At 45.9% G+C, this 129248-nt stretch overlaps 5 protein-coding genes across 16 annotated transcripts; 2 read left to right on the top strand and 3 right to left on the bottom strand.

Moving 5' to 3' along the window:
• Positions 1 to 10618: 10618 nt before the first annotated feature.
• LOC144608166 (claudin-19-like) lies at positions 10619 to 22367 on the bottom strand. 3 transcript variants are annotated; one of them, XM_078425630.1, is made up of 5 exons: positions 21562 to 22367; positions 20019 to 20183; positions 18511 to 18595; positions 13570 to 13716; positions 10619 to 10952 (listed from the first exon to the last, which is right to left on the bottom strand). In XM_078425630.1, exons 1-5 carry the CDS (start codon positions 21782 to 21784, stop codon positions 10904 to 10906), a joined length of 669 nt encoding a protein of 222 aa, XP_078281756.1. In that variant the 5' UTR covers positions 21785 to 22367; the 3' UTR covers positions 10619 to 10903. The 3 variants fall into 3 exon arrangements, with proteins under 3 accessions (XP_078281756.1, XP_078281757.1, XP_078281758.1); XM_078425631.1 differs by lacking the exon at positions 13570 to 13716; XM_078425632.1 differs by lacking the exons at positions 13570 to 13716; positions 18511 to 18595 and having other exon boundaries at positions 21562 to 22366.
• Positions 22368 to 28088: 5721 nt separating this feature from the next.
• Positions 28089 to 61415, bottom strand: p3h1 (prolyl 3-hydroxylase 1). Of its 2 annotated transcripts, none has more exons than XM_078425227.1 (15): positions 60585 to 61415; positions 56202 to 56354; positions 54976 to 55165; positions 52935 to 53066; positions 51799 to 51938; positions 50207 to 50296; positions 48602 to 48654; positions 46029 to 46150; positions 45212 to 45339; positions 43403 to 43498; positions 41105 to 41255; positions 39868 to 39985; positions 37464 to 37539; positions 36764 to 36904; positions 28089 to 28410 (listed from the first exon to the last, which is right to left on the bottom strand). In XM_078425227.1, exons 1-15 carry the CDS (start codon positions 61020 to 61022, stop codon positions 28381 to 28383), a joined length of 2058 nt encoding a protein of 685 aa, XP_078281353.1. In that variant the 5' UTR covers positions 61023 to 61415; the 3' UTR covers positions 28089 to 28380. The 2 variants fall into 2 exon arrangements, with proteins under 2 accessions (XP_078281353.1, XP_078281352.1); XM_078425226.1 differs by lacking the exon at positions 28089 to 28410 and adding an exon at positions 32717 to 34811.
• A 4774-nt stretch (positions 61416 to 66189) lies between these two features.
• c30h1orf50 (chromosome 30 C1orf50 homolog) lies at positions 66190 to 76011 on the top strand. The gene is made up of 5 exons (XM_078425260.1): positions 66190 to 66327; positions 68743 to 68858; positions 70311 to 70397; positions 74422 to 74553; positions 75660 to 76011. Exons 1-5 carry the CDS (start codon positions 66285 to 66287, stop codon positions 75876 to 75878), a joined length of 597 nt encoding a protein of 198 aa, XP_078281386.1. The 5' UTR covers positions 66190 to 66284; the 3' UTR covers positions 75879 to 76011.
• Positions 76012 to 83947: 7936 nt separating this feature from the next.
• On the bottom strand, positions 83948 to 95013 carry ap5b1 (adaptor related protein complex 5 subunit beta 1). 8 transcript variants are annotated; one of them, XM_078425281.1, is made up of 5 exons: positions 94779 to 94893; positions 93629 to 93827; positions 91777 to 91897; positions 89427 to 89588; positions 83948 to 87174 (listed from the first exon to the last, which is right to left on the bottom strand). In XM_078425281.1, the coding sequence occupies exons 4-5, from the start codon at positions 89574 to 89576 to the stop codon at positions 84547 to 84549; spliced, it is 2778 nt and encodes a 925-aa protein (XP_078281407.1). In that variant the 5' UTR covers positions 89577 to 89588; positions 91777 to 91897; positions 93629 to 93827; positions 94779 to 94893; the 3' UTR covers positions 83948 to 84546. The 8 variants fall into 8 exon arrangements, with proteins under 8 accessions (XP_078281407.1, XP_078281413.1, XP_078281410.1 ...); XM_078425287.1 differs by having other exon boundaries at positions 89541 to 89588; XM_078425284.1 differs by having other exon boundaries at positions 94871 to 94892.
• A 5614-nt stretch (positions 95014 to 100627) lies between these two features.
• cdc42 (cell division cycle 42) lies at positions 100628 to 123290 on the top strand. Of its 2 annotated transcripts, none has more exons than XM_078425241.1 (6): positions 100628 to 100737; positions 111930 to 112088; positions 114493 to 114565; positions 115386 to 115495; positions 116971 to 117168; positions 119522 to 123290. In XM_078425241.1, exons 2-6 carry the CDS (start codon positions 111984 to 111986, stop codon positions 119609 to 119611), a joined length of 576 nt encoding a protein of 191 aa, XP_078281367.1. In that variant the 5' UTR covers positions 100628 to 100737; positions 111930 to 111983; the 3' UTR covers positions 119612 to 123290. The 2 variants fall into 2 exon arrangements, with proteins under 2 accessions (XP_078281367.1, XP_078281366.1); XM_078425240.1 differs by having other exon boundaries at positions 121182 to 123287.
• The last annotated feature ends 5958 nt before the right edge of the window (positions 123291 to 129248 follow it).

The following is a 129248-nucleotide window of genomic DNA, read 5'->3' as shown; positions in this document are numbered from 1 at the left end:
GTCTACTCCGCCATTCAATCATGGCTGATCTATCTAACCCTCCTAACTCCATTCTCCTGCCTTCTCCCCATAACCTCTGACACCCGGACTAATCAAGAATCTATCTATTTCTGCCTTAAAAATATCTACTGACTTGACCTCCACAGAATTTCTGTGGCAAAGAATTCCACAGATTCACCACCCTCTGACTACAGAAATTGTTCCTCATCTCCTTCCTAAAAGAACGTTGTTTAATTCTAAGGCTATGACTTCTAGTCCTAGATTCTCCCACTAGTGGAAACATCCTCTCCACGTCCACTCTATCCAAGTCTTTCACTATTCTGTAAGTTTCAATAAGGCCTCCCCTCACTCTTCTAAACTCCAGCGTGTGCAGGCCCAGTGCCGACAAACGCTCATCATAGGTTAACTTACACAATCCTGGGATCGTTCTTGTAAACCTTCTCTGGACCCTCTCCAGAGCCAGCACATCCTTCCTCAAATATGATGCCCAAAATTGCTCACAATATTCCAAATGTGGCCTTACCAGTGCCTTATAGAGCCGGGAGGAAGAGGAAGGAGATATTGCGACGTGAGTTTAGAGAGTTAGGAAGAAGACTGAGAAGTAGGACGTCGAAGGTGGTTGTCTCTGGACTGCTACCTGTACCTCGTGCTGGTGAGGGCAGGAATAGAGAGATCGGGGATATGAATGTATGGCTGAGGGGCTGGTGCAGGGAGCAGGGATTTAGATTTCTAGACCACTGGGTTCTGGGGTTGGGGTGACCTATACAAAAGGGACGGATTACACCTTAACAGCAGGGGGACCAACATTCTGGCAGGCAGATTTGCTAGTGCTACAAGTGTGGCTTTAAACTAAGTAGTGGGGGGGGAGGGGTTGACAAGCTGGGAATATGGAGATGGAGTTAAAGGGGAAGCAAATACAGGAGAAATTGCAAAGGACTCTCGAATGAATGGGGAGGGAAGTTCTAGAAGGGATAATAGACAACAGACAATAGGTGCAGGAGTAGGCCATTCAGCCCTTCGAGCCAGCACCGCCATTCAATGCGATCATGGCTGATCACTCTCAATCAGTACCCCGTTCCTGCCTTCTCCCCATACCCCCTCACTCCGCTATCCTTAAGAGCTCTATCCAGCTCTCTCTTGAAAGCATCCAACGAACTGGCCTCCACTGCCTTCTGAGGCAGAGAATTCCACACCTTCACCACTCTCTGACTGAAAAAGTTCTTCCTCATCTCCGTTCTAAATGGCCTACCCCTTATTCTTAAACTGTGGCCCCTTGTTCTGGACTCCCCCAACATTGGGAACATGTTTCCTGCCTCTAATGTGTCCAATCCCCTAATTATCTTATATGTTTCAATAAGATCCCCCCTCATCCTTCTAAATTCCAGTTTATACAAGCCCAATCGCTCCAGCCTTTCAACATACGACAGTCCCGCCATTCCGGGAATTAACCTAGTGAACCTACGCTGCACGCCCTCCATAGCAAGAATATCCTTCCTCAAATTTGGAGACCAAAACTGCACACAGTACTCCAGGTGCGGTCTCACCAGGGCCCAGTACAACTGTAGAAGGACCTCTTTGCTCCTATACTCAACTCCTCTTGTTACGAAGGCCAACATTCCATTGGCTTTCTTCACTGCCTGCTGTACCTGCATGCTTCCTTTCATTGACTGATGCACTAGGACACCCAGATCTCGTTGAACTCCCCCTCCTCCTAAATTGACACCATTCAGATAATAATCTGCCTTTCTATTCTTACTTCCAAAGTGAATAACCTCACACTTATCTACATTAAACTGCATCTGCCATGTATCCGCCCACTCACACAACCTGTCCAAGTCACCCTGCAGCCTTATTGCATCTTCCTCACAATTCACACTACCCCCCAGCTTAGTATCATCTGCAAATTTGCTAATGGTACTTTTAATCCTTTCGTCTAAGTCATTAATGTATATCGTAAATAGCTGGGGTCCCAGCACCGAACCTTGCGGTACCCCACTGGTCACTGCCTGCCATTCCGAAAGGGACCCATTTATCCCCACTCTTTACTTTCTGTCTGTCAACCAATTTTCTATGCATGTCAATACCCTACCCCCAATACCATGTGCCCTAATTTTACCCACTAATCTCCTATGTGGGACCTTGTCGAAGGCTTTCTGAAAGTCGAGGTACACCACATCCACTGACTCCCCCCTGTCAATTTTCCTAGTTACATCCTCAAAAAATTCCAGTAGATTTGTCAAGCTATGATTTCCCCTTCGTAAATCCATGCTGACTCGGAATGATCCCGTTACTGCTAAGAGAGTAAGGTCAGGGCCAATTGTGACCGGTGTGAGAGGGGAGGTGAATACGGAAATTAAAGTTCAATAATTAAAGTAAACTTCAATACATTCAAAACTCCGCTGCCCGTCTACTCACCCACTCCCCGATCCGTGACCATATCACCCCGTCCTTTACAAGCTCCACTGGCTCCCCATCCCCCAGAGAATCTAGTACAAAATCCTCCTCATGACCTACAAAGCCCTCCATAACCTGGCCCCATCCTACCTGACTGACCTCCTCCACAGACACACTCCCACCTGCACCCTCCGCTCTGCTGCTGCCAACCTCGTGTCCCCCCCCCCCATCCGGACCAAACTCAGATCCTGGGGGGCAGGGCTTTCTCCATCGCTGCTCCCACCCTCTGGAACTCACTGCCCCAAACCGTCAGAGACTCCTCCACACTCACCACATTCAAAACATCACTGAAGTCTCACCTGTTCAGCACTGCCTTCAACCACTGACCGTCACCTCACCTTCTGTCTCCTTTTTCTGTTCGTTTACTTATTTATCTATTTATTTTCTTCTCTATGTTCTAGTAATCCCTGTAAAGCGTGTTTGAAAAGCGCTATATAAATGTAATGCATTATTATTATTATTATTAAAGTGTTGTATTTAAATGCGCAAAGTATAAGAAATAAAGTGGATGAGCTTGAGGCTCAGTTAGACATTGGCAAGTATGATGTGGGAATCACTGAGACATGGCTACAAGAGGACCAGGGCTGGGAACTGAATATTCAGGGGTACACAACATATAGAAAAGACAGACAGGTGGGCAGAGGGGGTGGGGTCGCTCTGTTGGTGAGGAATGATATTCACTCCCTTGCAAGGGGTGACATAGAATCATGAAATGTAGAATCAGTATGGATAGAAATGAGGAATTGTAAGGGTAAAAAGACCCTAATGGGAGTTATCTATAGGCCCCCAAACAGTAGCCTCAACATAGGGTGCAAGTTGAATGAGGAGCTAAAATTGGCGTGTCACAAATGTAATGCTACGGTGGTTATGGGAGATTTCAACATGCAAGTAGACTGGGAAAATCAGGTTGGTAATGGACCCCAGGAAAGAGAGTTTGTGGAGTGTCTCCGAGATGGATTCTTAGAACAGCTTGTACTGGAGCCTACCAGGGAGAAGGCAATTCTGGATTTAGTGTTGTGTAATGAACCTGATCTGATAAGGGGAATCGAGGTAAAAGCCATTAGGATGCAGTGATCACAATATGATAAGTTTTACTCTACAAATTGAGAGGGAGAAAATCGGAAGTGTCAGTATTACAGTATAGCAAAGGGGATTACAGAGGCATGAGGCAGGAGCTGGCCAGAATTAACTGGAAGGAGGCCCTAGCAGGGAAGATGGTGGAACAGCAATGGCAGGTATTCCTGGGAATAATGCAGAGGTTGCAGGATCAATTTATCCCAAAGAGGAGGAAAGATTCCAAGGGGAGTAAGAGGCACCCGTGGCTGACAAGGGAAGTCAAGGACAGCATAAAAATAAAAGAGAAGAAGTACAACAAAGCAAAGAAGAGTGGGAAGCCAGAGGATTGGGACTCTTTTAAAGAGCAACAGAAGATGACTAAGAAGGCAGTAAGGGGAGAAAAGATGAGGTACGAGGGTAAACTAGCCAATAATATAAAGGAGGATAGTAAAAGCTTTTTTAGGTATGTAAAGAGGAAAAAAATAGTCAAGGCAAATGTGGGTCCCTTGAAGACAGAAGCGGGGGAATTTATTATGGGGAACAAGGAAATGGCAGACGAGTTGAACCGGTACTTTGGATTTGTCTTCACTAAGGAAGATACAAGCAATCTCCCAGATGTTCTAGTTTTCTAAACCAACATGGCGAGGAACCAACGAGAGAGCAGGCCATTCTAGACTGGGTATTGAGTAATGAGGAAGGTTGTGCGAGGCCCCTTGGGCAAGAGTGATCATAATATGGTGGAGTTCTTCATTAGGATGGAGAGTGACAAAGTCAATACGGAAACAAGTGTTCTGAACTTAAAGAAAGGTAACTTTGAGGGTATGAGGTGTGAATTGTCCAAGATAGACTGGCAATTGATGCTGAAAGGGTTGACGGTGGACATGCAATGGAAGGCATTTAAAGGTCGCATGGATGAACTACAGCAAGTGTTCATCCCAGTTTGGCAAAAGAACAAACCAGGAAAGGTAGTGCATCCGTGGCTAACAAGGGAAATCAAGGATAGTATTAAAACAAAAGATGAAGCATACAGATTAGCCAAAAAAAGTAGCATACCAGAGGACTGGGAGAAATTCAGAGTCCAGCAGAGGAGGACAAAGGGCTTAATTAGGAAAGGGAAAATAGATTATGAGGGAAAACTGGCAAGGAACATAAAAACTGACTGCAAAAGCTTTTATAGATATGTGAAGAGAAAAAGATTAGTTAAGACAAATGTAGGTCCCTTGCAGGTGAATTGATCATAGGGAACAAGGAGATGGCAGACCAATTGAACAAATACTTTGGTTCTGTCTTCACTAAGAAAGACATAAACCGTCTGCCGGAAATAGCGGGGGACCGGGGGTCTAATGAGGGAGGAACTGAGGGAAATCCAGGTTAGTCGGGAAGTGGTGTTAGGTAAATTAAATGAATTAAAGGCAGATAAATCCCCAGGGCCAGATAGGCTGCATCCCAGAGTGCTTAAGGAAGTAGCCTCAGAAATAGTGGATGCATTAGTGATAATTTTTCAAAACTCTTTAGATTCTGGAGTAGTTCCTGAGGACTGGAGGGTAGCTAATGTAACCCCACTTTTTAAAAAGGGAGGGAGAGAGAAAACGGGGAATTATAGACCAGTTAGCCTAACATCGGTAGTGGGGAAAATGCTAGAGTCAGTTATTAAAGATGTGATAGCATCACATTTGGAAAGTGGTGAAATCATCGGACAAAGTCAGCATGGATTTACAAAAGGCAAATCATGTCTGACGAATCTTATAGAATTTTTCGAAGATGTAACTAGTAGAGTGGATAAGGGAGAACCAGTCGATGTGTTGTATCTGGACTTTCAGAAGGCCTTCGACAAGGTCCCACATAGGAGATTGGTGTACAAACTTAAAGCACACGGTATTGAGGGTTCAGTGTTGAGGTGGATAGAAAATTGGTTGGCGGACAGGAAGCAAAGAGTAGGAATAAACGGGTCCTTTTCGGAATGGCAGGCAGTGACTAGTGGGGTACCGCAAGGCTCAGTGCTGGGACCCCAGTTATTTACAGGGTATATTAATGATTTGGACGAGGGAATTGAATGCAACATCTCTAAGTTTGCGGATGACACGAAGCTGGGTGGCAGTGTTAGCTGCGAGGAGGACGCTAGGAGGCTGCAGAGTGACTTGGATAGATTAGGCGAGTGGGCAAATGCATGGCTGATGCAATATAATGTGGATAAATACGAGGTTATCCACTTTGGCGGCAAGAACAGGAAAGCAGAGTATTACCTGAATGGTGACCGATTAGGAGAAGGGGAGATGCAACGTGACCTGGGTGTCATGGTGCACCAGTCATTGAAAGCAAGCATGCAGGTGCAGCAGGCAGTGAAGAAAGCGAATGGTATGTTGGCATTCATAGCAAGAGGATTTGAGTTTAGGAGCAGGGAGGTTCTACTGCAGGTGTACAGGGCATTGGTGAGACCGCACCTGGAGTATTGTGTGCAGTTTTGGTCTCCTAATCTGAGGAAAGACGTTCTTGCCTTAGAGGGAGTACAGAGAAGGTTCACCAGATTGATCCCTGGGATGGCGGGACTTTCATATGAAGAAAGACTGGATAGACTAGGCTTGTACTCGCTGGAATTTAGAAGACTGAAGGGGGATCTTATAGAAACATATAAAATTCTTACGGGGTTGGAGAGGCTAGATGCGGGAAGATTGTTCCCGATGTTGGGGGAGTCCAGAACCAGGGGTCACAGCTTAAGGATAAGGGGGAAGTCTTTTAGGACCGAGATGAGAAAACATTTCTTCACACAGAGAGTGGTGAGTCTGTGGAATTCTCTGCCACAGAAGGTAGTTGAGGCCAGTTCATTGGCTATATTTAAGAGGGAGTTAGATGTGGCCCTTGTGGCTAAAGGGATCAGGGGGTATGGAGAGAAGGCAGGTACAGGTTACTGAGCTGGATGATCAGCCATGATCATATTGAATGGCGGTGCAGGCTCGAAGGGCCGAATGGCCTACTCCTGCACCTATTTTCTATGTTTCTATGATCAGAGATCCTAGGGTGACGGAGGAACTGAAGGAAACCCACATTAGGCAGGAAATGGTGTTGGGTAGACTGATGGGACTGAAGGCTGATAAATCCCCAGGGCCTGATGGTCTGCATCCCAGAGTACTTAAGGAGGTGGCGCTAGAAATTGTGGACGCATTGGTGATCATTTTCCAATGTTCTATAGATTCAGGATCAGTTCCTGTGGATTGGAGGGTAGCTAATGTTGTCCCACTTTTTGAGAAAGGAGGGAGAGAGAAAACAGGAAATTATAGACCAGCTAGTCTGATATCAGTGGTGAGGAAGATGCTGGAGTCAATTATAAAAGACAAAATTGCGGAGCATTTGGATAGTAGTAACAGGATTGTTCCGAGTCAGCATGGATTTACGAAGGGGAAATCATGCTTGACTAATCTTCTGGAATTCTTTGAGGATGTAACTAGGAAAATTGACTGGGGAGAGCCGGTGGATGTGGTGTACCTTGACTTTCAGAAAGCCTTTGACAAGGTTCCACATAGGAGATTAGTGGGCAAAATTAGAGCACATGGTATTGGAGGTAGGGTACTGACATGGATAGAAAATTGGTTTGACAGACAGAAAGCAAAGAGTGGGGATAAATGGGTCCCTTTCAAAATAGTAGGCAGTAACTAGTGGGGTACCGCAAGGCTCGGTGCTGGGACCGCAGCAATTTACAATATACATTAATGACTTGGATGAAGGGATTAAAAGTACCATTAGCAAATTTGCAGATGATACAAAGCTGGGTGGTAGTGTGAACTGTGAGGAAGATGCTATGAGGTTGCAGGGTGACTTGGACAGGTTGTGTGAGTGGGCGGATGCATGGCAGATGCAGTTTAATGTGGATAAGTGTGAGGTTATCCACTTTGGTGGTAAGAATAGGAAGGCAGAGTATTATCTGAATGGTGTCAAGTTAGGAACAGGGGACGTACAACGAGATCTGGGTGTCCTAGTGCATCAGTCACTGAAAGGAAGCATGCAGGTACAGCAGGCAGTGAAGAAAGCCTTCATAACAAGAGGAGTTGAGTATGGGAGCAAAGAGGTCCTTCTGCAGTTGTACAGGGCCTTAGTGAGACTGCGCCTGGAGTACTGTGTGCAGTTTTGGTCTCCAAATTTGAGGAAGGATATTCTTGCTATTGAGGGCGTGCAGCGTAGGTTTACTAGGTTAATTCCCGGAATGGCGGGACTGTCATATGTTGAAAGACTGGAGCGACTAGGCTTGTATACACTGGAATTTAGAAGGATGAGAGGAGATCTTATCGAAACGTATAAGATTATTAAGGGGTTGGACACGTTAGAGGCAGGAAACATGTTCCCAATGTTGGGTGAGTCCAGAACAAGGGGCCACAGTTTAAGAATAAGGGGTAGGCCATTTAGAACATTTTCAGTCAGAGAGTTGTGAATCTGTGGAATTCTCTCCCTCAGAAGGCAGTGGAGGCTAATTCTCTGAATGCATTCAAGAGAGAGCTAGATAGAGCTCTTAAGGATAGCGGAGTCAGGGGGTATGGGGAAAAGAAAGGAACGGGGTACTGATTGAGAATGATCAGCCATGATCACATTGAATGGCGGTGCTGGCTCGAAGGGCCGAATGGCCTCCTGCACCTATTGTCTATTGTCTATAACATTACATCCCTGTTTTTGTACACAAGCCCTCTTGAAATAAATGCTAGCATTGATTTGCTTTCTTTAATACTCATTCGACTTGCAGATGAACTTTTTGGGAATCCTGCTCCAGTACTCCTAAGTCCCTTTGCACTTCCAATTTCTGGATTCTCACCCCATTTAGAAAATAGTATATGCCTTCCTGCCACTGTATGTTTCTTTTTTTTCCTAGTCAGATGTGCAGCACTTTGGTCAACGTGGGTTGTTTTTAAATGTGCTATACAAATAAATTGACTTGACTTGACTTGACTTTATTCCAACTTTACACCAAAATGCACGATTCCACACTTTGCTACACTATATTCCATCTGCCACTTCTCTGCCCACTCTTCCAACCTGTCCAAGACCTTATAGACAATAGGTGCAGGAGGAGGCCATTCGGCCTTACATCGGTAGTGGGGAAGACGCTTGAGACGATTATTAATGAATTAGTAGCAGCGCATTTGGAAAACAGTGACATGATCGGTCAAAGTCAGCATGGATTTATGAATCATACTTGACTAACCTAGAATATTTTGAGGATGTAACAAGTAGAACGGATAAGGGAGAGCCAGTGGATGTGGTGTGTCTGGACTTTCAAAAAGCATTTGACAAGGTCCCACACAAGAGATCAGTGTGTAAAATTAGAGCACATGGTATTGGGGGTAGGGTATTGACATGCATAGAGAACTGGTTGGCAGACAGGAAGCAAAGAGTAGGAATTAACAGGCCCTTTTCAGAATGGCAGGCAGTGACGAGTGGGGTGCCGCAAGGCTCGGTGCTGGGACCTCAGTTATTTACAATATATATTAACGATTTAGATGAGGGAATTAAAGGTAACATCTCCAAGTTTGCTGATGACACAAAGCTGGGTGGCAGTGTGAGCTGCGAGGAGGATGCTATGAGGCTGCAGGGTGACTTGGATAGGTTGGGTGAGTGGGCAGATGCGTGGCAGGTGCAGTATAATGTGGATAAATGTGAGGTTATCCACTTTGGTGGCAAGATCAGGAAGGCAGATTATTATCTGAATGGTGTCAGATTACAAAAAGGGGAGGTGTAACGAGACCTGGGTGTCCTTGTATATCAGTCACTGAAAGTAAGCATGCAGGTAGAGCAGGCAGTGAAGAAAGCTAATGGCATGTTGACCTTTGCGAGAGGATTTGAGTTTAGGAGCAAGATGGTCCTTCTGCAGTTGTACAGGGCCCTGGTGAGACCGCACCTGGAATATTGTGTGCAGTTTTGGTCTCCTAATTTGAGGAAGCGCATTATTGCTATTGAGGGAGTGCAGCGTAGGTTCACCAGGTTAATCCCCGGGATGGCGGTACTGACATATGATGAAAGAATGGGTCAACTGGACTTGTATTCACTAGAGTTTAGAAGGGAGAGAGGGGATCTTATAGAAACATATAAAATTCTTAAGGGATTGGATAGGCTAAACATAGACAAACATAGATGCAAGAAAAATGTTCCCCATGTTGGGGGAGTCCAGAACCAGGGGTCACAGTTCAAGAATAAGTGGTAGGCCATTTAGGACTGAGATGAGGAAAAACATTTTCACCCAAAGTGTTGTGAATCTGTGGAATTCTCTGTCACAGAAGGTAGTGGAGGCCAATTCACTGGACATTTTCAAGAGAGTTAGATTTAGCTCTTAGGGCTACCGGATCAAGGGATATGGGGAAAAAGCAGGAAAGGGGTACTGATTTTGGATGATCAGCAATAATCGTATTGAATGGCGGTGCTGACTCGAATGGCCGAATGGCTTACTCCTGCACCTATTTTCTATATTTCTAAGCGCAGGCAGGTGGGGATAGTGTAGCTGGAACATGTTGGCCAGTGTGGGCAAGTTGGGCCGAAGGGCTTGTTTCCACACAGTATCACACTATGACACTCTATGACTAAGTGAAGGTGGATCCGCACAATAGATTCATATCATTACAGTCATTTTAATTTGATAGGAATTAAAATCTGAGTTTGGGTACGCGGTAAGTCGAGTGAATCATGGACCAACGGTTTGATTATCATTGCTACTTATACCTAAAATTCCATAATTACGTAAACCAATGATCTATTTATGTCCAAATTACATATCTCTCTGGCACATGTCCCAGAGCATTTGAACAGGCATTTGGAATTACACTTCATATTGTTAGTGGTGTTAGTTTTTAGGTTGGGTATTAAATCAAGATCTTTTCAGATTTTCATACGTTGAATTGATTTGAAAACAATTCCGAGTTCTGAGGGTATTGTTCTTCCTTTCACTGAGCAGCCCAGCTGGTGAATCTGCTCACCTTCTCTCTGTGAGATGTGTCTGTCTACATTTACCGACACCACTACTCCACAATGACTCATCTGCTGTGATGCACATTGAGATACACTGAAAATGATCAGTCGTACATCAATGCAACTTTGTTGTTTTCATCTCTGTATCAAAATAATATTGAGATGCATTTCATTGGTCTTTATTTTCTTTCCTGCATCCAGTACAAAGAGTGAACATGTATACATGAAAATATGGTCTCCTTATGCACATGTGACCAGAGAATACAAGAGAGTTCTAATTCCAAACCAGTAGATAAGCAACAGCGACAGACTCATCAATGTCCTGCATATTGTCCAAAGCTCCTTCTTAGTAAAGACACAGAGCTTTAAAATCACTCTCTATTTAGACATTTGCTGATGTGTAGCATTCAGTCAGATTTATGACATTGTTCTGAAATCCCACTGGACTGAGTTGCTACAAATATTGCTCCCCCTTCACAGATGTTGTTTTCTTTAAATTTGATCTGTAATTTAAAAGAAAAAGCAGAACACTGGTAAGTTGTCTGAACACTTTTGACCTTGTAGCTTCAACCCTGTAAATTGAAGTTGGAAGCACTCAGTAATGCAGACATTGCTGTAGCAGCACCTGCTGTGTGTGATATATATAAACGACGTGTACGTAAATGTAGATGGGTTGGTTCATAATCTGCGGATAACAGCAACATTGTTGGCTGTCAGCGTATACAATGGGACATAAATCAGAAATGGGTGGAGAAATGGCAGTTGCCACTTTGGGAGGTCAAATTTAAGGGGAAAGTACACAGTTAATGGCAAGACCCCCATCAGCATTGAAGTACAGAGGGATCTTGGGGTCCAAAAGTCTGCCTAAACCTACCTGATCTCCCAAGTGCTAAACTCCCCCTCCCATTCCCACACTGACCTTTCTGTCCTGGGCCTCCTCTACTGTCAGAGTGAGGCCCAGCATAAATTGGAGGAACAACACCTCATATTTTGCTTGGGCAGCTTACACCCCAGTGGTGTGAATATTGACTTCTCTCACTTCAAGTAACCCTTGCTCTCCCTCTCTCTCCATCCCTCCCTCTTCCCAGTTCGCCGACTAGTCTGACTGTCTTCATTTACATTTATTCTCTGTTTGCTTTGTTGTTTCCTTCTCCAGCAAACAATGATATATTCTACATTTTCCTTGATCTCCATCCCCTTTGTCTCGTTTTCACACCTTGCATTTCCTAATCTCTGTACCTCCCTCTCCCCTGATTCAGTCTGAAGAAGGATCACGACCTGAAATGTCACCCTCTTCAGAGATGCTGCCTGTCCCGCTGAGGTACTCCAGCACTCTGTGAAACATCACCCATCCCTCCTCTCCAGAGATGCTGCCTGTCCCGCTGAGTTACTCCAGCATTTAGTGTCCATCTTGCTTTAACTGATGTTGTGCTTGGCTGAAGGCGGTTCCTGTGCTGTACTGTTCATGTTCACAACCAGGGCAGCACCTACTGATCAAATTCTGTTTCCTGTCACACTTACCTGTTTTGTGAATGGGAAATCATTTGTTCTCTCAAATTCTTTGCTAGGCTATTCATTTACTTTGAGTCAGATCAGGCTAGATTTTGTTTGGTGCCTATTTTATCTCCCATGTTCATTGGTACCTTTGATAACAGGCTTGTTGGGTACTTTCTGTGCCACTTTTTATTAGTTTTGATTAATCTAGTTTAGTTTAGTTTAGTTTAGTTTAGAGATACAGCTGGGAATCATTCCCTTTAGGCCACTGGATCAACGCCCACCATCGATCACCCGTTCACACCAGTCCTAGGTTATCCCATTTTTGCATCCACTCTCTACACTCGGGACAATTAATCTACAAACCGGCACATCTTTGGTCTGCGGGTGGAAACCGGAACACCCAAAGGAAACCCACACAGTCACAGGGAAAATGTGCAAACTCCACACACACAGCTCCTCCCAAGGTCAGGATGAAACCCGCGTCTCTGGCGCTGTGAGGCAGCAGCTCTACCTGCTGCGCCACCATGCTGCACAGTTAATATCTTAATTGTCAGGAGGTGCTTATGACTGGCAGAAGCTGCAACAATAACCACCAGACTATCAGTCACCATACAGACCAGAATGGTTGCATTTGCAAGTTCCCTCTGAGGTATTAGTGTGGTTTTAAAAACAATTTAATAGTTTCTTGGCTACCTTAAGTGTTGTCAGTTTTGTTAATTTGTTATGACCAACCACGAATCCAGAGCAACAATATAACTCAATTTTATAATATTTAACGATGGCTTCTACACAGAAAGCAATTTTTAAATGTCTGAGAGCCAGTAGTCCAGGGTTATGAGAGTAGTAAAATCCAGGAGGCCTGGCTGATGGATTATTATCCAGCGGTCACATGTGTGAGACTGTGGGCAAGGAAGTGATCAGTGTTGGACTAGCATCAAGGTTAACTAATCCTTGTCCAATTCCATGGGGCAACAAGGGTGATGCAAGGGTATATTTATTGCCCTTCCAACTGACTTAAGGAGCATTTACAGGACATAGAAACATAGAAAATAGGTGCAAGAGGAGGCCATTCGGCCCTTCGAGCCAGCACCGCCATTCATTGTGATCATGGATGATCGTCCACAATCAGTAACCCGTACCTGCACAGGTCAGCACAGCGAAAATTATCTGACATGAGGAATGAAATTGATCATTTTATTTTACTGATCAATAAAATGTCAGCAATTACCACATTTTGAGCAGTTGCTGCCTGACAGCTCTAGTGGGACTGTAACAATTTTCAGTTGTATAGCTATTCCTGTCATAGAAGGAGTTTTGGTAACTTTGAATACAAGTCTCCTCGTGTGACTTTTACCTGCTTCCACACACCTGTGATCACCATCAATGTCCGTTTACACAAAGAACTATGTCTCAGTTGAATCAGAAACGGTCTATTACTCAGCTCAACATTCAACAATCTCTGATATTTTTATGACTATGTTATGGAATATTCTGTTGCCATATCTCCTGGATTGTAAGCAACACTGGAGTTAACTCTTTAATTCCTTCAGATGCCAGGTTAATAACCCTAACCCTAATGTAATCCTTGTTTTAATTCTCGCACAAATTGAGGTCCAAACCCACTCTTTGGCTGTGGATAGTTGAGAGGATCTGTAGTGTGCCTGACTTCTTCTCTCTTCATTGGGGCAGGAGCAGCAGAGGAAGGATCCTCCCAGGACAGTGAGGCTTGCGGACGCCCACCCCACAAACAGGGCCGACCCAAACTCGTACCTGCAAAGGTCAAAGCGTCAGTGTCCAAAATATCATTCTTGCAGAAAAGTTGATTATTAGGACTAAATATTTGTGTCTTAACCTAACACATACTTTTTCAAGGAATTTACTCCTCTCATTCTCATGACGAGAATGCTGCCCAAAGTTGGTAAGGTAACAATTACTCTAAAAATTAACAACTGGTGACAGAAGAGGACAAAAGAAGCCAATTGAACTTGAATGGTACAGCTACATCCGTAAATGAGAAACTGGTGTAGTTACTTGAATTATTGGGCCAACGTTGAGCTGCAACATGACCAAATAAAAGATCTGGTCATGTTCCTTGAGATACTGGGTGGAGCAATGCAGGAGATGGCAACACAGAGGGAGGTCAGAGGGAGGTCAGAGAGACATGGTAGCTCAGGGTCACTCCTGTGATCTGGAAAGTGGTTACCCAAGTGGTTACCCAAGTGGTTACCCAAGCTACATTTGTTTCTACTAATTTCCATCCTGCACTCAAAAAAAGGAAGGGTCTCAACCTGAAACATCACCCATTCCTTCTCTCCAGAGATGCTGCCTGTCCCGCTGAGTTACTCCAGCACTTTGTGTCTATCTTCGGGTTAAGCCAGCATCTGCAGTTCCTTCCTACACAACATATTTGTTTTCTCCAATGTGGAGGAGATATCATTGTGAGCATTGAATATTCAGAACTGTACAAAGTGCAAGTGAATCATTGTTTCACCTGGAAGGACTGCTTGGTAATCTGGTAGAGGTAAAATATGTTACATTCCTGTGGTTACAAGGGAAACTGCCATGAGAAGGAGTGTCTGGTAGAGATGGAAGAGCAGACAGGGATTTTCTTGAGGAACACTCTTTGGAACGCTGAAAGAATTGGGAAAGAGGGAATCCTACTGAAGGTGACAGAAACTATGGAGAATAATCCCATGGACTGTGAGGGGAAAGGAATGATCAGCCATGATCACATTGAATGGCGGTGCTGGCTCGAAGGGCCGAATGGCCTACTCCTGCACCTATTGTCTATTGTCTATTAGAACAACAAGACAAACCCTATCCTTGTTTTGTAAAACAAAAGAACTGCAGATGCTGGTTTACACAAATGATAGACACAAGTGCTGGAGTAACTCAACTTCAGGCAACATCTCTGGAGAAAATGGATATGTGATATTGTGGGTTGGAATCGTTCTTCAGACTGAAAGTAGGGGTTGTTGGGGGGGGGGGGGGGGTGGCGCGTGGAGGTGAAAAGGTAGAGGCAAGAAAAGACCAGGACCAATCAGGGCCTCAAGCAGCGTGGAGCCCTGGTATGATCTCAAGAGGGATACAATGTGTTGAACTGTGCAACGGGTTAAATGATGAGGGTGGAGGGTGGGGGCAAGGGCGGAGGTGTGGGGATGATGGCTATGTGGTTATGGGGGATTTCAATATGCAGGTAGACTGGGAAAATCAGGTTGGTTCTGGACCCCAAGAAAGGGAGTTTGTGGAGTGCTTCCGAGATGGATTCTTAGAGCAGCTTGCACGACAGCCTACAAGACAGAAGGCAATTCTGGATTTAATGTTCTCCAATGAACCAGATTTAAAAGGGAAGTCAAGGTAAAGGAATCGCTTGGAGGTAGTGACCATAATATGATTAGTTTTATCTGCAATTTGAGAGGTAGAAGGTTAAACCAGGAATGTCAGTGTTGCAGTTAAACAAAGGGGACTATAAAGGCATGAGAGAGGAGCTGGTCAAGGTCGAATAGAAAAGGATCCTAGCAGGAATGACAGTGGAACAGCAATGGCAGGAATTTCTGGGTATAATCCAGAAGATGCAGGATCATTTCATTCCAAAGAGGAAGAAAGATTTTAAGGGGAGTAAGAGGCAACCGTGGCTGACAATGGAAGTTAGAGGTGGAATAAAACTAAAAGAAAAGATGTTTAGTTTAGAGATACAGCGCGGAAACAGGCCCTTCGGCCCACCAGGTCTGCGCCGACCAGCGATCCCCACACATTAACACTATCCTACACACACTAGGGACAATTTTTACATTTACCAAGCCAATCACCTGTACATCTTTGGAGTGTGGGAGGAAACTGAAGATCTCAGAGAAAACCGACGCAGGTCACGGGGAGAACGTACAAACTCCGTACAGACAGCACCCATAGTCGGGATCGAACCCGGGACTTCGGCGCTGCATCGCCGTAAGGCAACAACTCTACTACTGCGCCACCGTGTATAAAATAGCAAAGAGTAGAGGGAAGCCAAAGGATTGGGCAACTTTCAAAGGACAACAGAAGATAGCAAAAAGGGCAGTACGGGCTGAAAAGATGAAGTACAAAGTGAAGCTGGCCAAGAATATAAAGAATAACAGTGAAAGCTTCTTTAGGTATGTTAAGAGAAAAAGATTAGTAAGACAAATATGGGTCCCTTGAAGGCAGAAACGGGTGAAATTATTATGGGTAACAAGGAAATGGTGGAAGAGTTGAACAGGTACTTCGGATCTGTCTTTATTAAGGAAGACACAAATAATCTCCCAGATTTACTAATGGACAGAGGATCAAGAGAGACAGAGGAACTGAAAGAAATTTGCATTAGGCGAGAAATAGTCTTGGATAGACTGATGGGACTGAAGGCTAATAAATCCCTAGGGCCTGATGGTCTGCATCCCAGGGTACTCAAGAAGGTGGCTCAAGAAATCGTAGACACATTGGTGATCATTTTCCAATGTTCAATTGATCAGGATCGGTTCCTGTGGATTGGAGGGATTGGAGGATAGCTAATGTTGTCCCACTTTTCAAGAAAGGAGCGAGAGAGAAAACGGGGAATTACAGACCAGTTAGCCTGACATCGGTGGTGGGAAAGATGCTGGAGTCAATTATCAAAGAGGTAATAATGGCACATTTAGATAGCGGCAAAAGGATTGGTCCATGTCAGCATGGATTTATGAATGGGAAATCCTGCTTGACTAATCTTCTGGAATTTTTTGAGGATGTGACAAATAAAATGGATGAAGGAGAGCCAGTGGGTGTGGTGTATCTAGACTTTCAGAAAGCCTTTGATCAGGTCCCACACGGGAGGTTGGTTATCAAAATTAGAGCACATGGTATTGGGGGTAGGGTATTGACATGGATAGAGAATTGGTTGGCAGACAGGAAGCAAAGAGTAGGAATAAACGGGTCCTTTTCAGAATGGCAGGCAGTGGAGAGTGGAGTGCCGCAAGGTTCGGTGTTGGGGCCGCAACTATTTACAATATATATTAATGATTTGGATGATGGAATTAGATGTAACACTAGCAAGTTTGCGGATGACACAAAGCTGGGTGGCAGTGTGAACTGCGAAGAGGATGTTAGGAGGTTGCAGGGTGACTTGGACAGGTTGAGTGAGTGGGCAGATGCATGGCAGATGCAGTATAATGTAGATAAATGTGAGGTTATCCTGGAGGGACTGTCATGAGGAAAGATTGGAAAGACTGAGCTTGTATTCACTGGAGTTTAGAAGGATGAGAGGGGATCTTATAGAGACGTATAAAATTATAAAAGGACTAGACAAGCTAGATACAGGAAAAATGTTTCCAATATTTGGGGAGTCCAGAACCAGGGGCCACAGTCTAAGAATAAAGGGGTGGCCATTTAAAACTGAGGTGAGAAGAAACTTTTTCATCCAGAGAGTTGTGAATTTGTGGAATTCTCTGCCACAGCAGGTAGTGGAGGCCAATTCACTGGATGGATTTAAAAGAGAGTTAGATACTCTAGGGGCTAGTGGTATCAAGGAATATGGGGAGAAGGCAGGCACAGGTTACTGATTGTAGATGATCAGCCTTGATCACAATGAATGGCGCTGCTGGCTCGAAGGGCCAAATGGCCTCCTCCTGCACCTATTTTCTATGTTTCGATGAAAGGAGTGTTAGTAGAAGTCACTCAAAATTAGATCATTCAACATTGATACCACTGGGTAGCAAGCTACTCAAGCAAAGTAGGAGGTGCTGTTCCTCCAATTTGCACATGGCCTCCCACTGGTAATGGAGGAGGCCGAGGACAGAAAGGTCATTGTGGGAATTGGAAGGGGAGTTGAAATGGTTGGCAACTGCAAGATCCTGTAGGCATCAGCAGAATGAGCGTGTGTTCAGCGAAACAGTCGGCAAGTCTATGTTTGGTCTCGTCGATGTACAGCAGCCCACATCGGAAACATCGGATGCAGTAGATGAGGTTAGAGTTTACAAGGGCCCATATGTTCTGACTGGGAGGGGAGGGATGAGAGCAGAAAGCAGAGATGCTTCTGAGAAACCTGGCAACTAGGCAGAGAGGAATTCTAGCTAAGGAGAAAGGGAAGTGCCTTTAAAGCACACAATAAAATACAAGAGTGGTGAAGTACTCAGTGGGTCAGGCAGTATCTGTGGAGAACATGGATAGGTGACGTTTCACAGAGTGCTGGAGTAACTCAGCGGATCAGGCAGTATCTGTGGAGAACATGGATAGGTGACGTTTCACAGAGTGCTGGAGTAACTCAGCGGGTCAGGCAGCATCTGTGGAGAACATGGATAGGCAACGTTTCGATGTTGGGACCCTTTTTCAAACTCAAGGATCTGAAGAAGGGCCCCTACCCGAAACGTCACCTGTCCATGTTCTCCAGAGATGCTGCCTGACCCGCTGAGTTACTCCAGCCCTCTGTCCCTTTTCAGTAATCAGAGCATCCAGGAAGCAAAGAAAGAATGCTCTCAATCCCCCAAAATTGGGCTAATTTATCTGGGTATTGTTTTAATTTTTAATTTTGCGGTCATATTTCTGTGGTTGGGTGATTGATCTGTATAATACCTGGCTTACCTGGCATTGACTGGTGTTAAAGGATCAAAGAACTCATTTGAAACATTTGTTGCATACCAAGATACAGCCACCAGGGTGCAGAGTCCTGTGGAGTGGGCAACAAGAAGTCAGGAACAAGTCTCCAACAGTAAATATACGAATCGGCAACCATTCTCATCTTCAAGTGTCCTAACTGTAAATGAACCTCGGTGATTCTAATGAAGAGTATCTATCGACCACAACATTCCTGGAAACGATATCTGCTGAGCTCTCCAATCTCTGCTTCAGTGGTGGATGCTCCAGACCTGATCTCTCCGCTCCTGGGATAGGAAGAGGGATGGGGGAATCCAAATGAACTCCATCTCGATTACGAAACCAGCTGGAAGATCTAAATACATGGGCCGTAACGTTGACCTCTTGCAAAAGCATGTGGTGCAGATAATGCAAATATGAAATATGAAATGCAATGTTGGAGATACTCAGCAGATCAAGGAGCATCTATGCATTGAGAAACGGAGTCATGTTGCAAGATCTCCAATCCTTTCATTATAGCGATAGATTTCGAAGAAGGACATCAATCCTCTTTCTCTCCCCACAAACGTGGTTTTAATCTGCTTCAGTAGCCCATCATTTTCTGTTCTTTTTTAATTATCTTGCATTTGAACCAGCTGCAACAATTATGTTCAAAGCTCGTCTGTGACAAATTTTGTATCTCTAAATCTAAAAAAAATTAACAGGGCAAGGATGAAAATTCAACCAGATCATGATCTATTATGAACTTCCTGAGAACACTTTGGGTGAAGATCTTCCAGGATAAGATGAAGATATCCTATCTGGTCAATCGGAACATTATTAGCTCACAGAACTTCCACTAAATATCATGAATAACAAATAGTAGTCAATGGGTTTAAATAATAAGCACCAAAAATACACCAAATAAATGCAATTTACTGTGAGAAATAAAGGAGAAAGATTAGCCCAGCATGGTCCAGCAATGATTACTGTCCAAAAGAGTATGAAGATAATAAGGTAAATCATTTTAAAATTACTCCATGCATAGGGTTTAAAAGCCTATTGGCTGAGAGAGAAATTAAGGATTAGGCTGGTGGGGATGTCTGACTTTTGAAGTTCATAAATACAATGAATAAGGAACACCGTCAGGAGGTCTTGATGAGGCAAACACTGGAGACATGTGAGCAGAATTAGGCCATTCGGCCCATCGAGTCTACTCCACTATTCAATCATGTTTGATCTATTTTTCCCGCTCAAGCCCAATCTCCTGCCTTCTCATAACTTTGACACACTTACTAATCAAGAATCTATCAATCTCTGCGTTAAAAATACCCATAATCAGATTTTAACAATTCACATTCATGCAGCTAAAGTTACTGTAGTCAGGTAAGGAAAACATTGATGGCACTATAACAATTACGGGAAAAGCCAGCTACTGTTCGAGCATCGACACAATCGCTATTTTGTGAAAGGTATTGTGGAAATACGCTTGTAATTAAAACAAACTTTAAACTGACCGGCCATGAGAAAGAGGACCCCTCCAGAGACGGCAACCCTGCTCTTGGTCAGCGGCTTATTGTCTCCCACCTTTGTGCACTTCATTCCCACCACACTCACAATGATGCCGATAAACCCCAGAACCACAGATACGATCATCAGGGCTCGGGATGCCTGGATGTGCGCTGGGGGTGGAACAATTCACAATCACAGTGTGGACAGAATTATATCAGATTCATTCCACACCATTTCAATTCACAGAAAACACTAAACGAACAATTTATTGATCCCAGATATGCAAACTTTCATTACACAAAAATACGTCGTTATTTTCCGATTAATACATTTGTATCAATTATATGATTTCCCCTTTGAACAGAAAAAATAAACACTAACCATTTATAAACATTTATAAATATATTGGGTGCGTTTTTTAATATATATTAAGAGGTCCAGTTCAATAATATTTGAAAATTCAGAAAAATAGTCCAGCCCTTAATGTTTGTACCGAACATGATGCCAGGTTAGATGACCAGGTTAGATGACCAGGTTACATGACCAGGTTACATGACCAGGTTAGATGACCAGGTTACATGACCAGGTTACATGACCAGGTTACATGACCAGGTTACATGACCAGGTTAGATGACCAGGTTAGATGACCAGGTTAGATGACCAGGTTACATGACCAGGTTAGATGACCAGGTTAGATGACCAGGTTAGATGACCAGGTTACATGACCAGGTTACATGACCAGGTTAGATGACCAGGTTACATGACCCGGGGAGCCATGCAGGCCGATCCTCCGCCAAACAACCGCGCCGCCGCCGCCCAGAACTTGCCCCACAACCTCCACCCCCACAACCCCCACCCCCAATTGCGCTGAGTTACTCCAGCACTCTGTGACCATCCACTTTGTATCGTGTTTGAAACTGGTTTGAAGATCCCAGGAGGTGATCGTGTGAATATTAAGTTCAAGTTTCACTGATAACAGCGCGCGATAAACCCTGCGGTTGTACAGCAGAAGGTGCCGGCAATGTTGTGGTGTCAGGGTGCGGGGTGGGTGTCAGGGTGCGGGGTGGGTGTCAGGGTGCGGGGTGGGTGTCAGGGTGCGGGGTGTGTGTGGGTGCGGGGTGGGTGTCAGGGTGCGGGGTGTGTGTGTGGGTGCGGGGTGGGTGTCAGGGTGCGGGGTGTGTGTGTGGGTGCGGGGTGGGTGTCAGGGTGCGGGGTGCGGGTGCGGGGTGTGTGTGTGGGTGCGGGGTGGGTGTCAGGGTGCGGGGTGTGGGTGCGGGTGTGGGTGCGGGGTGGGTGCGGGGGGTGGGTGCGGGTGCGGGGTGTGTGTGTGGGTGCGGGGTGTGGGTGCGGGGTGGGTGTCAGGGTGCGGGGTGGGTGTGGGTGCGGGGTGGGTGTCAGGGAGCGGGGTGGGTGTCAGGGTGCGGGGTGTGTGTGAGGGTGCGGGGTGGGTGCGGGGTGTGTGTGTGGGTGCGGGGTGTGGGTGCGGGGTGGGTGTCAGGGTTCGGGGTGTGTGTGTGAGGGTGTCTGGGTGCGGGGTCCTGTACATACCGTCCAACAGTAAGAGCGTGTCGTAGACTTTGCACTGGACCTGCCCGGTGCTCTGAGACGCGCACGACATCCACAGCCCCTCGTACAGTCCGACGGCGGTGATGATGGCGTCGCCCGCGTACGAGGACTGTTTCCACTGAGGCAACGCTGTGGTGGAAATGATCCCGACCCAACCTCCCAACGCCAGGAAATAGCCGAGCAGCTGAAAGCCCGAGTTTGCCATCGCGACCCTTTGCCCAAGTATTCCCTCTCCCCAATTCCCCTTCAAATTCCAGTCAAGGGGAAGTTCTCCCGGTAGATCCCGTCTCCGTGATGGCGAGGGACCGGAGACCGGAGACTGGCGGGCGGGATCAGTCCAGGATCAGTCCAGGATCAGTCCAGGATCAGTCCAGGATCAGGGCAAGCGGCGCAACACCGGCGCAAAGTTACACCTTGTCACCAACTACATCCACGCTGACTGAGCCTCTCGATGTGATTGGTTCTCCCGCTCTCCAGCAACTCCCTCATGGAGAATGGACGGGCTATCAGCGACAAGCTGGCACGAATGGCCGCCCAAGTCCACATGCACGCTGTTATTGATCCCAATAGCCTCTTACAGAAACATATTGGACAGGCTAAATGCAGGAAAAATGTTCCCCATGTTGGGGGAGTCCAGAACCAGGGGTCACAGTTTCAGAATAAGGGGTCGGCCATTTAGGACTGAGATGAAGAAAAACTTCTTCACCCAGAGAGTTGTGAATTTGTGGAATTCTCTGCCACAGAAGGCAGCGGAGGCCAATTCACTGGATGTTTTGAAGAGAGACTTTAGAATCTTGTACTAATTGTTTATATCCTCTTGAAAGGGTCATGTGACCTCATTTCCCACCGCACTGAAGCATCATCTTAGATTCCAACTGCAGGACATCTCAAATGAACAAGTAGAGGTCAAGATGGCATCACTTCGTGGAGTCTGACCTTTGAACTATCACATTCAGAAGTAATATTGCACTCTGTGATTCATATCATTTATTCTTGTGTTTAGTGAAGAAGGCAATAAAGGGTTAATAATTGAGTGGAAAAGCAGAATTAAATTTAGCAGCTACTTGGGGTACCAACACAAATGTTCCCAAGACATATTCTCATGCCTTTTAATATGGGACCATTAATTAATAATGTTTTCAATGGAATCTCCCTGTCAGCATAACAAACATCAGACCTTAATCCTAGGATTAAATTCCCCTGCGCTCTTTCAATTTACTCAGTTGTTGATGATTTCAACCCAGACATTGGATTGAGTGTAACTCCCCTGCCCTGTGTGCACAGACCTGTTATTCCATCCCAACTCTTCCCGTCCCCTTTGCCCTGCTGGGCCCCTGAGATCACTTGTCAGTCTCATTATCGCAGGCTCTCAGTTCTCCAGACTGGACCTCCTCACCCTCTAATGCTCTGATTGGGTCTGTGGGGGTCATATAGGGGGTATGGGGAGAAGGCAGGAACAGGGTACTGATTGAGAATGATCAGCCATGATCACATTGAATGGTGGTGCTGGCTCGAAGGGCCGAATGGCCTCCTCCTGCACCTATTGTCTGTCCTGGCGATGGGGATGTGGAGGTGGATGTTATGTTGACATGTGCACAGAGAGAAAGTTTCACACCAGTGTCCCGTTCCAATCAAGCAATGGGTGGTTTGCACTCAATCCACGTTTTAGCTTACAACCAACCAGGCATATTTAGCTTAATGCTGGATTTAAATTCCTAATTCTGAACTTTAATAGCTAACAGTAATAACATTATTGTTAGATATTAATGCCAGGTCAAGGTGAAAACGACAACATTTAGGCAGCAGCAGAAACGACCAATGATTGCAGATTGGTCAATTAACAGAAACACCAGCTTTGTGTCATCCACAATCCAAACTCTTTGGCAAATGGTCTTTGACCTGAAACATTAACTCTTAATGTTTCTATTTCCGTAGATGCTCAGTGTTTCCTGCATTTTCTGGTTTTATTACAATTGTTCATTGGTTTTGATTTCAATATTCCACTCAGGAAGGAGTGTTGCTCTTGAAGTTGTCTCATCGAGCGGAGAGCAGTGTTACCTTAGTGGAGATAGTTCACACCCAGCTTCTGCTGCTTGCTCTATACACAATAGTGGAGATAGTTCACACCCAGCTTCTGCTGCTTGCTCTATACACAATAGTAGAGATAGTTCACACCCAGCTTCTGCTGCTTGCTCTATATTCATCAGTGGAGATAGTTCACACCCAGCTTCTGCTGCTTGCTCTATACACAATAGTAGAGATAGTTCACACCCAGCTTCTGCTGCTTGCTCTATACTCAACAGTGGAGATAGTTCACACCCAGCTGCTTGCACTATACACAACAGTAGTGCTGCTTGCTCTATACACAACAGTGGAGATAATTCACACCCAGCTTCTGCTGCTTGCACTATACACACCAGTAGAGATAGTTCACACCCAGCTTCTGCTGCTTGCACTATACTCACCAGTGGAGATAGTTCACGATATTCAGTCGTTTAAAGCAGTGAGGACGTGAGAAAGTTTCATTCAGAAAATGGATTCTCCAATCTCCATGTTTTGGCATCTGTACCACAATATCCAGTCTGGAGAAGGGTCTCGACCCAAAATGTCACCTACCCATGTTCTCCAGAGATGTTGTCTAACCTGCTGAGTCACTCCTGCACTTTGGGTCCTGTGTAGTTATTATCCTTTCAATGCAGTATCAAGTATGGCTGTAACACTGAGCAAAACGCAATGTGCTGGAGGAATCCAGTGGGTCAGGCATCATCATATGTGGAGGGAATGAACAGTTGATGTTTTGAGTCTACTTGAGTCCACTGGATTTCCTTCCTACAGTCTGGGGAGTGGTGTGGTTTTACAGGTGTGCCGTTGAATATTCCAAGAAGTTTTCAATTCTTTGTTCCGTACTTAAGTTGCCAGGAATTGATCTAATGGGAAACTGTTCAATCTACTTCGCATCCACTCCAGGAACCAGCATTCTTTAGTCAGGACCTGTATTCTGCACAACACCTGTCGTGGGATGTTCCCCATTAGATATCATTATTATTGTCACGTGTGCCTTGGGTACAGTGAACAGCTTTCTGCAGCACCTGGTCTTGCAGATCAGATTGCAATATCCTCAGGTTAAGAGACAGAAGTGTATCAGGGTTCTAACTAATCTCAGGTGCTTCTTGGTAAAAGCTGCGTCTGCTCTCCCCGCCCCTGAGATGAAGAAAAGCAGAATAACAGAAAGTATCCTGGTGAGGGTGTGGATCGAATCAGAGACAAATATCCTCATCACCTCTCATTCACAGTGACAGATGTAGAATGGCTACAAGGGTTAATCAGCAGAAAGCATCTCACACAATCTCCTCCCAGAGGCTGGCAACTAATGAATTGAATAAAGAAGTGAAGAATCACAGGCCTCATTCCCACTTACCATTGACCAGCACCACCACACCGAGCATCAAACGTTTCCACTGTACCTCGATACATGACAATAATAAACTGAACTCCCCATTGAAGGTATGTATCTGCACCACAGGAAACCCAGCACCATGTATGAACGTGGGGAGAGCTCCAAGACAGCTTCCCTGCAGACACCAGAGTACAAGTAGCTCAGAGACTCACGATGCCTCTCCCAAGATGTCCACACATACACTGACTGTTTTAAAGGAGTGTAGGAAAATAACTGCAGATGCAGGTACAAATCGAAGGTATCACAAAAAGCTAGAGTAACTCAGCAGGTCAGGCAGCATCTCAGGAGAGAAGGAATGGGTGACGTTTCGGGTCTGAGGAAGGGTCTCGACCCAAAACATCACCCATCCCTTCTCTCCTGAGATGCTGCCTGTCCCACTGAAATACTCCAGCTTTGTGTGATACCTTTTGACTGTTTTAAAGCTGCCTTCACATTACCTGGGGAGAACCGCCACAGAATGCACACCCCATAGAGGTGTCTGAGCACTTCAACTCCCCCTCCCATTCCCAGTCTGACCTTTCTGTCATGGGCCTCCTCCAGGTGCCATAGTGAGGCCCACCGGAAATTGGAGGAACAGCACCTCATATTTCGCCTGGGCAGTTTGCAGCCCAGTGGTATGAACATTGACTTCTCCAACTTTAGATAGTTCCTCTGACCCTCTCTTCCCCTCCCTAGTTCTCCCTCTATCTTCCTGTCTCCACCTATATCCTTCCTTTGCCCCGCCCCCCTGACATCAGTCTGAAGAAGGGTCTCGACCTGAAACGTCACCCATTCCTTCTCTCCTGAGATGCTGCCTGACCCGCTGAGTTACTCCAGCATTTTGTGAATAAATACCTTCGATTTGTACCAGCATCTGCAGTTATTTTCTTACACCCCATAGAGGAGTTCAACTGTGGAGTCCAGGCCATTAATGTCCGTGCTTTCTGATTAATACTTTGCCCAAGGTCAACATCACATTACAGGCTCATAAAATAGTCATTTCAATCACCTCTGAGGTTAATGCGTGGTAATAACTGACATTCTTAAGACTTTCAAATAGCGTATTAATGCTAATAATGAACATTCCAGCATGCTTAATGCTGAAATAAAGGAGTTCAGACAAGTTAAACAACTGAACAACACTCCCAGCCCCATGCCTGTTAACCAGCTCCTATCCCAGTATAAGATGCAGAGAAGTGTCCCTCATTCCCCAACATAGCCCCTTGGGGAAACTTAGCTTCAAAGATTAATTAACTGGGGAATTTATAATGGGGAGCACAGAAGTGGTGGAGCAATTAAGCCAATACTTTGGTTCTGTTAATAGGAAGGAGTTATGAAAGGAAACATTAGTTAACAGATAGTTCTGGAGAAAGTAATGACACTGAAAGCCATTAAATCACACGGCGCAATAATCTGTATCCCAGAACACTAAAAATGGTATCCTTGGAAACAGTAGAAACGTTGGTGGTCATCTTTCAACATTCCCCGGGCTATTTCTGAATTCCTCAAAACTAGAAGGTGGCAAATATACCCTTACTATCTGGCTACCAATTTAAACAGGAGGTTTGCAAGATATTTCCTTATCATTGTAGTATATTTGCCAGAATACCACATGAATGGGGACATCAGCCACATTCCCAGGGTAACGTAACAGGCAGAATGAATTGTGGTTGTACGCCACAAATGAGGAGAAAAGCTCGAAGCGTAGCTGTCACTGAGACACTTCCATGCCCACTTTCACACGAGGATGGAACCTATGTCTTTCATTGCATTCCCAGCTCTTACCAACAGGTTAATATTATAATGGCAGACACAATTTTATGCAAAAGAGCATATTTGGTATCCAGCTGTTGATCTTTGGTATCCAGCTGTTGCTATTTGGTATCCAGCTGTTCCTATCAACAAGTCAAACGGAGCTGAGTGCCGGGCAGGAATGTGCATTATCTGTATTTATCTCCCCTGGAATGTTCTGTTGACTGATTAATACGTGGATACCTTCACACACAGAAATTCATTAACAAATATTTCACAAATTTCTTTATTATCTGATTCAAAACATCAACACAATCGAGTATTGTCACAACAATATTCAAAACATCAACACAATTGAGTATTGTCACAATGGAAATAAATATTGACCTTTCATGTTCACTTGGATCTACTCGGGCCTCAATTCTCAATTGTTTTCTTATCAACAGGTCTTAGGTGTCCCTTAAATGTTTGCAAACAGTAAAAGCTGAAGCACATCAGGTGAGGCAAGGCTAAAGACCCATAAAATGCAACTCTTGAGGACTACGACTTCCCAGACCTCATGGACAATATTGAGCAAGACACACAGTTTGTGCCGCAGTGACCAATTACCCACTTGCACCACTTTGTGATGTGTGAGGAAACAGCAAACCCACGCAGTCACAGGGTGAAACTCATCACAGATAGCACAAGAGTCAGCATTGAACCTGAATCACTGGCTCTGTGAAGCAGCAGTTTTATTAATTAAGCTCTATGTTTCCCTGGTTACATATCTCTACCAGCATTTTCTGATTCCAAAGTTTCGTGAAGCCTGTGTGGGTTCTACCAATCGGTGGTGGCCAGTGTCATCTTCTTCGCTGTCGTGTGCCGGGGCAGCAGGGCGAAGACTACAGACCGCAACAGGATCAACAAACTCATCAGGAAGGCTGGCTCCGTCCTGGGGGCTGAGTTCATGGGAGGTGGTCTTGGAGGGGAGGATGCTCCTCAAACTGCAGAGCATCCTGGACAATACAGCTCACCCCCTCCATGACACACCGGTCAACCTGAGGAGCACCTTCAGCAACAGACCGGTCCCACCAAGGTGCAGCACAGAATGTCACAGGAGATCCTTCTTCCCTGTGGTTATCAAACTGCACAACTCCTCCCCCTTCTGTTGTGGGGTAGACTGAGACTGAATCCCCTCCCCCCATCCCCAATCTTTGCACATCCCCAATTCTTTCCACTCATCACTTTAATTTCATGTATTTTGTGTTTTTATGACTTGGCAGATCAATTTCCCTCCTGGGATAAATAAAGTTCTATCGTATCGTATAGTAAATATTTATATGTAAAACGTTTTCATTCCTTTCAAGGTAAAATATTTTTGTGTTTCACACAGTGCAATACTGAAGAGTCTTTTACATTAACATTTCTAAGTCATAAAACGAATCTGTACTCGGTCTGAAGAAGGGTCCTGACCCAAAATGTCACCTGTCCATTTCCTTCCACACATGCTGAAGAAGGGTCCTGACCCACACCTGCTGCTTGACCTGATGAATCTTTCAGCATTTTACTCTTTGCTCAAGGTTCCAGCAGCTGCAGTTTCTTGTGTCTCCTCACATTCCAAGCTGGATTTTTCATAAAAGTATTGGAAGTTCCTTGTAGATCTGGCAACATTATTAGAGAGTGAAAACTCTAGTTAACTCAAGGTCCAGGCCTAAGGTCCAAAAAGCTGCCTGTCCTGCTGAGTTACTCCAACTCTTTGTGTCTATCTTTGATTTAAACCAGCATCTGTAGTTCCTTCCTATACGTTAACTCCAGATCAATGAGCTTAAAACTGAGGAAAGTTAATCGTAAAACAGATGTTAATGTGCAGTGGAACTGTGAGAGGCCGCAAGATTAAATGATGGGATCTGAAGAACTGCAGGCAGGTGGGACTAGTGTAGCTGAGACATGTTGGCCGGTGTGGGCAAGTTGGGCTGAAGGGCCTGTTTCCACGTTGTATCACTCTATGATTAGTGTAGTTGAGACATGTTGGCCGGTGTGGGCAAGTTGGGCCGAAGGGCCTGTTTCCATACTGTGTCACTCCATGACTCTATGACTAACCGGTTCGGTGTATATTGGTGCCGATCCCCTGGAGTAGCACTGACAGGGTATTGAAGGTACCTCCTCTATGACTTCCTTTCATTTCTAGATAACCGTTAGAACAGAGTAGCATCACATTGCCTATATTCCACAGAACACAAGTTCATTTGGCTGAGGAAAGGAAAAGGTTAATAATTAAATAAACAGAAGAACAAAGTAAATCAGGAAAAAGTGGGAGTTGAGAAGATGAAGATATTACAGAAATTTACAGAAAGTTTTCAAAATAAAAGAAAGGTAAAAGAAGAAATAAAACATCTTTTGATTTAAAAAAGAATATATGCAAAATAAGTGGAAGAGGATGAAATGTAAAATGAGAGGGAAGGGTTACAACTCCTCTGAAACAATCGCATCACTTCCCATTTGGCTCTTGTGGGTTCACTACAACTGGGTAAATGCAAGGCTGAGTTAATCCCGGTTATTGTAGATGCCAGAAGTGGACTGTGTGGTACCTGTGGTCCCTTGAAACACCCTCGATCCTGTGTTCCACATTCCACGTTCCACATTCCAGCTGTGGTCTGCCATGTAATCCTTGGGTAAGTCTTGAGCTGTCACTGTGGCAACTGGTCAGGGACCTTTCATCTGTAGCTTTACCAAGTAGTTAGAATATTTTAAAATTTATAATCAGCTCTCAACAGTCATACATATGCTGCTTGTTGATTTCATGATTAGTATTCCAGCCGATCGTTTCCTGTTTCATGTTCTCCTTTGCTAGTTTAATAATATATAATATATAATATATAATAATATATAGTTTATAGATTTAGATATTGGGTTATCATAGGATCATACAGCACGGAAACAGGCCCACTGACCCAACTCATCCATGCCAAGTGGAGATGGTCAGAGCTTCGGGTTCAGAGGCCTGAGCATCACCACCACTTTGTCCTGGATCAACTACAATGAAGCTACAGCTAAAAATGCACCGATGTCTCTTCTTCCTCAGAAGATTAAATAAGTTTGGCATGTCTCCAACATCTCTTAGCAACTTCTACAGATGCACCATAGTATGTTCCTGACATAGCGAAAGGCAAAGCTGGCAAGAGCAGGGAACCCTAGATGACCAAAGATATTGATCCTCTCATCAGAATTAAAGGGGCTTGAGTCTGGGATCAAGTGAATCCCTTGAGAGGTTAGGGGATGCAAGAATATACATGAAGCAATCAAGAAGGTAATAAGTGGGCATAAGATAGATTAAGATGAATCCAAAGACATTTTAAATATATTAAGTAGAAAAAAACTAACTTAGGACAGAACAGGGCCTCTCAAAGACCAAAGTGGAGTTGCAGGAGAATTTGCTGCTGTTTTTACTGGGGACATGAAGACCAGGAACTCACAATAGTTAATGGAATGTGGGGGATGATCTGCATTATAGAAGAGGAGGTGCTGAATGTCTTAAAATATATGATGGTAGATAAATCCCCAGGGTCTGATCAGGTATATCCAAGAACAATGTGACAAGCCAGAGAAGAAATTGCAGGAAAAGACACAAAGTGCTGGAGTGACACAGCAGATCTGGCTGCATCTCTGGAGAACTTGGACAAGTGACATTTCGGGTTAGGACCCTTCGTCAGACTGATTGTAGGGAGTTAAGAAAGCGGGAAGAGTTGGAGGCAGGACAAAGTCTGGCAGATAATAGGTTGATAGAGGTGAGGTGGAGTTTGATGGATGGTTGGACATAGGCCAGAGATGAAAAGACAGAAGGTGTGAGACAAAAGGATTGTAGAGTTGCAAATTGTGAAGCTAGAGGAAGGAATTAGGTGGAAGGGGAGGGAGAAATAGGTAAAATTTCGGGTGGAGTACAGGGAAGGGTGGCAAGGTTGTCATTATCTCTGATACCTCTCTCCCCATTCTTGATCTCTCTGTATCCATCACTAAGGACCGACTATCAACTAGTAACCGATTCCCAGTTTTCTAGACTACACTTCCTCCCACCCACCCTCTTGCAAGATGAAATTCCCTATTCTCAATTTCTCCATTTCTGTCACATCTGCTCCCAAGATGAAACTTTCCAATCGAGAAGATGCAAGATGTCCTCGTTCTTTAGTACACGTGGTTTCCTCCAGTTGTCAGAGATGCAGCCCTCACCCACGTCTCCTCATTTCGTTAAGTGGAGTGCCACTCATGTGACATATCTGCTTGCCACTTCTGCAACATCTCCACACATCTGTGCTCGTAGATGGTCGGGATTGGAGAAGAACAAGAGGCCAATTGCAACAGGGGCCTGACACATAGATCCCAGGCTGTGCCTACCAACCAGGGAGCTGGCTACAGTACAGCATCTTTTGAATAAAGGCTAATCTGTAGAGCTCTCTTCCCACCCAATCTCATCACGATCCTGCCCCCTCCCCCCCACCACGTCACACACGAAATCCAGGTCCGTCACAACCCACTAGGGTTGCCAACTGTCCCATATTAGCTGGGACATCCCGTATTTTGGGCTAAATTGGTTTGTCCCGTACGGAACTGCCGTTATCCCGTATTAGACCCGCGTCAGCGGTCGGCTGGGACAGTGTAGGCTAACGGAGTGTGTTTGGGGAGCGGGGCCGAGTGTGTTTGCCTAACGGAGGTTTTGTAGCAACCCGCCTCCCAGCCCAGGTGGCTGCCATTGGTGGAGCGGGAGCACGTGGCCTCTGGCTGGGTGAAGTCACGTGGGGCACGGGGCGGTGACGTCACCTTGTCCCGTATTTGGGAGTGAGATAGTTGGCAACCCTACAACCCACCCAAACATCTGCAGCCATCTCTCACTCTCTGCATCACCCACCATTATTAATCCTCACCAACTGCGGCCCTGCCCATAAACCTCATTGCCCAGTTCCAGTGTTTCTGCTCCTTTCTCTCCCAGTCCAGAGGTGGCCTTTGATTCACTGATTCCACCATGTGGTCGATGTAGGAATTGCAAGGACCGTTCAAGCACCTGCATTTGGATGCTGTTACAGGATGGATGTGGAGGCTTTGGAGAGACTGTGGAGGTGGTTTACCAGAATGATGCCTGGATTCCAGGGTATTAGCTACAGGGAGAGGGTATCAGCTAACCCCATTCTCCTGCCTGAATCTATCTATCTCTACCTTAGAAATATCCATTGATTTGCCCTCCACAGCCTTCTGTGGCAGAGAATTCCACAGATTCACCACCCTCTAACTAAAGAAATTCCCCCTCATCTCCTTCTTAAAGGAACATCATTTAATTCTGAGGCTGTGCCCTCTGGTCCTAGACTCTCTCACTGGTGGAAACATCCACTCCACATCCACTCTATCCAGGCCGCTCACTATTGAGGTCCCCCCTCATCCTTCTAAACTCCAGCGAGTACAGGCAAAGTGCTGGCAAATGCTCATCATATGTTGAGTCATGAAACAGACATGCTTTTCTGAGCTTTGCCATGAGAAAATAGGAAACAAGTCAATGTTGCTCCAAGTGACTGTGCCTAAAGGCTGCTGGGAATCTTGCCCCATGACTCCCGGAACTTGGACAGGAGCATTCGAGCTGCTGCTGAGCCAGACCCCTGCAAGTGATGGAAGCAGAGTCCCACCTCACAAACCACACTCCCCTTTGGTCGTCGGTGGAAGAGTCTGTGATTCCCACCAGCCAGCTCAAGCCCAGCAGCCTGAGGGTGGACACTGTGCTGGAGTAACTCAGTCTGTGAAGGGTTCCGGCCCAAAACTTCACCCATCCTTTTTCTCCAGAGATGCTGCCTGACCCGCTAACTTACTCCAGCACTTGGTGTCTATCTTTGGTATATAGCAACATCTGCAGTTCTGCCCTGCATACCTTGAGCCCGAAGGACTCCCTCAGAAGAAAAACAGTCGGAGTCACACTGAGAAACACGGCAAAAAATGTATTTATGAATAAAACTCCACAAGAGCTGGGTAGAGAAATATTGACACCTGAACAAGTCGAGGCATCAAACAGAAATCATGCAACTACTGTTGGATTTGTACTGAATGGGCAAGTGGTAGATGTATTACTAAGACAGTGTAATGCATGAAGAGCAAAGTCCAGTCACATCAAAGGGAAACGAGGCAGAGCTGGCCCAGTAAGGCAGCTGCATTGACCCAAGTGTGACGTATGTTCTCAGTTGCAGAAGAGGCATTCTGTCGAAACAGCAAGAAGCGTCACCCATTCCTTCTCTCCAGAGATGCTGCCTGTCCCGCTGAGTTACTCCAGCCTTTTGTGTCTATTTTGTTTTGGATCTTTTTTGGTCAAGTTTAAAATGATTAAAATTGATGCATTATCATATCTACCTTTTCGTCTTCACCTCTAGAAGGCCTCAACACTTCCTCCTCCAAAACCTCACGAGCACACACATTGCATGGCAGTCAGGGGTAAAAACAATACATATTTTTGGGAGGGGGAGGGGGAGGGGGAGAGGGAGAGAGAGAGGGGGAGAGGGAGAGGGAGAGGGAGAGGGAGAGGGAGAGGGAGAGGGAGAGGGAGAGGGAGAGGGAGAGGGAGAGGGAGAGGGAGAGGGAGAGGGAGAGGGAGAGGGAGAGGGAGAGGGAGAGGGAGAGGGGCAGTGCATATTTGTGCAACTCTGAAAATCAGAAATATAAGCGGTGAATTCTGGAAACATGGAACTGCCAACCTGCTGTGTATCTCAATAAAAGTCCTCTGACATTTGAAGACGGTCCCTCATGGTTCTCTTTGCTACCATCATCTGCACTGTATGGTGTGAAGTACAGACCACTGATCATGGACACAGGTAGGGGGATGATCATGGACACAGGTGGGGAGGTGATCATGGACACAGGTAGGGGATGTTCATGGACACAGGTAGGGGGTTGATCATGGACACAGGTAGGGGGCTTGCCATGCCGCAGGATATCATTGGGCCACGGGGGAGGGAAGAAGAACAGGGTTACGATAAATAAATGGCCACGCCTGGAGTGTCAAAGGCACCAGATGAGAGGAGGATGGCACTGAGGGAGGGATGCAGTTCCACAGTTTTGAGCTCCTAAATTGGAAAACAGTTATCAGGAACAACTAAACAATAAACCCATCTGCCCTTTGGTGAGGCTGCATTACCACTTGTGTGCGCAGCTGTAAGTTGTTTTACAACTCTTGCTTTGTAGATGGACCATTCAGAGCTGCTGTTGACCTTGGATCTGGGACGGTGGGTGCTGGCTCCTGGGAGGAGTCCATAGTTTTTATCATGGCCTCAGGAACTTTGCTGCCTTCTGTCATTGGCTCCTTCACCTCCGTCTGTTGCTCTGGAGTGTCCCCCGCAGGTTGTGCCACGTCCTGCGGCTTGTGGATGGGCTCAGGGGCTGAGGGCTCGCTGGACCGGTGGTCAGTGGGGATCTCACTTGGCCGGCGGTCAGTGGGGACCTTGCTTGGCTGGTGGTCAATGGGGACCTTGCTTGACCGGTGGTCAGTGGGTATCTCACTTGGCTGGTGGTCGGTGGGGATCTCACTTGGCCGGTGGTCAGTGGGGACCTTGCTTGGCTGGTGGTCAATGGGGACCTTGCTTGACCGGTGGTCAGTGGGGACCTTGCTTGGTCGGTGGTCAGTGGGGACCTTGCTTGGCTGGTGGTCAATGGGGACCTTGCTTGACTGGTGGTCAGTGGGGATCTCACTTTGCTGGTGGTCAGTGGGGATCTCACTTGGCTGGTGGTCAGTGGGGATCTTGCTTGGTCGGTGGTCAGTGGGGATCTTGCTTGGTCGGTGGTCAATGGGGACCTTGCTTGGTCGGTGGTCAGTGGGGACCTTGCTTGGCTGGAGGTCAATGGGGACCTTGCTTGGTCGGTGGTCAGTGGGGACCTTGCTTGGCTGGAGGTCAATGGGGACCTTGCTTGGCTGGTGGTCAGTGGGGACCTTGCTTGACCGGTGGTCGGTGGGGATGAGCTCCTTGATGTCCCCATCATTTGGCCGCAGCTCCTCCTCCATCCCAAACAACATCTTCACCAAGTCATCAGCCTCAATCCTTTCCTGGGGACAGAGAGAGCTGGTTGGTCATCGGACACCGAGCTACTGACAGCTGGACCGCCAGGGTCTCGGCACAAACACTGTGGCTCCAGGGCCTGGTGCTATGTTATACCTTCCCATGGTCTATGTTCCAGACTTTTCTATGCTTTATACTTCTCCATGTTCTATACTTTTCTATGGTCCATGTTTAATAAAATGAAGAGAGAAGGAAAATTAAAACATTACAGAAAAGGAGGGCCAATGAAACAGGAAAATCTACCTGATTTAGCATTACATACAGTATATTGTAAATAGCTGTGGTCCCAGCACCGAGCCTTGCGGTACCCCACTAGTCACTGCCTGCCATTCTGAAAGGGACCCATTAATCCATACTTTTTGTTTCCTGTCTGCCAACCAATTTTCTATCCATGTCAATACCCTACCCCCAATACCATCTGCTCTAATTTTGTCCACTAATCTCCTGTGTGGGACCTTATCGAATACTATCTGAAAGTCCAGGTGCACCACATCCACTGGCTCTCCTTTGTCCATTTTACTTGTTACATTCTCAAAAAATTCCAGAAGATTTGTCAAGCATGATTTCCCCTTCGTAAATCCATGCTGACTCGGAACGATCCTGTTACTGTTATCCAAATGTGCCACTATTATATCTTTGATAATCGACTCCAGCATCTTCCCCACCACTGATGTCAGGCCAACTGGTCTATAATTCCCTGCTTTCTCTCTCCCTCCATTCTTGAAAATTGGGATAACATTAGCTACGCTCCAATCCACAGGAACTGATGCAGAATCTCTCGAACATTGAAATTGAAAATCTCTCGTACATTGAAAATCTCTCGAACATTGGAAAATGAAAAGGAGGTTGCTCTAGAAATCGGGGAAAATGATCACTATTGCGTCCCCGATTTCTAGAGCCACCTCCTGAGTACCCTGTGATCCAGGCCCTGGTCAGTAGATAGAACTTACTGTGGAAATGGAAGATCCTGTCTGACTGGAGTGACCCCATGAACTACCAGCCCTGCTCGTTGAGACTGAACGTGGAAGACGAGGAGAGGGATGGAGTCATAGAGTGATACAGCTGTGGAAACAGGCCCTTCGGCCCAACTTGCCCACACCGGCCAACCTGTCCCAGCTACACTAGTCATAGAGTGATACAGCGTGGAAACAGGCCCTTTGGCCCAACTTGCCCACACCAGCCAACATGTCCCAGCTACATTAGTCCCACCTGCCCATGTTTAGTCCATATCCCTCCAAAACTGTCCAATGGATGGAGCTACACTAGGCATAGAGTGATACAGCGTGGAAACAAGCCCTTCGGCCCAACTTGCCCACACCGGCCAACCTGTCCCAGCTACACTAGGCATAGTGATACAGCGTGGAAACAAGCCCTTCGGCCCAACTTGCCCACCCCGGCCAACCTGTCCCAGCTACACTAGTCATAGAGTGATACAGCGTGGAAACAGGCCCTTTGGCCCAACTTGCCCACACCAGCCAACATGTCCCAGCTACATTAGTCCCACCTGCCCATGTTTAGTCCATATCCCTCCAAAACTGTCCAATGGATGGAGAGGAAGAGTAACTGTTTGAGTTTGGAATTGAGAGAGTTACTTATTAATTAAATCTACTGTTTACATATAAATCATCAATGAGAGACAGGGCTGAAGGTCAGGATGTCTAGGAGGAAACTTCTTATTTAAACATGGCAATACTGAGGATGAGACTGAAACAATGGTTGGAAATGGCCAGTGCATCTTCCCCATCACCATGTCCTCCTCCTCATCTCACAACACATCATCCGATACACCTTGTACTGCTCTTCCTGCCTGCACCACCACCACCCTCCTCTACCATTGCCCACATCTCACTCCCTCCACACCACCAGCACTAGGATCCACTCCTGCAAGTTAGACTACTGAAATGTGACCCCATTCTGTAGCTTGGTGAGGTAGCCTTACCCGCTCCTTCTTCTGGGCATCTAGGGTGAACCACAGGGCCACTCCACACCTCTGCCCTTTGGTCACGGCCTGCACTCCGTGAGGATTCTCTGCCCCTGAGGAGAAGCCCACCACACGACCACATGTTGGGTTAACTGTCGCCTGCACAAGGAGAGATCATCAAATGTTCAAAAACATCTTCCATTAACCTGGAGTCACAATGTGGAAGTGGACCTAGATTCTCCAAGATCCCAAATCTTTTCGCAGATTCACTTCCACCCACCATGTGCCTGGAATCTCTCCTGTGCACAGAATCCTTAGCGGAATTAACTGGTTGGGAGGCACTGGCCCAGAGGATGGTTGGTAGCCACTGGCCCAGAGGATTTGGTTGGGAGGCACTGGCCCAGAGGATGGTTGGGAGGCACTGGCCCAGAGGATTAGGTTGGGTTTCTGTGGTGCCTGGGACTGCACCCTCCATGAAATGAGATGGTTCGTTCTCACTGAATTACCCAAATCGCTCAGAGGGAAGATGTTGAATAAGTTGATTGGAATTGGAAGAATACAACAGGTGGAATGGTTTGAGGCAGATGAATTAATCTTCATCTAAGCGGAGTGTTCCTGACCTTGATACTGACAGAAGTGACAAGAGTTTCAGCTCCAGAGTTATTGTCCCTCCCCTCGATGACCACAAAGAAAAGTAAATACAGGTTAAGAAACTTACTGTAATAACCTTTGCATCAATCTCCGTGAATATGAAGTTCCCACCTTCAAAATCGTGGTTTAAGTAAAGTATTGCACTGTAATAGAATGTGATTGTGATTATTGAGAATCTGTAACTATCTCAGAGACAACGTGAGACTTGGCCCCAGCTCCTACAAAAGGCAGTTATGAAGGTGTGAACCACTGCAAAGGTGCTGAGGCCAAACAGAACATGTGAAGGCAGGGGCTCAGAACAGAAGAGACGGCCAGCTGGATGGCTCTCCTTCCATTGAGACCTAGCAGTGACCAGTGGGCACTGAGTTGGCACGGTGTGATTACACAAGATAGCCAGGGTGTAGAGTTGGCACACATTGGTTTACTGTGGAATCACAATGAAACTGGCACATAGTGACACAACCAAGTGGCGTTAATACTGAACCAAGGGGAGTTGATTTATTACAACGTAAAACGAGAATGTACTGCTGGGCCATCAGACATCTATCATCAACACTGATGCAGTTGTGCTGAGTGGTGCACGTTACTGATGGTGATCAGGCTGACAAACATCGGCCCTTTGGTTTTCACGTTCCTTCTCTCTCTCTCTTATTCCCAGAGGCCAAAAAAAAGTTGAAGTCATGAGAAGAAAATGGCCAAAAAGATATAAAAACTGGTAAATAAAACGTAGTCAGTTGTTTCTCTCTTCTTGCCCTAAGTTCATGCTGCCAAAGTAACATGAGCTTGATCTACAGCGCTGTGCGTAAGAGATAGATCTGCAGCTGATCTGATTTGAGTTAGATTTGCAGCTCTGCGTCTAAGGTCATGCTGCCAAAGTAACACGAGTTAGATCTGATTCAAGATTCAAAGATCTGATGCTCTTCGTGCCGGCACTCAGTTCATTCAGAACTCTGCTGCTCACATCCCAACAGGCAACAAGGTCCATTGCCCCCCACTCTCATCCAGGTGGCAATGAAAGGGTTGCAGTCAGAGGGGTTACAGAGGGGTTACAGAGGGGTGACAGAGGGGTTACAGAGGGGTTACAGAGATTGGTGGGCAAAATTAGAGCACATGGTATTGGAGGTAGGGTATTGACATGGATAGAAAGTTGGTTGACAGACAGAAAGCAAAGAGTGGGGATAAATGGGTCCCTTTCAGAATGGCAGGCAGTGACTAGTGGGGTACCGCAAGGCTCGGTGTTGGGACCGCAGTGACTAGTGGGGTACCGCAAGGCTCGGTGTTGGGACCGCAGTGACTAGTGGGGTACCGCAAGGCTCGGTGTTGGGATCGCAGTGACCAGTGGGGTACCGCAAGGCTCGGTGTTGGGACCGCAGTGACTAGTGGGGTACCGCAAGGCTCGGTGTTGGGATCGCAGTGACCAGTGGGGTACCGCAAGGCTCGGTGTTGGGATCGCAGTGACCAGTGGGGTACCGCAAGGCTCGGTGTTGGGACCGCAGCTATTTACAATATACATCAATGACTTGGATGAAGGGATTAAAAGTACCATTAGCAAATTTGCCGATGATACAAAGCTGGGTGGCAGTGTGAACTGTGAGGAAGATGCTATGAGGTTGCAGGGTGACTTGGACAGGTTGTGTGAGTGGGCGGATGCATGGCAGATGCAGTTTAATGTGGATAAGTGTGAGGTTATCCACTTTGGTGATAAGAATAGGAAGGCAGATTATTATCTGAATGGTGTCAAGTTAGGAAAAGGGGACGTACAACGTGATCTGGGTGTCAGTCACTGAAAGGAAGCATGCAGGTACAGCAGGCAGTGAAGAAAGCCAATGGAATGTTGGCCTTCATAACAAGAGGAGTTGAGTATAGGAGCAAAGAGGTCCTTCTGCAGTTGTACAGGGCCCTAGTGAGACCGCACCTGGACTACTGTGTGCAGTTTTGGTCTCCAAATTTGAGGAAGGATATTCTTGCTATTGAGGGCGTGCAGCGTAGGTTTACTAGGTTAATTCCCGGAATGGCGGGACTGTCATATGTTGAAAGACTGGAGCGACTAGGTTTGTATACACTGGAATTTAGAAGGATGAGAGGGGATCATCGAAACGTATAAGATTATTAAGGGGTTGGACACATTAGAGGCAGGAAACATGTTCCCAATGTTGGGGGAGTCCAGAACCAGGGGCCACAATTTAAGAATAAGGGGTAGGCCATTTAGAACAGAGATGAGGAAAAACTTTTTTAGTCAGAGAGTTGTGAATCTGTGGAATTCTCTGCCTCAGAGGGCAGTGGAGGCCAATTCTCTGAATACATTCAAGAGAGAGCTAGATAGAGCTCTTAAGGATAGCGGAGTCAGGGGGTATGGGGAGAAAGCAGGAACGGGGTACTGATTGAGAATGATCAGCCATGATCACATTGAATGGCGGTGCTGGCTCGAAGAGCCGAATGGCCTACTCCTGCACCTATTGTCTATTGGTTACCTGTAATCTCGCTCAGTGTAGGCTGGGTGTTCCTTCGGACACTCCAGGGCCTCTGAGTTTAAAATGCAGTTGTCCACATGCACAGAGTGGCTGAGGTCTTCTCTTTTGTCCTGCATTCCTAATGCAGGGAAGAAGGACAAAGAATTCAAAGTTAGCTACTCACAGCTGTGCTCTTTGCCAGGAAAGTGCTCTCGTAGTGCCACTGGGTATGGCTGCAGCATTGCGTGCAGGAAAGAACTGCAGATGCTGGTTTAAATTGGCGGTAGACATAAAATGCTGGAGTAACTCAGCGGGACAGGCAGCATCTCTGGAGAGAAGGAATGGGTGACGTTTCGGATCGAGACCCTTCCCCAGAGGGTTGCAACATTCATCAACACAAGCTACACAGCAACAATCAGGTTAGGGTTAACAATACAGCAGGGAAACAGGCCCTTTGGCCCACTGAGTCCACACTGACCACCGGTATCACCCATTCACACTGGTTCTATGTTATCCCACTTACTCATCCACTCCCGACACACTAGAAGCCAATTAACCTACAAACCCGCACGTCTTGGATGATGGAGGAAACCAGAACTGTCAGAGATAACCCACCCAGTACGTACAAACTCCATACAGACAGCACCCGTAGTCAGGGTCAAACTGGGGTCTCTGATGCTGTGAGGCAGCAACTCTACCAGCTGAGCCACCTTAACTATTAGCAAACAGGCTCAGCTGTAACTACCTGGTCCAGGTGCTCTAGAGGTAAGGGTGAAACTGTTACCACTTGGTCGAGGTGCTCTAGAGATAAGGGTGAAGCTGTTACCACCTGGTCCAGGTGCTCTAGAGATAAGGGTGAAGCTGTTACCACCTGGTCCAGGTGCTCTAGAGATAAGGGTGAAGCTGTTACCACCTGGTCCAGCTGCTCTAGAGGTAAGGGTGAAGCTGTTACCACCTGGTCCAGGTGAGGTGCTCTAGAGGTAAGGGTGAAGCTGTTACCACCTGGTCCAGGTGCTCTAGAGATAAGGGTGAAGCTGTTACCACCTGGTCCAGGTGCTCTAGAGGTAAGGGTGAAGCTGTTACCACCTGGTCCAGGTGAGGTGCTCTAGAGGTAAGGGTGAAGCTGTTACCACCTGGTCCAGGTGAGGTGCTCTAGAGGTAAGGGTGAAGCTGTTACCACCTGGTCCAGGTGCTCTAGAGATAAGGGTGAAGCTGTTACCACCTGGTCCAGGTGCTCTAGAGAAGGTGAAGCTGTTACCTTCCACTGCAGTCCGACAGACAAGATGCGTGTATGCAAAGTGGAGCGGGGTTTCCATTCGGAAGTAAGACTCGATGATTCTTCGCACTTTCTCACTGACATCATAAAAGAGCCTGGATGTTTTAAGTGGGACAGTTCCACTCTGACTGAGCTGTCAGGAAGGCAGAGTTATACATGTTGGAGAAAACCAGAGGGGAGACAGTCACCTGGCAGTTCATTCACAACAAACCTCATGAATCATTTACAGCAGGAAATAAATGACGCAATGACTTAGAACATTGAAAGTCTAAAGCTTAAAAAGCTCACCAGGGTTGAAATTCCCAAAATAGAATTGATAATGAATTTAAATTTTCAGTTGAAGTTTATTCCTTTTATCCAAGACTTTACCATTTCTAATCGAAGGTATCACAAAATGCTGGAGTAACTCAGCAGGTCAGGCAGCATCTCGGAGAGAGGAAATGGGTGACGTTTTGGGTCGAGACCCTTCTTCTAATGCTCCCTTTTCCTCCCCAGGAACTACTGAGTTAATAATGTTCTGCAGCAAAACACAAAGTGCTGGAGTAACTCAGCAGATCAGACAGCATCTGCGGAGGGAATGGACAGAATGTCTGAAAAGGGGTCCCGAGTCCAAACGTTGCCAGTCCATTCCCTCCACAGATGCTGCCTGACCCGCTGAGTACCTCCATCACATTGTGTTTTGTTCAAGATTCCAGCACCTCAGTTTCTTGTGGTTCTCTGAGATAATGTTCTGATGGCTCACTTTGTTTGATCAGGAATGGTCTAAAACCCATTAATTACTCAAGGAAAAATGTATCAAACTGCAACAGTGCCTCAGCATTTCCCCAGTGCCCAGTTTAGAAAGCCTTCGACACACAGGAGTGGGAGGGGTTTTGCAATGTTTGTCTGATGTTAACCAAGGAAAACCAGGGAAACCAATGTGGTTTTAGAAATGTTGTTGTTTTGTATTGCAGCAGTTCAAACATTATTTTTTTTAGTTTAGTTTAGAGACACAGCGCAGAAACAGGCCCTTCGGCCCACCGAGTCCGCGCCGACCAGTGATCCCCGCACACTACCATTATCCTACACATTAGGAACAATTTTTATTTATACCACGCCAATTAACCTACAAACGTGTACGTCTTTGGAGTGTGGGTGGAAACCGATGATCTCAGAGAAAACCCACACAGGTCACGGGGAGAACGTGCAAACTCCGTACAGACAGTACCTGCAGTCGGGATTGAACCTGGGTTTCTGGCGCTGTCAGGCAACAGCTCTACCGCTGCGCCACCGTGCCACCGGTAATGCAATTAATACAAGATAAATATTGTATGATTGGTTGAAAACCAAAAAATGCAGATGCTGAACATCGCAAATAAAAACCAAAAACGCTGGAAATACTCAGCCGGTCACAGATGTTTCAGGTCAGGCAACGTCTGTGGAGAGAAAACACAGTGAACTCCTCAGGTCAATGGCCAGATCTGCACAATCGGTTTGTCTGTTCTGATGAAAGGTCTTGAAACATTAACTGCTTCTCCTTCCACAGATGCTGCCTGACCTACTGAGAGGATCTAGTATTTCCTGCTTTTAAGGCACCATAGATTATTTGATGGTCTATTTTACTTTTGTGCAATTATAATTCTTGTAAATAAACTTGATTTTCAGCTGTAGTTGGAATGAAACAGTGGGAATGTTTATTTTTAGCCTGTGTAGGGAAGAACTGCAGATGCTGGTTTAAACCGAAGGTAGACACAAAATGCTGGAGTAACTCAGCGGGATAAGCAGCTGGAGAGAAGGAATGGGTGACGTTTTAGGTCGAGACACTTCAGTCTGAAGAAGGGTCTCGACCCGAACCATCACCCATTCCTTCTCTCTAGAGATGCTGCCTGTCCCACTGAGTTACTCCAGCATTTTTTGTCTACCTTTTATTTTTAGCCTACTGTGGGGTGGGAGTTCAGTGCCAAAGAGTGTGATAGAGTGAAGATATCGGGTTTAAAGATTGCTGTTCTATTCACAGCAGCACAAGGATAGAGTTCAAGTCCGTGGCTCAGTGTGTGACGGAGAATGTTGAAGGTGAATGCTGCCTGACATGGGAGAGAAAAGGTGAACAAACACAGGTGTATAAAGAGTGAAATGGTGCCACACCTGGAGACTGAGGTGGAGGAATAGAAGCAAAAAACTAGACCAATGTTAAACAGGTGGAAGACGAATCAGGTAGAAGGCAGGAGTGAAAGATAAGGTTGCACCTGTCTACACCTGAGGATATGCTGAGCCGGTCAATAACAGTGCATACTCACTCACCTTTAATGCTTTCAGCACTGTCAAGCCCTGGAATCGCTCATTGGGCGTGTGAGGAGAAGGTTTCCCATAGTAACCGTCACCCAGTGTAGCAGCAGCCTGCAAGGTCAGCACAGGGATACCAGTTACTACTGCTTCCCTCTCAGTAGATGTACTCACCTGCTCAACTGCCTTTGGCCGGGATCAGAGCCTTGATCCCTGGCTCATGTGTTTCACAACGGATAAACAAACTCAGCACCGGGAAAATGCCAAGAGCATTTAGAAAAGTGGATACAGACTTCACATTGAGCCGTGGTGGCGAAGCTGGTAATCCCACTCGTACCATCACCACCCCCACCCCCCCCCCCCACCCACCCCCCCCCCCCCCCCCACCCACCACCCCCCCCCCCAACACCCACCACCCCCCCCCACACCCACCACAACCCCCCCAACACCCACCACCCCCCCACCCACCATACCCCCCCACCCACCATACCCCCCCACCCACCATACCCCCCCCACCCACCATACCCCCCCCACCCACCATACCCCCCCCACACACCCCCCCACACCCACCACACCCCCCCCCACACACCCACCACAACCCCCCCCCACACACCCACCACAACCCCCCCACCCACCATACCCCCCCCCCACCCACCACACCCCCCCCACACACCCACCACAACCCCCCCACCCACCACACCCCTCCCCACACCCACCACACCCCTCCCCACACCCACCACACCCCTCCCCACACCCACCACACCCCCCCCACCCCCCTCACACCCCCCTACACCCACCACCCCCCCCACACCCACCACCCCCCCACCACACCCACCACACCCCCATCCCCCCCCCACACCCACCACCCCCCCCACACCCACCACCCCCCCATCCCCCCCCCACACCCACCACCCCCCCCCCCCACACCCACCACCCCCCCCCCCACACCCACCACCCCCCCCCCACACCCACCACCCCCCCCACACCCACCACCCCCCCCACCCCCCCACCACACCCCCCTCACCCCCCCACCACACCCCCCTCCCCCCTATTGGCAGATAGGTGGACAAAGGTCAGGGATGAACAGAGACTAAAGGCCGCAAGCCTTCGCCCACCCATCTGCCAATCAAAACCCTCCTCACCTGTGTCCACCTATCACTTGCCAGCTGTCCCACCCTCACCTCTACTCCAGCTTCTCCCCCACTCCCACTATCAGTGTGAGGAAGGGTCCCAACGTAGGCGAGGAGCCACCAGACATGGGCAGTACTTCAGTGTGACCCCACTATGTCAACCCCAGAGCACTCCGTCACAGTTATATGATCAATGTTTATCGGCACTGGGCCTGTACTAACTGGAGCCTATAGAGTCCGAGCCTAAAGACTCTGAGCCTATAGAGTTTGAGCCTATAGAGTCCAAGCCTATAGAGTCCAAGCCTATAGAGTCCAAGCCTATAGTCCAAGCCTATAGAGTCCAAGCCTATAGAGTCTGGGCCTATAGGGTCCGAGCCTATAGAGTTCGAGCCTATAGAGTCCGAGCCTATAGAGTCCGAGCCTATAGAGTCCAAGCCTATAGAGTCTGGGCCTATAGAGTTCGGGCCTATAGAGTTCGAGCCTATAGAGTCCGAGCCTATAGAGTCCAAGCCTATAGAGTCCGGGCCTATAGGGTCCAAGCCTATAGGGTCCAAGCCTATAGAGTCCGAGCCTATAGGGTCCGAGCCTATAGAGTCCCGGCCTACAAAGTCCTTGCCTGCAGAGTCCCAGCCTGCCCAACCTCTCCCTGTAGCTCAGACCCTGCCCGGTCTTCCAGGCTATGGACGGAGATACTCACGTTGGAGAGGGAGTGCAGTTCCTCACATTCTTCATCCGTGATCACTCCGTCGAGCAAGACCCGCTGCGTGCCATTCAACAGCCGTGCGTTCATTACAACCTGCACACCGTCAAACAGCAACGGCCCCCCTGGAAGTCACAGAATATTGGGGATATTTACACAGGACCTGACTGGGAAGTGTGGCCAAATCAGGGTCACATCATGAGTGGAGGGTAATGGGCAGGATTGGACAACACTCCACACTCAAGACCATGTCTGCAAGATAAGATCATGTGAGGTAGAAAGACTAAGTTGAACATGCTGAGAGAACTGAAAGTAGTCTGTCAGGCATTATTACTCTTGCTACCAACCATAAAGGAAATAGTTTTAAGGGTAGAAAACAGATTCAGCCAACATTATATCATTACAGAGTTGGAACAAGATCATTTACAAATATTAGGATAACAAAATCTGAAATACAAACAGAAAAAGCTAGAAATAGTCAGGAGGTCAGGCACACCTGAGGAGAGAGAAACAGTTACTGATTTAGCTCAATGGGTACTCAACCAGAAATATTCATTCTGTTTCTGTTCTCTCAGTTGCTGCCTGACCGGTTGGCATGAAAACGGTATAAGACCATCTAATCGGACTGAGGGGAAGGCTCCCATATTACTTACCTTATTTAAGGGTGGGATATATATCAGTCAATAACACCCGTTGCCCAATTACCCCCATTTGGAACAATACCCCCCCCTCTTTCATCCCCCCTTCCCCAAACTCTGACAAGATCAGAAAATGGTTTGTCCAGAGCCAGGCATGACGAACACAAGATGCTCACCCTCTTTCACCATCTTCACAATCTCAGACGATTCCTTGGTTTTCTCATCCACCAAGTTCTCAATCTCTTTCATCAAATTTCCAATTTCTTCAGAGATACGAGCAGCAGTTTCTCGTTCTGCCCTGTTAGAAAGATCATTGTCTCAATTAAAGACCATTTGTTGAAGGGTCTGGAATCTTCCTTTCTCATTGGAGTTGTTACAAGAAGCCCCGTGGTTCCCAGGCAATCCCCTATCCTAATCCCAGTCTCATGGGAAACTGCTTGACTCAGGGATTGCACTGTTGAACACCAATCATGCGCAATCAGCTAACGTTGCACAGCCCAGAGGAACAAAAGTAGGCCTTTCCTTCTCTGCAGACTTTGTAAAACATTACTTTAACACGGGACTGGAGCACTCATCACTGAACCAGCCTTCAGAAGTTTCCAACACCTGGTCTCTCTGAGTTTATCTCAAAAAATGCTTGGGAATAGGGAGTTTCATTCCATTCTAAAATCTTCAAATCGCCCCAGTTATCAGTAAAGTAAATCTAAGCCTTTCAATTTCTTTCCAAACTAATTTGTATTGTGTTTCTTGTCCAACGTTTGTTTTTAAAAATTTCATTCCATATTCTCTGCCCGGGACTCTCGGGAGACCATCAAATAAAGATGCCGCCATTATCAACTGCAACATACTATAGTCTAAGCTGTCAGAAGCAATGAGCAGAGAAGGCCACAGATCCTTCACTCCAAGTTGGTTCTGGAGGGATCGCGGAAGGTCAGGAAAATCTGTCAGAACTCACCACATGGATAGTGTGAAAACTGCAACTTTCATTTACAATGATCACACTCAGAGTTAGGATCTGGGCAAAAACTGGAATGGCAAGGTTGTGCATGGAAGTTTAGAGCATAAGGGATCCAAAGAGAAATAGCTGAATGGATTGCAAATTGGTTTCATGGGAGGAAGCAGAGGGAGAAGGTGGGAGGTTGTTTCTCGGACTGGAGGCCGGTGACTAGTGGTGTGCCTTTGGGTTCGATGCTGGGCCCATTGTTGTTTGTCATCTATATCAATGATTTGAATGAGAACATACAGGGCAAGATTAGCAAGTTTGCAGATGACTTAAAAGTGGGTGGTATTTGGTATTGTAGATAGTGAAGATGGTTGTCAAAAATTGCAGCAGGATCTTCATTGATTGGTCAGGTGGGCTGAGGAATGGTTGATGGAATTAGATACAGAGAAATGTGAGGTGTTGCATTTTGGGAAGTCTAACATGGGCAGGACCTACACAGTAAATTGTAGAGCTCGGGGAGTGTGGTGGAGCAGAGGGATCGAGGAGTACAGGTACACAGCTCCCAGGTAGACAGGGAGTGTGGTGGAGCAGAGGGATCTAGGAGTACAGGTACACAGCTCCCAGGTAGACAGGGAGTGTGGTGGAGCAGAGGGATCTAGGAGTGCAGGTGCATGGTTCCTTGAAATTGGTATCACAGGTAGAAAGACTTTCGGCACGTGGGCCTTCATCAGTCAGAGTATTGAGTATAGATGTTAGATAAGGCGTTGGTGAGGCCACATTTAGTGTATTGTGTTCAATTTTGGACACCGTGGTATAGGAAAGATGTCAAGTTGTAAAGGGTACAGAGAAGATTTATGAGAATAGGGAGCAGTTGAGCAGGCTAAGTAGGAAAATAACTGCAGATGCTGGTACAAATCGAAGGTATCACAAACTGCTGGAGTAACTCAGCAGGTCAGGCAGCATCTTGGAGAGAAGGAATGGGTGACGTTTCGGGTCGAGACCCTTCTTCAGACTGATCTATTGACTGGGACTGAGCAGGCTAAGTGCCTATTCCTTGGACTGCAGAAGGATGAGGGCTAATCTTATAGAGATCTACAAAATCATGAGAGGAATAGATCAGGTAAACGCAGAGGGTCTCTTACCCAGAGCAGGGGAATCAAGAACCAGAGGACATAGGTTTAAGACGGGAAAAAGATTTAATAGGAACCTGAGGGGTAGCTTTTTTACATAAAGGGTGGTCGGTGTATGGAACGAGCTGCCAGAAGAGATAGTTGAGGCAGGTACTATCACACCGTTTAAGAAACATTTAGACATGGATGTTAGGTTTAGAGGGATATGGGCCAAAGGCTGGCAGATAGGACTAGTGTAGATGGGGCATGTTGGTCGGCGTGGGCAGGTGGGACTAGTGTAGATGGGGCATGTTGGTCGGTGTGGGCAGATAGGACTAGTGTAGATGGGGCATGTTGGTCGGCGTGGGCAGGTGGGACTAGTGTAGATGGGGCATGTTGGTCGGCGTGGGCAGGTGGGACTAGTGTAGATGGGGCATGTTGGTCGGCGTGGGCAGGTGGGACTAGTGTAGATGGGGCATGTTGGTCGGCGTGGGCAGGTGGGACTAGTGTAGATGGGGCATGTTGGTCGACGTGGGCAGGTGGGACTAGTGTAGATGGGGCATGTTGGTCGGCGTGGGCAGGTGGGACTAGTGTAGATGGGGCATGTTGGTCGGCGTGGGCAGGTGGGTTGCAGGGCCTGTTTCCACACTGTATGACTCTGTGACATCTGGAAACATAGTGGGGTTTTGAATCTTACTTTTGCTTTGCCTTGAGTTTAACTGGTATCACACTTTCTGGAGTCCACTTATCCTGAAAATGCAGAAAACAAACTAGTCAGTGTCTGTCGGAAACCTTGCACCATTGTGATCATTGATGGGATCAACTGGCTGTGAAAGATCGCTTCCAATTTCAGTGCATGGAAATGAAACCGAACTGCAGATGCTGGAAATCTGAAACAAAAACAGAAATTGCTGAAACCATTCATTTAATGGTTTATTTCTCCACAGACCATCAGGACTGTCAACTTTGATAACCCCAGAGACTAAATTTTTGTCGACACTTTTTGTGCTATGTTTAGTAACTTATTAACTTTATTTATATGCTGTAACTGTAATTATTTTTGTGCACAACCCGCAGGCATTGCCACTTTCATTTCACTGCACATCGAGTATGTGTATGTGACAAATAAATTTGACTTGACTTGACTTGAGATACTCCCTGACCTGCTGAGCGTTTCCAGCGTATCCAGCTTCTGTCTTGTAATCCACGTCTGTCAATTTAAATATGTAACTATATCAATGTCACACAATCATGTCCAAGCAGATGAGATCCGTTTAACTTGGCATCATGTTGAGCACAAATGTTCCTGTGCTGTACTGTTCTATGTTCTATCTCACACTATAGTCAACTTAGCCAACCCCACATTCAGTGACCGTGTGTGCAGGTGGCCTGCAGTCACTTTCACATTTATATAAGGATCTTACAGCAGCAGGTTTCATTGGGGTCCATGTCCTTGCCTTCCCTTGGTATTCTGCTGCCAATGCTGCTCACTCCATGGACAGATACTAGAAGACAGGTACAACAAGCAAGGCAAACGGCTTTATGCATCGAGTTAGAAGTGGAAACTCAATAGCAGCAGACAAGATGCACCAACTCCGAGTCAACTACAGGCCAGGGTCCGCTGTGTAAGAAAGAGTGCGGTAAAGATGTTAGAGACAACACCGAGCATTTCCCAGGTGGAGTCAGGAATGCCCTTCAGAGTAAAGACCATGCCCATGTGATTACACGGCTTCACACATTTAACTGATTATATGTACATACAGTAACTAGCCTGACATTTGTATTATTACTTTTATGCAGGTGTATTATTACTTTTATGCAAGTATATTATTACTTTTATGCAGGTGTATTATTACTTTTATGCAGGTGTATTATTACTTTTATGCAGGTGTATTATTACTTTTATGCAGGTGTATTATTACTTTTATGCAGGTGTATTATTACTTTTATGCAGGTGTATTATTACTTTTATGCAGGTGTATTATTACTTTTATGCAGGTGTATTATTACTTTTATGCAGGTGTATTATTACTTTTATGCAGGTGTATTAAAGTGCAGCTTTAATAACTAAGTGTGCCTTGGGATATATTTTTACACCATTGTTGGGAGTTTATTGCTTTCAGTGAAGGATGGTCGACTCTGTAATCAGCCAAACGCAGGAGCCTTCAAACACGACTGATTACATAAATCCCATTGATCAGTGAAACCTTATCTTGCAGGCATTCGGGTCAGAAGGAGAACCAAGTGTAACTGCTCCGCAGAGCAAACCAAGCGAGTTACCAGCGACAGAATGGGCACTTACCGGATCAATAAAAGTGATTCCAAAGACTTCATTGGCAAAGTACAGCAGCTCCTTCTCCAAGAGAGAGTTGTTGATGTACGTCTGAATGTCCTGAGGGAATTAGCACTGGTCAGTAAAGCTCAGAAACCCATAGGATTCAGACAAGAACATGAAGTCAGTCACCATGCATTGAACACATGGGCTCCCCTGACCATGAGCTTGGGCTTGGCGGGTCAGGGCACAACAAATGAGCGATAAATGCTGCCAGACTCGAATGAGTGTACAAAACTATTAAAATTAGTCTCATCATTCACAAAATTCACCACTAAATGCCTCATGGTGGAGATCCAGGGGACAGAGATGAAGTTTCCAATGGGCAGGAAGAAGGCAGTTTGGATGTTTATTAGGTTATTAAGTTCCCATCTTTGAATTCACTAGAGAGAAAGAAATGTTGTGTTTCTTCAAAGACTTGTCATAACGTTCATATTGTGACGCCCACTTCATCTGTTTCTGGTGGCTTGGAATGGTCTGATCCAAGGGATTGAGTGCCTTGAGATGCTTCCTCCCTTTCCATGTCTGACTTTATTGTCCCTGTGTGGTGCAGTGTGCTTCAGGTGCAAGGGTAGCGATCAGGTCTCGATAGTGTCAGAAGAAACTTCAGATGCTGGTTTACACCAAAGATCGCCACAATGCTGGAGTAACTCAGCGGTTCAGGCAGCATCTCTTGAGAAAAGGAATAGGTGACGTTTTGGGTCAAGAGTCTGATGAAGGGTTTGTGACTACAGTCAGATAACACTTCACAGTTACTATCAACAAAGGGACTTGCACCGCTCACCAGAGCCTCTGGAATATCCTTCCCATGTTGTGGGCTCAAGCTGTCCTATTAGATATTATTATATTGGCCTGAAGGACTGTGGCCACAAAGTGGCCGTCTGAATACTGCAGGTTTATTCAGGTAGATTTGAACAAGGTGAAACCTGTGGGAGGACTGTGGATGGAGTTGATCTACCTCAATGTGTGTGTGGTCTACCTACCTCCCCGTGTGTGGTCTACCTACCTCAATGTGTGTGTGGTCTACCTACCACCCTGTGTGTGGTTGACCTACCTCCCTGTGTGCGGTCTACCTACCATCCTGTGTGTGGTCTACCTACCTCCCTGTGTGTGATCTACCTACCTCCCCGTGTGTGGTCTACCTACCTCAATGTGTGTGTGGTCTACCTACCACCCTGTGTGTGGTCTACCTACCTCCCTGTGTGCGGTCTACCTACCTCCCTGTGTGTGGTCTACCTACCTCCCTGTGTGTGGTTGACCTACCTCCCTGTGTGCGGTCTACCTACCTCCCTGTGTGTGGTCTACCTACCTCCCTGTGTGTGGTTGACCTACCTCCCTGTGTGTGATCTACCTACCTCAATGTGTGTGGTCTACCTACCTCCCTGTGTGTGGTCTACCTACCTCCCTGTGTGTGATCTACCTACCTCAATGTGTGTGGTCTACCTACCTCCCTGTGTGTGGTCTACCTACCACCCTGTGTGTGGTCTACCTACCTCCCTGTGTGCGGTCTACCTACCTCCCTGTGTGTGGTCTACCTACCTCAATGTGTGTGGTCTACCTACCTCCCTGTGTGTGAGATGTCTGGACAACTCGTCTCCCAGCACTGCCTGGTAATACTGCAGGTTCTGATTCATGACTTCATCGTTTGGATAGAAGAGCAGGTATGTCTTGGTGCATTCTATGGCCTGGGAGTAGTTCTCAGCTGAAATTAGAGTACAGACAAATCATTAAGATCTGGGTTCCCAGAATGAGAATAAGCATCTTACAAAACAGGAAGACAGACACAACAAAACTATTTTTTTAAATCTTAATATTCCATCTGATAACAGGAAGGCAGTTTCCAAACCCATATACGATTATGGCAAATTTTACTCAATATCCACCCCAATATTTAACTGAAAATCTCAAATGTATCTAAATCTGTACCAATCATATAACCATACTGTATAAAAGACCATTCCATCCATTGTAAATGCATTAGCCCTTTGTATTTTTGATCTAATTGGTTACATTTTTAAAGTTTGTAACTTTAGCCCCAGAGGTTTCCTGCTCAAGTAAATCTCAAATATCCACAAGACTGTACAGTCCACATGTACGTGGAAGGTGGAGAATGGGTGGTCTCGATTCAGCAACTTAACTCACCTGCCCGGACTATCGACTGGAATGTGTTTCCTCCCACATGCCAAAAACATGTCGGTTGCAGGTTAATTGTCAACTATAAGTTGTTCCGAGTGTGTAGATAAGCGGTAGGATCTCGGAAGAATTGATGGGAATTTGCAAAGAATGAAAAACGTAGTATAGAGGAGTTGATCAGACATCTCACACACAGGGAGGTTAGTAGACTCTGCACATAGTCCTGCCATAGGGCACTTGGTGGTTAGTATGTGGGCTGAAGGACCTGTCTCCATTGGTGCCCTGGCATGGACTCAAAGGATCTACGTTATACAATGATACATATTGTGAGCATATGAGTGTGTGAATGTTTGCCCTATACCAACCAGGACATGCCCTTGCAACCTCCTTTAAGGTTAAAGTTCTGCTCACGTTCCGCTCTGAGCAGCAGCGGAACTCCACCCGAGGGCAAATGGAGTGAAGGGAATGAATCCTCAGGGATTGAGGAAGCAAAGCCATTGCCAGTACTTTGTTCTGCAATCCAACTTGTCCAAGCCCAGTAACGAAGAAAGGTGAAGGCACTTACAGTTATAATAAGCAAACTGAAGGTAGTCAAGGTGGGTGGGGAGGAAGTCTTCAATGGGTGCTTCTCTGTCGGGTCGTATGGCCAGCTCCGTCACGCAGTTCTGCTTGCAGCCTAGAACCTGAATATAGTGATCTTGAAGGAGACAGCAGAAGTTGGATGTCAATGCACTGTTACGCACCAATTTATAACATAAACGTTGATAGGACCATAAGACATAGGAGCAGAATTGGGCCATTCGGCCCATCAAGTCTACTTTGCCATTCAATCATGGCTGATCTATCTGTCAACCACATTCTTCTGCCTTCTCCCCTTAACCTTTGACACCCTTAATAGTCATAGAGTCATAAAGCATGGAAACAGGCCCTTCGATCTAACTTGCCCACAACAACCAACATGTCTCTTCTACATGAGTCCCACCTGCTTGCCTTTGGCCCATATCCCTCTAAACTTGTCCTATCTGTGTACCTGTCTAAATGGGTCTTAAAAGTTGCAATAGTCCCTTCCGCAACTACCTCCTCCAGCAGCTCGTTCCTTTGTATGAAAAGGTAACCCCCTCAGTTTCCTACTTCACAAACCTATCTCCTCTGGTTCTCCATTCTCCTTCTCTGGGTAAAAGATTCTGTGCTTCTACCTGATCTATTCCTCTCATGATTTTCTACACCTTAATAAGATTACCCCTCATCATTCTGCTCTCCAAGGAATAGACTCCTAGCCTGCTCAACCTCTCCCTATAGCTCAGGCCCTCGAGTCCTGGCAACATCCTCGTAGGTTCACTAGGATAATTCCCGGAATGGCGGGACTGTCGTATGTTGAAAGGCTGGAGCAATTAGGCTTGTATACACTGGAATTTAGAAGGATGAGGGGGGGTCTTATTGAAACATATAAGATAATTAGGGGATTGGACACATTAGAGGCAGGAAACATGTTCCCAATGTTGGGGGAGTCCAGAACAAGGGGCCACAGTTTAAGAATAAGGGGTAGGCCATTTAGAACGGAGATGAGGAAGAACTTTTTCAGTCAGAGAGTGGTGAAGATGTGGAATTCTCTGCCTCAGAAGGCAGTGGAGGCCAGTTCGTTGGATGCTTTCAAGAGAGAGCTGGATAGAGCTCTTAAGGATAGCGGAGTGAGGGGGTATGGGGAGAAGGCAGGAACGGGGTACTGATTGAGAGTGATCAGCCATGATCGCATTGAATGGTGGTGCTAGCTCGAAGGGCTGAATGGCCTACTCCTGCACCTATTGTCTATTGTCTAAATGTTCTCTGAACCCTTTCCAGCTTGACAAAATCTTTGCTATAACATGGTGCCCAGACGTGAACACAATACTCTAAATGTGACCTCACCAACGTCTTATATAACTGCAACCTGTTCTCCCACCTTCTATACTCAATACTACTGGGCGGCACGGTAGCGCAGCGGTAGAGTTGCTGCTTTACAGCGAATGCAGCGCCGGAGACTCAGGTTCGATCCTGACTACGGGTGCTGCACTGTAAGGAGTTTGTACGTTCTCCCCGTGACCTGCGTGGGTTTACTCCGAGATCTTCGGTTTCCTCCCACACTCCAAAGACGTACAGGTATGTAGGTTAATTGGCTGGGTAAATGTAAAAATTGTCCCTAGTGGGTGTAGGATAGTGTTAATGTACGGGGATCACTGGGCGGCACGGACTTGGAGGGCCGAAAAGGCCTGTTTCTGGCTGTATTGATATGATATGATATGATATGATATGAAGGCCAATGTACCGAAAGCTTTTTTGACCACCCTATCTACCTGTGACGCCACTTTCTACGAACTATGCTCTACAAAGCTCCCCTGACCTCTACCATTCAGTGTGGGTCCTGCCCATGTTGGTCTTCCCAACTAGCAACACCCCACATTTCTCTGAATTAAATTCCATGAATCAATCCTCAGCCGACCTGCCCAACCGATCAAGATCCTGCTGAAAGTTTTGACAATTTTTGGTTCCACTCTTCCTTTCCAATGAGATTCCATAATCTGCAGCCCATCACATCTCCTTCCGGCAGGAGACGGCAAGAGTGAAAGTACCTGTTATGGCTTGGTAGAGGTCTGCATTGTAATCCATGTAATTATACCCGTCAAAGTTGTATGGACCTTCACAAAGTGCCCGGCACTCGGCATTAGCTTTGAAGTATTCCTCCAGTGCTTTCTCCAAAAAATGGACTGAATGTTTAAACTGCTCGTCGGTGTAAAGGCTGACTCCTTGGCGGAAAGCTTCCTGAAGAACAAGATAACAGCTTGTGATCAAACACGTTTTTCAATGGTTACAATGGTATTTTATTTGACCCAACCAACAGCACAGGATACACAACTCCTTCACATATCTGGTTCAGTGATTTCCGTTTATATTTCCCAGGGTAGCATTCAGAATACCAAGGGGGATTTGGGACAGCTAGTGTGTTGTATCACACAGGAGTTCACAAGCCATGGATATCCTTCCACAGACATCAAACTGTTTGATGGACTGGACATCGCTGAGTTGGGATCTCTGAAGTTACAATATTGACTTAGCAGAGCCCTGAAAATTTGCATTTGCCTCCAGGGTGGCAGAAGCAAAACAATGTGTTGTTCATGGCCTCTGTGGGCAAGCCTGTAAGTTCATGGCCTCTGTGGGCAAGTCTGTAAGTTCATGGCCTCTGTGGGCAAGTCTGTAAGTTCATGGCCTCTGTGGGCAAGTCTGTAAGTCTGACAAGTGGAATGTTGTCAGCCACAAGTCTCCCAGGGCACATTGTTCAGCATGAAGTGAGTATATTGTGATGATCAGCATTGTACAATCTTGGAACTTCTTTGGTGAATTCATTCTCAGGAGCTGATCGCGTGGCAAGGCAGCATCATAGAGGCATACAGCATTGAAACAGGCCCTTTGGCCCAGCATGCCCATGCTGACCAAGGTGCCCCATCTACAATAGCCCCACCTGATTGAATTTGGCCTAAATCCCTCTAAACCTTTCTTATCCATGTACCTGTCCTCATTGTGAATCATTACAAATGGCAGATTCCTACAGCTGAGAGGCTTGAAAGGCTTCAAGCAACATTAACGTTCAACCAGATTGGTGTAGGCTGGTTGGAGTCACATGTAGGCCAAGAGCTGCGGGTGATCATGGTGTTGATTGTTGTTCCTTCTCCAATGGACACCAACAAGCAAGAGTAGTTTGACGACAATTTAACAGATTTATAACCCTGGGTTACAGCTTGCTAATTGCAATCTTCCACTAATGGACCTTTAGTTTGGTAGACCAGTCATGGATCATTACCATATGGACTTTGGCTTCCAGATCCTTAAAGTCAGCATCCTTCACGCCAGCCATCATCTTGTAATACTCCAGGTTTTGCCGCATCTCCAGGTGATCCGGGTTTACCACGAAGAAGGTGTGAGCAGCAGCAACAGCCTTGTCCAGCATCTTGATCTGATGTGAGCAAAGGGAGACATTAGAAACACTGACATAACAAGGAACGAAATAAAGGGAAAGCAAAACACAGACGTGGTCAGTCAACAGCTGAAGGAGGGACAAGGAAGCAACATGGGGACACAAGGATTAGTCGAGGCTAGAACCTCGAGCAAAATACAAAGCGCTGGAGGAACTCAGCAAGTCAGGCAGCATCTGTGAAGGGAGGACAGGTGGCTCTTGTTAGAAAGCAGTGGAATGGTAGTGTATTCCTGCCACACTCACTCACTCCCCCAAACACAAATTAAAACAATGTTTTTTGCAAACTCAAGCATCCTCTGGTTCGCCAAATCAAGCCTTGTTAAAGATGAAGCAGTCACCATCAGTAGTGACTAACTTATTTAATTGGATATCCTTAATTCTCAAATGTTAGGTGTGCTGAGACAATGAAACTGATGCCAGCTTCTGCCCAACTCATCCTGTGAAATACAGGAAGGGCGAACTGAGGATCCTATTGTAATTGTAAAACTATTTCTATCACTAGGGATGAAGTGATAAAAGGGCTAAAGGCCACAGATCTACTTAAGGGAAGTAGCGACAGTGATGTGTTGCCTGTAACCTACCGAGCAGCAGCATTGTAAAAGCACAATATTAAAGAAAGAAGGGATACATAGACAAAATGTGTAAGAAGGAACTGCAGATGCTGGTTTAAACTGAAGATAGACCTATAAAGCTGGAGTAACTTAGCGGGCCAGGCAGCATCTCTGGAGAGAAGGAATGGGTGGCGTTTCAGGGCGAGACCCTTCCTCAGACTGATTCGGGATGGGTTATCAAAGCACTGGAAGGACTGCAGCTGAAGAAGTGTGTCCAGTATTGGTCTCTATCTTTAAAGAAGGATATATTTGTATCGGAGGCAGTGGAGAGAAGGTTTGTTAAGTTGATATAAAGTGCTGGAGTAACTCAGCGGGTCAGGCAGCATCTCTGGAGAACGTGGATAGGTGACGTTTCACAGAGTGCTGGAGTAACTCAGTGGGTCAGGCAGCATCTGTGGAGAACATGGATAGGTGACGTATAAGAAAATAACTGCAGATGCTGGTACAAATCGATTTATTCACAAAATGCTGGAGTAACTCAGCAGGTCAGGCAGCATCTCGGGAGAGAAGGAATGGGTGACGTTTCGGGTCGAGACCCTTCTTCAGACTGATAGGTGACGTTTCAGGTTGGGACTCGTCTGAAGAAGGGTTGCCTATATATGTTCCCTAGTGATGTTGTCTGACCCGCTGCGTTACTCCATTTGTGACTTTTTGTATCTTTTGTTGTAAACCAGCATCTGCAGTTCCTTGTGTTTTCCTGAAGTTGATGCTGGGTTTATGAACAAAGGTTGTGCAGGCTGGATTAAAAGGGTGAGAGATAACCTTATGGAAACACAGAAGATTCTGGAAGGAATGACAGAGAACATGATTTCCCCATTGGGGGGGTTATATTCAGGAGGCACGGTTCATCTTAAGGAATCAGCCATTTCAGTTCTGACAAAGAGTCTTTGACCTGAAACATTAACTCTGTTTCTCTTTCCACAGATGCTACCTGACCTGCTGAGTATTTTCTACTCATATTTCCAGCATCTGCATTTTTTAATTTCCCTTTAGAATTAAAGAACAATAACAACACTATTAGAACGGTGGAGTCAAGAGCGGTGACTGAGGTTTGGTTAGTATAGTGGGTTTGAGAAGGTACGGATAAACAGGGATTGGGAGTATTTAGAAGAAGGCAGCGTTAATGAGGAGGTTGATCAAAGATTCCCAAAAGAGATGGCTAATGCCTGTTCCAGACAGGTTGTCACACGAGTCTAATCATGCACAGAAGGCAGGCTGATTACAGGGCAGTGTGGTAGCTTGGAATTTTGTTCCAGCCCTAAGGCTTCTGCTGATGTACGTCCTAACCTGTCACATGAATAAGCTCTGCAGCAGATGTCCAGGACTATGGTTTCTGCAGAAGGAAATATGCAGATGGATTGCAATTGTATTTTTACAAAAGTTAATGGATGAGTTGATTTCCAAGAATACTGTTCCAATTTAGGCTTTGTCGCAATACTTTAAGTCAGAATGTCCTCCTTCCAAAACCATGTCGGTCTTTGAATGTAAGGGCCAAAGGTGGACAATGAACCTTCCTCCACATGGCCAGTGACCCAAACATCCCAGGTATAGTCATCCCAGGTATAAACATCCCAGGTATAAACATCCCAGGTATAAACATCCCAGGTATAAACATCCCAGGTATAGTCATCCCAGGTATAAACATCCCAGGTATAAACATCCCAGGTATAAACATCCCAGGTATAGTCATCCCAGGTATAAACATCCCAGGTATAAACATCCCAGGTATAAACATCCCAGGTATAAACATCCCAGGTATAAACATCCCAGGTATAAACATCCCAGGTATAAACATCCCAGGTATAAACATCCCAGGTATAAACATCCCAGGTATAAACATCCCAGGTATAAACATCCCAGGTATAAACATCCCAGGTATAGACTCAAAACCTGCTCAGACTAGAAACTACATAGAAACATAGAAAATAGGTGCAAGAGGAGGCCATTTGGCCCTTCGAGCCAGCACCGCCATTCATTGTGATCATGGCTAATCATCCACAATCAGTAACCTGTGCCTGCCTTCTCCCATATCCCTTGATTCCACTAGCCCCTAGAGCTGTATCTAACTGGATATGCACATGGATATGCAGGGGATGGACTACATGCAGGCAGGGGTGATGTTTAACTTGGCCTGGTGTTGGGTGCAGAGCCTGGTCCTGTGCTGTACTGTTCCATGTTCTATGACACTGTACCAAAGTATGATCCATTTTTCATCGTTTTAATATAATTGTATTAAAGACATAATATATCAAAAGGTGATGCTAATCCTGCAGGGAAAAGGGGACGGAGGACATGGTTGTAAAACTGCAAAATGTTACAGTAGGAAACAGTATTAAAATGATACGGAGTTGACAAAACTCCAGAGTTGAAAGTATAACCATGTCGTGGCTGAATGGGGAAGTTACTGTGAACAATGGTATCAGTCAGAAACTCACTGGAAGGGTGGCTCCTACACAAGAGAAAACGTTTGACAAATGTGATTACGGAGCGCTGAGACCCAAAATGTAGCTGGAATTGTTAGCCCTGCTTGTTGCAGCCTGCAATGTGCAGAGAGAGAGAGAGGGGGAGAGAGAGAGAGGGGGAGAGAGAGAGAGAGAGAGAGAGGGAGAGAGAGAGAGAGAGAGAGAGAGGGGGGGGGGAGAGAGAGAGAGAGAGAGAGAGAGGGGGGGGAGAGAGAGAGAGAGAGAGAGAGAGAGAGGGGGGGGGAGAGAGAGAGAGAGAGAGAGAGAGGGAGAGTGAGAGAGTGAGAGAGGAGAAAGGAGAGAGGGGGGGGAGAGAGGTGGGAGAGAGAGGGAGAGAGAGAGGGGGAGAGGGAGCGATGCAGAGGGAGGGAGGGAGGGAGAGAGAGAGGGAGGGAGAGGAGGGAGGGAGGGGGAGAGAGGGCGGGCTTCAGCTGAGCCGATTCCTACGTGGCACTTGGAGGCCGGGGCTTGGCAGGGGGAGTGGGAGGGAGGCTCGGATTTCGTTGGAGGGCGTGGGCAGCTACAGCTTTTGCTGGGTTATAACCGAGTGAAGGTGTTGGGGGGGGGGGGGGGGATTGGCGGGGGGGGCAGGAGTCCCGGGGCAGCGCCTCACCAACACAACGCCAGTGAGGTGCGAGGCTGTGAATCTAATACATGATCACTGTAGCCAACACAAGCGGACATTGTGAGGATTCACATTGAGATGGGATGGAGATGAGGAGCAAGGCCCGGGCAACGCTTGAAACTGACATTTGGTGTTAACTTTGTTAAAGCGTTTACAGCCAATAAACTGTGAACCCGCTGGATGTTAGTTATCCGCAACTTGTCCCACCGGCGCGGCCAGAAGTTCATTCCAAACACCTTCAACATCTGCAACTGATAAAGAAACTCGGTGAAAACGGCCTGAAATGTCGTCCCTCCCTGAACACATTCACTGCCTTTAAAGCAGCGACGGCGGAGATGTCAGAACCGCCAGGTTCCGTGTTGGTGAAAGTTTAAAAATCCCAGCCTCTGGAAGCTGATAATATACTAATAGCTGATAAGATACTAGTCGTTTTCTGGATGAGAGTTAAACAACAAATGTGAAGATACCACCAAGGGGAGATGGGGTTGGATGGAGCAATGGGAAGTTGTACCTTGAAATAAGCGGCTTGCAGGTAGTTGTAGGGGGTCCTCTTGTGGAACTCCAACTGCACCTCCTCGGAGATGTGGTGGAGGGAGTGGGGTCCCAGCCTCTCCTCCTGACACCCCCTCAGGCAGTCCGCCTTCCTCAGCACCGTGTCAAAGAAGTTCGTGTCGAGGAAAAGGTCCTGGCCGCTGTTGGAGATGTTGAAGTTGATCTTGTGGCTGCACTCGGTCCGACAGTGGACCTTTGCCCGGCGCAGGGCTGCCCGGTTCTGCAGTGCCCGCTCCATGTTGAGGATCACCCCTTGCCAGTCGTCACGGTAGTAGGCCTCCACCGCCATGCTGAACAACCGGTCGTAGGGCTCCAGGAGACGGCTGCCGGCCATGGGGTGAACGCTGCCCACTCTGGCTGAGCCCAAGGCCAACAGGGCGAGGCAAGGGAGCCACATGGTGGTGGGAGCCGAGCTGGAGATGGAGCAGAGAGGGGCTGAGGAGCCAGGGTCAGGGTCAGGGTGAAACCTCCACCGGGGAGACTGTTTCCTCTGAGCGAGGAGCCGTCTGGCAGTCACTTCCCTGCCGCCCGGGAATGGAAATCAGGACAAGGGATCAACTCCTTCAACGTGGAACGAACGCTACTTTGCAATTGTGTTCAATCTCCAAGCAGGGGGGGAGGCGCGGGTTTTACAAGGAGCAACGGTTTCTGGGAAGTTAAAAGTTTCTGTCGGCAGTTCCTTCTCCTCCCTGAGACTCGGTGGGTGTGCTCAAATACCTCGTCAAAACCCATCTCCGCCCCCTCCCCCAGAATGGGTCTCAGCTCAGCCTGCCCTTCGTGAATGCCTGGCCATCTGGCCACTGCAGCGAAAGTTAACACTCGCTTTGAAATCCTTTCTTCACAACTTGCTGTCCTCTCACTTACCACTAATAGACACAGAACATGGATAGGTGACGTTTCACAGAGTGCTGGAGTAACTCAGCGGGTCAGGCAGCATCTGTGGAGAACATGGATAGGTGACGTTTCAGAGTGCTAGAGTAACTCAGTGGGTCAGGCAGCATCTGTGGAGAACATGGATAGGTGACGTTCGGGTCGAGATCCTTCTTCAGACTCTTCCTTCCTCTTCACTTGTTGTTGTTTCTGCTTTTCAGGAAACAACAGTGTTGACATTTACATAATAAATGAATTTGCACCCCACAGCCACACATTTACATCCACGAACCCCAATCCTATTTACTGCAGCGAGAATCATGAGGAATGTGTTTTTTCTCACACACAGTTCACGGGGATCCTTTCACATCCAATGGAGTTAAATAAACTTTTACTTAAACTTTTAACGAGTTGTTCTTCCCTTTTTGAAGTTTATGTTACCGGGGTCCCTGGCGTTTCTCGTGTATTTGCAAGTAGAGATGGGTGCTGATACTGTAACCCTTCCATGGCCAACTGGTCGTGGTGTGGTTACCATACCCTGGAGCAGAATCCTGCAGGTGGCAGAAAGGTGAAATAAAAAGCAGCAGAAGCTGGGTGTTAGTGAAGCTCGTCTGCCATGGAATAATACTCTGGTTTGCAACGTGTTTGAGCTTTTGTGTAACGTGTTCATGTGCACAGTCTGAGAAGAATCTCGACGAAGCCAAGTTCGCCTCCTTTTGTGTCCACACAGTGGGCGTGGGTTCAATACCTCTCACACTGTACACATGAGCACGTTACACTAAAGGTCAAACATGTCCCACACCAACCTCCGGCTCATTTACGTACCAAATGCTTTCCTTTTTAAAAGTGTGGAACGAGTGAAACAAAATCCACCTATTTATAACTTTGGCCGCACTTGGAACTCTGGCTGGTTTTGTGACATTGATCGCAGAGACTCCACCAATGTTGCCATTTCCACCTCAGGACTCACCCCCCCCCCCCCCCCCCCCCCCCCCCCCCCCCCCCCCCCCCCCCCCCCCCCCCCCACTCACTCCCTCCTCATTCACTCACTCCCTCCCTCCCTCACTCACTCACTATAACGTGTGCACTCTCTGTGTGTCCTTTGTCAGGCTCTGGGATAATTGTAGGATTCATCCCAACATGTATTTTAACTCAATGTTCCACTCTGCTCCTTTGTGTTGAGATTGTGAACTACATACATCTGCCTGAATCTGTCTCCAACTCCACAAACCATTTCAGGTCATTTGAAACTCTGCCCCTTTTAGCAAAAGTGATGAATGGCCTTCCTTCCATCTTCCCCTCCAGATTCTTCAGTGGGTCATGGCTGAGTCTTTGGTGTATCAGCTGTTTCACAACAGTACATCGTGTGTGTGTGAGCTGTTAATCTGTGAATGCTGGAAAGGCAACCTGAGATTTCATCTTCATTAACTTGGCATCTTGTCCGGCACAGACGTTGTGGGCCGAAGGACTGTTTATGTGAAGTTGTTCTGTTCTTGAACAACATCTGATCGATTCCTTCTGTAGTGTCTCCTTCACTGTAGTGTCTCCTTCACTGTAAATATGAGTCTCTCTATTTCCATTGCAGCTGGATGATAGAGATGTGAAGCAATGTTTGATTCCATTTTGTTCACAAACTACTGTGACTGACCGCAGTCTGATTCAATCTCCTTGGGAAGTCCATGTGTGGTAAACGTGGATCTGAGATTGTCTACAGTGTGTGTTGTACAATCTTCCAAACCTGCTGATCACCATCACTCCCACAACTCTATTCCAATGGCCCACTTGGGTGCTCAACATTCAATATCATTGATAGACACAAACAGCTGGAGTAACTCAGCGGGACAGGCAGCATCTCTGGAGAGAAGGAACCATTAAGCATCCACTATCCCACACCCTCCACCCATTCTAGCAATCACCGACATGCTCAGAATTATGTACAGTGGTCCCTACTGAGTTGCATGCCTTTGGGATGTGGAAATGGAGGAAACTGGAGCAGCTGGAGGTCACAGAGAGGACATGCAAATGCAAACAGATATCATCAGAGATGAGAATGACCCCAGACTGTGAAATTAGTCTGAGCAATAATCAATAAATCTGAGCAGAATGAGATTAAAGATGTATATTAACACCATCAGACATGCCCCAACCTATCCTGTCTGATTATTACTGGGCTCCAAATACCGTCCACGATGAACAGATATCTCACCTGTGCTGTGTGACAGATATCTCACCTGTGCTGTGTGAATGACACCTGCCTATTTCACCAAGGGGGAATCACAGGCCGACTTTCTGCATTTACTTTTCTAGTTACTGTACACTTCATGCTGCCTCGGGAAAGAAGGCGCTTGATCCCAGATCAGTCATACCCTCCTCTTTCTCCTCCCCCCCCCCATCGGGCAGAAGACACAGAAGTTTGTAAGCAATAGACAATAGGTGCAGGAGGAGGCCATTCGGCCCTTCGAGCTAGCACCGCCATTAAATGTGATCATGGCTGATCATTCTCACAAATCATGGCTAATCACTTACAAATAGATTCACAAACAGCTTTGTCCCTGCTGTTATCAGATCTTGGATGGGTCTCTCATGATATTTTCCTGATCTTCCAATCTACCACATTGTGGCCCTTGCACTTTTTAAAATCTGCACTTTCTCTGTAGCTGGAACATTACATTTTGCACTGTTTGCTCATTTACACAACTAATTTTCTCCCACATCCCAGTGATGTGCAAATTTGCAGGTTAATTGACTTCTGTATAATTCCCCGAGTGTGTTGAGAGTGGATGAGAACGTGGGATAGTGTGAACAGGTGATTGATGGTCGGCATGGACTCAGTGGGCCAAAGGGCCTATTTCCATGCTGTACCTGTCAATGATTCAATGACTCTGCTGAGAGATTAAATGGTTTGATGGGCTGAATGTCACCGTTAGCACCACTCTTGACACATGGACAGGCACACAGACACAGACAAGCACACAGACACAGAGACACATGGACAAGCAGACAGACACAGACAAGCACAGACACACAGACACATGGACAAGCACACAGCCACACAGACACATGGACAAGCAGACAGACAGAGACAAGCACACAGACACAGAGACACATGGACAGGCACACAGACACATGGACAAGCAGACAGAGACAAGCACACAGACACATGGACAGGCACACAGACACACAGACAAGCACACAGACACATGGACAGGCACACAGACACACAGACAAGCACACAGACACATGGACAAGCAGACAGAGACAAGCACACAGACACATGGACAGGCACACAGACACACAGACAAGCACACAGACACATGGACAAGCCCACAGACAGAAATTATACATAAATTATACAACATTGTGAAAATAAAAAGACTGCAATAAACAAGACTTTAGTGCAAAAGCATAACGAGAAAACAGATGTCAGGGAGAGAAAGCCCTGCTAGAGGTTCCTCTCTCCAGTGATGATCCAACTACCACACCTGGTAAACAGGATGAACCGAGCGGGGAGCAAAATGGCTCCAACAAGAGGTTTGTATCTTTGCTGCGCGGTTCCTGGAACCTGGGCTGCAATGTACAGGTTACACGGGGACATGTGTGTGGGACATGTGTGTGGAACAGCGGGACATGCGTGTGGGGCATGTGTGTGTGGGGCATGTGTGTGTGGGGCATGTGTGTGTGGGGCATGTGTGTGTGGGGCATGTGTGTGGGGCATGTGTGTGGGGCATGTATGTGTGGGGCATGTGTGTGGGGCATGTGTGTGGGGCATGTGTGTGTGGGGCATGTGTGTGTGGGGCATGTGTGTGTGGGGCATGTGTGTGTGGGGCATGTGTGTGGGGCATGTGTGTGGGGCATGTGTGTGTGGGGCATGTGTGTGTGGGGTATGTGTGTGTGGGGCATGTGTGTGTGGGGCATGTGTGTGTGGGGCATGTGTGTGTGGGGCATGTGTGTGGGGCATGTGTGTGTGGGGCATGTGTGTGTGGGGCATGTGTGTGTGGGGCATGTGTGTGTGGGGCATGTGTGTGTGGGGTATGACGGGGGGGTGGGGAGGGGGAAGACGGTGGGACGCTCCCCTCACTGTGACGCTCCACACGGCGGGGACATTATTTGTGACATCGGCGCCGCCCGGGAACGGGTCGGTTACAGAGGCCGGGGGGGGGGGGGGGGGGTCCGGGCCCAACGGGCAGCGGGGAGACAGGACAGGACAGGGCCGCCGTGGGACACTGTGTGTGGGTGTGAGTGGGGGGGTGAGTGTGAGTGTGTGGGGTGAGTGTGAGTGGGGGGGTGAGTGTGAGTGGGGGGTGAGTGTGAGTGTGTGGGGTGAGTGTGAGTGGGGGGGTGAGTGTGAGTGTGCGGGGTGAGTGTGTGGGGTGAGTGTGAGTGGGGGGGGTGAGTGTGAGTGTGTGGGGTGAGTGTGAGTGGGGGGGTGAGTGTGAGTGGGGGGGTGAGTGTGAGTGGGGGGTGAGTGTGAGTGGGGGGTGAGTGTGAGTGGGGGGTGTGAGTGGGGGGGGTGAGTGTGAGGGTGAGTGTGAGTGCGGGGTGAGTGTGTGGGGGGGGTGAGTGTGAGTGTGAGTGCGGGGTGAGTGTGTGGGGGGGGTGAGTGTGAGTGGGGGGGTGAGTGTGAGTGCGGGGCGTTATCGCTGCTCTCACGGGCCGCGGGGAGAGGGATTAGGGAGAGCGGGGCTGAGCGGAGATTAGAGAGTGAGAGAGCAGCCGCGGGTCGGGATCAGAGAGAGAGGGTCCGAGGGGAGTGGGGTGAGGGGCCGAGTGGCCGGGTCGCGGCTGGACCATGAGTCGGACCGATGGGGACGAGGACGCGCCGCCCGCTGAAGGTGAGGATTCCCCGCAGCCCCGGGTTGTTCAGTAAACATCTTGTTCGATGTCTCTGTGTCAGAGAGAACATAGAGCGGTACAGCACGACAACAGGCCCTTCGGCCCACAGTGTCCGTGCTGAACATGATACGGTTAAACTGATCCATCGGCCGGTACATGATCCAGATCCTCACTCCCTGCGGATCCACCAGCAAATCTAAAAGCCTCTTAAACGCCATCGTATCTCCCCCTCCTCCCCCCCCCCCCCCCCTCCTCCCCCCTCCCCCTGTTGTTGCGGGCTATCCAGTCGTGTCCACAGTGTACAGATACAGGATCAAGGCAAAAACATCTAGTGCAGGATAAAGTCCAATGAAAGATAGTCCGAGGCCCTCGCCCACTCCCTGGATGTGCTGGGATAGCAGCCGGGAAGAAACTGTCCCCGAATCTGGAGATTAATGTGAAATCAGAGCGTTCCAGGAAGGTGCATATATATACATTAATGACTTAGACGAAGGGATTAAAAGTACCATTAGCAAATTTGCAGATGATACTAAGCTGGGGGGTAGTGTGCATTGTGAGGAAGATGCAATAAGGCTGCAGGGTGACTTGGACAGGTTGTGTGAGTGGGCGGATACATGGCAGATGCAGTTTAATGTAGATAAGTGTGAGGTTATTCACTTTGGAAGTAAGAATAGAAAGGCAGATTATTATCTGAATGGTGTCAAGTTAGGAGGAGGGGGAGTTCAACGAGATCTGGGTGTCCTAGTGCATCAGTCAATGAAAGGAAGCATGCAGGTACAGCAGGCAGTGAAGAAAGCCAATGGCATGTTGGCCTTCATAACAAGAGGAGTTGAGTATAGGAGCAAAGAGGTCCTTCTACAGTTGTACCGGGCCCTGGTGAGACCGCACCTGGAGTACTGTGTGCAGTTTTGGTCTCCAAATTTGAGGAAGGATATTCTTGCTATGGAGGGCGTGCAGCGTAGGTTCACTAGGTTAATTCCCGGAATGGCGGGACTGTCGTATGTTGAAAGGCTGGAGCGATTGGGCTTGTATACACTGGAATTTAGAAGGATGAGGGGGGATCTTATTGAAACATATAAGATAATTAGGGGATTGGACACATTAGAGGCAGGAAACATGTTCCCAATGTTGGGGGAGTCCAGAACAAGGGGCCACAGTTTAAGAATAAGGGGTAGGCCATTTAGAACGGAGATGAGGAAAAACTTTTTCAGTCAGAGAGTGGTGAAGGTGTGGAATTCTCTGCCTCAGAAGGCAGTGGAGGCCAGTTCGTTGGATGCTTTCAAGAGAGAGCTGGATAGAGCTCTTAAGGATAGCGGAGTGAGGGGGTATGGGGAGAAGGCAGGAACGGGGTACTGATTGAGAGTGATCAGCCATGATCGCATTGAATGGCGGTGCTGGCTCGAAGGGCTGAATGGCCTACTCCTGCACCTATTGTCTATTGACCCACTCTGCCCAGCGCCTGTGGACTGGTGGTGCGGACTATCTACCACCGCCTGCCCTGCCCGCCATTACACTGGACAACCTTCCCTTGTTTAGACACCAGGAAAGACTAATATTGAGACAGGCCACCGTGCAATCACTCCCAAATTGAGGCAGAGGACAGGGCTAACATTTCAATTTTTGAACAAAGCCTTAGAACGTAAGAAATAACAATAGGAGCAAGCCATTCAGGCCGTTGAGCTGCCCATGTAATGTTGGGTCACTCACCTGGGCACCATTTGCTCGACTGACCTCATGGTCCTTGCTGGGGTAGAAAACCCCAGCGATTCAATGAGTTCTTACCTGGGGTCGAGTGGCCAGCCCTCAGATTGAGGCTGGGGCCTGTGGTTCTGGACACACCAGGCAGCTGACCCATCATCCCAACGCCATCCCATTGGGCCTGAGAACACACGCTCTTCAATCTGATGTGTCTCATTCTTCCAAACTAGAGATAACGAGTCCAGTCTGGTTATTCTCTCCGGATGGTACAAAACAAGACTGCTAGTTTTCAGAACTGGAGGGTGTTGAAGTTAGAATGTGACCAGCAGTATGATGGTGAAGCCTGCACATGTCCCGTCTCGGAGGGTCAGTGCTTGGAGAGCGGCCAAGTTTGACCATGGCCGAACAAAACACCCATCTGCTACTCTAAAACCATCAGCTAGTCTTCTTCTTTCGTGTTCATCATCCACGTTTGAAATGTTCCATCACTGTCATCCATCCTGAAAAGGGAGCAAGCTTCCAGCGACAATCAGTGGGAGCCATCACGTACAGTAGATGGTGGTGGTAGCAGAATTAGCTCAGGACCCTTCCAGTTTCCAGCCCCATGGTGTGGACGCTTCTGCTATGGGGCCGTCAGCCAGTAGATGTCGGTGGTCCACATGGCTCGTCCAGTGGAGTTGGCAAAGACTCATCCTGTCTCCTCATTTGGTTTACAGTGGCGCTGGTGGAAAGCAATTCCAACCCCTCGGGCCTACAACTGGTCAGCTCCCACCAGACCAATCGGCTTGGAGACCCACTCGACCTTGTAGCTCTGGCAGAACAAATCCAGAAGGTAGGATTGACCCTGATAACCACAACTCCCCTCCAATCCAGGCCAGTCTCCTGGACTCAACTTACACAGATACTGTTTGGTGGAGTGAGTAGATGGGTTGGCATTGGTGAGGAGGTGCAGACAGCTGGTCAGTGTGTTGTGGAGTTGGTGGCGGGACATAAGGAGGGTTGCTAGGTTCAGGCTGGAGTGAAGCACAGAGTTCAGTTGTTGTGTGATGTGCAGAGAAGCACACAGCTGGTTTATTCAGGCTGGTTGTAAGTGTGTGGAATCCAAGCACGTTCTCAGGAAGAGAAGTCCTTGTTAACAACACCTGCCTGACACCAACTAGGAAATTGCAAGTTGCCTGAAAGAGACCAACACACTGACCAACTGAGTGGGCATGAAAATACACACACCACCTCTGTTTTTGAATTTTAAAGTGGGTTTCCGTTGGACCTGGGTGAATGTATCTGTCTGGCTGGGCAGATACAGATCTGAAACATCCTCTTAAAAAGAAGTGAAACTATTTTTATTTACAATTACAACATGCAGATCAGCTATTATGCAGAGAAAAGATAGAGCGAAGCTTCCTTTTTGTGTTCAGGATGTTGGGTGCCAGGGTGGTGGGTGCCAGGGTGGTGGGTGCCAGGGTGGTGGGTGCCAGGGTGGTGGGTGCCAGGGTGATGGAGGCCAGGGTGATGGAGGCCAGGATGGTGGGTGCCAGGGTGGTGGAGGCCAGGGTGGTGAGTGCCAGGGTGGTGGGTGCCAGGGTGGTGGATGCCAGGGTGGTGGGTGCCAGGGTGGTGGGTGCCAGTGTGGTGGGTGCCAGGGTGATGGGGGCCAGGGTGATGGAGGCCAGGGTGATGGAGGCCAGGGTGGTGGAGGCCAGGGTGGTGGGGGCCAGGGTGGTGGGGGCCAGGGTGGTGGGGGCCAGGGTGGTGGGTGCTAGGGTGTTGGAGGCCAGGGTGGTGGGTGCTAGGGTGTTGGAGGCCAGGGTGGTGGGGGCCAGGGTGTTGGGGGCCAGGGTGTTGGGGGCCAGGGTGGTGGGTGCTAGGGTGTTGGAGGCCAGGGTGGTGGGTGCTAGGGTGTTGGAGGCAGATACAATAGTGGTGTTTTGGAGGGTTTAGGTGGGCACATGGATATACAGGGAATGCTGGGGTATGGATCAAGTTAAGACAGAAATGTATCTTGCTATTATGTTCGGCACAGACACAGACAAAGGGCCTGTTTCTATATTCTATGGCGTGGTATGGTGGGTTAGTTACCCCTAATTACCCCTTGTGTGCAGGTGAGGGGTAGAATCTGGGTGAGCTGATGGCAAAGTGGGGCAATACCAACATGGGATCAGTGTGGTCGGTGATCGGTGATAGGTGATCGGTAATTGGTGATCGGTGGCCAACCAGCCAGGCAGCATTAATCCTGTGACTTAAAGTAATTTTCATTCCATTAAATTTGAAACTACTTTTATTCCAGGGAGATGAATTTGTTCGTGCCAACGTCACTAATAAACTGACTGTGATAGCCGAGCAAATACAGTACCTCCAAGACAAAGCTCGACAGGTAAAAGCAGCCTTAAAGTAATTGAATACCTCCCCCCTGCATCCGTCCCCATCACTCCAGACCCACACGTTTCCCAGTGCGCTACCATGCCTGCACTCTAACACAAAGCCCAGGGAACATGACTGAGCTGTGTGCACAAGGGTCATTCCGTGTAGCAAATTGATACCTTCAATATGTTTATAGGTTAGTTTCTCTCCTGGTGTTTATTCAAAAGTGAAAGGAGCAGAATTAGGCCATTCGGCCCATCATGTCTACTCCGCCATTCAATCATGGTTGATCTATCATTCCCTCAACTCCATTCTCCTGCCTTCTCCCCATAACCCCTGACATCGCACTAATCATTTTTAACCCGTACTAATTTATCTGGCTTACTTTGAGGGGTGGAATTTAGATCATTGGGGCTAAATATGATTTTGGATTTCAAAGACTGAACCCGCCTGATTTCAATGTAAGCTCTGCATGTGTTGGGGCAAGGAGTCGCGATGCAGGTGGCCCAGTGGTGTGGCAGGTAGGACTCCCGCCTCACCATGAAGGTTTCTCTGGGTATTCCAGTTTCCTCCATCATCACAAAGAGAAGCCACCTAATGCATGGTAGAATCTAGGGGTGGAAGTTCATGGAAATGTTGGACAGAATAGGTTACATCGAAAAATTAGTGGAGAATGGATTGCTTTGTGAGCCGACATAACCTCTCTGTATATTGTAAGTATATAATATTTGGAGTCGTACAACATCGACTCTTTGGCCCACCATGTCCACGCTATCATTTGTACCGATCGACTCTAATTCCCCCCCCCCATGGCATTCCACGCCTTGGTGATTCAAGTACTTGTCTGGATGGTTCACATCAGCCGTGAGTGTGCCTGGTCCCACCACCACCTCGTGTCTGGATGGTGAGAGGATGGTCTGGATTGTGAGCGTGCCTGGTCTCGTCACTGTCTCAGGCAGCAGGGTCCTGAATTCAACTACCCTCTGCTTGAAAGAAATCTCCATCAGATCCCTTTGAAACCTCCAACCTGTCACCTTAAACATGTGTCCCTCTTGTCTTAGATATCCGCACCTTAGGGAAAAGATTCTTGCTATTTAGCCGTATCTCCCCCCTCATCAGATCAGTCTCCTGCGCTCCAGATTTCTCACCGTATTGTCAGAGGCATTGTTGTTGTTTCTGCTGCTTCTCCACCAGTGAGGACACCACCAGGTTACTGGCCTCTGAAATTCATTCCCTTCATCCCTATTACATCCATGTCGAGGTTGGAAACCTACCTCGGATTGTGCCACAAGGAACTGCAGATACTGGAATCTTGAGCAAAACACAAAGTGCTGGAGTAACTCAGCAGGGCAGGCAGCATCTGTGGAGAACATGGATAGGTGACGTTTCACAGAGTGCTGGAGTAACTCAGCGGGTCAGGCAGCATCTGCCTGCACTCCGGCACTTCATGTTTTCCTCTTTAATTGAGCATTTGATCTCCTCCCTGGATACATAAAAATGTCTAAATGAATGTTGTACCGTTGTCCCCAGAGGCCGCCTCAAAGACCCAGATCAAACATGCCCTGATCACATGACAGCAAATGCGTACTGAGATTATTCTTCACTAGGTTAGAACCAATGGCTCCTAATGAATTCCTAAATCTGAAGTGAAAATGCCAAATGGCCCAAGCCTCCCCTGAAGTTAAATGTCTACTCCCTCTAGTACCTGTGCTGCAGTGTTCACCAGCCAGTGACACACTAAAGATTCACCGGCACCATCTCCCAATCCTGCAAGTTTTCATTACAAAGGGCCACACTGTCTGAAATATGTCCAGCTTAATATCCCCTCCAGTTTAGAGGCTATCCTAATTTAGAATGGATAAACTTCCTGCATTTACACTGGATCAAAAACCATTCCATAGCAATTTGGTCGGATCATCACACAAGGACTGCACCAGAGGAAGGGACGGCTGATTACTCACTCCTCATGGACAATGGATAGCCAATAACCGCCAGTCTTCAATCTATATTGTGTCACGCCTGCTGCCTTACAGACCCCGAGACCAGAGTTCAATCCTGACCTCGGGTACTGTCTGTGTGGAGTTTGCAGGTTCTCCGCATTAGTTTCCATCAGGAGCTTAAGCTTCCTTCCACATCCCAAAGATGTGCGGATTTGTGGGTAAAATTGCCTTTGGACTCATTGGGCCGGATGGCCTGTTTCCTTATTGTATCTCTAAAACTATCCAAAGTTGAAATGAATATAAAACTATGCTGTTTAAGGCATCCTTCACATAACTTGCTCAACGCCTGGCTCAGTGGATTAGGAGTGATTTTGCAGCTCTAATAAATCACAAGTTGATGTGTAGGTGCAGTGTGCCTGCGTTCAGCATGTGTTTCACAACAACTCGTTAAACTGCCGCATTCATCAAGGCCGAAGGGGATACAGATAAAAACTAGAACCCTGAAAGTCCACATTTGCATGCATTTTTTCTCAATTTTGTCATATTTATAAAAATTCTATTCAATTAATATTAAAGTAGAAAATAAATTGTCCTTTACAAGCCCAACTTCATTATTTTCCTACAGTCAAGGCACAAAACAGGCTCTTGGCCGCAATGTTCATACCTGTACTTTATAATCTAGTCCTGTACCCTCTCCTCATACACCCTGTACCCTCTCCTCATGCACCCTGTACCCTCTCATTCACCCTGTACCCTCTCCTCATGCACTCTGTACCCTCTCCTCATGCACTCTGTACCCTCTCCTCATGCACCCTCTACCCTCTCCTCATGCACCCTCTTCCCTCTCCTCATGCACTCTGTACCCTCTCCTCATGCACCCTGTACCCTCTCCTCATGCACCCTGTTCCTTCTCCTCATGCACCCTGTACCCTCTCATGTACCCTCTCCTCATGCACCCTGTACCCTCTCATGCACCCTGTACCCTCTCCTCATGCACTCTGTACCCTCTCATGTACCCTCTCCTCATGCACCCTCTACCTTCTCCTCATGCACTCTGTACCCTCTCCTCATGCACCCTCTACCCTCTCCTCATGCACCCTCTACCCTCTCCTCATGCACCCTCTACCCTCTCCTCATGCACCCTGTTCCCTCTCCTCATGCACCCTGTACCCTCTCATGTACCCTCTCCTCATGCACCCTCTACCTTCTCCTCATGCACTCTGTACCCTCTCCTCATGCACCCTCTACCTTCTCCTCATGCACCCTGTACCCTCTCCTCATGCACTCTGTACCCTCTCCTCATGCACCCTGTACCCTCTCCTCATGCACCCTCTACCCTCTCCTCATGCACTCTGTACCCTCTCATGTACCCTCTCCTCATGCACCCTCTACCCTCTCCTCATGCACCCTCTACCCTCTCCTCATGCACCCTGTTCCCTCTCCTCATGCACCCTGTACCCTCTCATGTACCCTCTCCTCATGCACCCTCTACCTTCTCCTCATGCACTCTGTACCCTCTCCTCATGCACCCTCTACCTTCTCCTCATGCACCCTGTACCCTCTCCTCATGCACTCTGTACCCTCTCCTCATGCACCCTGTACCCTCTCCTCATGCACCCTCTACCCTCTCCTCATGCACCCTCTACCCTCTCCTCATGCACTCTGTACCCTCTCCTCATGCACCCTGTACCCTCTCCTCATGCACCCTCTACCCTCTCCTCATGCACTCTGTACCCTCTTCTCATGCACCCTCTACCCTCTCCTCATGCACTCTGTACCCTCTCCTCATGCACCCTGTACCCTCTCCTCATGCACCCTCTACCCTCTCCTCATGCACTCTGTACCCTCTCCTCATGCACCCTCTACCCTCTCCTCATGCACCCTGTACCCTCTCCTCATGCACCCTCTACCCTCTCCTCATGCACTCTGTACCCTCTCCTCATGCACCCTCTACCCTCTCCTCATGCACCCTGTACCCTCTCCTCATGCACCCTGTACCCTTTCTCATGCACCCTCTACCCTCTCCTCATGCACCCTCTACCCTCTCCTCATGCACTCTGTACCCTCTCCCCGTGAGCCCTGCATGTTTTTACTCAGATTCTGGAGGAGGCGAAGAGAGATGTTGACCTGCACCATGTTGCCTGTAACGTTGTGAAGAAACCTGGGACCATCTACTTCATGTACAGACGTGATTCTGGTCAGCGATATTTCTCCATCCTTTCTCCAAAGGTCAGGGTTTGGATTTTTAAATATCCCTAGAGAATGAAAGGCAGTTCTGATTAATTACAGCTCCACTGTGGTGTGAAGGTTGACACAAAATTCAGGAGTAACTCAGCGGGACAGGCAGCATCTCTAGATAACCTGAAACCTTCGGTCTGAAGAAGGGTCTCGACCCGAAACGTCACCCATTCCTTCTGTTCAGAGATGCTGCCTGTCCCGCTGTGTTACTCCAGCATTTTGTGTCAACCTGCAATGTAAACCAGCACCTGCAGTTCCTTCCTACACATTCCACTGTGGGGTGTTTGGTGGTAACAGAGGCATAAAAACCGTGAAGGTTCTGGTCGTGGACTAGTTATGGCTTTGGACTAGTTATGGTCATGGACTAGTTATGGCTGTGGACTAGTTCTGGTTGTGGACTAGTTATGGCTGTGGACTAGTTCTGGTTGTGGACTAGTTATGGCTGTAGACTAGTTATGGTCGTGGACTAGTTATGGCCATAGACTAGTTATGGCCGTGGACTAGTTATGGCTGTGGACTAGTTATGGCTGTGGACTAGTTATGGCTGTGGACTAGTTCTGGTTGTGGACTGGCCAGCACTCTGGCCTCTGCATTAGATCCATTTCAGAGCCAAGAGCAATAATTTTGCCCGTCACTTCAGAGCTGGGCATGGGGAGTGGATGAATGTTGGAGGCATGTCCTTCAGTTGTCAAACCGCTGCCCTGTCCGTGGTTTCTGCATGGTGTTAAACATCCCGTGGTATGGCATGAAGCAGCAGTTCTACTCCCCTTTGTTCTGGACAACATTTACATCTAGGCCAACATTGCCACAACTGATTATTTCATATCTCATTGCAGTTTCTGGGAACTTGCTGCATGCAAATTGGCTGTGTGTTTCCCTTGGTAATGATACCAGAGGTATCTCATAGTCCACATGGTAATGAGACCAGAAGTATCTCATAGTCCACATGGTAATGATACCAGAGGTATCTCAGTGGCTGCATGGTAATGAGACCAGAAGTATCTCATAGTCCAGGAGGCACTTTAGGATGTTCCGGGGCACGGGGGTTCTTTGATGGACATTCTTTTTAAAGTGTGACTATTGGTTATTTCCCACAGGAGTGGGGGCCGAGCTGCCCACACGAGTTCCTCGGTGCCTACAAGTTGCAACACGACATGTCATGGACACCCTATAAAGAAATCAACAGACGAGATGCAGAAATGGGTCTAATTGACAAGTTGCTGAGCCAGCACCAGACACAGCCAGACCATGAAGCTGAAGCTCTGGGGACTGATCCAGTGATACTACCTACTACATCCCACCAAGAACAGTTTTGAATATTCAAGCAGTCCTGATGATAAATGGTGAAGAAATACTGTGCCTGCTGTGTTCATAGAGCCATTTAAAATCTTGTTGCTTTCATGTACCCTTGCATTTCTTGGTTCTATTTTTCATTTACATTAAAGTATAGCCAGGGTGTGTCATGGTCAAATATCATCCCATTAATTTCACTGTAATCACTAATTTAAATGGCCACATGACAGAAAAGGCTGCAGCATCATTCGGTTACCGTTGACAGCAATCATCAGGCCAAAAATAAGCATTACAGCACTCAAATTTGGAATCAGCAAAGAATCTCAGCTGTTTGGATAGGATTCAAATAATTAGATGAAAAAGTCTGAAGATGTCAGACTTAGTGGTGAATCTAATATCCTAATGTGACGGGACTTGTGAATTGCTTACACCCAGGATTCTCTCTCTTTTGTATGTCAACTACAATCAAAAGTGGCAATTGGTGCTTCAGAGTACCGTAGTTGATGCTTTGCTGCAAATATTGCCAGTTCTGTCGAACTACCCAGGGTGGACCACGAGGACGTAAAGCAGCTCCCCCCCACCCACCGGATAGCAGCTGCAATTATTTAACGCGTCTGCACCTAAAGACAATTGGAAATGTACTTTAGTGTTCTGCAATGTGTCGTCTGTATTTGCTCATTGGAACAGTATCAGGCCATTCAAGTTTGTTCCATCGTTACCAACTTGCTATTGAGGGAGTGCAGCGTAGGTTCACTAGGTTAATTCCCGGAATGGCGGGACTGTCGTATGCTGAAAGACTGGAGCGACTGGGCTTGTATACACTGGAATTTAAAAGGATGAGAGGGGATCTTATTGAAACATAAAAGATTATTTAGGGATTGGACACGCTAGAGGCAGGAAACATGTTCCCAATGTTGGGGGAGTCCAGAACCAGGGGCCACAGTTTAAGAATAAGGGGTAGGCCATTCAGAACAGAGATGAGGAAAAACATTTTCACTCAGAAACAGTTGAAAATCTGTGGAATTTTCTGCCTCAGAAGACAATGGAGGCCAATTCTCTGGAGGCTTTCAAGAGTTGGATAGAGCTCTTAATGAGTCCAGGGGTAAGGGGAGGAATGGGTAACTGATTGTGGATGATCAGCCATGATCACATTGAATGGCGGTGCTGACTCGAAGGGCTGAATGGCCTACTCCTGCACCTATTGTCTATTGTAACACTATTCACCAGTGTCCACTTCACAGCTTTTAACATCTTTGATGAACAAAACTTAATTTTATCTCAATCTTGATAGGAATGTAATATTTCTACAGAAGGAACTTCTCTACAGCTTAAATTCTGCAAAGAACTTGACCCTTATACGGCAGGCGTATTTTAGAGCAATGCTCTCCCATTTTCTTTTAACGCAGAACCCAGCCCTATTCCTGTTGTGTACCATGGCCACACTGGGCAGGTTTCACACACACTTTGCATTACAGAAATCCTGTGACAACAGAAATAACACTTGAGTTAAAAACTGGCAATGAAAAAGAGACCTCATATTTTTTTGTCATTATTGAAAGTGAGGTAACAGGGACCTAAGAGTTGTGGAGACTGTCTGAAGGGTGGCAGTGTTTGGGCTGGTCTTGGTTGGCATTGGCACAGAATCTGCCTCCAATTTACCAGCAAAGTGGCAATGTAGAGTGGTCTGGGGGTGTCCACTGCACCGCTGGTGGTTTTCCCAACGTTGTGGTTGATGCAGAAAAAGAGCAGATCTGTAGACAGGTCATTCTGCAGCAACTCTGCGTGTGATTGGAGCTGGCAATGGATGCTTGAAACGTCAAGTTACATCACCCACCTGTACAGCACCCACCCCTCCTGGTACAGACCTCCACATACAAACCCCCATACACAGACCTACACCCATCCCCACAAACACCCCTCCCCACACAACCCCCCCCCCCCCCCACCACCACTCCTCTCCGTCTCCCATCCTCCCCGTAGTTACCTACTCCTCCTTGTGCATTATTAACAATTTTAATAACTTGTTCAATTCAGAAGCAAGGTCTGCCTCCCTCCCTGACCCCAGGAATCTTTTCAGACAGCTGTTTATCTTATCCATTTTCTTTCTCATCCAGACGTTGTTTTCCCCACCCGCATTGGTTGATATTTTGATAGGTTGAGGACAATCACAAATGCTTGATTAGGGTGTACAATATGTGGATGATGGTAATAACATCGCCCATCCTGTGTGGGGCCTGACACCATGGTGACAGTAGATATCTGCAGTGTGACATTGGTGCAAGAGTAGTTGGGAGCCAGGCACAGACCACGGGCTGGTGCTGTGAGTCGGAGCTGAAGCCTTGCACATCTGTGGAGTGAAGCTATGTTTGTCTGTACAACCGTGGTGCCACGTCCGAACTCTATCCAGGGAGGAATGAACTAAGTGGGAACACAGAATAATGCAAGCCCTTCTTTTAATACATGAACATGCTATGGATATATCACCCACAAGGCCAGTATTTATCGGTCGTTGCCTTAGAACCTGGTGATGCACGAGGCAATTCCAGAACGCCCGAGACACAGCAGAGAACCAGGTCACGTTCAGGCCAGGCAAGAGGAGCCGATTCCCTTCTCTAAAGGACACAAATAAATCTGCTGTATTTATATTCAGACAGCATCATTATCAACACTAGCATTACATTCCATATCTACTTCATGAACTGAATTTAAATGTTTCTAATTCAACTTGAGCCTATGTCTGGATCACTAGATTAGGTCTGATCAATATTATTCAGTAAGTCCAACCATATGCTATGTGCATCTGTCAAGCCTCCCAGTGCTCACTCTGATCAATTCAGTGGATGGGAATATTTAGTAGGGGGGATGTTCTGTTTAATTTCGAGCTCCATAGAGAAAATCTCAGGGAGGCTCGCCAATCTGCAATCGGGATAGGGTTACCCACACTGTATCTTCAATCTGCAATCGGGATAGGGTTACCCACACTGCATCTTCATCTCAGCCTCTGCAACATTTGTCATGTGCCCCTTGATTCACCATCTATTCAGAATTCTTAGGATTCCAAATGGCATTATTGATAAACCAGGAAAGTCTTGTGCTGGTAACATACCCATTAGGTTTGGAATTCAGGGAAGTAATAATAATTCCGCTGCAAAGGCTTTCCCACCATTTATTTGAGCTGGATTTGAATTTGGAGCTCAAAGAAAAATTGTCAGTTTCTAAATCAGTGCACCACAAGGTTTTGGGGGGCACATTACTGATTTAGTACAATTCAAATATCTATAAAATCTGTTCCCCGAGTAAGCTATGATCAGTTTACAAGCAATATCAACATCCTGTAATTGAAATAAAGATGGATTCACTCATTATCATCCCAGCAGCTTGCTTTTTTCCTGAGCTGCAATGTTAGCAACACCACTTGGGTGTGCAGTTATTGTCACTTGTTGAAGTGTTTCTACCCTCGTGGTGATAGTGGCAGAATCCCAGTAGCATTGCCTCATATTCTGCCCACTGAAGATGCTGATATCGGCCCAGGTCTTGGTGTGCATGGAAAAAACACTTCAGTGTGCACTCTTCAGAAATGATGATAATTTGTGATGTTAATTCTTGGAGAGCTGACTTACCTACCAACATTCTCCCTACCTGGCATCCAGCATCTCTTCAATAGCTGTTTATGACTGCACCACAGGAAGTTCAAGGCCTCGAGGCCATCAGCTAGGATGTAGAAACAAAAACACTGCAGATGCTGGTTTACACCTAGTGCTGGAGTGACTCAGTGGGTCAAGCAGCATTTCTTTGGGTTGAGATTGTTACTCAGACTGATTGTGGGGGGAGGGAAGAGAAAAAATGGCAATTTCAGGAATTGTTCAGAAGACCACCTTCAGATATCTGTCTATAAACACCTCACAAGGTCTTTAATAACAGTACACAGGTAGTCAGTCTGAAGAAGGGTCTCAACCCGAAAAGTCACCCATTCCTTCTCTCCAGAGATACTGCCTGTCCCGCAGTTACTCCAGCATTTTGTATCTACCTTCAGTTTAAAGTAGCATCTGCAGTTCTTTCCTACACAGGTAAAATTAGTAATGTGCCCCATTATTGCAATTGGGAGGTTGGAGCCATTAAAAGGGAAAATGACCACAACAGGTACTTTGTATTCTTATTGGTCATCTCCCTTCAATCCTCCCCTTAAAGATTGAATACTGGTGTCGGGCAAGGATGTGTTCTCAGCCACTACTATACTCTTTATACTCATCACTGTGCAGCCAAATACCAATCCAACTCAATTTACAGGTTTGCAGATGACACCACTGGAGTGGCCGGATATGAGATGACTAGACAGAGTACAGGACGGTGATTGAAAGCCTCGTAACCAGGTGCCAAGACATCAATCTCTCCTGCAATGTCAGCAACACAAGGGAGATTGTGATTGACTTCAGGAAGCAAAGTAATACATACATGAATGGCACCAAAGTAGAGATGGTCAAAAGCTCCAGGTTCCTAGGAATAAATATCACCAGCAATTTGTCCTGGACCAGCCCCATTGAAGCTATGACCAAGAAAGTCACGGAACTGGGGAGTGTCCTGTTCTATCCACCCACTCCAACAAGCACCTCCCGGCCCCTGTGACACTCAGCAGATCCCACTGCCTCAATAGAACCGGAGTGGAGGCACGTCATCTTTGACCTCCAGAAGTTGCGTAAGAATATTAGTTGTAACAAAAGGTACTTTCTGTGCATTGAGTCATCCCAAGATAAAAAGTTGTTACATAAATGCAAGATTTATTTTCCTAAAAAAGCACTAACCCCTACATTACAGCCAACACGTTTGTAATAACAGATTCAAATGATCTGCAAACTTCACTCAACACAAGCTGCTGACAAATGTGAGCAGAATGGGTGAACAGTAAACAGTGTTCTCCACGCTCAATATCCGGAAACCCAAAAGCACTCTTCTCTACAATAAACAAACTCCTCAGCCCCCTGGACACCATCTCCCAATCATTCACAGTTGACAAATGCACCACTTTCCTTTCATTCTTCCAAAGCAAAATAGACAGCATCTACAGCACCTTAACCACCAACGCACCTGCTCCCCCTCAAACCACCTGCCCCCCCTTATCCTGTCAACCCCTGCCTCAGTTCTCCCCAGTGTCTACCACCGACCTCTCTGACCTCTTCACAGGAATAAAAACTGCCACCTGCTCTCTGGACCCCATCCCCTCCAGCTTTGTCAAGGCCTGCCTTCCTGCTCTCTCTCCACTTATCACTGCAACAATAAACTCCTCCCTGTCCACTGGCATCGTCCCGCCATCCCTCAAAATCGCTGCTGTCACCCCCATTCTGAAAAAACCTGGTCTCAACCCTGATACCCCAAACAACTTCAGACCAATCTCCAACCTACCCTTTCTGTCCAAAGTTTTGGAACGTGCTGTAGCTTCCCAACTCAAATACCACCTCTCTACCAATAACCTGTATGAAACTTTCCAATCCGGATTCCGCTCCAACCACTGTACTGAAACTGCGCTCCTCAAAATCACAAACGACCTTTTCCTCTCCTCTGACGCTGGCAACCTCAACATCCTCATCCTACTTGACTTCAGCGCCGCCTTTGACACCATAAATCACTCCATTCTCCTCACCCGACTTGAAACCTCCTTTAACATCACCGGCACAGCCCTATCCTGGTTCAAATCTTACCTCTCTGACAGGCACCAGTTCATCTCCATTAACAACTGTAAATCCCCCACCGCTCCCCTCCCCCAAGGTGTCCCCCAAGGCTCAGTCCTTGGCCCCCTCCTCTTCATCCTCTACCTGTCCCCCTTGGTCAATTAATCCGCCGTCATGGTCTCAACTTCCACTGCTTCGCCGATGATATCCAGCTCCTCATCTCCACCAAGTCAATCTCCCCCACCACACACTCTACACTGACAAACTGCATCACTGAAATAAAATCTTGGCTTCAATCAAATTTCCTCAAACTCAACTGCAACAAATCTGAAATCATCATCATTGGTCCAAAAACGCTCACCAAATCCACCCAAAACTTCATCCTCAATATTGATGGTCTCCCAGTATCCACCTCCCCTCACATCCGGAATCTTGGAATCATCTTTGATCAAACCCTCTCCTTCGACAAACACATCACAAAGACAGCCTTCTTCCACCTCAAAAACATTGCCCGTCTCCGTCCATCCCTCTCCTCCACAGCTGCAGAAACCCTCATCCACGCCTTCATCACCTCCCGTCTGGACTACTGCAACAGCCTCCTCTATGGCTCACCCTCAAAAATCATCAGTAAACTTCAATACATTCAAAACTCCGCTGCCCGTCTACTCACCCACTCCCCGATCCGTGACCATATCACCCCGGTCCTTTACAAACTCCAATGGCTCCCCATCCCCCAGAGAATCCAGTACAAAATCCTCCTCATGACCTACAAAGCCCTCCATAACCTGGCCCCATCCTACCTGACTGACCTCCTCCACAGGCACACTCCCACCTGCACCCTCCGCTCTGCTGCTGCCAATCTCCTGTCCCCCCCCATCTGGACCAAACTCAGATCCTGGGGGGACAGGGCTTTCTCCATCGCTGCTCCCACCCTCTGGAACTCACTACCCCAAACCGTCAGAGACTCCTCCACACTCACCACATTCAAAACATCACTGAAGTCTCACCTGTTCAGCACTGCCTTCAACCACTGAAGGTCACCTCACCTTCTGTCTCCTTTTTCTGTTTGTTTACTTATTTATCTATTTATTCAATTCTCTATGTTCTAGAAATCCCTGTAAAGCGTCTTTGAGTGTTTGAAAAGTGCTATATAAATGTAATGCATTATTATTATTATTACTGTTAGCCTGAAGCACAAAATGGAATAGCCGTGTATATAATGTAGCGACTAGTCAGAGATTAGCAATCCTGTGGAAAGGAACTCATCTAACTTACCATGGTCTGTCCGCCCTTTGCAAAACTCAAGTCAGGGGTGTGATGGACCACTCTGCACTTGCCTACATGCCTCAACACTCAAAAAGCTCGACACTATAGGACAGTTCAGCCATTTGATAGGCACCCATCCACAACTGGTCCCTCTCTCCCCATCACCACCATCTGCTAGCTACGTCCACAACCAACGTCACCACCATCTGCTCGCCACCCATCCACAACCAACGTCACCACCATTGGATAGGCACACGTCCACAACCTGCACCACTTTCCATCTACACTATCTGCTAGCCACCTATCCACACTGGTCCCTCCATCTGCACCATCTGCTAGCCACCCGTCCACAACCTGCATCTCTCTCCATCTGCTAGACACCCGTCCACAACTGGTCCCTCTCTCCATCACCGCCATTAGGCACCCCGTCCAATACCAGTGCTTCTCTCCATCACCAACCCACAGCGGCAGCTGGTTGTCCAATCTCCAGGTTGTCCTGCAGTCACTCACCAAGTGTCACCGATGGCACCTTCCCAGCCAAGGACCTCGACCAGGGAGGACAAGGGCAGCAAGAGCTCGGAAACATCACAACTGGGACGTGGTCCATTGCCCCACACTGGAACATGTCTTGCCGTTCCTTCACGACTGGTGATCCTAGAACCCCCTTACACCAACATTGCAGACATACCATCCCTCAAGGACTGCACCCCCACCTTCCAAACAGCAAGTAAATGCTGACTCAGTCTGCCAAGCTCACATCCTTTGAATTACAGTCAGTCAAACCGGCTACAGATCTTATCACTAATAATGCGGGTTACCGGTTAGGCTTCTTCAGGATAGGCACAAGTCATATTTATGTTGAGTTGGTACCACTTTATTCCCACAACGTGAATTGCAACTTTATGCATGTTTAATAATTTAGCAGTATCAGAATCTGCTGATCTGCCTTTCCATCCATTCAGAAGTCAATAAAGCAATGGGTTTCAAGTCAAAGGAAATCCAACAGGATTTGTGGAGCATGTCGGGGAGACGAGGTTACTGGGATGAAGTGGGGAAATGGGCCTGATGGGAATGCTTCACGAGCTAGCGATGAGCCAAATGGCCTCTGTCTGTCGTTATCAAATATCAAATACAAGCCAACATCAGAAAAATATTGAACCACATAAAAATAATTTATTTCTGTTCCTTTAAATGCAATATGGAACCAGGCAAGTCAAAAAGTAAGCCACATACATCGATCAATATTAATTGCCAATACACAATGAATTTCAGCTCATTATCTTTCACTCCTTTTCTGAAAATGATTTCTTCATTGTAGTTAATTTCCATGGGAATAACTGCCAAGACCACTCCTGCAACTCAAACCTCCAGTAGACATTGTTGTGCAGGGTCAGGGAACTGAACCCATGAACTGTTAGACACTGCAACATGTGTCAATGTACAGCATGTCTAGCATTGCAAGAGTTGGGATTCAGACAAGGAAAAGAAATAGAAATATTCCTGATCTGAATAATAATATTTCCAGCATTTTTGATAGGCTACCTTTAGTGATAGACCTTTAAACATTTTCCTTTGTAATAAGCAAAGTAGAATTGGAGAATCTTATGTTTGAAAATATCTCCCAGGCCAGATAGCTTGCACAGAGCAAAGATCCACACCCGTTTTTGTACTTTGAATAACAATGTTTGCACTCAAAGATAGCTTACTGCAGGGCTGCACTGTTCTGAAGGTCAGGCAACTCTTTCTGCAGCAAGCCTGGCTGCTAGTTTTCAGGCATTATATCCACAAGGTAAGAATTAATGAATGGTAAAAGTTTCCAGTTATCCGTGACTATGTCAACCTTCACAATATCATCTATTTGCTCGAGTTGGAACAAAACATTGATGCAAGGGGGCAGGAACAGGAAGATCTTGTAGGACTCTGGCTGTGAATGTTGGGAGACCACATACTTCTGAAAGTGCAAGCGTACCAGTTGACAAAGAGGCACTTGGGCCATCTTAAAGCAGAAACGGCTGAGAATGGACTGGCTGGATCCGTTTTGGATCAGTGATGCCCACAGCTTGTTAAAGAGGCTAATCTTAACTTCTGGCAACCAGCTGAGAGGCACAGGAAGGGGCAGGAACAGCCTCGGGAACCCAACATCGACAGGCTGGAGCTGACTGCAATAAGTGTCGCCGTCCTCTGTGGTAAAGATGGCGCTCGTGTGCAAGGTGAAAGGGAACGGCGACCGTGGCTTGAACACTAGAGAGAAAGCGTGGGGCGTTTTGTTGAAGAGGAGACAGGATATAAGGAGATCACTCAAAGGCTCATAGTGAGAGCTCTGCAAGTCAAAGTGTAGAAGTATGGTGAACATTTTATGAAAATGGGGATCAACTTTCTCCACAAAACCCAAATGAAATGTCAATGTAATTGTAGAAGCAAAGCCTGGATCACAAAACTGACCCAAGTATTTTTCCAAGTAATCTTCCCCAATGTCCTGTTCATTGGCTTCTCCTGCATGGCTGACTGTCGGACAGGCATTTTCTGGAATTGGAATGAGTTGGAGTATTGGATGCTTGACTGGAAGAACGGAGACAGAGGAGCCGGCACTCTCCGACATGAGAGACAGGGAACGGGTCTTGGTGCGACTGCAGTTGCCTGACCCCTCCGCCACAATCCCTGCCAGCTTCTCAGTGGAGAGGCAAGTGAGCAGTGCATAGTAGAAGTGAGCATGATCCTGAATGTCGATGTCTTGGAACCAGAGGTGAATGTGCTGCAAGAGGTCTACAAGATCCCTGAAGATGGGCTCCAGGTTCTGGCAGTGCAAGATGTTTCTGCACACGGACAGGATGGCATTACCCATTTGCCACTCACCCATCCCACACACGTTGCAAGACTGGACGACACTCAGCAGGAACTGAATGGTTGCCTTCTGCGGGATGCTGCCTTCTTTGGCCACTCTCGCCAGGACTTTAAGATGCCACATGAGATTAGGAGGCAACTGCTTTAATGGCAGCTCCACGATCAGCTTCTGCAGGGCGCCTGCTAGCGAAACCGGCCATTTACAATCTTCCAGCAGGTTTTGGGTGCTGCTTAAAAGGTTGATCACATGTGGAGCTAAGCTGCAATGCTTGTCATACAATTGGACCAATCGGTTGGTCAACTCTGCCATATGCTCCTCATTGCTATAGAAGTGACTCACAAATATGTAAACGGCTTGGAAAAATGTTACTATCCTCTCCCTGCTTCCACTGATGTCTACCAGCTTGTATAAAGACATCAGGTAATCAAAGATCTCAGCGATCCCTCTTTCATCCACAGCATTCTCCAGGCACACAAGACTCAGTAGGTTCAGACGGCCCAGCATTGTACTGCTGTCATTAAACAGGGTGGGGAACAGGCAATTTGCCATCCTTGAGGTGAACAGAACTGGAAGATTCTCTTCCAGGTTAGAGCTAAGCGGGCGGTTTTCAGGAAAATGAAGCAGACAGTCCATGTAGAAGAGCTTGAGAGGAACACTAAGCAGCGGGTGCTGGGCCATGCCAACTAGACGTTTCAAAAGGAGGTTCTCATCTTCAACAGTGAATAGGCTGTCGGTGAAGGTTGCCTTCATGTAGAGCATGGTGTGCAGCAAGGACACATCCATCGTCCCAAACAGACGCAATATCTGCGAGCGGAACATCGCTGGAGAAAGTGAGTGCACCATCAGAACGACCTGGGCCAATTCCCGAAGCAAAACAGCTTGAGATGCTGGAGTTAGGAGGAAGGACTCCTCCAGCAGTAATGATACACAAGACTTCAGCTCCTTTGTTTCATCAGCAGAAGGAAACAATGACAAATGAGTTGTTACTGTGACAGCTGCCAGCACCTGTGGCTTCTCCCACACCTTCCATTTGATGTCCTCATTCCGTTCCAACATCTCACGGATGGTGCCCTCACTGGCATTATGCGCCTGTGCAACTGTGTGAATTGCATTTTTCAACACCTGGCTGTACAGGAGCGCGTAGGCCTGGTGCAGAGGAGTCACCTCCCTTCTCCGGAGGCTAGACAGAAGCTCCAGTTTCCCTGACAGGAGACCTGGATAGCAAGTTTCAAATTCCCAGAGGCAGTTGCACGCCACAGTCCTGAGAGGCCTGAAAGTCACGCCGTTCCTGTGATCGTTTGAATCACATGCCACATCGAGCAGCTGTTTCATCAAGTTCTTCAGTGTCTGCTCGTCACTCAGCAGATGATCGGTGGCAATTACCATGGTGGTCACTGAGAGGAGCAGATGGCATTTCAGCCTCACTGTCTTGGGCGCCAATGGCAACCGCAAGTAGAGGTTGAAGACAGATTCCACTGCCCTTCCTGCTGACTGCGAGCTGACGAACAACAAAGTTGGAAACTCCTGAAGAATGCCGAGGATCTGCACCTGAAATGCAAACACACACACCTATGTTTGAATGCGTAGGTTGGAATGCAGGTACAGCAAATCATTAGGAAGACCAATGAAATGTTGAACTCTAATGGAAGTTTCAGTGCATCCTTGATGACACCTCACGTGGAATACTTTGTACTCGTTTGGTCCCATATAAGGTCACACAGCACAGAAATTGGCCTTTCAGCCCGACTTGCCCATGCTGACCCAGAGGGCCCATCTACGCTCGTCCCACCTGCCTCCATTTGGGCCATACCCTTCTAAACTTTTCCTATCCATTTTTTACATTTTCTCCATTTGGACAGGTGCATGGGTGGATGTATATTCCTGCTTTGGAAGCAGTGCACTGAAAGCTCACTAGGTTAATTCCTGGATATAAGTGATTGTTGCATTAAAGTTGAGCAGGTTAGGCCAAAGCTCGCTAAAGTACTAAGGAATTAAAGGAGACGGCAGGATGGATGGTGAGAGGATTTTCCTCTTCTGGGTGTATCTAGAACTAAGAGGTACAGATTCAGACAAAGGAATTCAAGGAGTGATGAGGAGGATTTTCCTCTCAGGGGATCGTGAATCTCTGGAACTTTCTACTTTAGGGAGGTAAGGGATTCATGTAAAATGTTCAAAGGGCTGAATGTATCTGCTTCTGGTCCATGTATTCAGATGTTCTGTTGCATATTTTAAAAATCTTCCTTATTTTAAACATCCAAATCTTATCTAGAACCGTTATTAATTATGAATCATAACAAAAAGCCCAGACTTTGGAAATAGGCAAACAACAGTATAAAATTAATGGAACATAAATTAAATAAATCAGGAGTCAGAGATTGGACGATGGAGAAGATACATTTTGAAAGGCAATAGATTGTAAGTGGTGTCATTTATTTACTGCAACATGGGTGTGGGGAATATGCGAGACATTGCAAGGCATTTTGGCTTCAACATATTGAGGATGCAGAACGAGAGAGGGATCAACATCTAGGTCAGCAGTTTGATGTTTGAACCAGTGGTGAAAATATGATCACGTAAATTTGGATTTAAAAACCACTGAAAGGTAGATGGAAATCCACTGCACGACAATGGTGCATCTTTTACTAAACTCTGCATACCCCAAGTGCAAGATAGTAAGGATTGGAGTTGGTTATGAGCTGAAGCTGTCTGGAAAGTTGCTAGCCTTTAGTGAAAATATCTAAACTTCATTGTACCTGGGATGATTGACTTATGAAGTAATGTCTTCTTTCATGAAAAAAGTTATCAATAATAATCTCACGCTCACCTACTGCTGAATCTATACAACCAATGTGGCATGGATCATCCCTGACCACTGCTGAATCTATACAACCAATGTGGCATGGATCATCCCTGACCAATGCTGGATCTGTACAACCAATGTGGCATGGATCATCCCTGACCAATGTGGCAAGGATCATCCCTGACCACTGCTCAATCTATACAACCAATGTGGCATGGATCATCCCTGACCAATGTGGCATGGATCATCCCTGACCACTGCTGAATCTATACAACCAATGTGGCATGGATCATCCCTGACCACTGCTCAATCTATACAAACAATGTGGCATGGATCATCCCTGACCACTGCTCAATCTATACAATCAATGTGGCATGGATCATCCCTGACCACTGCTGAATCTATACAACCAATGTGGCATGGATCATCCCTGACCACTGCTGGATCTATACAACCAATGTGGCATGGATCATCCCTGACCAATGTGGCATGGATCATCCCTGACCACTGCTGGATCTATACAACCAATGTGGCATGGATCATCCTTGACCACTGCTGAATCTATACAACCAATGTGGCATGGATCATCCCTGACCACTGCTGGACCTATACAAACAATGTGGCATGGATCATCCCTGACCACTGCTCAATCTATACAACCAATGTGGCATGGATCATCCCTGACCACTGCTGAATTAACTAGTTATTAGAAAGGGAATGGAGTAGAGCTCATTTTCCATTACCCCAAACATTGTCCAGCTGCAGTTTGTACAAGTAGAGAAAGTGTGGACATCAGATGCTGTCTCAGCCTGCCATATCTCAATCTAAGTTGCAGAGTAGAAGTTACTAAGTCACTTAGGTGGTATATCAGATGCCAGTCAATCTATAATGATAGCATTTTAAGACTAGAATAAAGACATTAGTAAGTACTATATATTGGTCATCGTTATATGTATTTGATTCAAGAGCTTTTCAGGTTTAGGAAAGAGCTGACCAGCACCTTGGTATTTTCACCCATCTTCTCATCAATAAGGACTCTCAGCAGATCATGCACAAAGTTCTCAGCTGTTGTACTTGCAAGAAAGTGCGATGGACTGGCATGGAATGCCGCTACCTTTTGGGTCCATTCGTGATTAGACGACACTGCCATGGCACTGAATTACTGCGACAGAGAGAAAATTACAGATTAACACATTTTTATTATCCTTCTCAAAGTCCACACTGTGACTCTAAACTAAACTAAAACGTAAAGTGCTGGTGGAACTCAGCGGGTCAAGCAGTACCTCTGGAGGGAATGCACAAGCAAAGTCACCTGTCCATTCTCGCCAAAGACGCTGTCTGACCTGTGAGTCTCTCCAGCACTTTATGATTGGGGAAATGTCTATCATTCATTCTCAACAGAATGGAATAATGTTCACTCCACAGTCACAAGTTAACAGCATAGCCCAAGGACAACTAATTTTAAGTACACAATAAAAAATAGGAATAGGCTGCTTTATCCCACTGTCCACTCCGTTATTCAAGAGGTAACAATCAATTTATTTTTCTCCAGCAACTTACCGATACTCACCCCAAATCCCTTAGTATCTAAAAACCCATTGATCTGTCTTAAACATATCCCCAGTGATGGCCAATGTTTCAGATTAGAACCTTCCCTCAGACCAGAGTCTGAAGAGTCTCCACCTGTGACATTGTCTGCCCATTTTTCTTCACACTTACTGCTCAACTCGCTGAGTTTATCCAGCAGTTTGTCTTTTGCTCAAAGATTCCATTATCTGCAGTCTCTTATGTACTGATCATGTCACATGTGGCGGCGCCTAACGGCTGCGGCTCGTGGCAGTCTGTTTGTCTTTTTTCCCTTTTTGTTTGTGTGTTGGTGTTGGGATGGTTTTTGTTTTTGGCTGTGTATGTGTGGGGGGGTGGGGTGGGGTGGGGTAAACCTTTCTTTTTTTAGGTCTCTTCCTCGGGGCGCGGCTCGGCTGCGGGGCCTTCCATCGCTCGGTGCGGCTCGGCCGCGGGGCCTTCCATCGCCCGGTGCGGCTCGGCCGCGGGGACTTCCATCGCCTGGTGCGGCTCGGCCGCAGGACTTAACAGCGCCCGGCGCGGTTCGGCCGCAGGGCCTTCCATCGCCCGGTACGGCCGTGGGACGTTTCAGCGCTCGGTGCGGCTCGGCCGCGGGACCTTCCATCTCCCTGCGGGGGCTGTGCGGGTCGGTCGCCTCGGTGGGGGTCGAGCTGTCTGTCCGTGGGCATGGGGGAAGAGAGAGGAAGTTTTGTTGCCTTCCATCACAGTGAGGGGGTGTTTGGAGTCACTGTGATGGATGTTTGTGTTGGGGTCGTGTGTCTTGTGTTCTTTTTTTTTGTGTTCTGTGACTGCTGGAAATGTAATTTCGTTCGGTATCTCGGTATCGAATGACAATAAAGCTCTGTATTCTGTATGTGTATTTAGGACTTACTTTCCAAAGAGAAAACAGCAGTAAAGCAGCCCATCATCACAAAATTAAAACATTACGAGGCAAACTGACAATGAATTGAGGTGGTGGGAAAGGGGTTAAAAAAAACAGCACAATGAAAGGATGTAGTTTGTGGTCAGGATGTGATTGTTGGTATGCACACAAGCAATCTGTCGGTGAAAATAATTTGTCATTCTTCAGAGGAACTATAATAATTAGGCATTGGACTGCACTATGAGTGAACAAAGACATTTACAAATGGTTTCAGAGTGATGACTCAATTTTCTCTATGAATTGGCATTGGTTTGGATCCAAAAATACACAGTCCAGTTCCAATTGTGCAGGACTTGGAGTTCCATATGAATGTTGCCAAAAGGGGACTCCTGAAAAAAATCATAAAACTATAAAGGCAAGAAATCTGAAATAAAACTAGAAAATACAGGAAAAAGTCAGCAGGTCGGACAAATCTGTGGAAACAGAATGAATGTTTCAGGTCGAAGCCCATTGGTCACAATGATCTTACACCTGCCTGAGATAGCCCCACTCTTGGCAGTTGTGCAGCAGAAAACAGAAAAAGAAACCTGAAATATCAGAAACAGAAATGATTGCTTTGGAATGGTTCTGACAGAGGGCCTTGGAGCTGAAATGTTAATCCTATTTCTTTTCCCCCTGATATTCCCTGAACTGCTGGCTGTTTCCAGCATTTTCGGTTTGTCTTTCCAGAGCCGCTGAGTATTTTCAAGTTTTGTTTCAAATGCCTACGAATAAAAGATTCAAGAACAAAATGTTTGCAATATACACCGCATACAAGACCTTACCTAAATTGTGGGCTAAATATCCAAAATTCAGATGTGTGTTGCAGACAAGACAGACAAAATAGAGGGAAAATGATAGTTACTGTTATTAATTGAAGTTATTTGCAGTCAGCTGGTTTTTGATAGTACGTCCTACGTCCAACACGCTCAGTTCTATGATCACTCTGTTGGGCCGAACCATCGTTTGACATTCACAGTGCACTCCTGGAGAGGATACAAGGAAGGAAAGCTCAGACATATAAACATCTTTTAAAACTCTTCCATTATTTTATTACATCATGCATGTGGAATGCTTTATCTTGGTAACTTTTAAAATTCAATGTTCATTCCTCTGTGCACTCTGGTTTAGTGCACCAGTCCAGCATTATGGAGGGTCTGTGGCAACAACAGGGAGGGCTGCAGTCTGCTATCAATGGAGGGACATCGGAGACCATGCATGCTGGAGTGGGCTACTTCTGGTCCTGCACTGAATAATCCACAATATTATATGTAGAAAGGAACTACAGATGCTGGTTTATACTGAAGATAGACACAAAGTGTGGGAGTCACCCAGAGGGTGACGGAACCTCACGGGTCTTTTGAGTATAGGAGCAGGGAGGTTCTATTGCAGTTGTACAGGGCATTGGTGAGACCACACCTGGAGTATTGCGTACAGTTTTGGTCTCCTAATCTGAGGAAAGACATTCTTGCCATAGAGGGAGTACAGAGAAGGTTCACCAGATTGATTCCTGGGATGGCAGAACTTTCATATGAAGAAAGACTGGATAGACTCAGCTTGTACTCGGTGGAATTTAGAAGATTGAGGGGGGATCTTATAGAAACTTACAAAATTCTTAAGGGGTTGGACAGGCTAGATGCAGGAAGATTGTTCCCGATGTTGGGGAAGTCCAGAACAAGGGGGTCACAGTTTAAGGATAAGGGGGAAGTATTTTAGGACTAAGATGAGAAAGTTTTTTTTCACACAGAGAGTGGTCAATCTGTGGAATTCTCTGCCACAGAAGGTAGTTGAGGCAGTTCATTGGCTATATTTAAGAGGGAGTTAGATGTGGCCCTTGTGGCTAAAGGGATCAGGGGGTATGGAGAGAAGGCAAGTACAGGATACTGAGTTGGATGATCAGCCATGATCATAACAGAGCTTTATTTGTCGTTCGGTACCGAAGTACCGAACGAAACTACATAGCAGTCATAGAAAAAAAAGAAAAAAAAAGAACACAAGACACATAACCCCAACACAAACGTCCATCACAGCGACTCCAAACACCCCCTCACTGTGATGGAGGCAACAAAACTTCCACTCTCTTCCCCACGCCCACGGACAGACAGCTCGTCCCCGACCGACCCGCACAGTCCCCGCACCGGGTGCTGAAACGTCTCGCGGCCAAACCGGGCGATGAAAGGCCCGCGACCAAGCCTTGCGCAGCTAAGTCCAGTGGTCGAGCCGCACCGGGCGATGTCAAGTCCGCAGCCGAGCCGCACCAGCGATGAAAAGTCCCGCAGCCGAGCTGCACCGGGCGATGTTAAGTCCCGCAGCCGAGCCGCACCAGCGATGAAAAGTCCCGCAGCCGAGCTGCACCGGGCGATGTTAAGTCCCGCAGCCGAGCTGCACCGGGCACTGTTAAGTCCAGCGGCCAAGCCGCACCGGGCACTGTTAAGTCCAGCGGCCAAGCCGCACCGGGATGTAAAGTCCAGTGGCCAAGCCGCAGCGGGCGATGTTAGGCCCCGCAGCCGAGCCGCACCCCGCGCCGTGAGGAAGAGAAAAGTCCCCCCCCCCCACCCACCCACACCACCACCCCCCCCTCCCACACATACACAACCAAAAAAAAATATATAAAAACCATCCCAACACCGACACACAACAAAAAAAGGGAAAAAAAAGACGGACAGACTGCTAGACGGATAGACTCGAAGGGCCGAATGGCCTACTCCTGCACCTACTTTCTATGTTTCTATGGGTCAAGTCAGCGGTCGATGAGGGTGCCAGCAGTCGAGAACGTGCCACGTGGGAGTTGGTTGAACCCACTGCCAGGAACAAAGGAGGACTCAGCGTGGGGGGAACCGCTGGTGCTGGGAGGAAGAAGAGGACCTGCCGCATGATACTTTGTCAGTGCCCTTTACGTGGCAGCTCTTTGTATACCTTGGGTATGTAAGCAAAGAATTTCACTGTGACTTGTCACATGTGACAATAAAGCATTCATTCATTTCTAAACCCACCCTTTTTCTCCACGGATGCTGCCTGAACCTCTGATTACTCCAGCACTGTGTAACTAACTTCTGCAATATTACGTTACCTAATGCTTCAGCAGCAAATAATTTAGCTCTGTATTCTGTTCTGAAGGATCCTATCCACAATATTAACATTAGAAAATAGAACAGCACCAGAACGAGCCCTTCAGCGCACATGATACCTAGTGGTATCTCAACTGTTTGTGCGTGATCCATATCCCTCTACCCATTTCACTTCCATGTGCCAATCCAAAAGCCTCTTAAACCCTCTCCACCACCACCCTGGCAATGCATTTCCCTCACGTCTCCATTAAACTTTCTCCCTCTCACATTGTAGTTATGCCCACAAGTGCTGGACCACCTCGCTGCAGGTCCACACGCCAACTACAGGCCGGGGATGGGACTCACTGCCGCCCCGCCAACCTCCACCACAGGCCGGGGATGGGGCTCACTGCCGCCCCGCCAACCTCCACCACAGGCCGGGGATGGGACTCGCTGCCCTGGGGCCGGGGATGGGACTCACTGCCGCCCCGCCAACCTCCACCACAGGCCGGGGATGGGGCTCACTGCCGCCCCGCCAACCTCCACCACAGGCCGGGGATGGGACTCGCTGCCCTGGGGCCGGGGATGGGACTCGCTGCCGCCCCGCCAACCCCCACACACCAACCACAGGCCGGGGATGGGGCTCGCTGCCGCCCCGCCAACACCCACCACAGGCCGGGGATGGGGCTCACTGCCGCCCCGCCAACCCCCACCACAGGCCGGGGATGGGGCTCGCTGCCCCGGGGCCGGGGATGGGGCTCACTGCCGCCCCGCCAACCTCCACCACAGGCCGAGGATGGGACTCGCTGCCGCCACACACCAACTACGGGGCTGGAGTTGGGGCCGGGGCTCGCTGCCCTGGGGCTGGGGCTGGGGCTGGGGCTAGAGTTGGAGCTCGCTGACCCCACACACCAACTAAAGGCCCGGTCCTTCCCCTCACCTGGAAACGCCGCTCCGAGGGCCACGTGATGCGCCATGGTTACGTGACACGAAGGGAATGAACACGTGACGTCATTGCGGGGCAGGTGTGTGTGGGCGCGGCGCCATCTTTAGTGTGGGCAGAGGGCCCCTCACGAGCAGTATCTTTGCTCACGAGCGAGCCGCCCCTCGGTACGGTGACTGACCCGGCGCCATCTTTAGTGTGGGCAGAGGGCCGCTCACAGAGCGAGCCGCCCCTTGGTGCGGTGACAGACCCAGCGCCATCTTTAATGTGGGCAGAGGGCCGCTCACAGAGCGAGTCGCTCTTGGTGCGGTAACTGACCCAGCACCATCTTTAGTGTGGGCAGACGGCCGCTCACAGAGCGAGCCGCCCCCCTTGTTGCGGTGACTGACCCAGCGCCATCTTTAGTGTGGGCAGACGGCGCTCACAGAGCGAGCCGCCCTTTGGTGCGGTGAGAACAGTCATTGAACCGAATGACAGAACACACAGGTTTTTCTTGATGCTCACTATATCTTTAAAGTACTTGTACCTTAATGTAATCACATTCTAGTGCGTTTTTCTAGTACTTAATGCAGAAACAGGCTCTTCGGCCCACCACGTCCCATTAACCAACAAGGGTTACTAGACAATAGATGCAGGAGTAGGCCATTCGGCCCTTCGAGCCAACACTGCCATTCAATGCGATCATGGCTGATCACTCTCAATCAGTACCCCGTTCCTGCCTTCTCCCCATACCCCCTCACTCCGCTATCCTTAAGAGCTCTATCCAGCTCTCTCTTGAAAGCATCCAACGAACTGGCCTCCACTGCCTTCTGAAGCAGAGAATTCCACACCTTCACCACTCTCTGACTGAAAAAGTTCTTCCTCACCTCCGTTCTAAATGGCCTACCCCTTATTCTTAAACTGTGGCCCCTTGTTCTGGACTCCCCCAACATTGGGAACATGTTTCCTGCCTCTACTGTGTCCAATCCCCTAATTATCTTATATGTTTCAATAAGATCCCCCCTCATCCTTCTAAATTCCAGTGTATACAAGCCTAATTGCTCCAGCCTTTCAACATACGACAGTCCCACCATTCCGGGAATTAACCTAGTGAACCTACGCTGCACGCCCTCAATAGCAAGAATATCCTTCCTCAAATTTGGAGACCAAAACTGCACACAGTACTCCAGGTGCGGTCTCACCAAGGCCCGGTACAACTGTAGAAGGACCTCTCTGCTCCTATACTCAACTCCTCTTGTTACGAAGGCCAACATTCCATTGGCTTTCTTCACTGCCTGCTGTACCTGCATGCTTCCTTTCAGTGACTGATGCACTAGGACACCCAGATCTCGTTGAACATCCCCTCTTCCTAACTTGACACCATTCAGATAATAATCTGCCTTTCTATTCTTACTTCCAAAGTGAATAACCTCACACTTATCTACATTAAACTGCATCTGCCATGTATCCGCCCACTCACACAACCTGTCCAAGTCACCCTGCAGCCTTATTGCATCTTCCTCACAATTCACACTACCCCCCAGCTTAGTATCATCTGCAAATTTGCTAATGGTACTTTTAATAATAATAATAATAATAATAATGCATTTTATTTATATAGCGCTTTATATAATCCCTTCATCTAAGTCATTAATGTATATCGTAAATAGCTGGGGTCCCAGCACCGAACCTTGCGGTACCCCACTGGTCACTGCCTGCCATTCCGAAAGGGACCCATTTATCCCCACTCTTTGCTTTCTGTCTGTCAACCAATTTTCTATCCATGTCAGTACCCTACCCCCAATACCAAGTGCTCTAATTTTGCCCACTAATCTCCTATGTGGGACCTTGTCGAAGGCTTTCTGAAAGTCGAGGTACACCACATCCACTGACTCTCCCCTGTCAATTTTCCTAGTTACATCCTCAAAAAATTCCAGTAGATTTGTCAAGCATGATTTCCCCTTCGTAAATCCATGCTGACTCGGAATGATCCTGTTACTGCTATCCAAATGCTCAGCAATTTCGTCTTTTATAATTGACTCCAGCATCTTCCCCACCACTGATGTCAGACTAACTGGTCTATAATTACCCGTTTTCTCTCTCCCTCCTTTCTTAAAAAGTGGGATAACATTTGCTATCCTCCAATCCACAGGAACTGATCCTGAATCTATAGAACATTGAAAAATGATCTCCAATGCTTCCACTATTTCTAGAGCCACCTCCTTAAGCACCCTGGGATGCAGACCATCGGGCCCTGGGGATTTATCAGCCTTCAGTCCCATCAGGCTACCCAAAACCATTTCCTGCCTAATGTGGATTTCCTTCAGTTCCTCCATCACCCTAGGTTCTCCGGCCCCTAGAACATTTGGGAGATTGTGTGTATCTTCCTCAGTGAAGACAGATCCAAAGTAACGGTTTAACTCGTCTGCCATTTCTTTGTTCCCCATAATAAATTCCCCTGCTTCTGTCTTCAAGGGACCCACATTTGCCTTGACTATTTTTTTCCTCTTCACGTACCTAAAAAAACTTTTGCTATCCTCCTTTATATTATTGGCTAGTTTACCCTCATACCTCATCTTTTCTCCCCGTATTGCCTTTTTAGTTAACTTTTGTTGCTCTTTAAAAGAGTCCCAATCCTCTGTCTTCCCACTCTTCTTTGCTATGTTATACTTCCTCACCTTAATTTTTATGCTGTCCTTGACTTCCCTTGTCAGCCACAGGTGTCTCTTACTCCCCTTAGAGTCTTTCCGCCTCTTTGGGATAAATTGATCCTGCAACCTCTGCATTATTCCCAGGAACACCTGCCATTGCTGTTCTACCGTCTTCCCTGCTAGGGCCTCCTTCCAGTCAATTTTGGCCAGCTCCTGCCTCATGCCTCTGTAATCCCCTTTGCTATACTGTAATACTGACACTTCCGATCAATGCTAGTTTATTATCACATGTACCTCGGCACAGTGAAATTCCTACTGGTCTGTTCCCTTCTCTGACTCTGCCTTCACAGTTCATGTGCCTGTGGAGATACTTCACTGTTGTGAGAGGAATATTTCACTCCCACACAAGCAATTGATTCTAGATTCCAACCACATTCTGTGTGAATAAATTATTCTTCAGATCCCCTGTAAACCTCTTCATACTAATCTTATGCCTTTGTACTTTACTTTTTTACACCTCTGCTATGCGATTTCTACTATTTATATACTAACATTCTCATTTGTTTGTTTGTTCCTGAACTATAGGCAAAACGGTACATGATAGCGTGACAATTTTAGGCCCACCTTACTCACCGTCATCCCTTTGGTGCTAATGGAAGAAGTTCAATTGAAATCGGTGTTATTTTTTTAAGTTATTCGCATATTAAAGTTTAAATCTATCTCCCAGGGAGGGAGGGAGGGGGGAGGATAAGGGAGGTTGAGGTGGATGGAATGGGGGCAGGGGAAGGCGAAGGAAAGAATTGTCAAAACCCCGCAGCTTGTTTTTTGCTCCAGATTCCAGCAGCACCTGGAGTTCGATGTATCTCTTTTAGATTGTAAACTGCTTTGAAAACATCCTGTGAAAAGCAATAAATGAATGCAAACTTCCCATTTTCTGCCATAAATTAACCTTCGATGAATTTAAAAGTTTAAACATTCAATTTTCTTCAGCTCAGAGATGGCTCAAGTGAATCAATAGGAGGAAAAAATGAAAAATTAGGATGTATCACCGGTGATGGTGGAAGACCAAAGGTTCAAAGAATTTCCCATTCCCACTTCAGAATGATCACTGTTCCAGCTGAAGGAGAATGTAACCTATTTTCTATCCCACACTTGCACTCTTACTAAGTAATCACTGCCTCCACAATCATCATATCATGGCTACAAATATGCACCATCCACAAGTTTGTCACAGAGTCTAATCAGATGGCACCTCTGCCATCTCCAGAAGAACAATGACTCTAGGTGCTAGGGAACACCATTTCGTACACGTCCTCCAACAAGCCATATACCATTTTAACTCAATATATTGAGTTTTCTTCATGATCACCGTGTCCAAATCCCTAAAAAAAACCTGTTTCTTCGGTTATATGATATGATAGAAATTTATTTATCCTAGGAAGGGAATTGGTCTGCTACCTATCATGGAACACAAGATACATGAAACTAAAGTGACCAGTGGAAAGGATTGGGGATGTGCAAAGATTTGGGGGGCGAGGGGTGTGGAGGGGAATCAGTCTACCCCACGACAGAAGGGGAGGATTGGACAGTTTGATAGTACAACTACTCCTTTTGTCGTGGGGAGACTGACTCCCCTCCCCCATTTGCATTCATCCATAAAGCACCGAGGGGGTCAAGGTTGCAACTCAACATTACCTTCCTTTGGACAATTAAGTGGAACAGTAAATCTTGCCAGTGATGCCATGTTCCTAACGCATGGCATCCTTGTGTGGTACCTCAGCTGCACGGAGGCAGAAAGGAAAGCTCTACAGCGGGTAGTCCATAGAGCTCAGAGTGCCATCGGAACACAGCTACTAGACTTGGAGGGCATCTACAACACACGATGCCTCAGAAAAGCCACCAGCATCCACAAAGACTCTTCACATCCCTGCAACAGTCTGTTCGAACTCCTTCCATCGGGCAGACGATACAAGGCCTTCTACGCCCGCACCTCCAGACTCAGGAACAGCTTCATCCCCAGGGCCATAGCTGCTATGAACCGGTCCTGCTGAGCCGGATGGCCACAACGCATAGATCAACTTGCACTTTACCCTGTCTAAAAAACTGTTACAATTGTTTCGTTTCGTTGGGTTGCTGTTAATTACTTAAATTATTGCATCGTACGGGAGGCGCATTCCCAATCTCGTTGTACCCCTGGGTACAATGACAATAAAGATATATTGTATTGTATTGTATTGTTCTGTAAATTTGTAAAAAAATGCTGAAATTACAAGTATTTATTCCTGGTGATAATTTTGCTGATAAAGTTGCCTTTATAACAGTACAAAATCAATTTTTGTACTCATGACAATATTCATATTTAAGTCAATTAAAGCAATTTAATATTTAAGTCATTCAAAGTAGTTCACTTGCACCTACTCCAACCTCATCTGGTGTATCTGCTGTTCGAGGTGTCAACTCCTGTATATCTGCGAGACCAAGCGCAGGCTCGGTGATTGTTTCGCTGAACACCTCCGCTCAATTCGGTGGGAAGGGATGAGTTAACCAGGGAGTTGCGTAGGGAACGGTCTCTGCGGAAAGGGGTGGAGATGGGGAGATGTGACTCGTGGTGGGATCCCGTTGGAGGTGGTGAAAATGTTGGAAGATTATGTACTGTATGAGATGGCCAATGGGGTGAAAGGTGAGGACTAGGGGGACTCTGTCCCTGTTGCAATTGGGGGGAAGGGGAGCAAGAGAGGAGCTGCAAGGTACTGAGTAGACCTGTGTGAGGGTCTCATCTATGATGGAAGAGAGGAACCCCCGTTTCCTAAAGAATGAGGACATCTGGGATGTCCTGGTGTGGAACACCACACTCTGGGCCCTAGAGAATGGGGCCATCTGGGATGTCCTGGTGTGGAACACCACACTCTGGGCCCTAGAGAATGGGGCCATCTGGGATGTCCTGGTGTGGGACACCACACTCTGGGCCCCAGACAGAGAATGGGGCCATCTGGGATGTCCTGGCGTGGGACACCACACTCTGGGCCCCAGACAGAGAATGGGGACCAGATCCATGGGCATTTTACGTGGAAGCGGCGTGATGACGTCATGGCCGCGTGATGACGTCATGGCGGCGTGCCCCTGCAAGGGTTTAAAGCTGCTCTGGAAACCCCGTGCAGCGCCAACGCCCGGTGCAGTCGCCGCCGCGTCCGTCCGTCTGTCTGTCGGTGAGTGGGGATGGTCGTACACATATATACATACACACACTCTCACACACACACACACACACACACATATATATATATATGTGCGTTACATGTAAGCCCCCCCCGCCCGCACTCCCCCGCGGGGGCCGGGTCTGGCCGGGCGGCGGCGGCTTCACACGGCGCCTCGGCCTCCCGGCCCCGGGCTCTGGTTTCGGTTTGTGTCGGGGGATGGGCGCGGGCGCGGGCGCGGTGCCACAACGCTGGGGTCCGTGGCCGCAGCTCCGGGTGGGTGGACGGGCTCGGGCGGCGGCTGCAACCTGGGCGGGGCGGCCCCTCGCCTCGGCCTCACTGCGGCAGCGGAGAGCCTGCGGGCCTCTCCCTCTCTCCCCCCTCTCCCTGTCTTCCCCCCCGTCTCCCTGTCTCTCCCCCCTGTCTCTCCCCCTCTCTCCGTGCTCCCCCCCTTCTCCCCCTCCCTTCTCCCTCTTTCCCCCCTTCCCTCTCCTCCCCCTTCCCTCTCCTCCCCCTTCCCTCTCCTCCTCTTTCCCCCCTTCCCTCTCTTTCCCCCCTTCCCTCTCTTTCCCCCCTTCCCTCTCTTTCCCCCCTTCCCTCTCTTCCCCCCTTCCCTCTCTTTCCCCCCTTCCCTCTCTTTCCCCCCTTCCCTCTCTTTCCCCCCTTCCCTCTCTTTCCCCCCTTCCCTCTCTTCCCCCCTTCCCTCTCTTCCCCCCTTCCCTCTCTTCCCCCCTTCCCTCTCTTCCCCCCTTCCCTCTCTTCCCCCCTTCCCTCTCTTTCCCCCCTTCCCTCTCTTTCCCCCCTTCCCTCTCTTTCCCCCCTTCCCTCTCTTCCCCCCTTCCCTCTCTTCCCCCCTTCCCTCTCTTCCCCCCTTCCCTCTCTTCCCCCCTTCCCTCTCTTCCCCCCTTCCCTCTCTTCCCCCCTTCCCTCTCTTCCCCCCTTCCCTCTCTTCCCCCCTTCCCTCTCTTCCCCCCTTCCCTCTCTCTCTCTCTCCCTTCCCTCTCTCTCTCCCCTCCCTTCCCTCTCTCCCCCTTCCCTCTCTTCTCTCTCCCCCTTCCCCCTCTTCTCTCTCCCCCTTCCCCCTCTTCTCTCTCCCCCTTCCCTCTCTTCTCTCTCCCCCTTCCCTCTCCCCTCTCTCCCCCTTCCCTCCCCCCTCTCTCCCCCTTCCCTCCCCCCGTCTCTCCGGTGCAAAGGGGGAGGGGTGCGTCTGCTGCATTTATTTATTGGTATCCCGCTAAATGCCGCAGTTTGTAGGCGTTTTCCTCCTTGAGCTTGCAGCTGACACCAGCAGCATCCCCGCTCTGGGGACAATGTCACTGTCCTCCAGCCGCTGCCGTCTCACAAACGGGTTTCCTGTTTTAAAGTCGCTCCCGTATTACAAGGAATCGAAGAGGAAGTTAGTGCGATGCAACTGGGTGCTATTTTGTCCTTTTGGGTTCTGCATTCTTCAGTGCAATCACAACTGGGCAGGGCTTTGAACAAATTAGCTTCTTTCTAGTGAAGGTGTCACTTGTATGCGAGTTTTATGGGGTTTTTTTGTTGTAAAATATGTAAGTTGTGGGGCATACAGAAAAATGCTGATCCTTTTATTGAAATATTCCAACAGGCCTTTTTTTCAGGTTTGCGTTTAAATGCTGGATGTTAAAAAGTGATTGTGATCTTTATTATATTGGTCAATTGGAAACAACACTTTTCAAAGTGGATTCTATGTTCCACTTTGATTAAAAAGTGAACTGTGTCTACTTGATGGATTTAAATTTTAACTTTTGTAGCTGAAATTCAATGTTACTGGGGCATTCAATACCAAGGAATTTGTAGCATTCCCTTGTTACTGATTCAGAAGTGAATAATATTTTCAAGAGTTGTGAAATTGTCAAAAATGCATTGATCTCTCATTACTCGCTGGGTGCTATTGAAATGGCTTGAATCACTTCTATCTGGTCTGACTAGGAATTGAATCATAGGTTGTTTTACTTTAAGTCTATATATTCATAGGGTTAGTAATAAGTTGAAGGTGTGGGATTATAGTATGGCTAATATTGAAGTAACTGGAAGTTTAAAATTAACTGAGTTTGTTACTGAGACTGCATTTATCGAAGCTTGTTTTATTTTACTTTTAAGCATTCATATTGAAAAAGATGTAATTGGCTTCTAAGTATCTTTACTTCCATTTATATGAATTTGGTGGGTGTTTCCAGTTTTCTAAAAGTTGGGAGTTTTTGCTGGTTGTATAAACGTTGTCAAAAATGACAAATTGTAGAAACAAATGAAATGCTTCACCTACCCTCGTTGGGAATAGGACACAAATGGCTAAATGCCAATTTTAACATCTTAAAATTGGAGGTCGGAGCAATGGACATGTACTTTCTGGCCTGACAAATGGATTAATGTATGGCAATCCAAAATCTGTTGAAATTGATTATAACATTAATGCTGCATCAAGACTGGATCATTAAAGAAGGCTTCTTGGTTTACCTTGGCTAATATCACTTCCTTGATTGTGTCAGACAATTTGGCTTTTCTTCCCTCCCTACCCTCCTGGAAAAAAAGGTCATAATTTAATTTTCAAAAACATGAAATTTTAAAAAAGAGGTATAAACTGAGCTGCTTTATTTAATTTACCCATTTTGAAGATTTTAGTTTGAATATTCAGGACTCTCCTTACTTTAGATTGAAGATAGGAACCCTACCGTTGTTATCTTGAGATGTTTTTCTGGCTCAGTGAACAGTGCAGTTTAATGCACACTGTAGTGTTGTAATGCACACTAACGTGTATAAAAATGTAACGTTGCTTTGTTCTTTCAAGTGTCACTTCCTGTGAGGAAACTTTGCACTGGTGTGCTGTGGTTAGTAGCCTTCAGTGTGACTAGTTATAAAGTTGCATCAGCGTTTCTTGGATCACTAGTGGCGTGGTTTTTGAGCTATAAAACAATTTCTGCATCTACTCAAATTTTATAGCTATCTGAATTTGTTTCATACTTGCTTGTTTTCAGTTATTAGCAGTGGTAATACATGTAAAATTGCAGATAAAATCTCATGCTGCTTTCTAATGCTATTCAAGCAATTGATCATAAAATGCTAGGCAGCATCAGGGTAGAAAAATTATTCCACACCGGACCAATATATTTTGTAAGGAACATTTATGGCTAAGGTACCCATGGCACCAGGAAATGAACTGTCATACTCCCAGCTCCATATTTGTGATTTTTGAAGAACATAATAGCCTGGTGCCCCCGGACCAAAAAAATTGTTGGTAGTAGCCTGACTAATATTATGTTGTGAATTATTTATTTTCCTTTTTTGGTTCGGGAATTTAAATCCACGAACGACTAATTTTTGTTTAGATTGACCATTGTGCTCCAAAGCTGTAACCATGTCCAAATACAAACCATTTTCACATGCTTTTATACTTGTATGTCAAATATTGTCTGTGGCAAGGCCTGCTGTAAATCAGATTCATGTTGCAAAAGGCCCTTGGTTGCCTAAAAGGTTTCGATATTGACTGAGATGACTTTCCTGCCCTCATGAACAATCTTGCATCTGCAGAGTGCTGTGATTTCACACCTACTTTAGGAAAATCAATTTCATGTGGAACTATCTTTTATGAATGGGGAAATTGTTCATCTTCATATTCTGTAGGAAAATGTAGAAAAATTGGAATGAGAAATAAAAGCAGTGGCCATTGTGCTCTCTGACACCATTTAATTAGATTGTGACTGGTTCTTGGTGCTTCTTTCATGCGCTAACTTTGTAATTCCTTGATTCTCTTCATCAAAAAGCTATAGACCAATTACGGAGGTGCAATAATGATTTGCATAAATGAAAATCTAAATGGCAAGCATCACATCAATAACAACCAACTATTCAATGGTTCTGTTTATGATGAATTTAGGCGACTGTTTGTGCTATGCTAAAGAACTGTTTTTAAATTTCCACAAGCGTTTGAAGTGCCTGATGGTAGGCTGATCCCGAAGATTTGCTGCACGTGTTCCATGGTTGTTTGGATTAGGAACTGGTTTATATGGACTGAGTGTAGTGGTGAAGGATGTTACTCTGTCTGGAGGTCTGTGATCAGTGGTGTTCAGCTGGGACCATTCATTTGTGACGGAAACATAGAAATAGAGACATAGAAAACAGGTGCAGGAGTAGGCCCTTCGAGCCAGCACCGCCATTCAATATGATCATGGCTGATCATCCAAAATAAGTACCCCGTTCTGGTTTTTCCCCCATATCCCTTGATTCCCTTAGCCCTAAGAGCTAAATCTAACTCTCTTGAACACATCCAGTGAATTGGCCTCCACTGCAATCTGCAGCAAAGATTCACAACTCTGGGTGAAAGTTTTTCCTCATCTCAGTCCTAAATGGCCTACCCCTTATTCTTAAACTGTGACCCCTGGTTCTGGATTCCCCCAACATCTGAACATTTTTCCTGCAACTAGCCTGTCCAATCCTCTAAGAATTGTATATGTTTTTACTATAAGATTCCCTCTCATCCTTCTAAATTCCAGTGAATACAAGCCCAGTCGACCCATTCTTTCATCATACGTCAGTCCTGTCGTCCTGGGAATTAAATATATAAATGACTTGGATGTAGATGGATTGGTTAGTAAGTTTGCAGACACCAAAATTAGTGGAATTGAAGACCGTGAGGAAGACTGTCAAAATATACAGCAGGATGTAGATCAACAAGAGAAATTGCAGAGAAATAAATAGCAGATGGAGTTTGACCCAAGCAAGTGTGACGAATGGCAATTCAGGAAGTAAGGGGAAAGTATAGTTATTGGCAAGATCCTTAACAGTATTAAGGTACAGAATGATCTTGGGGAACAACTCATTAGCTCCCTGAAAGTGGAAACACAAGCAGAGTGGTAAAATGGTATGCTTGCTTTCATTGGTCGGGGCTTTGAGTATAACAGTCAAGAAGTCGTGTTGCAGTTTTCTAGGACTTTGGTAGTCTGCATGTGAAGTGTTCGGTGCAGTTCTGGTTGCCCCCATTGGGGGAGGGATGTGGAGTGTTGGGTGCAGGTCTGGTTGCCCCATAGTGTTGGGTGCAGATCTGGTTGCCCCTATTGGGGGAGGGATGTGGAGTGTTGGGTGCTGTTCTGGTTGCCCCCATTGGGGGAGGGATGTGGAGTATTGGGTGCAGTTCTGGTTGCTCCCATTGGGGGAGGGATGTGGAGGGTGCAGAGGAACCGTACCAGAATGTTGCCTAGTTTTGAAGATATTGACTAAGGAGAGATTAGATAAACGTGGATTGTTTTCTCTGGAAAGTCAGAGGTTGAGGGGACACCCGACAGTATATAGAATTAAGAGGCATAGATAGACAGTCAGTGTGGAAATGTCAAGGACTAGAGGTCATGATATTGATTTTAGATGATCAGCCAAGATCATATTGAATAGCTCGAATGGCCTACTCCCCCCCACCTATTTTCTATGTTTCTATGAAGGCGAGAAAGGCAAAGTTTAAAGATGTGTAGGGCAAGTTTTTTTAGAAATGTGTGCCTGGAATGCACCACTGGAGTTGGTGGTGGAGGCAGATATGATAGTGGCTTTTGAGGCTTTTGATATGTACATGGATATGCAGGGAATGGAGTGACATGGATCACGCACAGTCGCAGGAGATTGACTTGGCATCGTGTTTGATTCGGACATTGTAGGCAGAAGGGTCTGTTCCTGAGCTGTTCTATTGGTGACCAACAAGCGAGGCATTGGGCAGATAATTGTTGTCGGAAGGAACTGCAGATGCCGGTTTAAACTGAAGATAGACGCAAAGCTGGAGTAACTCTGGGACAGCAGCATCTCTGGAGAGAAGGATGGGTGAGGTTTTGGGCCTTGACCGGTTCCGCAGCCTGTTCCACTGAGTTACTCCACCATTTTGGGTCTATCATTGTACAGATGATCTTGGCAGATTTTAAAATATGAATCACTAATTTTGTACAAACTGTTTTGCATTTAGATTGAAGTAACGTGTCAAATATATTAGGTTTTGGCGAAGCTCAACACTGTGCTCTTATCATTTACTATTTTACCAAGCAAAGCTGGTTTATAGTATAAAATATTTAATACCACATCTGATTTTTACTACTAAGTCTACTAAAAAATGTTGATATTTAATGCAACTAACACCATTTTTGTTGTAAAGAAATTAGTAATTGTGTACAAAAATGGTTGTATTAGGATTAGGACAAAGTTGGCGTGGATCAAATGGGGAAAATCGGACTTCTGATGTAATTTCTTTGAGGGCCGATGTCTATGCCACTCCCTGGAGTAGCATGACAGCCCTCCAAGTACGTGTATTGGGTGAACTGTGCACAACAATAATTTTACATTTGCTGCTTCTTGGCTGTGCAACTTGTCATGTCCAATGTGATTGTGCCCAAGCAATAAGATTTAAAGTGCAGGCTGTTGTGTAGCAAGTAATGCCAACCTTTCTTGCTCAATGCAGAATTCATGAATGCATAATTTGTCATATGCACTGTGACCTGAAACAATGAAGTCCTGTAGGCACAAGGAACTGCAAATGCTTATTAGTTTAAAAAAAAAAGGCAGTGCTGTAGTAACTCTGCAAGACCTGGCGCTGCCTGACCTGCTATGAAATTGTTACTTGCTACATCATTATAGGCACATTTAAAAACAACACAAAAGTGATCAGTTATAATCGTTAAATGTATTTCAAGCTCCATAATGGTTCTGTACTGAGGCTGTGCAGGATGGATCAAGAGCTTGATGGGAAGAAGCTGTTCTTGAACATTGAGGTAATGGTTCTTCGTCTTACCTTTCTGCTGGGGGCAATGAGATGAGAGTGGCCAGGTTGGTGTGGGTCTCTGGTATTAGCTGTCTTATCAATCCCTGTGATGGACCAGGCAATGTCTCGCTTTCTGCATTCTTCATTCTTGGGTATTTCAAAACCAAAACAATGGATTGGGAAGAATCTGCTCAATATGTGCTCTTCTGAGGAAGTAGAGGCATTGGCGAGTGTAATTGTCTTTTTGCAAGTATGTTGGGCACAGGATGGATCGTCAGAGATGTGCATGTCAAGGAACTTGAAGTGTAAGAAAATAACTGCAGATGCTGGTACAAATCGAAGGTAATTTATTCACAAAATGCTGGAGTAACTCAGCAGGTCAGGCAGCATCTCAGGAGAGAAGGAATGGGTGACGTTTCAGGTCGAGGCCCTTCTTCAGATCTCCACTGACTTGCTGACAAAAAAGATGGGTGAATTGTCACTACTTTCCCTTCCTTGAAGTCAACTAGCCCTCCTTTGGTCTTGCTAACATTGAGAGCAGATTGTTCTGACACCACTCAACCAGTTTATAGATCTCCCTCCTATGTTGACTTATTACCCATCATTCATCCAACAACAATGGTACCCTCAGCAAATTTAAACATGATATTGGTGCCATTTCTAACTACAAGGCTCAGTGGCCAGTTATTTACAATATATATTAACGATTTGGACGAAGGAATTAATTGTAACATCTCCAAGTTTGTGGGTGACACAAAGCTGGGTGGCAGTGTGAGTTGTAAGGAGGATGCTATGAGGCTGCAGGGTGACTTGGATAGGTTGGGTGATTGGGCAGATGCATGGCAGATGCAGTATAATGTGAATAAATGTGAGGTTATCCACTTTGGTGGCAAGAAGAGGAAGGCAGATTATTATCTGAATGGCGTCAGATTAGGAAAAGGGGAGATGCAATAAGACCTGGGTGTGCTTGTACATCAGTCACTGAAAGTAAGCATGCAGGTACAGCAGGTAGTAAAGAATGCAAATGGCACATTGGCCTTCATTGCGAGACGATTTGAGTGTAGGAGCAAGGAGGTCCTACTGCCGTTGTACAGGGCCCTGGTGAGACCACACCTGGAGTATTGTGTGCAGTTTTGGTCTCCTAATTTGAGGAAGGACATTCTTGCTATTGAGGGAGTGAAGCATAGGTTCACCAAGTTAATTCCTGGGATGGTGGGACTGACATATGATGAAAGAATGGATTGACTGGTCTTATAACACTGGAATTTAGAAGGACGAGAGGGGATCTTATAGAAACATAAAATTCTTAAGGGATTGGACAGGCTAGATGCAGGAAAACATGTTCCTCATGTTGGGGGAGTCCAGAACCAGGGGGGTCACAGTTTAAGAATAAGGAGTAGGCCATTTAGAACTGATATGAGGAAAAACTTTTTCAGCCAGAGTGTTGTGAATCTGTGGCATTCTCTGCCACAGAAGGCAGTGGAGGCCAATTCACTGGATGTATTTAAGAGAGTTAGATATAGCTCTTTGGGCTAATGGAATCTAGGGATATGGGGGAAAAAGCAGGAACAGGGTACTGATTCTGGGTGATCAGCCATGATCATATTGAATGCTGGCTCAAAAGACAGAATGACCTACTGCTGCACCTATTTTCTATGTTTCTACATGGCCATGGATGTAGAGAGAGTATGGGACTGGGCGCACAACCTAGAGATGTCCCTGTCCTGATGGTCAGCAAGGGGACTGGGCGCACAACCTAGAGGTGTCCCTGTTCTGAGGGTTAGCAAGGAGAAGCTGGTATTGCCAAATCGTACTGATCAGGTCTGTCGATGAGTGGTACTTTGAGGGTTTAGTTGCACAGGGACAAACAGGGACCCAGTATGAGTTTGGAAGGGATACTGAATGTTAAACTAGTCAATAAAATCAAATAACATGTCTTGAAGTGCTGCATGGATTTGGATGAGGTTACTTTAGACTGACTTTTCCATATTTCTATGTTAGTTGTATTTTAGTGCAGCGAGTAAAAATTGGAACTTTAAATTGTGAACTTCAAATTAAGTATCTGTAAAGATATTTTAAATATGGCATAAGAATATTAAATGGATTTGCATGACCAGAGATTGGTCAACGTTCTGCGCTTGTTGCATCAGTTGAGCGCAAGGATTCTTTCACAGATGCAGTGTTTGATGATGTCTTTATCCCACAAAGCATAGCCTTTTTGCAGCTTTAATTCTGGTATGTTAGTCAGATCTTATCTCTGAACAATTTCCCTTAGCTTTTTGTTTCCTTGAGCTATAAAACATTTGAATAGGTATATTATAAACTGGAAAATGTATTAAATAGTTATTTTTGTTAATGAGGTTTGCTTAAATCAAAGTGCAAGGTGGCTTTTTTTTTGCCAGTCTGGTTTTCATGAAGTTGAGTTTGTAAAGGACATCAAGTATGAAGCATTGTTGATTGGGGAACTCAAAGTTGTAGAACCAATGTTGATTAAGTTTAAAGTAATTATTGGCTGCTCACCTTGACTCAAATAATTGAAAGCACGTGATGAGGATTTTGGGACTGCATCCACAGATAGTGGGTAAAACTTGACAAATGAAAAACCTGGCAGGGGAAAGATGTGGTTGTGTATCAAGGTGACCTATTATCTAGATGGTGAAAGATTTGCAGATGTGAAATTCAGAAGAATCAAGGTGTTCTTATACATACGTTGGGCAGGTACACTAGATCAAATAGAATATTGGTCTTTAATACACCGTTGGGGCTTGTAAATGGAATTTGTGTAGAGGGCATTGACGTGGTTAGTTTTGGAGTAGTGTGCAGTCTTGGTTCCATTTACGAAAGAACATGCTGGCATTGGAGGTAGCCCAAAGAAATAGATTGGACTAATTCTTGTAATGAAAGTTGTCAGATCACAAATGTTTTCAATGTTGGTTCTATATTAAGTTGAGTAAAAGTTAATATTATTGAAATGTAAGATCCAAAGGGGGCATAACAGGGTAGATGTTAATTCTTCCATGAGTGGCAGCATCCCAAAAGAGGACTGAGTTATAGGATTAAGAGATGGTCATTTAAAAGTGAGGTGTGTAGGAAATTTTGAAGTTCTAAAATCATCTACCCCTCTGAAAGTTGTGGAGGCTAAATTGTTGGGGATGTTTAAAAGGGAAACAAACTTATGTTATTAAAATCAGAAAATGAGAGCTATGGAAGAGTAGCTGTGATATTGGATGTCAGGACTAGCTTAGGGGGAGTTGAGTGATCTACTTTTACAGTCATCCATGAATTGAATAGACTACCTGCACTACCTGATGCTAAACTTGCAAATTTGAATAGTACTGATGCAATGTAGTGCATTTTAAGGAAATCTGAATGAATATTGGGTTGCTGTATTTTCTAACAGTGACTTCATTAGTTTTTTTCAGTTAAGGGCTTCATCTAAGTTCAGAAAAGTAATTTGTCACATTTGTGAACTGAAACACTTTGAACTGTTGCTAAAATTGTGATTTATAAATGTTAAAGCATGCAATGAATGTAAAATTAAAATGTATGCCATGAGGTCAAGAAGGCCACCAGCATTGAATATTGACTTTTTTTTTTTTACTGTCAGCAACCTAAACTAAAGACCCTTGCAATTTCAGTATCTAAAATCTAACTATACAGCTGTACTTTAACTTGGTCCAAAATTGAATACAAATGTAGCCAGATAGGTTTGATTTTTAAAAAGTCTTTGGTGGTCAGACTATTTTGCCCCTTTTGGCACCCTGGTGACAGTCTGTACTTGCTGACCTTGTTTGCCCCATCACTCTGGTAATCCTTTGGATTTTAATTTTAAAATTCCTGGATCTGAAATCCTTCCAGGTTCTTGCATTGGCCATCTATCTCTAAGCTTCACCTGCTGTAACTCCAAAAAACCTTGCTCCAAAGTGGCCTGGTGCGTTTACTGTTAGACTGTTACTTAGACTGTTTGCCGACCAGCTGCCAAAACCAGCCTACAAACCTGTACGTCTTTGGAGGAAACCGAAGATCTCAGAAAACCCACAAAGTCACGGGGAGAATGTACGAACTCCGTACAGACCAGCAACTGTAGTCGGGATTAAACCCGGGTCTATGGCACTGTAAGTGCTGTAAGACAGCGACTTTCCTGCTGTGCCACTGTGCCGAGAAATTGCCCAGAAATTCTGAGGGTGGAGGGCTTTGGAGATTCAAAATATGGTGATTCAAAACCTAGGTTGATATTAGTAACTGAAGGATAGTCCTGGAAAAGCAGTTATCGGCAGCCAAAATAATGAATGACGGTTTGGCTTGAAAGGCCAGGTGACTTACTTGTACTTGTATCCTGTGCAATTAATGATACCTTGCTTTGTGATTCTTGGGACAATGTTAGAAAGTGATGGATCACTAATATGACGTGGCAACTTGGGAATCTGCTGCTTTAATATGTTTTCTCTCTCTCTTCCAGACACAACAATAGATTCAAACAATAAAGGTGGAGACTTGAAAGTGATCTACAACTATGCAGACCATTAAATGTGTTGTAGTTGGTGATGGTGCTGTTGGTAAAACATGTCTCTTAATCTCTTACACGACAAACAAATTTCCATCAGAATATGTTCCTACGGTAAGTGTTGTAATTAAAATGTGAATATAGCTGTGGCATTTCAAAATCGCCAGGATTTAGTTAAAAAATTTAATTGGGTAAATACAATTGGAGTAATACTCCAGATACTGCTTGCTCTCCTGATATCGGTGATGGCACATGTGGCTTTGTAATCATAAACCAACCTCTAGTGTGGCACTCAGTATTTTGTCTTGGCATGACCCAGTAGACTGAGAATTAATGCAGTACTCCAATAATATATGGCACCTTTTGCTTGAGGAAAAGTGATAACCTTCAACATGGTGCTTTCTATACATGTTCTCGTTTAGTTGCTGAAGCCTAGAGTTACCAGAGTTTCCATGGAACTGTTCACTATTTTAAAAAGGCGTCTCACCATTTTTACATTGGTGGATCAAATGTAAACTTGAATTTACTATTGGTTTCTTTAAATATGAGACATGACTAACTGTAAATATACTCGGATTGCATTACAGAACAAATATCTAATTGGATAAATAATACCGCATCTTGATCACATTTTGCATAGTTAAGCTGTACATCCACCCCCCCCCCCCCCCCCCCCCGTTTTCCTTGAGAGGTTGTTTCAGGCCCTTTGTTTTTGTCCCGAATCATATGGTGGCCTTCATTATTGTCTCAAGTGCAGGTGCTCCTCAACTTACAATGGGGTTACGCAAGTTGAAAATGAATTGAATACACGTGATCACATGACCGGAAGCGAGCTATGGGCCGCTGCCGTTTGCACGATCGCAAAGTCGGAGCATTGTACGTCGGGGAGCATCTGTATGTTTTGCCTCAAAGGGAAAGCATTGCCTTGTCCCCAAGTCAATTTGGAAGCGGAATACGGGGAAGCTACATTCTTTGTAGCCTAAAATACTATTGTTTTTTAGTTTGGTGTCATGATTGGATTGAATGTTTTGTTTCCAAAACTTAATCCAAAATGGACAGTGCTGTTGGAGTTGGTATTTAGTTTAGACATACAGAGTGGAAACAGGGCCTTTGGCCCATTGAGTCTAAGCTCCACATTGATCACCCACACACGATTTCAAAGTTATCCCACTTCCGCATCCTACAAACTCGGAGCAGTTTACAGAAGGCAATTAACCTACAAATCTGCTTGTCTTTGGATTGTGGGAGGAAAGCGAAGCACATGGAGAAAACCCACATGGTCTCAGGGAGAATGTGCAATCTGCACACAGACAGCACACGGAGTCAGGATCAAATCCGGGTCTCTGGAGCTGTGAGGCAGCAGCTCTACTGCTGTGCTACTGTGCCATTCTGGTAATTCTTTTGAGGAAATAGAGTCATAGCATTACAACATGGAAACAGGCCTTTCGGCCTTACCTGCCCACTCTGGCCAACATGTCCCACCAGCCTGCATTTGGCTTGTATCCCTCTAAACCTGCCCTATCCATGAGTCTGTGTAAATGTTTCTTCAACATTGCAATGGTACCTGCCTCAACTATCTCCCCCGGCAGATCGTTCCATACACCCATCACTCTTTGTGTGAAAAAAGCTGCTCCTCGGGTTCTTATTAAATCTCTCTCCCCCCACCCTCTCGCCTTAAACCTACGTCCTCTGGTTCTTGATTTCCCCAACTCTGGGGAAAGGTTATTGGGATAGATGACTTGACTTCTGTCTCCCCAGCCAGAATATATACTCAGTCATTTAGCACTATTAAAATGCAAGTTTCTTTTTTTTTCTTGCAGTGCTTTTGTATTTGTGAAGTAGCATACGAGCTCATTTCTCTGCATTGAAGGTAGACACAAAATGCTGGAGTAACTCAGCGGGTCAGGCAGCATCTCAGGAGAGAAGGAATGGGTGACGTTTCGGGTCGAGACCCTTCTTCAGTCTGATGTCAGGGGAAGGGGCGGGACTTACAAGCTTCAGAAATTTAATGCACAAGCTCTGTAGCTCTAACCAAGCAAAATTGTTTTCTATGAGTATGTAGGTTAATTGGCTGGGTAAATGTAAAAATTGTCCCTAGTGGGTGTAGGATAGTGTTAATGTGCGGGGATCACTGGGCGGCACGGACTTGGAGGGCCGAAAAGGCCTGTTTCCGGCTGTAGATATATGATATGATATGATATGACAAAGATAGGATGTAGTAGGAGACAGGAAGACGGGAGAACTGGGAAGGGGGAGGGGAAAGAGAGGGGCAGAGGAACTATCTGAAGTTAGAGAAGTCCAATGTTCATACCGTTGGGGTGTAAATTGCCCAAGTGAAATATGAGATGCTGTTCATTGCATTGCATTGGTCTAGCAAGCAGAAAATCAAAGTCGCAATTGTATCTTCAATCTATTTTTGACCAACCGCAGCCAGGCTAAGTCAGTTAACTATGTATCTGCCTTGCTGGCTATGTATGTTAAAATGCAGTTAATTCATGATCTTTAAACTGTTTTGCAGGTATTTGATAACTATGCTGTGACAGTTATGATTGGAGGTGAACCATATACCTTAGGACTGTTTGACACTGCAGGTACGTGACGCTGTCTCCTTATTCATTTGAGGAATAATCAAAATTTCCTGAACCAGCATTTGTCCATTTGCCCCTTTAAATTTGATGTCCAGACCTGAAAAAACAGAAGCTCTGGTTCTTAAGAATTAACTGGAAAATATTTTGAACTCTGACTTAAATTATGCCTACATACATGGCTTAAGTTGCACTTTCAGGTGTCTTCATGGAGATAAATGTGCTGGAAATCTTAACAGGATAAGTTGTATCCTGTAACCATCCATGTTCTTGTTTGGAATTGGTAGCAAAGCTACATTAACTTAAGTGCTTTGGTAGTTTTTTATTTTGTACTAGACTAATCGTTATCTTAGCCAATGAAATAGTGTCATTCATAACACCAATCTTAAATGTACAGTTTACATGTATCAAATGTCAAACTAAATAATGAGTCTTCATTTTGTTAAATTGCCATTGTTTGCCATAACTTTTAGTTTTGACATCCATGCATCGCACATTTTGCAGCCAAAGTTTATTTAAGCTCCATCTATCCTCTTAAAGAAAAGTGGCTGCAGTTTTAATCTTGATCAAATATTAAAGCCCCAAATCATTTAAGAGGGAACAAACTATTGTTAGTATTTACAACAATGGGTGATGTGCATGCCTGTATTTCCATGTTGATTATTGAATCATCTCAATTCCACAAATGAAAAAACATTGCTTTATTTTGAGCCAGTAGATTATAGTGATCATTATTTACACAGGCTGGGTAGCAGCCTTGGGTGTGTGCAATGAATTTTGGAATTGGCTGACAGTTTTTTGACATGGAATCTAAATTTGTCCCCAGGTCAGGAAGATTATGACCGATTACGACCACTGAGTTATCCGCAGACTGATGTTTTCCTTGTGTGCTTTTCTGTTGTGTCGCCTTCATCATTTGAAAATGTTAAAGAAAAGGTTTGTACCTTTTGGTCTTGATTTAAATTCTGCATGACAGTTCCTCACTAAGACCAGAGATTCAGAAATTTATATATTAGTTTCTTTTTAAATGTGCTTTACAGGTTAACTTTAAATTGGACATGAATATAATAAATAATAATAATAATAATAAGCATTTATTTTATATAGCGCCTTTCCAGAAGCTCAAAGCGCTTTACAAAAACAATCATAACATAAAAACAAACAGACAAACTATCCTAACGGAGAAGCGGCGAATGAACAGCGCCAGCGTCCTCTCGCGTCAGGGTCCGGCAGTAGACAACAAAAAGCACAGGACACACAGATACAATTTTTACACAAACAGCCATCACAGTGATTGCTCTAGGCACACCCTCACTGTGATGGAAGGCAAAGAAAAGTCTTATCTCCTCCTCATTCTTCTCCCGTGGTGCCACGAGGTGATCGAGGCTCCCAACTTTTTGAAGCCCCCACCGGGCGATGGAAAGTCCCAGGGCGGAGCCGAGCAGGCCGATGAAGGTCCTGAGCCCCCACCGGGCGATGGAAAGTGCTGCGGCCGAGCCACGCAGGGCGATGAAGGGCCTGCGAGCGGGTCGATCGTACCTCGCGCTTCGGGGCGGTCGAAGCTGCTACGGCTGGAGCTCGCAAAAGCCGGTCGCCAGCCAGGGACCTGCGAGCTCCCGATGTTGCGGTCTGCAGGGCCCACGGCCGAAGCCTCCGAGATGGTAAGTCCAGGCCCTGCGACCGGAGTCTTCAAGGTCGATCCCAGCTGGAGGCCGCCGACTCCACGATGTTAGGCCATAGCGCGAACGGAGATACGACACGGTAAAGGTCGCATCGCCGTTGAAGAGGAGATTAGAAAAAGGGTTTCCCCCACCCCCCCACCACCCCCCCACATACACAGAGTTAAAAATAGAACAAAACGTACATTAAATGATGACAATAGACAAAAAAACAAAAAAAGACAGAGAGACTGCCGGTGAGCCGCAGCTGCAGAACACAGCCACGCCCCCACAATATAGATGCGACAACTGATTTATGCCTCTTCATTTGAGCAATGATTCTGTATCTAGTACTTGCTGGGAGGAGCCCTGTGGTGGTGTGACACCAGCATGGATAAGATCGGGGCTTAAGGGCCTGTTCCTGTATTGTACTATTCCCATGTTCTAAGATGCTACTTGGAAATGTTGTCGTAATCTATAGTACTTTCATGTCTCAGTATGTTACTTGTTCACTTCAGACGATATGCACACAGAGAACAATTAAATTGTATGATTTTGATCAAGGATCTGCATATACAGGGCATGCAGTGTCATCTTTTTATGAACTTGTGTAAATCTTGGTTTTATGCAATTCCGTGGGATTATCTATTTCCATAACTGTGTACTGTCTTTATAAAATCGAACTTCCCTAACTGGTGTGTCATCCAAATAGTGTTGATGGATGTTCACATTCTCTCCCTGATTCTTCTGCAGTGGGTACCTGAGATAACTCATCATTGTCCAAAGACTCCATTCCTGCTGGTTGGGACTCAAATTGATCTAAGGGATGACTCCTCGACCATTGAGAAACTTGCAAAGAATAAACAGAAGCCCATTATCCTTGATAATGCTGAAAAGTTGGCCAAGGATCTGAAAGCAGTCAAATATGTGGAGTGTTCTGCCCTGACACAAGTGAGTTCTCAAAATTATCTTCTGCTCTATAATAATAATAATTGCTTAATCGGTAAATAACTTCTGACAGAGGCCTGGTTTTAATAAGCTTTGTGGATAAAATGTCTATATATCTTTGGATGCATGCATTTCATCTCTTGAGGCTCAACAGAAGCACACTTCCTAAAGGCTATGAGCATAGAAGCATTCAATTTGGGCTCATTTGCTACTGTCTGTTATCAAGCACAAAGTTTTATTTCTTTCCTCTGGGGTCACCCTTGTTTTACACTATTGCATTGATATTGAATTAACCTCAACTGCTTTATGCACCATGCAACCTTTTCCACTTGAATGCCTCCAATTCCGTTTGAAATTCAAATGACAATTGTTAAAAATCATGAATAGAAAAAGAGGCATCCTTGACGCCGAAGCGTCGACATTGACCAGGAGCAGGGCAGCCAGGGACTTTCAGGTGTTGATCTTTTGTTAGTGTGCAAGGGCTATATGATCTAAAATTAAAATGTTTTTGTTCCTAGCATTAAATTTGAGCAATTCAATTGCGGATGTCACCTAAAATTGCTATATATTGAAAAGCTGTGGAATGCAAAATAAATCTGACTTGGGTGTCAGAGTATCTGAACAGATTGACAAATAAATGTAATCATTTGCTGAGAGTAACAATTAGAATTATTGTCCACAAGTCTGTCCCATCTGTTTGTCCCATAAACTTCAAAATACATTTTGGTAGAAGTGGAGCAGAATTGTAAGTCTAATTTTTTGCTATTATACTTCTCATTTGAGGTTTAGGTGAAGGCATCTCATGCTTGTCCATCCCAGAGTATCAAACCATTATTTCTAGATTACACCATATCTGATTCACATGGTCAATTTTTGGATATCTAATTTAAATCTTTTTGTAGGCTGTGAAAAATTATTAATCTTATTGACCATTCGTGGGTAGGAAAAATATGTTCAACTTGCATTTGCTGCCTTTTTTTCTTTTGGGATAGTTCTGAAAGGTTTGAGCTTTAAGCTGCTAAATCACATGTTGAAATTCTACAGCTAATTTATAATCTTGTTTCTAACTTCTATGCCCTGTCCTGTTTACCAAAGCAAAAGAGTGCTAATTTTGGAGTGTGCATGGGGTTGATGCATCTTTCCTGGCCTTGCCATCTGTTGATGCATCTTTCCTGGCCTTGCCATCTGTTGATGCATCTTTCTTGGCCTTGCCATCTGTTGCCATTGAGATGGATGTTGCAGATGTGGAGACTGCACATTTTGTTTTTAGAAAATGGTTGGAAACCAGTCTTGTTTTTTGAGTTAATTGCAGTTCCCAGATGAGTGAACAAATGTAACATTAAGGATTGAACCAGAACAACGACTTGTATAGTGTTTACTGGCAAATATTGCCTTGCCTTCTGCAATCACTTCCATTGTCTCTTACTTTCCCCTTCCATCCTCCGTTTCTCTATGTCAGTGGGAGAATCTAAACTTTATTCAATTTGTTTTATATAAAGCTTTCTATTGTCTTCTGCAAAAGAACTTTATGAACTAGTTCAGCAAGTTCAGTTCTCTGAAAAGCAACAAATTATTTGACTTTCATGTACCTTTTTGAGAACTAACAATTTGAGTTAGGGCTGCAGGATCACATAGATTGGCGATCCTGTTTCATTATGATACTTTGATTAGAGATGCCAGTACGAATCTTTTGTTTTTGTGAAAATGAAGTTCTTCCATGACAAAGGCAGGCTTTAACTTGTAGCAACCCGCCATGCTTTCAAATGAGAACCACACAACATGAATCGGGAAATAACCAAAGATTGTTGAGATTTCAGATGTCTGCCTTTGTGAGCAGCTTTGTGCAGTTGAGTGGCTGGTCAGACATGGTGATGACCAGTAGAAGGGTGTGAACTTCCTTCAAGTGAGAAGTAAATTGGCACTTGTGCGGTTAAGATCCTCAAATAATTATCTTCCCAAAGTCCATATTTCTTCACTCCTCCCCTCGGAATAATCCAGATCCCCTTAATGTTGGAATTTTGGGAGATTGTACAAACTGGTGCACGTTTCGGCAGACAGAACTGAAGACATGTTTCTCTTAATATTTAAACCAACATTTTGAAGTTGAGTGAGTTGATATCACTAGCACATTTTCAGTGAGGATCTGCAGCAGACACCTCCCCCACTGCGTCCCCCACTTAGGTACATTGCCTTTGTTAGGATCTGTCCTGATCTGTCTAGTTGTGCATGTTGGATATTTAATCCCAGGTTAAATGGATGTTGTTAAAACTGTCTTTCTAACCCAAATCTTTCCTCTAACTTCATGCTATTTTTCCACTCCCACCCTTCTCTTTCCTCCCCATACCTTGTCTTGTAGAGAGGTCTGAAGAATGTTTTTGATGAGGCTATCCTAGCCGCTCTCGAGCCACCAGAAACTCAAAGGAAGCGGAAATGCTGTATATTCTAAGTGTCCCTGTTTTTCTGTATGCAGTCCAATAGAGATGTTGTTCAAATGAATCCTTTTAAATTGTTTCCCTCTCCATATGGATATGTAAACGTTGCTGGATGCCATTTTGAACCTTTCCAAAGTTTCTACTCCTGTAACTGTGATGTACATCTAGGTATTGTACAGTTGCACCTATTTTGTAGGTGTTAATTTGGTTGAAATAAAATTGACTCAATGTTCTGGTTCACAATGGAGAGCTGCAAAAAATCGAGCTGATGGCATTTTGTATGGGTCCTTGTCTTGCTTTTAGCTAAATGTGGCAAAGTAACAGGCGCCTTCTGTGTAACTGTTTGTCATTGGCTAACTTCAACTGAATAGTGCCACTTAATGGTAACATTGCAGTATTGTTCCTGCCTCTACTGTGACTTCTGTGCAGATCTTTGGGTTCTTGGTCCCATAGTTGTGGAACTCGACCTACCTGTAACTTTAAATGCTCTTTGTACTCCTCTCCCCCCTCCTTTCCATCCCAGCTTTATTTAAACTGGATTGTTTTATCCCATTTTATTTTGCATAATGTTAGTTTTCCACTGCAAAATTATACATTTTGATGCTGAAGATTTGACTTGCTCAATTAGTGTAACTAGAGACAGATATGAGTAATTTTGCAACGGGACTGCAGTGGTGATTAAATAATAAAACCAAACTGCAACTAAATTAGGATACATGGTCCTTAATTAGCTGTTGTATAAATGGAATGGACAGTTTTGGTGTCTTGAATGTTAGGTGCTTAATATCTACATATTCCTACATTGTTGAAATTATGAATGTTGTATGTTCTAGACACTAGCAGGAATCCAAACCACTCTCAATAAGTTTTAAATCAATATTCATAAAAGCTGTCTTTTAATGGAAGGCAGTTTTACTAAATCCTTTTGGCTAGGACCAAGGATGTTAGTGGTAGTTGTATTGTGTAGTAGGTTTTATAGAGTTGTGTACAGTAAATATCAGCATGTTAATGCTAACATCACAGATGCAAGTTTTAAAATTGTATTGCTATTTCATATGTGCAAGGGAAATGCATGTCTAGGTAATTCTAATGCTGCTGTTTGGGAAGTTAATGAACTGTTAAGTGATGGCGAAGACCCCCCCAGCTCAGCTCATTGGCAAGAAATTACTTAAAATGTGGTCCCATAAACATCCAGGTCTTCATTTGTTTTTGTTTAATCTATTGCGACTGAGGCCTTTAATTCTACAGCTTTCATTAGTACTTTGGAACTTAAGCACTGTAATAAACCTGTCAAGAGAAGAGAAAGGGGAGATCAAAGATTACTGTGTTATTGGAAAATGAGGGATAATGAAGTGACTCCTTCACTCCCAATCTACCTTTTGATTTGCATATACTTGAATTCTTGTAGTTAATGGTTTAGAATTATTTATTAACAAATCTCATCAGGATAAATATTTTTACAATTTATTTTGAACTACATCTTAATATGTCAACAAGATTTGCCTGGCTATTTGTTTGGTTCTTGTGTTTTTTTTATTTTGAATCTGTAACCATGAGACCCCACCTTTCTCTCCCACTTTTCAGAAAGGACTAAAGAATGTATTTGACGAAGCAATATTGGCAGCCCTGGAGCCACCAGAACCCAAGAAGAAAAGACGTCCCTGTTCACTGTTATGAACAGTGTCTGCAGGCTGACATATTGAAGCATTGTTTAAAAAAAAGTTAAATCATCCTGCAATAACACCCTGCACAAAACCACGAGGGCGATGACGGGAGAATAGAATAGCCAATGGTAAATTTGCCCCCCTTGTAATGTAACATTCGAGTAGACATAATGAATTTTCTGTTCAATTTTCCACTGGATACTTGTCCATAACTAGGTTTTAATCTGCTGTTATAAAATTCCTTGCCACAGGCATGAAACTTGCACAGTATTGCTTCTGTTTAATAAACTAATGGCTTTTTGTAAGGTATTGCCACGCTCCCAAATGCCACATCCAGCAACCTAGCATCACTGTTGCACATTGTGTCACCAAGCTAAATTAGTCTGATACCACTTGGCTCTAAGAATCATAATTGGGTCCCTTGTACCTTGGTGTGCATTAATGGGGAGATTTAATTTTTGGCTAAATCCTGACTAGATTGCAACATGCAAAAGGAGTTTTTGTTAATGTTCTCCATTAGTTACCCAAATTTCGAAGGCCAAAAACAATGCCACTGACTGTTCAAGGATCGGTATGCAATATAGTGGGTCATGTTGATAGCACAAAAATATGTTTTTAGCCCAAGCTGGGTATTGGATGTGAAGTTGGTGTTCCCATGCAATCTGCTGGATGATTTGAGTGGTTAAGATGCTGGTGATGGATTGTTGCACTTGGGAGAGATGTAGGAGACACTCGTACACGTGCAGACTGGATTCCTGTGGGAATGCTCAGGATCTCTTGTAGAGTTCAGTGTTAAGATTTGACCAAATTTTTGATTTCCATTTTGAAGAGTGTGTTTCATTATCCTTGTAATTTTGGTTTAAAATGAGCTTTATTTCATGTTGAGTTCTTTGTATATGCTTTTTCAAAATATTAAACTTGTACCTTCAATGGCCTTCATCCTTATTGATGTATTGAGATTGATTGCCAATTGGGCTTTTCCCTCTTGCCTAAAACCAATACTGTATCAGATTTGACATTTCGTCGCTTTCTTCTGTATCTGTTGCTGCACTGGCCACATGCAAGATGTTTGCTGGTAATTTTGCAGTTCATATCAGCTTAAGTTTTACTTTGAATCTTAACTATGGTCTTGATCCAGAAGCTAATCCTTGAATCTGAAGATTAAATTGTATACATTCTGTTAATTCACTCTGAGGTATGGGTAGATCAGAACTCAATAGTTCAATTATTTACTAATGCTAGTGAAAGTGGTCCAGAGTTGCACACTATTTTAAAGGAGTATGCTGAATGAAATTGAGGCAACAATGAAGCCATATGCAAATAACTCTGCTATTTTGTTTGGTAAGATCCACAATAGTGATTGCACAAAAACTTGGCAGTTTGTAACGAAAAATATGGAACTTTTCATTTAAGATGCCGTGTGCATTGGATCTTTCCATTGTAGCAATAATTATGCAATCTTCAACACAAAACCAATGTACCATATTAGAAAGACAGACTGTATTTAGAGCACTTGGTTTGCCTAGTCCTAAGGATAATGAGCAACAAACTACAAGGATACTGTAAATTGCATATGGAAAGCTGAAAAGGCCTTTAACATTTCCAAGTTGCCTTGGTGTATTTAATTATTAAACTGTCCATTTATTAGCATGGAATGGGGTGCAAAAAATAATTAATAATGTTGCATGTATCCTTGTCAGAATGCATTCAATTGCATTGGAATTGCAGTGTTGTTGCTGTGCTTGCATACTTTGATCAGGGACTGTAGCAGTTGTCAGGGCCACAGAATGTGTCATCTGAATTTGTAACTTTTGCAAATTTGACAAATATTGAATGACACATTATTTACACATGCCTAACCCAGCAGTTTATGGAACTCGCATAGCTCTAGTGACATAGTTTGGAGATTGTAGATTTAAGGTATCTGTATGGGGAAAAAGTTGTCTTGAAGCATAGTGATTAATTCTAGTCTTAAAATGTAGCATGTATGTATTTTTCCTACTCAACATTAAAATGGTACATTTTAATTTTCTTCTGTCTTTGTTACTTGATCGTTTTGGTATTTTCTTTAATCCACTCATTTGGATTTTAATCAAGTAATTTTTAATAAATATGTGGAAGATATTGCCGTTAATTTTTAAAGAATCAGCTAAATGAGTTGCCCATTTATCATCCTTGCATCTCAAACTGAACATTCATTGTCAACATGTGAGTACATCCACTTTTATAGCTTTTACCCTTTTACTCTCTCCCCCCCCCCCCTCTTTAAACTATATCTAGTGTCCCCAAGCTGTGAAATTGATGACATGGTTCAGACAAATAGCTTGGGAGGAACACCACTAATGAAAAATGCCCATCTTGTTGAGTTGAGTTTTTCATCGTCAATTGAGGAATGGAGTAGAGGTAGACGGTGTAAATTTCCAGTTTTGTGTTATTTATCTAATACCTTTTTATATGAACACTGCTACCTTGAATGGCACCTTTTCGGTGGAATACCTGGAAGCTTAACCCATGTAAAATGATTTCTAACCCAAGGATAATTGCTCAGATTGAATTGCTGTCTTTAAACTAATTAAAAGCCACAAAAATGGTTGACCAAACAGTACATTAATTGTAGTAATGCAGTAGACCTTTGTTTCTGAATCCATTGGTGGGGTTGGTTTCCTTTGGAGAAGAGGTGAATGGAAAATAGTGGAAAAGCTAAGCCTTTGGTGACCTTAATATTGCATGACTAATTCTTGCATCATTTCATCAATAACATTGACCGTGACAACATTGTAGCATAATTAGTATATCTGCCAGAAATCTGTAACATGGGTTTTGGTAAAATGTTAAATTTTGATCTAACACATCTCTTGAGTAAAGTGTGCCTCAATATCCAAAATTAAGTAGATGGCTTGTAAGGGAAAGTGACCCTGGTGCTCAAGGGTATAGAAACATAGAAAGTAGGTGCAGGAGTAGGCCATTCGGCCCTTCGAGCCTGCACCGCCATTCAATATGATAGAAGTTTCTGCTTGAGGGGCCAGAATGTTTGAAAATCCAATAAACAATTTGGGAGTGGTTCATGATGCAGAAGGAGAATTTGGGACTTGCTTCATGGAATGTTGTGTGAGGGGAGAAGGAGGCTTTAGAACAAACTTGCTTTGGCTTCATAATCGCACTGTTGGTCTTCATATCGAGAGCATTTGAATATAGAAGCAAGGAGGTCCTACTGCAGTTGTGCAGGGTCCTGGTGAGACCACACCTGGATTATGTGCAGTTTTGGTCTATTAATTTGAGGAAGGACATTCTTGTTATTTAGGGAGTGCAGCATAGGTTCACCAGGTTAATTCCTGGGATGATGGGACTAACATATGATGAGGTGAGGAAATACTTTTTCATCCAAAGAGCTGTGAATCTATGGAATTCTCTGCCACAGAAGGCAGAGGAAGCCAATTCACTGGATGTTTTCAAGAGTTAGATATAGCTCGGGGTTAACGGAATCAAGGAATATGGGGAAAAAACAGGAACAGGGTACTGTTTTTGGATGATCAGCCATGATCATATTAAATGGTGGTGCTGGCTTGAAGGGCCGAATAGCCTACTGCTGCACCTATTTTTCTATGTTATGTTTCTATGCTATTTGGAAAATATAAATTTTGATGGTAGAGGATAAAAAGTGGTCTTGGCTTGATCTTTTCTCTGGCATTGCGTTGGGCGTAGAATTTTGGGTTACGCTGCTGTAAAGTCTCCATGCTAAGGAGCCAAAAACATTTTATCTCCAAGTCATAGGAGCACAATTAGGCCATGCAGCCCATCAAGTCTACTTTGCCATTTAATCATGGGTGAGCTACCTTTCCCCAACCCCATTCTCCTGCCTTCTCCCTGTAACCTCTGACACTCGTGCTAATCAAGAACCTATCTTTCTCCACTTTAAAAATGCATAAAGACTTGGCTTCCATAGCCACCTATGGCAATGAATTCCACAGATTCACCAGCCTCTGACTGAAGAAATCCCTCTATCTCTTTCCTGAAGATATGTCTTGTTATACAGAGGCTGTGCCCTCTGGGCCTCGACTCTCCCACTAGTGTAAACATCCTCTCTGCATCCACTGTTCAGACTTTTCACTATTCTGTAAGTTGTTAAGTGCTCATCATATGTTAACCCGATTATTCTGGGATCATTCTTATAAACTCCTCTGGACTCCCTCCAACGCCAGCACACCCCTCCTTGGATATGGGGCCAAAACTACTCGCAATGCTCTAAATGAAGTCTGACCAGTGCCTTAAGACCTCAGCATTACATCCCTGCTTTTATATTCTAGTCTTCTTGCAATTAATGCAAGCATTGCATTTGCCTTCCTTACTACCGGATTCAACCTGCAAATGAACCTTTTGGGAATCCTGCACCAGCACTCCATCTACTTATTTAGAAAATAATGTACACTTTGACCGCACACTTTGCTACACTGTATTGCAATTGTCATTTATTTGCCCACTCTCCCAATCTGTCCAAGTCCTTTTGCAGACTCTGCGCTTCCTCTACACTACCTGCCCCATCACCTGTCTTTTTTTAAATGTCAATCTGTTTATCGCAAAGGCCACCAGTCTTGTTGAAGATACTAGGGTTTGGGAGTGACAATATTTTGTGCAAAGCAATGTATAACTTGGAACCTGCAGGAATATTCCCATGCACCATCAAATAGATGGGAAGGCTTTGTCAAGCGTTAAATTGCATTGTTGCATGATACCCAGCCTCTGATCTGCTCTGTAGCCAAGATATTTTTTGTTTTGATCTTGGGATGCTGGATGGAGATGCATTGAATATCAGTCTGAAGAAGGGTCTCAACCCGAAAAGTCACCCATTCCCTCTCTCCTAGATGCTGCCTGACCTGCTGAGTTACTCCAGCATTTTGTGATACCATTGAATATCAAAGGTGAGCAGTCTAACCAACTGACCCTTCTATTGTGCTAATGTTACTTTCCACTTATCAGCCCTGCCTGATTGCTGTCTTAAGTATTGCTACATGCTTTGTTTGCTAAGAAGGCTTGCGGATTTCCGCATTAAAAAAATCAATTTTCCGCGGTTTTTGCATGATTTCCGTGTTTTTCACTTTGCCAAAATAAGCAAAGAAATTAGATCGAGAAAAAGAAGGAAAAAAGGTAAATAAACAATGTATAGACTTGTAATGAACACTAGGGTTCTGCTAGAGGTCGCTAGGGGTTTCGTGAGAAATCCCCCGCACCCTGGAAGTCTCCCTGAAAATGTGGCAGCCAATTTCAACCTCATCGGGACTTCCACGGCCAATCGGTGGGTTAAATTTGCAACCTGCGGCCAGGGCGCTGGAACTCCAGCCCGGCTGGAGCCAGCAAATCTACCCCCATAGCTGACTTCCTTGGCCGGCTGGATAAACCAGCAAAGCCCTGGAACCAAGAGTGCCAGAAAATCAGTGGTGGAACTGTAATGAGTTAATATTAAATTTAAGTGCAAGATTATATAACTAAATTAGTTAAGACGGGGTTAATATGTAAAACACAGCAGAAAAGCCAATTACTGCCTTTTTGGGCTGAATATCAATGAATGTGGGAATTCACTTAAATGTTATTCGTATACAGTGACATATTCACATTATTTTGGAATGTCCGTTTTTACTTTGAAATGCACTAAGAGGCTTGTGTAAAATTTCCAATTTTTTGCTCCCCACTGTATGCCTCGCACAAGTGCTTGACTCATTTGCTCTTTTTTGACCTCGCTCACATGCTAGCTAAACAGTAGCAAATTGCTTTAAATATTGTTTGCTGATTGCTTGAGGTTGAAAGTGGAAGACATTGAAGTTGCTGAAGTGATTGGACTTGGGATACTCCCGAGAGATCCTACAGTGATGGGTTAACCTCTACAGCTACAGGTGTGGTAGACTTAAAAGTTTGGAGTGTTTTTCCTGCTGTTTAATAACTGGCGTTTAATAGGAGGCCTTAATGCCACGCTTAGTTAAGTGCTGCCTTAATGCCAAGAAGTTATTTTTGGAATTCTGCTCTTTAATCCAGATTTGGAACAAGGCTGTGTGATCTCAAGAAGAGTAGGCCTGGCAAAACCCAAATTGGATATTAGTGATCATTTTATTAAGTACTGCTTGACATCACTATCATTGACAGTTGCCATTTCTACTGAGGAATAGGGTATTAATTAGCAAGCTTGGATTTGTCCTGCTTTTGTGAAATGGGGCAAATGGTGAATGTTTCCATAGTATTGGCAATGATTGAACATCGTCCAGAGGTGTAACTTGTTCTGGAGCACAAATCTTCAGCTCTATGGCTGCAATGTTGTTTGGTTGCATGGTCTTTGCTCTCAACTGTAGGATCCTGGCAACATGACACACTGAACAGTGGATTAATTAAAAGGACGAAAGGTCAACAAGTTCATCAGAATTTAAATGGTGGGTTTGTCATTTGGAAGATTATGTGGAATAGGCCTTGAGTTAGGACGAATGAGTATGGAATTCTTGCAGATGGCTTGAAATGTTAGGAATTGGTTAATTTGCCCAGGTAGCTTCCAAGCCCTGGTTCTAGTCTCCAAATAGGGAGTCGGATGTTGTTGAAACTAAGAAATTTCTTCATCCACAAAGTTGTATGTCTTTGATGTTATCTACCCAATGGGGCTTTGAAGCTTTGGCTTATGGTATGTTCATAGATTTTTTGAATATTCATAGAATTGAGTGAAAGGGATTAATGCAGGAATGTTGGCACTAAGGTAAAGTATTGGGTATAATTTTACTGAATGGGAATGCAGCATGCCCCTAGTTGTATGGTGTTGACCATTGCCGGGAATGCTTATACAGAAGGCAGCGATTGTCTTAAGTGTAACTCCAGTACAAATCACTGCACCATTAGAGGTTAGTACAATATTGCAAATCCTGAATGGATTTTCCACCAAATGTTCCAAAATGCCAGATTCGGCCTGGGACTTTGATTGCAACGGAGGTTTGTGGAGTGGATACAGTAATTACACGTAATCTTCTGCAAAAGAAGAAAAATGACTGCTAGAAATGCAGGAACTTCACAATAGGACAGGCAGTGACAATGAGTAGAGGAACTGCAGAGACGGGCTGTTGACCTTTTTGGATTAGATAGAGGTTCCATGTACGCCACTGAAAATGATCGATTTCTTGGAAGACTAGAGCAGCATGGTATTCTGGTAGTGTAGCCAACCTTTTGCCCGGTAAAACACCTCAATTATTGTTTGAGCTTGTTTTGAAACCAAATGCTTCATTTTCTACATTATAAACAAACATTTTATTCAGTCTGAAGAAGGGTCTCGACCCGAAACGTCACCCATTCCTTCTCTCCAGAGATGCTGCCTGACCTGCTGAGTTACTCCAGCTTTTTGGGATACCTTATAAACAATGGCAATATCTTGGATGAACTTCAATGATTGCAAATACCTTTTTTTGGACCTTATGATGGGCACTAAATGCTTTGTTTTAGGCCTCTTTGGATTGTGGATGGGCAGAGAGCCAATGAAATTATTGCTGATCTGTGATCTAACGTTATTTACCAGCCATCGAACACTCCTCCCTGCTGGCACACACACGCACGTACACGCACTCCTCCCTGCTGGCACACACACGCACGTACACGCACTCCTCCCTGCTGGCACACACACGCACGTACACGCACTCCTCCCTGCTGGCACACACACGCACGTACACGCACTCCTCCCTGCTGGCACACACACACACGTACACAATACCTAATCCATGGACACTCTTTTCTAAGGAAACACGCTTACAGATCTGCAGTTGGCATTTGATGCTGGTCATTTGAGTGCAAAAGCAACTTTTTAAAACGAGCTTCTGCAAAATATGTCCTCACTTCAGTATTGAAAACCCCTGGCTCTATTTCCATATTTTGCCACTCTATCCATTCCAAAGCAGTGCTCCAAACTCCTCGCTCTGCTTCAACTGTGTGCAACATAACTATCAACTTGTAATCTGTCAGCATTCCATGATTG

This window comes from Rhinoraja longicauda, chromosome 30, assembly GCF_053455715.1.
Source record: "Rhinoraja longicauda isolate Sanriku21f chromosome 30, sRhiLon1.1, whole genome shotgun sequence".
Classification (NCBI taxonomy): Eukaryota; Metazoa; Chordata; class Chondrichthyes; order Rajiformes; family Arhynchobatidae; genus Rhinoraja; species Rhinoraja longicauda.
The sequence above is the reverse complement of the archived record's forward strand: the minus strand, read 5'-3'. Positions and strand labels throughout refer to the sequence as shown.

Coding starts and splice junctions, on each gene's coding strand:
- LOC144608166 (XM_078425630.1), bottom strand. CDS start 21,784: ATGGCAAACTCGGGCTTTCAGCTGCTCGGCTATTTCCTGGCGTTGGGA. Junction 20,184..21,561: donor CACGCTCTTACTGTTGGACG/GTATGTACAGGA, acceptor TTCCACCCCCAG/CGCACATCCAGGCATCCCGA. Junction 18,596..20,018: donor GGTCCTCTTTCTCATGGCCG/GTCAGTTTAAAG, acceptor CCCACTCCACAG/GACTCTGCACCCTGGTGGCT.
- p3h1 (XM_078425226.1), bottom strand. CDS start 61,022: ATGTGGCTCCCTTGCCTCGCCCTGTTGGCCTTGGGCTCAGCCAGAGTG. Junction 50,297..51,798: donor GACATCTCACACACAGGGAG/GTAGGTAGACCA, acceptor TAATTCCCTCAG/GACATTCAGACGTACATCAA. Junction 46,151..48,601: donor AAACTCAAGGCAAAGCAAAA/GTAAGATTCAAA, acceptor TCTTTCTAACAG/GGCAGAACGAGAAACTGCTG.
- c30h1orf50 (XM_078425260.1), top strand. CDS start 66,285: ATGAGTCGGACCGATGGGGACGAGGACGCGCCGCCCGCTGAAG. Junction 68,859..70,310: donor TGGCAGAACAAATCCAGAAG/GTAGGATTGACC, acceptor CTTTTATTCCAG/GGAGATGAATTTGTTCGTGC. Junction 70,398..74,421: donor TCCAAGACAAAGCTCGACAG/GTAAAAGCAGCC, acceptor GTTTTTACTCAG/ATTCTGGAGGAGGCGAAGAG.
- ap5b1 (XM_078425285.1), bottom strand. CDS start 89,576: ATGGCAGTGTCGTCTAATCACGAATGGACCCAAAAGGTAGCGGCATTC. Junction 87,175..89,426: donor AGATGGGTGAAAATACCAAG/GTGCTGGTCAGC, acceptor TTTGCATTTCAG/GTGCAGATCCTCGGCATTCT.
- cdc42 (XM_078425240.1), top strand. CDS start 111,984: ATGCAGACCATTAAATGTGTTGTAGTTGGTGATGGTGCTGTTGGTAAA. Junction 115,496..116,970: donor TTGAAAATGTTAAAGAAAAG/GTTTGTACCTTT, acceptor ATTCTTCTGCAG/TGGGTACCTGAGATAACTCA. Junction 117,169..121,181: donor AGTGTTCTGCCCTGACACAA/GTGAGTTCTCAA, acceptor CCCACTTTTCAG/AAAGGACTAAAGAATGTATT.